Source organism: Gigantopelta aegis, chromosome 14 (genome assembly GCF_016097555.1).
Source record: "Gigantopelta aegis isolate Gae_Host chromosome 14, Gae_host_genome, whole genome shotgun sequence".
NCBI classification, from domain to species: domain Eukaryota; kingdom Metazoa; phylum Mollusca; class Gastropoda; order Neomphalida; family Peltospiridae; genus Gigantopelta; species Gigantopelta aegis.
Genome location: NC_054712.1, coordinates 11,979,175 through 12,123,353, shown reverse-complemented (window position 1 = coordinate 12,123,353; position 144,179 = coordinate 11,979,175). Strand labels below are relative to the sequence as shown.

Sequence of the window (144,179 nt, the reverse complement as noted above, 5' to 3'; positions counted from 1 at the left end):
TTAAACTCTCAGATTGTAGACCAGTTAACATCATCTTTGTTAGACACCTCACAGCGGCTGATTACAATAATGTGCTGGGGTGTCCTTAATCCAAGCATTCATCTTAAACTTTCAGATTGTAGACCAGTTAACATCATCTTTGTTAACATCATCTTTGTTAGACACCTCACAGTGGCTGATTACAATAAAGTGCTGGGGTGTCCTTAATCCAAGCATTCATCTTAAACTTTCAGATTGTAGACCAAGTTAACATCATCTTTGTTAGACACCTCACAGCGGCTGATTACAATAATGTGCTGGGGGTGTCCTTAATCCAAGCATTCATCTTAAACTCTCAGATTGTAGACCAAGTTAATATCATCTTTGTTAACATCATCTTTGTTAGACACCTCACAGCGGCTGATTACAATAATGTGCTGGGGTGTCCTTAATCCAAGCATTCATCTTAAATGTTCAGTGTAACAATCACAGCTGCTGATTAAAATAATACTTATAGTCTGTCACATCCTCCTACAAAATGTTTTTTTTTGTAAATAATTTCAGTTTGGTTTGACACAAGAAGAAAAGTATAAGTGCTTTGGAAATACTGTACATTTTTTAAAAATACTATTTTTGTATGCAATTTAAAAAATAATTGGCTCAGAAATAATCAACTTGTAAAGTCCCCTTTCCATTAACACTTTTACATGTACAGACATGTGCATTTCCAAACCTGCATTTTTCACAAACAGATTACTATACAACATTCGATGTCGTCACAGTGTACAATTAAGCTGCTAGTATACATTTTGCATTATGACGTCACCACACAGATAATCTGTGCCCTGCAAAATTGTTCATTGATAAATACATTTCCCTACACCCTGATTAACCGTACGTGGAAATGCACATACAAATGGAATACATAAGGTATTATACGTATGCACTATATAGATAAACTCATGCATGAAACAGCATGCAAAATCATATTAACGGAAAGCAGCCCTCAGTGACTAGATAGTTTACCACTTTCACAACAAAAATGGATCAACAGTCAAAACATCAATGAAGATGTTATGTCCACTGGCTAGTACGATACCTAGTCAATACTGTGTCAAAACAAAACGACGGTTTGCATATTAAGTCACAACAAGCCCTTTGTTCTATACACAGAAGAGAATGAGATGTCAAACTCGGTTTAATGGCAGATATATTGAAGTGTGATTATTTATGACTTATCTTCAAATGTACAAACACCGGCATCACCGGCTGGAGCCGACTGGTATCTTAAACCTTCTGATCATCACTGTCTTGGCTCAGATATAACTTTTAAAGTTTGTTTTCTTTAACGACACCACTAGAGCACATTAATTTATTAATTGTCGCCTATTGGATGTCAAACATTTAGTAATTCTGATATATAGTCTAAGAGCCGTAAAGAGGAAACCAACTACATTTTTTCTAATGCAGCAAAGGATCTTTTATATGCACTTTCCCACAGACATGAAAGCACATACCACGGCCTTAGACCAGTTGTGGTGTACTGGTTGGAACGAGAAAAAAAACAATCAGTTCAATGGATCCACCGAGGTGGTTCGATCCTGCAATGCTATCACCTCAATCGAACACTCAACCGACTGAGCTAAATCCCACACCCAAATTAAACAGCTGCCATGTGGCAAATTACTAGTGCTCTGGTTGTATGCCCCAAATTTAACAGCTGTCATGTGGCAAATTACTAGTGCTCTGGTTGTATGCCCCAAATTTAACAGCTGTCATGTGGCAAATTACTAGTGCTCCGGTTGTATGCCCCAAATTTAACAGCTGTCATGTGGCAAATTACTAGTGCTCCGGTTGTATGCCCCAAATTAAACAGCTGTCATGTGGCAAATTACTAGTGCTCCGGTTGTATGCCCCAAACTGTCATGTGGAAAATTACTAGTGCTCTGGTTGTATGCCCCAAATTAAACAGCTGTCATGTGGCAAATTACTAGTGCTCTGGTTGTATGCCCCAAATTAAACAGCCCCAAATTTAACAGCTGTCATGTGGCAAATTACTAGTGCTCTGGTTGTATGCCCCAAATTTAACAGCTGTCATGTGGCAAATTACTAGTGCTCTGGTTGTATGCCCCAAATTTAACAGCTGTCATGTGGCAAATTACTAGTGCTCTGGTTGTATGCCCCAATGCCCTAATAATTAAGCAGAACTTCATGGCCAAATGAACCATGTCTTATTAAATTGCATATTACTAATTGGCCATCATACTTGAATCCAACTCCTTGAACGCAAGTGCTGTTTTATTATGAAAACATGAAACTGTTCACACAATTTATTTCATTTCAGAATAAATTAATGTTCACGTATATTTACGTCGTGTATTTCCAACCTTCTGGCCATAACGCCCTAAAAAAATCTCCATCAGTCGAGACGACATGACCGCCAACCACCACTTATGACAGTGTAGTAAATTCAAGTATTTCACTCATTTTAAAAAACATTTAGTTGATGAAACATTGAGATTTTAAACTTGTGGTTTTAAACAGAGACAAAGAAAAAAAGAAAGAAATGTTTTATTTAACGATGCACTCAACACATTTTATTTACAGTTACATGGCGTCAGATATATGGCTACGGACCACAGATATTGAGAGAGGAAACCCGCTGTCACCACTCTTTTTGATTAGCAGCAAAGGATCTTTTATATGCATCATCACAGACAGGGTAGTACATACCATGGCCTTTTATATACCAGTCGTGGTGCACTGGCTGGAGTGGGAAATAGCCCAAATGGGCCCACCGACAGGGATTGATACCAAACCGACCGTGAATCGAGCGAGCGCTGTACCACTGGGTAACGTCCCACCCTTAAACAGAGATGTTACTTTTATTAAAAAATAAATGACCATTCAAAATTACCAGGCAGAACCTCACATATGATGATCGTGACACACTGTAAAGAGAATCTAAAAAAAGAACCCAATTGTCAACAATCTATTAATTTACATTCTTTAGCCCCAACAGGACAGCACTTAATGCAGCCTTTGATGTACCAGTTGTGGATCACAGGATCAATGAAAAACAAAGTGGGACAAAAAGTTGACTGATGCAGGTGACATTTCTGCTCAATATCACATTGCTGGAAAGGGGGGGGGGGGGGGGGGGGGAGGGAGGAGGCAGGACAGTCCAGTGATAAAATGCCTGCTTGGTGTGCAGTCAGTCTATGATTGATCCCTTTCGGTGCACTCCATTGGGCTATTTCTTGTTCCAGCCAGTCTACCACCGACTGATGTATCAAAGGCCATGGTATGTGCTATCCTGTCTGTGGGATAGTACATATAAAAGATCCCTTGCTGCTAATGGAAAATTTTTGAGGGTTTCCTCTCTAAGACTATGTCAGAATTATCATGTTTGACATCCAATAGCTGATAATTAATAAATCAAGATGCTCTAGTGGTGTTGTTAAACAAACAAACTTTTAACTTTATTACATTGTGATTTGCTACACAAGTTTCCAGAGATCACAACACAATTTCAAAACATTAAACAGTGGTTGCTAATCAATTTTTAAATTTTTTTTAATAAAATGTTCCCGGTGATGGGTATCGATCCTACGTACCATCACACCTCGGACGGGTGCCCTAGCACTCAGCTACACCTCACCTCTGTTGCTATAAGAAAGCTCACAGCATGTGAAGGTTATTCCACATGGGACCGACACATTATTAACTATAGTTTACTATCCTTTTATGTAACTGTTTTTCTTTTTGATTGCAAAGCAAACAGGACAGGAGGTGTCGTTTTTTGAGTGCATGAAGTGGAAGAGAGAGAAATTACAAGCGACGTTGTTGGAGTAGTTTACGTAATTGACGGAGGCACTGTCAGAGCGCATCAATGTGCAATTCCGGAAAGGCAAATTTAATTCCTGCCAACTGACGGGAGAAGAGAGAGCTGTCAGAAATGTTTACAACTAGTTTTTGTCTTTCCTCTCTCTCTCTCCCTATCCATCCAACCCATTCTGTACTAGAACCGGTTGTAAGCACGAACTTCATTTATTAACAAGAATGTAAGTAAAGAACGTGGGTGTAAAAGATGAACAAAAGGGTAATAAATGTACTTTTAGCTATATTTCTCTCTTCATCTGTTTTAAGCATGCACTGCATATATTAACAAGAACAGGTAAGTAAAGGGTAATAAATGCCTCATCCCATTTAGTTCTCTCTGTCTCTCTCTCTCTTTCTCTGTCTGTCTGTCTCTCTCTGCCTGTCTGTCTCTCTCACTCTTTCTTTCTCTCTTTGTCAGTCTCTCTCTCTCTCTCTCTCTCTCTCGCTGTCTGTCTCTCTCTCTCGCTCTGTCAGTGTCTCTCTCTCTCTCTCTCTCTCTCTCTCTCTCTCCATTTATTCTTACCCACTCCGTACCGGAACTGTTCTAAGTATGCACTGCATATATACTAACATGAATATTTAAGTAAAGAAGGTAGAGGGTTCATGGCTGGAGGTTGGGGTTTACAGGGAGGAATGAAAAAATTGAACAAAAGGGTAATAAATACCCCATCCCATTTAGCTATATCTCTCCATCTATTAATTCTTACCCACTCTGTACTGGAACTGTGGAACTGTTGAAGCATGAACTGCATATATTAACAAGGATATGAAAGTGAAGAAGATCGGGGATTTAGGGGGTTACTGTATTGGAACTATTAGCATGCACTGCATACAAGGGTTTGGAAGGAAGGAAAAGTTTTTATTTAACAACACACTCAACACACTTTATTTACGGTTATATGGCATCAGACATATGGTTAAGGACCACACAGATATTGAGAGAGGAAACCTCATTGGCTACTCTTTTCGATTAGCAGCAAGGGATCTTTTATATACACCATCCCACAGACAGGGTTGTACATACCACGGCCTTTGATATGCCAGTCGTGGTGCACTGGCTGGAATGAGAAATAGCCCAATGGGCCCACAGACGGGGATCGATCCTAGGATGTAGCTCGCCTGATACAATATCAGTCTAGGATCGATCCCCGTTGGTGGTCCCAGTGGGTTATTTCTTGCTCCAACCAGTGTTCCACAACTGGTGTATCAAAGGCCATGGTATGTGCTATACTGTCTATGGAATGGTCCATATAAAAGATCCCTTGCTACTAATGGAAATATGTCAGGTTTCCTCTCTAAGACTATATGTTGGAGTGACCAAACGTTTGACATACAATAGTCGATGATTAATAAATCAATATGCTCTAGTAGTGCCATTAACAAAACAAACTGTTTTCTTTTTCCGCATACAACAGCTTACATTGATAGGTGGGAATAGTAAAAGTTTGTTTTGTTTAAAGACACCCTAGAGCATAATGATTATTTAATCATTAGCCACTGGTTGTCAAACATTTGATAATTCTGACTTGTAGACATTAGCAGCAAGGGCTGTTTTATATGCACTTTCCCACAGACAGGAAAGCACATACCACTACCTTTGACCAGTTGGAACAAGAAAACCTCCAATTAGCAGGGTAGTAGTTCTACTTGGGCTAAGTAATTGTTTCTGTACTGGTACTTATAAACATATACAGTATGCACATTAGTAAGTATGGAGGAAACTGAAGAATAGGTGGAGGAAGACCATAGCAAGGGGGTGGGGTGGGGGGGGGGGGAATACCAGATGAGGTGGTTTCGGTGCCCCTATTTCCATCTCAGACCTACAAGAATTGAAAATCTGCATAACTGCATGCAATAAAAAAAAAGTAATTAAACGATTTTATTTTATCCACGTCATGTAACACTGGATTCTGAATGAGTGATGGGTGTGTGTGTGGGGGGGGGGGGGGGGGGAGAGAGAAGATAATTTTCATAATTTTCCAAACCCTGCATCTATTCAACCCTACACGTAATTTTTTGTTTTTCATAACAAAACTATTAATACAGCATATGACAGTTCTTTATTACTGGTACAAATGATGTGTTTTGTTTCTCTGTTCATTAAAGTTTTTAACCATTAATGTGACACCGATAGCATCAATCTCACTTCAAATTAAAAAATTTAAACATAAAAAATTTACATAATTTTAATTTTTATTGTAGTTTTTTTATTTTTTAAGTTAATAAATATTTACAAAACCAAAAACAAACCAACCAAAAAACAAACAATGCTATTAATAAACTGGAATTCTGTGAAAACTGGTCTCCATTGTGATCCAGTTTGGGTGGGACGTAGCCCAATGGTAAAGCGTTCACTCGATGCGCGGTCGGGTCAACTCGATCACTGTCGGTGGGCCCATTGGGCTATTTCTCGCTCTCCAGCCAGTGCACCACGACTGGTATATCAAAGGCTGTGGTATGTGTTATCCTGAATGTGGGATGGTGCATATAAAAAATCCCTTACTGCTAATCGAAAAGAGTAGTCCATGAAGTGGCGACAGCGGGTTTCCTCTCTCAATATCTGTGTGGTCCTTAACCATATGTCTGATGCAATATGGCCATAAATAAAATGTGTTGAGTGCGTCGTCAAATAAAACATTTCTTTCCTTGATCCAGTTCAGACAGGTTTCACTGCACTTTGTAAATTTAAAACTATGACCAGCTAAATGTTATATATTTTTCTAGACCTTTTTGGGTTTTTTAAAGTACATATAGAGTCATCAGAACTGATCATACCATCTATGTACACTTGTAAACTTCTAATATGCAGGCATGGTACAAACATGTAGATATTGGGGGGGGGGGGGGGGGGGGGGCTGACTGAGATCAAAGGTGCAAAGCGCTCAAGTTTCTAGGGGTTTCAGGGGTATGCTCCCCGGTAAAAGTTTTGATTCAGAAATATTTGGGGACAAGAGCCCACTCCCAGCCCTGCTGTGCCTGCAATGGATAATTAGTATATAACAATTGTTCCTCCCCAAGTGACCAATTTTGGAAAAGCCCTTAAAAGGGGGGGGGGGGGGGGGGGGGGGAGAGATATCAAATTTAAGTGACCAGATTCCCCTTCCCATATTAATCTCAAGCCAAGTCTTGAGGCTAAAGTATATGCATATCTGTAGTTTAGAAAATCCTATTTCAAATATTAAGTACCACAGAGCAGGTCAACATCTCTTTGATACCACTATCCACACAACCAGCCTTAGAAACGAGAGATTACAAAACATGAATACAGCAGTCGCAGAAACGCTCGGCTGTGAAAAGATGTGTCAATTACCATCAATCAAACAGTGTTAAGACATCATTACCGCTGATCCACGCCTGTGACAGGAAAATAACCCGTTGTTGTACATGTAGCTGGAGTAGCAACACCCCCCCCCCCCCACCTCACCTCATTCCATGTCATTTGAACACTGGATTAAGCTTACTAAAGATTTAGTTGAAAAAATGCCAGCCCCCCCCCCCACCACATCCAACTCCAACCAACCTTCTCACCATTATTCAATACAAATAACATGATTGATAGAACAATAGCTAAGGCTGAAAACATTAAATCTTAAAGTCTTAAGGAACTGAATTAGTGTTGTGTATGGAGGTAATTTTACTTGTGCCCAGTAATACGTATCAGAGCACACTGTAATGTCAGTCACTGTGGTAATGTCAGTCGTTTCTGTCTCGACCAAGGCCGGTGTGCTTGTTCTGCCTGAACAGCATGCCATCTTGAATTAGCGTCAGACATTGTGATGTCGTAAGTACTCAATACGTATCACAAATCACCCGTCACAAATCACTGGCAAGCCCGTCAGATATTAAGCCTTGCCACACAGCTGGATTCAGTCTTGCCATGAAGGCTTCTTTTTGTTAGCCGTTTTGAAAATAATGCAGTACGTGCTTTTTTTAAATTCAAGACACCAGTATCAAATTCATTCCTACATGGAGATTGAGGATATCAAAAGGGCTCAATGAGTGAGTGAGTGACTGAATGAAAGAATAAATCAATAAAATCAATAAATGAACATATGAAAGGTCTTAAAAAATATTATCTACTATGAATGAATAAATGAATGAATGAATGAATGAATGATTTGATGATATGTCCCCCTCCCTCTGAAAAACAAAAACAACAACAACAAAATATTGGTGGTTGTGTGTTATTCAAGATACATGGATGGATGAAAGGATGAATGGATGAATGGATGGATGGTTGGCAGGATGGATGGATGGTTGGCAGAATGGATGGATGGATGGTTGGTTGGCAGGATGGATGGTTGGTTGGTTGGCAGGATGAAAGGAAGGAAATGTTTTATTTAACGACAGTCTCAACACATTTTATTTATTTTTAAGTTAACCTTTTGACAAAATTAATTATTCTTATCATTACTGTATGCTTTTCTTAACCCTAAGTCTAAACTTAACCCATTTTCATTCTGGGGGAGGCCCCCCATACTCCCTGTTAACTATGGTTGCATTCAATTCCACAGAGCCATACCCAAAAATTTCTTTCTGGCAGAAACACTGCCTTTGATATACCAGTCGTGGTGCACTGGCTGGAACGAGAAAAAGCCCAATGGGCCCACTGACAGGGATCGATTCCAGACTGACCATGCATCAAGAGAACGGTTTACCACTGGGTTACATCCTGCCCCGGTTGGCAGGATGGATAGATGGTTTGATGGATGAATGGATGGATGGATGGTTGGCAGGATGGATGGATGGATGGATGGTTGGCAGGATAGATGGATGGATGGTTGGCAGGATGTATGGATGGCAGGATGGATGGTTGGCAGGATGGATGGATGGATGGATGGTTGGCAGGATGGATGGATGGATGGTTGGCAGATTGGATGGATGGATGGATGGATTGTTGGCAGGATAGATGGATGGCAGGATGGATGGATGGTTGGCAGAATGGATGGTTGGCAGATTGGATGGATGGATGGATGGTTGGCAGGATGGATGGATGGATGGTTGGCAGGATGAATGGCTGGATGGCTGGATGGATAGATGGATGGTTGGATGGCAGGTTGGCAGGATGGATGGATGGATGGATCGGTGGGTGTTTATGGCTGGGTGGGTTGGAGGATGAATGGATGGATGATTGGATGAATAAATAAATAAATAAATAAATAAATAAATAAATTGCTTGTTGACACTACAATAGAGAGAAAACATTGGTTGTTGTGTTATTCCTGACATATGGATGGATAGATGAATGAAAGGATGGATGGATGAATGGATGGATGGATGGATGGATGGATGCCAATGAAAAAAATCATGAATTACTTCGATTAATTAATCAATTAATAAATGGTTTAATGAGACTCCGGCACGCAAAAAAGACATGCATGGTTCAGTGTTATTCTAGAGATATGGATGAATGGTTATGAATAAAAGGAAAGGAATATTTGTTTGGCACCACGCCAACACATTTTAAACTACCTGACTACTTTATACTTGGTGCCTTGCATAATCATTGCAAAACTTGGTTAAAAGAAAGGGGAAACATGCTGCCTATACACAAGCTGTTCATACTGGAAAAAAAACCCCAAACAACAGTAATGGATAATGTATGTGCAATTTCCGATAGGCAGGACAGTATATACCACAGCTTTTGTTAAACCAATTAACCTACGACTGAGCCTACACCCAGCCATTGGACAGATGAATGGATGGTTTCTCCCCATATACACAAAATATATGTTGAGTGTTCAGGCGCGGATGCAGGATTTCTGAAGTGTGTGGGGGGGGGGGGGGGGGGAGAGGAGGGTCCAAATGTGATGACTCATCTCTCCTTTTATACAGAACAGTTAATATATCACGTTTCCACTTAAAGGTTATGGTTGGTTTTCAAAAAGGGGGTGTCCGGACACCTGGACCCCACCCCCAATCTGCTACTGGTGTTATTTTAGAAGTACTGTATGGATGGGGAAAAAAATAAACAAATGAATTAATGTATAGTGTTTTCCCTAGCTTGTTTTAGAAAAATGTGGCACCATGCCTGAATAGTCTAGCGCATGTTGCCTTAATCAGCGACATGCTGCCCTCAGATTAAACCAGCTTTTTCAACAATTAATTTTAAAACTGCCTTTATGAAATACTCAGAAAATGTATTATCAATTAATAAAATATCTCTGTTACATATTTTGCCAATTCATTTATTAAAGCAAGCACATTATTTACATATATTTTTATTTCTATTAATATATTTTTTTTAATGATAACAAAAGTGCCCTAAAAATGGTGAAAATGCCACAAAAGTGTTTAGTCTATCATGGCTTGCCAAATGTTTAGGGAAAACGCTACGGTATGTATGTGTAAATGAATGATTTGATGACACAAAAAACAATGTTGAGTGTTATTCCAGTTATGAATGAATGAATGAAATGTTTTATTTAATGACGCACTCAACACATTTTATTTACGGTTATATGGCATCGGACATATGGTTAAAGACCACAAAGATATTGAGGGAGGAAACCTGCTTCATGGGCTACTCTTTTCGATTAGCAGCAAGGGATCTTTTATATGCACCATCCCATAGACAGGATAGCACATACCACTGCCTTTGATGTACTAGTCGTGGTGCACTGGCTGGAGCAAGAAATAGCCCTATGAGCCCACCGATGGGGATCAATCCCAAACTGACTGCACATCAAGCGAGTGCTTTACCACTGGGCTACGTCCCGCCTCTGGTTGAATGAATGAATGAATATTGGCTCTCTCAAATGTTATTCAAGTCATGGATTAAAGGACCAACAATTTTATTTCACAGAATGAATGAACGTTTAACAACACCCCAGCATGAAGATATATTTTACAGAAGAATATATTCATGTATATCATAAAGCTGATTAAAAATAATATTCATTTTCAAAACTGGATGTGCCCTTGCCATCCCTAGTGGCACACCAAAACAAGTTAATAATAATAAAATTGTTTAAATCTTGCTCCTCAAAAAAGCTGTTAAAATCAATGCAGGGAAACAATTTTAAAATAACTCATAAAACCGCCCAATTATATTTTTCAACCTAGAAGTTTTACTGCCTCCACCCCTCCCCCCTTTTTTTCAAAACTAGCAGTTTAAAGAAATGCAAAAAAAAAATTAAAAAAAAAAAAAAATTCACTGCCTCACATAAACGAAATCACTATTTAAAGTGGCCTGAATTTTGTTTGATGTTTTATTGTGTACCCCCATCCTAGGACAGCACCTGCCCCTAGTGAAGGCTCCTTTCCAATGTTTTGCTGATTTATATTCAAGGAAGGCTTGTCAATATCAAATAGTGCTGTCGTGTGATATGTACGCCATCTCGGTGACCACAATTATCAAAGTCACAGTGGATCATAATAAATCAGAAAAAGTTAATGAGATAGCTGTCACTTAAGTCGGTCGTAGAATGAAAATGTGCCCGATCTGAGAAAAAAAGTGTGTATACGCGTCACCATCTATTGTGTTGTACAGTCTCCGCAGACTTTAGGACAGTTCTTGTAAGAGATACGCTATCAATGCTATCGAGCACAAAGTCATGGACTGATTGATTTACGACCAACATGTTAGATATAAAATAAATTTGTGTGAAGCAGCTGTACCCAGGAGACCGTGTTCTAAACAGCAACCTGTCATTTAGAGTAATTCATCCCGATCGCTAATCCATTACTAGAGATGCTCACATAAATCTTTCCTTCTATTTTCAGTTAGCCCCACCCCCTGGGCCCCCCTAGATGAAAGAAAATCCATACAGCTATTGTTTGGCATTCATGAATGCACTGCAAAAAGTTACTTGTCTTTTCCAATAGGTGAGCGGTAATGTCAGTCGTCCCACACTGGCATTCTGCAACTGACAGCTGCCTGGTTTGAGCATGTCACATGCAAATCAAACTCGTCTGCTGATAGATAAAACCATCGTGTTTGGCTTTCCCAGGAAATTTTCTTCATTAAGTATTATTTATGACCCACACGTCTGACATATATGAAAAATAAATGACATGATTTGTAGCATACTTTGACTGATAAGACGCACCATCAATCACCAGCCAATTAGTATCTCTCATTACACAACTAAATGAATACCAGCTAGTTTGGGGAAGCATTGCTGTGCACACATACATAAAGAAGGAAAAAAACCCACAACAGAACTAAAAAAAAAAAAAAAATTAGCTCAGTGTTGAGAGGCTAGACATGCCAAAAGAGTAAGCCCTTCCCTCATTAACTCCCCAAAGCTTCAGGTTATCATTGCATCTAATGTAAGAGTTAGCCAATATATCTTGCAGACTGTCAAAAGCGAGCCAGCGTTCTTTGTTTGCTCTGTTGAACAAATACATTTACAATAAAAGCAGGGATGATTGATGGGAGTCGAGATTGATTGTTTGAGCGCCACAAAGCGCGTGCGACAGCTGATTGACAATCAACCCGGAGAGATTTGATTGATGTCTCCAGAACAAACAGCAGATGGTTTCGTTCCGTCCAGATACGAGAAATCCTCTTGACCTACTCGCTGTCTCGATTATATCATACGCACAACAACCCACAGGCTCCCCTTCTAGATTCCGTCTCTCATAACTTGTACTTGCAGTCCACGATTTGACGAAATAATTTGTAAACAACACGATCTTAATAGCCTGTTGACGTGAACATGTGACAGGCTCAATTTGACATGCAAACGGACTGGAGCTAAGTGGTCGAGTCCACAAAACACACTAAATAAACGAACGTGTCATACTTACTTTTTAGTCGCTTGGGGTAGTTCTGTTTTCTTCTCGGCATTATGAACAACAATTTCTGTGAGATTCTATCGAAAAGTCCCTCAAAACAACATTTGAATCAACAACGTCAGCAGCACATTCGACGCGCTTCGAGCTTCAACAACTCTTGTTTGACCCGGATATATTTACACAAAGGTTATCTCAGGACACCGCGGTTCTTCGAACATGCGCATTGCGGTCACACATGGTTCCGGCGTAGTTTGAGAATGGCAGCAGATCAGAGCTACTAGGTGTGCTGTTTTACTTAGGTTTTTTGCTGTTTTAGAATAGTTGTCCCCATGCAGTTCATTAAGCTTAGGATTTCACAATTATCCAGTTATCACAATATTATGTAATTTTAAAGTGACACTATCTGCTAAATAAAATAATTTAGTTTAAGTTTTGAGCAAGTGGCTCCGTTTGAACGTTTCTCACGGAATCGTTTCGTGCCTGTACTTTGACCCATTCTCTCGGCCAAAGATAAATAGGTTGCGCGCGCATCTCCTAGTAACTCTTCTCGAAGGGGTAAACAATAGAAAAAAATTCTCGTGGGCTCCCACCCAGAGTAAAATTTAACGACTCGACAGGGAGGTGTTTGGCCACAACACTTGCTTACACTAAAAATAACCGATAAGACTCAAACCCCCTGACACTGTACTAAATGGACGTTTCAGATAGATGAAGTGTGCCCATGACAACATGCTTGAACCCTAATTGGATCTAGGCCCAAGTACAAGAATCAAGTTGAAATGGAATTTTGAACCAGTAGAAAATAATTGGCTATTTAAAAAAAACTAAAAACATTTTGTTTTGAAATATACAGTACATATTTTGCAAATTTGTTATTTAAGTTGTAGAACCACTGTTTTGGGTTCATACAAAAATCTTGCTATCATTATTTTTACTAAATACCTATTTTTGGTAAATTTTAGAGTTGAGTCAGGTAATTCCGTACAGGTTAGGATGGAAGTTTGTGTACAGCACCCTATGGACAGAAGATCAGCGGTTGCAAAACGAAGTACTAGTAGGCGTTGGAACTGACAGAGTAGGAGTTGGGGGTTTATCGTGAGCTACAGACACTATTGGGGCACGCGGGGAAAGGGGCTCTATGGGCCGGAGTCTGTTACCACAGAAGTGTGCAATGTAGTCCACTTGTAATGCATATAGTTGGCAAAATTGTTGGCCCAAGAATAGAACAAGTATAACTCTGTGGTTTTCCATTTAAAATAAAAGCTATTTTCCGCTTCATGTTTTTGTAAATTCCGTTTCATTTCCGTTTCAGACTACAATATGAACTAACACAAGTTGTGACAAATTAAAGGGTCCGAAAATTGAATGGCGTCGACATGCGTCTCTATTTGTCATGAAATCAAAATAAGCCTACATATTAGTAGCAACGTTCAGCCAGCCGTTTTTTGCTAAACGTTTGCAAACATATTTTGACTGGTGGTTCCCGAAATGATCATTCGGTTTAATGTGTAGCGTAAAACTCTGTCTTCCAAGACAAGTGTTAGTGACAAACCGCTGGCTAAACTTACTACTGGAAAACAACCTGTCCCATCTGCGCAGGCGCAACAGACTAAACAGTAAAACAGCCCCAAGTTCAGCCAGCTAACGTTCGCGAAGTATTTGGTTTACCGTGAAGTGCATAATCCAGTCTAGAGTTTGCCAATAGTACTGCGCACGGGTCAATCATCAGTTTTACAGCGTGTGGCAATAGTAAAATAGTATTTTTTTTTTTTAACTTCGCGTAAAAACGTAATTCCGTTTCCAAATGTAAATTCCGTTTCACAATGGGAATTCCATTTTACAATGGGAATTCCGTTTCACAATTCCATCCGTTTTCTGCGATCGCGGAAAATCACTGGGTCTATTGTAGTGTGCTCATGAATCAAAACAAAATATATTTTAAAAACAAAGGCAATGAGCAGTAGTGGATGCTGTATTCGTGGGAAACTCAAAGTGTTTCTGAAGAAATTAACCCATAGAAGTCGAGCTATACATTCAGACAAGAACCAAGGAAATATGAACTGGTGTCTGAGCAACTGTGGTGAAAATAGACGTTGGAAATGAGGGTAGTAAACGTCGCATGCGACACGCGACGCCTTGTTTTGCATCCACTGAAGATATGCTTGAACAATATTAATATTGAGGGATCTCCCCTTTGTGAAGTGTAATATGTTGAACAGTTTGAGTATGCTCTGTTTCAAAATTGTTTATGAATGGTTTACAGTTTGATATTGGAAGCGGGTAATGTCATACACCAGGCCGGTAATTTCGTATGTACCATATCTGTAAGTTCGTACAGTTGGGTAGCTTAATCCAAAGGGACGTAGAATGTGTGGTTCTTCTATGTTCCAACCTTGTTATGTAACCTATATATAGCTGGTATTCAAAACTTGTGGCACCATGTTTCAAACGTTTCTCAACCGAAATAGTGCAACAAATGGACACACAAACCTAAAAAGCGAGACGTAGCCCAGTGGTACAGCGCTTGCTCGATGTGTGGTTGGTCTGGGATCAACTCCCATCGGTGGGCCCATTGGGCTATTTCTCGTTCCAGCCAGTGCACCACGACTGGTATATCAAAGGCCGTGGTATATACTACCCTATCTGTGGGATGGTGCATATAAAAGATCCCTTGAAGTGGCGACAGCGGGTTTCCTCTCTCAATATCTGTGTGGTCCTTAACCATATGTCTGACACCATATAACTGTAAATAAAATGTGTTGAGTGCATCGTTAAATAAAACATTTCCATTTCCACAAACCAAAAATATATAGGCCCTAACCTACCTTACTCACTGGATCCCGACTGAAGTACTTGTGGCATTATTAACAAAATAAAACTTCCAACCACAACCATCAAAAGTCCTTCTCCATTTTAAATATGCTACATAGTATGAAGCAAGTCACTGTGCACGTTGAGAAAAGTATTGAAATAACGTGCCCCATGCATAATTGGGTAGCTATGAATAAAATCTAACCAGGCCGATATATATTTGGATTACATTTGATAATGACAGATTTATGGTTTCAGGCTCAGATCCAGGATTTTTTTGCAGGGAGTGAGGGGCTGCAACTGAGGATTGGCTATATACACGGAAAAACGTTGTACATTAGCACTTTAGAAAGAAGAAAGAAATGTTTTATTTAACGACGCACTCAACCATTAGCACTTTAATAAAGGGCCTAATGATGTGGTTTTCGGTCTTTTTGGGGTTGTAGTGGTTCCTTTCGGGTAAAGGGGCAGGACCCATTTGACTATTTCTCGTTTCAGCCAGTGCACCACGACTGGTATATCAAAGGCCGTGGTATGTACTACCCTGTCTGTGGGATGTGCACATAAAAGATCCCTTGCTGCTAATCGTAAAGAGCGGCCTTCCTCTCTTAATATCTGTGTGGTCCTTAACCATATATCTGATGCCATATAAACGTAAATAAAATGTGTTAAGTGCATCGTTAAATAAAACATTTCTTTCTTTTTTTTCCTTTCTGGTATTGTGGGTATAGAAGGTATGGGTGGGGTTGGGAGCTTTCTGCTGGTTATGCAATTGTAGAGTATAGGTGGGTCACGGTTGTCTGCAGACAGTAATTAGTTTATTTTATTTTTTATTTTATTTTTACTAGGGCCAATCTAATTAAAATTAGCACCACTATTACATGTGGATCTAACAGCAGCCAGTTGGAGCTCATGTCCACCAATCAAAACCTTACTTGCAGAATCATGCCAGTGATTTGAAAATAATTTGAAAATATTCCGAATTATCCTGAGGGTATACAATATGTTTCATGTGAATTACGAATGCCTTATTTAGACCAGTAGAACTAATTTGAATCAGATTGCTAACAACACTGCGTAGTCTCCAATGTCCAGGTAACATTTCGTCTGTAAATAATAATTTAAATTTTGACCAATCACACTTCGCCTTTTATAACGTTATTTGGGAGCATACAAATTCTAAAAATATTGGGCGAGTCTATTTTAGTGGCCGCAGTACAGCGAACCATACCAATACGTACGGGATGGGTTATCATCTTCAATTTTACATTAAAAATTATTTATTTATTTATAAAAAACCCCAACTAAATCGGTCTTCAGTTTTACATTAAAAATTATTTATTTTATAAAATAAAACATGTTTTAAGGCATTCGTAATTCACACGAAACATGTCGTATACCCTCAGGATAATTGGATACAGAAGTCTTTCCAACACAACTAGAGCATATTGGATGTCAAACATTTGGTAATTCTGACACATCGTCATCAGAGGAAACCCACTGCATTTTTTCTAATGCAGCAAGGTATCTTTTACATGCAGTTGACCAGTTGTGGTGCAGAGGTTGGAATTCAATATGTTCAATAGGAGCTTTGTTGTTATAATGTTATTTCAGTTATGAATGTAATTGCAATTTGTTAACATCTCGTAAGCTTCACTGCAGTGACCCAAGAAATTATTAATTTTATTTTTCAGTTTTGGGTGTGGGTTTTTTAATGTTTATTGAACCAAATAATTTCTTTGGGTTGGCTTCATGGAAAGATATCAACTTTATTTCATTTCTAAATGAAATTGCAACATGTCAGAAAGTCTGACAAAACATCAGCTTGTTTGATGATAAACAAAAACACCCCCACCCCCCAAAGTGCATATAAATTGCATCATTTTATCCACATTTGATTGTAGTTATTTTGACAGTTTTATTACTTTTTTCTATATTTAATAATAAACAAAATACAACAAAGACTTAAAAATACCTCAGCCCTGTAAGCTGAATATCCATCAAAACCAGACACTTTTATTTTGACCTCAATCTGGCTCATGTGTATAGGCTGCTGTTTGTATGAGTTTCATTGCATCATGTAACTACGTGTTTAAATAACGGTACATGATTAATAAAGGACAGCAGTAAGATAATTTCATCATTTATCACAGGCTCAAGTTGATCGACATACATGTAGGTCATTTTAACATGCAAAACCCAAAACAAACCCAATCCAATTCCAGGCATGATGTGATGGCCATGTGTGTACACCAAATGTTGTAATAGCATGTCAGGACATCTAATGGATACTAGTGGTAAAGCGTTCGCTTGATGCGTGGTAGGTCTGGGATCGATCCCCATCGGTGGGCCCATTGGGCTATTTCTCATTCCAGCCTGTGCACCATGACTGGTACATCAAAGGATGTGGTATGTGCTGTCCTGTCTATGGGATGGTGCACATAAAACATCCCTTGCTGCTAATTGAAAAGAGTATGCCATATAACCATAAATAAAATGTGTTGAGTGCATCGTTAAATAAAACATTTCCTTCCTAATGGATATTAACAATGGGCTGTGCTTTCATCAAACATGTATTTCGTGATATCCCCTGGCACATCCCTGATGAGGGAGGTGGAGTTTAGGGGAGTGAACAAACCCACTCATTGTGATTTTTAAAGTTATTTGCTTTGAAAAAGTTTTTATCCTATAACTTCACCATAATATCCATGTCATAAACCCATTTTGATATTTACCATTATTAACTCTTAACAGAGTTAATAATGGTTTGTTGTTGATGAGTCGTTTGTTTACAGCCAACAAGACTTGTATACCTGAACATAACGTTTTGATGAGATTTACATATAGTTGAAGTGTGTGACATCGAACTACATTTGTGCTAATCGTGATGAGGTGACGTCAAAACTGCTTTACTAAATATCAAATTAAAATGTTATTTTAGAACTGTTACAGGATAAATAGAATTTGCTATTTGTGTTTTTTAATATGTAAAATATCAACCTCATCTAGTTAATTGCTATTTGTCTTGACAGATACTGATTAACATAGACTTGGTTGAAATTTACCGGTGTCATGGTTAGGCCATCGGTCTACAGGCTGGTAGGTACTGGGTTCGGATCCCATTCGAGGCATGGGATTTTTAATCCAGATACCGACTCCAAACCCTGAGTGAGTACTCCACAAGGCTCAATGGGTAGGTATAAACCACTTGCACCGACCAGTGATCCATAACTGGTTCAACAAAGGCCATGGTTTATGCTGTCCTGCCTGTAGGAAGTGCAAATAAAAGATCCCTTGCTGCCTGTCGTAAAAGAGTAGCCTATGTGGCGACATCGGGTTTCCTCTAAAAAAAAATATCAGAATATAAATGTTTGACGCCAATAGCCGATGATAAGATAAAAAATCAATGCCCTCTAGTGGCGTTGTTAAATAAAACAAAACTTTACTTTTTTTTGGTTGAAATGTTTCATATTAAAAATACTCATTACAAATCCTCTATATATTAGTCATAAAATTTACTTCATTATAATATTACAAAAACAAATCATTTCCAAAAATTTCTGTCAATGTTTCTTCTACAGCATTCTGGATCTACCATGCTTGGTTACTCTGTCTTAAATAATTCTCATAAAATGGGTCCTACGTCTTACAACATCTTGCTGTGGGCGACAAGGCTAAGTGAATTCTGATGTCACACATGGATATAAAAACATAGTCAACCTGTCAGATTTGCCTGCCAGCAGCAGTAAGCAGTTGATATGAAAATAACAAAACTGTCAAAAATGGTCGTTAGCTTATTGTAAGGCACGTGTCTTCACTCATTGAGAACTGGAAGTAGCCCATTGGTTGAGCATTCGCCTTTTTGTTTAAATTTATGATTATTTTTGTGCTTTTTTCACGGGGTTTGAATTTGTTGCTTACATATGAAATGGCTTGCCGACTGTAAGTTTGATATAAAAGAACCCTTGATATTATTTGGTGCATTAGGGACTGTTGAACAGTTATGCAACTCTGGGCTATCCATGGAATGTGTTATGAAATATTGGGGAGGAAGACGTTTTTTCAAAGGTTTTGCATAAATGTTTCACATTTTAGATCTTTTCTTCACATCCAGAAATTATATAACCAAATAGTCTTCATATATGTGAAGATCAACATATGGTTTATTTAATGTTATTAATAATGGGTGCCCCATTTGTCCTCAGAGTTGGGGTGAAGTTTACTATATTTATATTTATTTCTGTTCATATTAAATTGCAAAAAATATATTACTGTCATAATATGTATGTATTTTGGAGAAGGCCTAGTAAGTTGTGTAACTTGTGCCTAATCCATTTGTTCTTTAAAAAGCAATAAAATATGTTTCAATCCAATCCAAGTTTACTATAGATGTATAGAGAAATTGTGAATTAGTTCAATTTGATCACCCCCCACTCCAGGGGCCTGAGGGGTAGGGCCCAAAAGGGGGAAAAAACCAGATAATTGTTTCAAATATTCTCTTCCATAAATACCTAACCTTGATATATGGAAAATAAATCTGTGAATTTGATAATTCTAATATCCCCCACCCTCCGGGAATGAGGGACAGGGCTCAAATTAAGCCAGTTTTTAAAAATCTTCTCTTCCAGACATGCTATAATTGAATAGTCTTCGATGCGCGGTCGATGTGGGATCGATCCCCGTCAGTGGGCCTATTGGGCTATTTCTCATTCCAGCCAGTGCACCTCGACTGGTGTATCAAAGGCTGTGGTATGTACTACTCTGTCTGTGGGATGGTGCATATAAAAGATCCCTTGCTGCTAATCAAAAAGAGTAGTTCATAAAGTGGCGACAGCGGGTTTCCTCTCTGAATATCTGTGTGGTCCTTAATCATATGTCTGACAACATATAACCATAAATAAAATGTGTTGAGTGCATCATTAAATAAAACTTTCTTCTTCTTTTTTTCATTGTATGTAAAAGTCATTATATATATATATATATTAGGTATATCATCGTTGTTTATGCCCAGGGAGGGGTGAATATTACTAGAGATGTATAGAGAAATGCATTTAAAATGTAATTTCTTCACAACTACTGGACCATTTCCAAAAAAATTTGGTTGAAAGCTTCCGTGACCCATGGAAGAACAAAATTATGAATTTGATTATTCCGACTCTTTCTCCCTACTCAGGAGAATGGGTATCATATAGTCTATGAGTGGTAGGTGGGGTGTAAAATTTACTCGGGTGGCCTCTTATTATGTTCATTCTTAATTTTTATTAGTACATGTACGGTAGTTTGAAGTTCACAAAATTAACCAGAGCCTAATTAAATTTTCCCCAAACTTGTAAACTGCTTTCTAATCATAAATAAATAAAACCTTATTGTTCTTGTCATATTTCGGTGTATTGTAATGATTATAGTATAATTTTAAATGATCTTCCTAATCTAGTATTTCTGGTACTGTAAAACTGAAGGTAAATAATAATTGTGCTGTATTAAGTTGGATTCAATGCAAGGGAGATAACTACTTTCTGATGAATTTTTCATTTGATCTGTTTTGGTGCAAACGAAATTTATGATCCTGGATATTATTTTTTACAGCACGGTTGCCTTGTCATTAACCATATTTTGTGTATTTACTTATGTTTCAATAAATTTTCATCAAATGCTTCAATTGGCTACCCTGAAAATTTTATATTGTAAATCCTATATAGTTATATGGTAATTATGTTCTTGGGATATAATTATTAACACTGGCATAGGGGGGTGGGGACAAGGGAGGCCATGTGCCCCCCACTTTTCAGATATTTTGCTTTATATTTTCTTTATAATAGTATAAAAGTGTAAATATAAAAGTGTGTGCCGCTCTCCCCCCCCCCCCCCCCCCCCCCTTTTTGGCACCTTCCTATGCCACTGCAATATTCTGGCTGTACAATGTAATTTTATTACAGCTGAAATACTGAGTCCCAAGTATTTCTTCAGTTTGAACATTAGTGTTTGCATTAGAGTTATACTTAGTTCTAGGCTTAGAATAAATACTCTGATGATGTAACATATTCTCAGGCAGACTTTGTTTTGTGACTTGGTACATGTATATACTGTTTACCCTTGGTGGTGTCATTGTTAAGCCATGGGACATAAGGCTGGTAGGTACTGGGTTCACAGCCCAGTACCGGTTCCCACCCAACTACACCTTCTTCTCTCTCACTGACCACTAACTAACTAACAACTAACCCACTGTGCTGGACAGACAGGCCAGATAGGTGATGTGTGACCTGAATAGTGTGCTTGAAGCTTAATTGGATATAAGCATGGAAATAAGTTGAAATGAATGAATGGATTTTTCCAGAATTCTGGATTTTAATGCCACTCAAAATCTGTTCTTGTCTTTGTACTGTGTCACCCAGTGGTAAAGCACTTGCCTGATACACAAATTGATGGGGCTATATATTTCTCATTCTTGCCAGTGCTCCACAACTGGTGTAACAAAGGCTGTGGTATGGGTACCATGGTATGTTCTATATACATATTAAAACAAAACGTATTTCATTAATTTAATCAACAAATTATTGAATGAATGAACAGATGCTTAATAAAAATAAATGTGAGCTACAAAAAAATATAAATACTATGTTTAAAATTCTAGGTTGGACTCCAAGTAACTATAGTATATAATGTTCTGAGGTGCCATTGTTTCACCATTCTCGTTCCAGCCAGTCCACCACAACTGGTATATCAAATATAAAAGATCCCTTGCTACTAATGGAACAGTTTAGAGGGTTTTCTCTCTAAGACTATATGAAAATATTACCAAATGTTTGACATCCAGTAGCCAATGATTAATAAATCAATGCTCTAATGGTGTCATTAAACAAAATAAACTTTAACTTTAACTCTAAGACTATATGTCAAAATGACCAAATGTTTGACATCCAATAGTGGATGATTAATAAATATGTGTGCTCTAGTGGTGGTGTTAAACAAAACAAACTTTAACTTTTGACTCTAAGACTATGTTAAAATTACAAAATGTTTGACATTCAATAACCAATCAGTTGAAAATTGATTAGCAATTACTGTTTAATGTTTTGAAATTGTGTAACAATCTCTGAAACTTGTGTAGGGAATCGTGACGAGATACTGAACAAAATGTTCCCTAGATTAACAGTGGCATAGGAAGGTGCCAACCACTTTTATATTTACACACTTTTACACTATTATAAAGCAAATATAAAGCAAAATATCTGAAAAGTGGGGGGGGGGGGGGGGGGCACATGCCCCCTTGCTCCCCTCCATTTCCTATGCCAGTGATTAATAAATCAATGTGCTTTAGTGGTGTCATTAAACAAAACAAACTTTAACTTTTAGTTTTTGTTTCGCCATGTGTTCATGTATGTTTCAGTATATGATTTTACTTTGTGTTTTTATTACTTCAGATATGGATGACTGTTACGTACCACCATCTACCAAACAGACCAGCAACGAGAGAGTGGAGAATGACAGCAGGTTCTCTGCAGAACACGGAATACTTCCTGGAGTTCGCGAGATCATTCCCCACAGCGTGAGCTATCCATCAACATCTTCATGGGACACACATCACAGTAATGTTTCACTGAGTCCCCATCTGGCTTACAGCCAAGGCTTGTACCCTAATCTGCAGTATAGGAATAGTGTTGGTGTAACTGGTGAACTTGAGTACAGGAATAGTGTTGGAGTAACTAGTGATGTTCAGTACAGGAATAGTGTTGGAGTAACTGGTGATCTCAAGTACCGGAATAGTGCAAGACTGAGCAATCATCTCCAGTACCAGAACAGTGTGAGAGTGAGTAATGTCGGCTCCAACCCTGGCCCGCTTGTCTACCAGGGTGAACACTTACTGTATCCCACTGATAGAGAGATTCCACTGTCGTTAGCGCACCCAGTGCTGCAAAAACATGAAGTCAGTTACTCATTGTTCAGCAACAGGTATTCACAGGCTCATCAGGTGCATGCTTCAGGTCCTTCCCAGTGGTTGTCGAACTCATTCTACTTGGGCCAGGTGCCTGGTGTCGGATATGGAGGAGGTGGTGGATGTGTCAGTGGGGGATCACTTGGCCTGCAGCTCGTCAGCACATGTCAGACGCACGTCCTCACACCGATACAGCAGCCAGACGTTCAGCCTGGTCCACCATGTTTCTGGACAGATCGGCTCAAGTCGCAGAGCTTGCGTCCTTTACCGAGACCCGTGTCCAGCACACTTGGGGTCGGTGTTAAACCACAGATTCACCATCATGTCGGATGCTGTTCTGGTTCGTCTCATTTCAAACATGGTGTGTGTTCAGATTTTACAGTTAACAGTCCAGCCACTTGTTTAAATGACAAGACACACGAATCAGGACAGTATGGCAGTCATGAAAGCCAGCTACATGATGTCTCCTACGTAAGCAATGCATTTATGCCATCCCTCGCCCCAGAATACCAAACCACAGCTGTTCGTTTTGGTCAGACTCCATCAGCGACCATTACTGTTCCTGTTAATATGGGACAATATGTGGATGCATCGGTGAACAAGAACATTCTTCTGCAGTACAGCAATGTGCAGATTGACCATGGAAAGCAGAAGATACAGCTGGATGAAAACTGCAACCACATCTACAGTTCCTTGCATATGGCAGCTATTGAAAGCCTGGAGCAGAAAAGTGAGGATAGGCATATGGAAGAGAAAAGTGATGATGAGGAGGACACATCTCTGGATGAGAACAACCTCAACACCTCGATGATGGAGGACAACCTCAACACCTCGATGATAGAGGACAACCTCAACACCTCGATGATGGATGACAACCTCAACACCTCGATGATGGATGACAACCTCAACACCTCGATGATGGAGGACAACCTCAACACCTCGATGATGGAGGACAACCTCAACACCTCGATGATGGAGGACAACCTCAACACCTCGGTGGATGACAACCTCAACACCTCGATGATAGAGGAATACATTCAGAGTGCGCCGGACTTCCAGTCATTGTCTGAGATACACACAGACCAGTCACAGGCTTTTGCTTCAGGGGTGGACCACGTTGCAAGTAACACCATCTTGAAAGAAACTTTTGTAAAGAATAGCACAAGACCTGTATCACCAGAAACCTTTGGTGGCAAGTCATCACAAACTGTTGGTGGCAAGTCATCACAAACTGTTGGAAACTATCTAGGCAATATTGAAAGGAATGGATCACCATTGCACAAGTTTCCCAGTAAAATTGTAAGATGTGAAACAAGACATTCGCAGTTAGAGAATTTAGCTGGCAGCTTCGAAGAAAATGTTGATTCCTCTCTTGAAGGTGGCATGGTTTCAGTAACAGTAGCATGCAGCAGCAGCAGTTCCTCGGACATCTCTCCAGTAACTGCTGATAGTTTGTCATCAACCACCACACAGAGTGTAAGCAGACGGCGTTCCTACAGGAGTCGCAATTTCAGCAAGGAATTCTGTAACAGATGGTCCAGTTTCGAGGACGTCCCTCTCGCGATCTCCCGACAACCTGACTGTAATGTTCTGTGTAGCACACCCAAAAAACAGAATATCATGGGTGAGCTTGATTTGATAGACAAAGAATTCAACTGTGAAACTTGTGGTAAAAGATTCTTCAATCATTATGCTTACTCTCGACATGTGAAAAAACACAAAGTTGGTGACGACAATTGTCAGCAAAAACGGACAAAATCCAAAGATATTTATAGATGCAGTCCTTGCAATATGACTTGGGATAATCGTGACCAATTTTTGTTTCATTTTCGGTGCCACACGAATACAGTTCTGCAGTCATCATTGACGGAGGATCCACAAGATTGTAAAATTAAAGAGGATAAAGCTAGAGACGATTCAGTGTCTAAAGGTCAAGGAAAGAACATTGTTGAGACTCGCAGTCGGAGATGTGTTTGTAGCATCAGTGGAGATTCCTTTTCGTGCTCCTACAAATATAACCCACAATGCCCGGTACATGGCAGGACTGATGAGTTGATGTCGTCCAATGAAAGCGACAGCTCTGCTTCCTCACCCAGGTCTTTTCATTGCCACGTCTGTGATGTGAAGTTTGTGAATCGATTCATGTACTCAAAGCACTGTGTGAGTCAGCAACACCGTATCAACCAGAAACATAAAGGAACCGGAATACCAAAGTTGAACAGCTCTGATATGGGAGTTCGTGGAAAACCATTATTTGTAGAACCAGACCAGATGGTTAATCTCGAGTTGTCTTCTAGTGCCAAAACTAATACTGCTGGTAATGCTGGACAACATAGATATATTCCTAAGTATCCAACCACACAGCATGCCAGTACAGAAAATGTCCAATTAGGACTACTGAAGAAATCCACTAAAGACAGTTTAAAAATGGCAAGGAAATACATATGTGACACAGCTACAAAACGTGGCGTGGTCATATCAGCTCGACATGCCTGTCCTCCAGCATCTACAAAATATGATCATCACCCAACTGATGATACTTATTCTGGTTTCATAAATGAAAATAACAGTCTTCCCAAATACCCATGTAAGAGACAAAATTTGAAACGGTCATCAAATGCAGCTGTACATTGTAAACGCCTGTTTTTAAAGGTTAAACGTAGGAATGAAAAGTCAAACCTCAATTCTAGTCACCTTCAGACTCAGTATTCTGAAGGTATGAAGCAAAATGATTTGCTTGAAAATCAGTTTGAGGGATCTTCTTGCGTTGATGCAACAAGTGCATCAGTATTGGATACATGTTCTTGTCATATGTCCAATGGGAGCAGTGGTAACCAGGTTTTGTTAGAAGACAGACGGATGGAAGGACCACTGGATGAAAATAATAATCCAACAGATGTTACACAAAGATGTCCAGAACATACAGTTTATGCTCAACATTCATCTTGCAGACTTGCTGATGGTTTATTTGGTTTCCATGGTGACAGTAATGTTTCAGATAATACAACTAAGCTTAAACCATCCACTACAGGTTATTCAGAAGATGCAAGTAACTATGGGGACCACCTAACAATATCCACCGTTAGTGAGTCTTTAGTTTGTAACCATCATCCATCTATGCAAAAAACAGTTGAAATTACTTCAACAGAAGATGTGCCAAAATTGAAGACTGTCTCACAACTTAAATCTGCCGAAAGTGGAATGCGAGCAAATGACCGTGAGTTACAAACTGATGACAGCCGTTTGAAAACTAGTTGTGAACTGTTGCTTAATGGTAAAAGTGTGAGGAGTCAGAATTCTGGAAATAACCAATCAGACTTTGATAAAACAAGTTCCATAGACTCTCGAAAGACTCGGCACACTGTGTATGGTGACTTAGAGGTACGGAGTGAAGTGATGTCAAATAAGACCAGCTCTGAGCAGGAAGGTATAGTTGTTTTGAAAGGAGATAGTGGATTGTGGTCCGATGAAACATGGACAAGTGAATTGGATGTAGAAGAAAGCATTGTGATGGGATGTAGTGGAACAGATGCACTGGAAGAGTGTAATACAGCAGACAGACTGGAAGAGAATGCTTCTAGATCTAAAGAGATACGGAGTATTCAGATCATGGATACGTCTGACAAATCTTGCAAGTCTAAGTTAGATGATCCTTGTCCAATATTGGAGCAAGCAGGATTAAGAGAGGAGGAAAATGTCATAGCCTTTGAGGTGAAGCATTATGCAAGGACAAATTCAGTGGGCTTGGTTGAGAGTATTGAACCAGTTGACACCAATAACTGGAAGATTGTTTCAGAATTTGTCAATATGTCCAGTGATGCAGAAGCACGACATTCAAGATCACCTGCTGACCACAATGTTTCAGCTGTTGCCAATATAAACACACTGTCAGTTGAGAATGAAACCAACAACACCAAAAAAAAAAATTATGATCTTGTCAATCGGCCATCTCCACCTTTACCCTCCCATAGAAGCAGACGTGCAAAAATATCCAGTCCAAAACTACTTTTAGATGGTGGTTTTCACAATGGCAAACTATATTTCTGTGAAATTTGTGGTGAAACATTTGTTAATCCATTTAGGTACTCGGCCCATTACAAGAAAAAAGCTCATGTTGAACTTGCTTCTCAGTTTGGTTATGAGAACATTTCAAGTGTTAGTGCAACTCTACCAAGAAAAGTGAAAGATAAAAGACGAAAGTTAAAAACACTGCGGGTTGAGACAAATTCCAATTGGGTAAAGGATTTGGAAACAGAAAAAGGTGAAATGATATTTGAAGAAAAGCGAAGAAAAAGACATCCCAAGCATCAGATGTGTAGAGCATCTTTGGCAAAACTAAATGTCAAGAGTTTGTCTTCTTCACAGATGTTTAACAAACATAAGAAAAAGCAACCACGGTTGGAAGTCAGTAAGGTTTCAATTGCAAAAATGTCGCCAGCTGTCTGCAGGAAGTTGAAAAGAAGATGGTCCAGTTTGACGCTGAGATCGAGCAGACTTAAAAAAATGGCTTCTAGCAGCAAACTGAAAACACTGAAATCAAAACCACAAGATGCATCCAGTATGCATTATCTGAGAGTGAATAACAATCCCAAGAAGCCTGGTGAGTCTGTAACCAAAAGGTCTTGTGGTAGAAAAAACAGCAGCACAGTCGGTTCTTGTGGCTCTACACCATTCGTGAATAACGGAGAACTACATTTACACTCGTGTTCAAAAAGAAGTGAAAATATTTCTCTCGACGAAGGTTGTGGCAGTAAGAATAGACTTTCTGAAAAACAATCTGAAATTGGTGATGGGTCAAAAGAGTTGAATAAAAGCAAAGATTTGATGAATATTAATAAGAAAGACAAGGCCAGTTTCAAAGATAACAATAGACTTTCTGAAGAACAATCTGAAATTGGTGATGGGTCAAAAGAGTTGAATAAAAGCAAAGATTTGATGAATATTAATAAGAAAGACAAGGCCAGTTTCAAAGATAACAATAGACTTTCTGAAGAACAATCTGAAATTGGTGATGGGTCAAAAGAGTTGAATAAAAGCAAAGATTTGATGAATATTAATAAGAAAGACAAGGCCAGTTTCAAAGATAACAATAGACTTTCTGAAGAACAATCTGAAATTGGTGATGGGTCAAAAGAGTTGAATAAAAGCAAAGATTTGATGAATATTAATAAGAAAGACAAGGCCAGTTTCAAAGATAACAATAGACTTTCTGAAGAACAATCTGAAATTGGTAATGGGTCAAAAAAGTTGAATAAAAGCAAAGATTTGATGAATATTAATAAGAAAGACAAGGCCAGTTTTAAAGATGGACAGCTTGATGAGCAGCCATTGAAGAAGCGGAAACCCATAGTGAAATGTCCAGCTTTGTTCACAGCAGCAAGTGAAGAATTAAAAAATGTTACAAGTCTGTCACATACTTCAGGTATGCACAAACGTGTGCCACACAAGCTAAATAGAAAAGATCTTTGTCCTCGTAAAAGACGTCTGTTGGTTACAAAAAACAAGAGTTGTGCAAACAGCAGCTCTAGTGGTGGAAGGCAGGCGGAGCAGATTGATAAACGGAGAAAAGAAGATGAACCATATATCAACAAACCTGATATGACTGAGTCCATGCAGCCTGTCAAAAAACCTAAGTTTGCCTCTCCACTGCCCAGTCTTGTGAAAAATGTTCACAAGAAAAGTAAATCCCAAGATGTTGGCTCCAAAGTGGATGCTTCTGTGATGCAGAAACTGGGTGTGAAAAGTGGCAAAAACAAAACTCTAGAGTGGGATGTTTACTGCGAGGTGTGTGAGAAATTCTACAGTTCAAAAAGCCATTTGTACAGGCACTACAAAACTGAGATACATAAACAGCAGGTTCTGGAGAAGAAAACACAGAGGAAAATTTAAGTTTCAAAGTTGCTAACATGTTTTAGTGTTTTATTTACATGTTTTATGGTCACAGGTAACCTAGTTGTGAGGGAGTGGGATGTAGCGGTGTGGTAGAAAGTGTTCAGCTCAGGTGTGTGGGATTGTGTGGTCGATTGGTCACAGGTAACCTAGTTTTGAGGAAGTGGGATGTAGCGGTGTGGTAGAGAGTAATCAACTTGGGTATGTGGGGTTGTGGGGTCGATTGTCTTTGGTGGACTCCTAACCAATGTCTCACTATTGGAACATCAGAAGTCATTGTATGTGCTGGCCTGTTTAGGAAAATGCATTTCAGTACCTGTGTGTCATTAGTGGATTTTTCTCATTCTTAGATCTAGCCCAAGTACTCGGTACTCTGACTGTAAGAGAGCAAGATGGACATATGGAAAGTTATGACGCTATCATTACAACCAGAGAAAACTATCAAAACTACACAATTTGTGCCTACCAAATGGTATTCAAAGATTACTGCTCTAATACAACAGTCCTTTATTTGACCTGAAATATCTTTACATCGATCATTTTCGAGTTCACTGATAACAAATATTTGGCATATTAATTACTAATACACACACTACTGGAATACACCCGACAGCACACCCTTTCAGTAATGTTTCAGTTAAAGATGTAGGAGCTGACAGGTTTCTTCCTGTAGTATGTGTATCGGTGAATGCGAAAATGATCGATGTAAAGGTATTTAACATCAAACGTAGGATTGTTGTATTTAGAGTGAGAACATCAAACATAGGATTGTTGTATTTAGAGTGAGAACATCAAACATAGGATTGTTGTTGTATTTAGATTGAAAACATCAAACATATGATTGTTGTTGTATTTAGAGTGAGAACATCAAACATATGATTGAGTGAGAACATCAAACATAGGATTGTTGTATTTAGAGTGAGAACATCAAACATAGGATTGTTGTTGTATTTAGTGTGAGAATATCAAACAGGATTGTTGTATTTAGAGTGAGAACATCAATTATAGAATTGTTGTTGTATTTAGAGTGAGAATCTTTTGCTCCTATTTGATAGGCACAGATTGTGCAGTTTTGATATACAGTTTGCTCTGGCCATCATTACTGTTCACATGGTTCTATCTAGCTCTCTTATGGTCAGAGTACTTAGGTCTATCTTAGATCATGTTGAAATAGCCATATTTTAAACTGTAATGATGTGTCGTTAAACAGATGTTTCTTTCCTATCTTTGAGAGCTAGCTTAACCATGTTGGAGATGTGTTTATGCATTAGCATTGTTTGTGAGGTAGAAAATACATGTAGTTTGCCAAAATGTTATTAATCATAATACAGTGAAACCCCTCTAAACCGGACACCCTCGGGACCAAGTGAAAAGTCTGGTTATAAGAGGTGTCCGGTTTAGAGAGGTTCTCTTCTGTACAGAGGGTCTGGTTTTGGGAGGTTTCACTGTGTTTGTTTTCAAAGTAGAATACCATAAACGTTATGGACAGCAGTGTAAAGTAGAGTACCATAAACATTATGAACAACAGTGTAAAGTAGAGTACCATAAACGTTATGGACAACAGTGTAAAGTAGAGTACCATAAACGTTATGGACAGCAGTGTAAAGTAGAGTACCATAAACATTATGGACAGCAGTGTAAAGTAGAGTAACATAAACGTTATGGACAGCAGTGTAAAGTAGAGTACCATAAACGTTATGGACAACAGTGTAAAGTAGAGTACCATAAACGTTATGGACAGCTGTGTAAAGTAGAGTACCATAAACGTTATGGACAGCAGTGTAAAGTAGAGTAACATAAACGTTATGGACAGCAGTGTAAAGTAGAGTACCATAAACATTATGAACAACAGTGTAAAGTAGAGTACCATAAACATTATGAACAACAGTGTAAAGTAGAGTACCATAAACGTTATGGACAACAGTGTAAAGTAGAGTACCATAAACGTTATGGACAACAGTGTAAAGTAGAGTACCATAAACGTTATGGACAGCAGTGTACCATAAACGTTATGGACAGCAGTGTAAAGTAGAGTACCATAAACGTTATGGACAGCAGTGTAAAGTAGAGTAACATAAACGTTATGGACAGCAGTGTAAAGTAGAGTACCATAAACGTTATGGACAGCAGTGTAAAGTAGTAGTTTGCTGCCTTGGTCAGTAACGATCATCATATCACATTTTTTATTTGTGAATTTAAAAAGTGTAAATTTGAAGTGCCTTAAAAGACCACGCCTGCCATTATTGTGTGATATGTGACAGGACTGATCATAAAATGTTTCATCTGGCCAAGTAAGTTCATGTAGTGTAATTTGAAATAACATCATTGTACCAGGTACAGTGATGTAGAAGATGTATTATTTTGAAGCTGTGTTTATATTGTTTTCTGTAATTGCAACCACACATAACAGGTGAACACTGTTCACTGAAGCCAGTGCACCACGGCTGGTATATCAAAGGCCATGGTATATGCTATCCTGTCTGTGGGATGGTGCATATAAAAGATCCCTTGCTACTAATGGGAAAAATGTAATGGGTTTCCTTTCTAAGACTATATGACAATATGTCAGAATTACCAAATGTTTGACATCCATTAGCCAATAATTAATAAATCAGTGTGCTCTAGTGGTGTCGTTAAACGAAACAAACTTTAACTTTTAATCTTTAAGTAGATGAGTAGTAACTAACATTTTTGGTTTTGGCTTTGTATACAGTAAACAAAACCTATCCAACAGTAATTTTTTAATAAGATACATTTGACAGAAAGTACTTTTATTTCTGTCATCTTTTAAAACATAAACTTAATATTTTGTCCAGAATTACGAGAAAAAAAAAAATACCGACCTGTAAACAGCGTTGTCTGCTTGTTATAGAATTTTGACAGGATCACTGTTAACAGACCAGTTTTTATTTTAATGTTGTAATAATATTGTAATAATATATCTGATTTTGAATTTGAATGATGTCAGTATTCCAATGATGTCACTTTTCATCTCTTTACAATTACCATAAATTGGGTACACGATGTTTCCGTTTTAAGAATGCTGGAAAAATTCCAATGCAAAATTGCTATTGAAAATTTTTGTGTTTGAACATTACTAATGCACCTGAATATGTTTGAAGAAAATCTTGTGATTAAAAAATTGTATCTTTTTAGAGATGGATTGCAAGTGAAACTACACTAAGATAAGTTACATTTATTGTGTATGAAGCCAAAACAAGGGTGTGAAAAATGACTGTCATCGACCTTAATCTTGCAGCAGTTGTATCTATATCAATATTTGTGGTCTAATCTCCATGTAATTTATGGACTAGTGCAGTCAACGAATTTAAGAACATAAAATATATATGAAGAGTTTTATTGCAAAACACGATAAATGCCACTATACACACCCAATCCTAAAACATTTGATTCCAAACCACCATAAACACTACGACAGTTTCTCTGCAATCTGCGATATATCCTGAGACAATCGTATTGCGTTTGCTGAAAACTGAATTTAAATTTGTGTTTGTCTACGTGTGAACAGTGTTTGAGTGGTGTTCGCACACTGGTTTTTAATAAAGCATTTATCGTGTTTTGCGATGAAACTTCATATATAATATGTGTATACAAATATAAAAGACTTCACGATATGTGAATATGTAAAATATCAATATTAAATTATTATGGTTTGAGATTGTATGTTGAACATACATACATGTGTACATACATGTAGCCTGTCAGTCAGACATTACATTATTGAATTGAGAATCTTTATTTTCGAAAAAAGGTTTTGCTCATAATTATTGTTACGATATTATGTGTAGATATTATGATTGCATCAAACACAGGACGTCCATGTTCAGTTGGTATTGCCTTATGATTTTGGTTTTATGATCCTGTTAGGTTAAATGGTGACAGCAATTTGAGAGACTAAATGTTTCTAATAGCTTCAACTTGCAGTTACAGAAAAACAATTTTTATACATTAATGTTTATTGTTAATTTCTCTAGATTTTTGATGTCATTATTTACTCAGTAGTTTATTTATACCTTGTAGATTATTAACCTATTCCATCCAATTGTTACATGTGTTTACATTCCTACAGTTTCTAACTTAATATTCCATCATTAATAACCAGGTATTATATATATATATATATATATATATATATATATATATATATATATATAGATATAGATATACACGCAGTGTCTACTAAATCAGACGTTAGTTTTCTAACAGTTTCTAAAACTGGTATTCCGTCGTTTATAACCAGGTATTATATATACATGCATTGTCTACTAAATCAGATGTTAGTTTTCTAACATTTTCTAAACTGATATTCCATCATTTATAACCAGGTAATATATATACATGTGATGTCTACTAAATCAGATGTTTCTAAGTTTCTAAACTGATATTCCATCATTTATAACCAGGTAATATATATACACGTGGTGTCTACTAAATCAGATATTAGTTTTCTAACAGTTTTTAAACTGATATTCCATTGTTAATAACCAGGTATTTTTTATATTTATATATATATATATATATTATATATATGTATATATATATTATATATATATACACACACATTTAGTGTGTACTAAATCAGATGTAAGTTCAACTAGTCTAGAGGACCAAGCTAACTTTTCTAGTCACAGGGCCTTGTTAACTTATTTCTAGTCAGAGGGCCTTGTTAACTTATTTCAAGTCGGAGGGCCTTGTTAACTTATTTCAAGTTGGAGGGCCTTGTTAACTTATTTCTAGTCAGAGGGCCTTGTTAACTTATTTCTAGTCGGAGGGCCTTGTTAACTTATTTCTAGTCGGAGGGCCTTGTTAACTTATTTCTAGTCGGAGGGCCTTGTTAACTTATTTCAAGTCGGAGGGCCTTGTTAACTTATTTCTAGTCGGAGGGCCTTGTTAACTTATTTCTAGTCGGAGGGCCTTGTTAACTTATTTCTAGTCGGAGGGCCTTGTTAACTTATTTCTAGTCGGAGGGCCTTGTTAACTTATTTCTAGTCGGAGGGCCTTGTTAACTTATTTCTAGTCGGAGGGCCTTGTTAACTTATTTCTAGTCGGAGGGCCTTGTTAACTTATTTCAAGTCGGAGGGCCTTGTTAACTTATTTCTAGTCAGAGGGCCTTGTTAACTTATTTCTAGTCGGAGGGCCTTGTTAACTTATTTCTAGTCGGAGGGCCTTGTTAACTTATTTCAAGTCGGAGGGCCTTGTTAACTTATTTCTAGTCGGAGGGCCTTGTTAACTTATTTCTAGTCGGAGGGCCTTGTTAACTTATTTCTAGTCGGAGGGCCTTGTTAACTTATTTCTAGTCGGAGGGCCTTGTTAACTTATTTCAAGTCGGAGGGCCTTGTTAACTTATTTCTAGTCAGAGGGCCTTGTTAACTTATTTCTAGTCGGAGGGCCTTGTTAACTTATTTCAAGTCGGAGGGCCTTGTTAACTTATTTCAAGTTGGAGGGCCTTGTTAACTTATTTCTAGTCAGAGGGCCTTGTTAACTTATTTCTAGTCGGAGGGCCTTGTTAACTTATTTCTAGTCGGAGGGCCTTGTTAACTTATTTCTAGTCGGAGGGCCTTGTTAACTTATTTCAAGTCGGAGGGCCTTGTTAACTTATTTCTAGTCAGAGGGCCTTGTTAACTTATTTCAAGTCAGAGGGCCTTGTTAACTTATTTCTAGTCGGAGGGCCTTGTTAACTTATTTCAAGTCGGATTTTGTCAACTTGTCTAGTCTAAAGGGCTAATTAGCTTATCTGGTCTGAAGAGTTAATACAAGTTTTTCTAGTATTTGTTAGGTATTTTGTATTTCTGTTCCACTACTACCGGCCGCTGTGGCGTCGTGGCAGGCCATCGGTCTACAGGCTGGTAGGTACTGGGTTCGGATCCCAGTCGAGGCATGGGATTTTTAATCCAGATACCAACTCCAAACCCTGAGTGAGTGCTCCGCAAGGCTCAGTGGGTAGGTGTAAACCACTTGCACCGACCAGTGATCCATAACTGGTTCAACAAAGGCCATGGTTTGTGCTATCCCGCCTGTGGGAAGCGCAAATAAAAGATCCCTTGCTGCTAATCGGAAGAGTAGCCCATGTAGTGGCGACAGTGGGTTTCCTCTCAAAATCTGTGTGGTCCTTAACCATATGTCTGACGCCATATAACCGTAAATAAAATGTGTTGAGTTGGTCGTTAAATAAAACATTTCTTTCTTTCTTTTTTCTGTTCCACTATAGCAATAATGGAATATGAAAGACGGTTACCGGTACAATAATTCTTATTTAGTCTGAAGAGTTATATACGGGTTTTCCCAGTCTTTATTAGGTTTTCACATAGCATTTTGTATTTCTATTCCAGTGTTGCAATGCTGGAATATGAAAGACTGATACTGGTCTACTATTTATACTGATCTCTTTATGGTGAAGTACTTCACACATTCGGACTGTGTTGCTGTTGATAAGAGTGGCTAGCAGTAATGGGTTTCTTCTCTAGATGGCTTCTATAGTTTGCCAAATTATAGAACCCCGAGCTGACTTTGATTCAGCAGTGTGCTGAGGTCTCATTAAATACATTCGTGTTTTCTGGTGTATTGGTGCTATATCTACTGTATCACACACATTTATAATACAGCAGAGGATCCTCTACAAACATTGTCTTAAATTGTCTTACATTGTTCATTGTCAAATGATGGAAATATAATTGTAGTTAGGGGTACAGCACTTGCTTTAAATGTGATGAGTTGTTGTATGACAAAGGTCATGGTATGTGCTGTCCAATCAGTGGGAAAGGACGCGGGATGTAGCCCAGTGGTAAAGCACTCACTTGATGCTATTCTGTCTGTGGGATAGTGCATATAAAAGATCCCTTGCTATTAATTGAAAAATGTAGCGGGTTTCCTCTCTGTCACTGTGTCAAAATGGCTATATGTTTGACTTCCAATAAATCAGTGTGCTCTAGTGGTTACATTAAACAAAAAACCTTTCTTTCAGTGGAAAAGTGGATATAACACATCCTTTACTACTAATGGGAAAAATGGAGCACATTTCCTTTTAAGACTATAAATGTCAGAATTATCAAAACGTTTCATATCCAATAGCTAATGGTTAATAAATTGTTGTGTTCTAGTGGTGCCATTAACAAAAAGAAACTTTTTTTTTAATGTGGTGGCATCCAGTTCCCCACACTATTTAGACCAGGTGTCTAAAGACCCATAAAATAGACAAGGTTTATAATGTGCTAAGCGTTGGTAAACAAATATTGTTTTCCTAATTCTTTAGAAACATACTTTTATGCATTCAACTGGGACTGTTCCAAAACCATTCACATGGGGCAGTTGACTATTGTTATATATATATTCACCACCCCCAAAATATTATCTTTTTAAGCCTAGTGAGCATAGAGACAAACGTGCAGTGGATGTAATAAGCAGTTGTTTATTTTTTATTTGAATTTTGAAATCCAATACATATTTTGGACCACCTATTATTTTTATAAATTAATGTTTCGGGCATAATCTGTATTATGCCCATCAATTAAAGGTGCTATCTTAAAGTTACTGTGCCATATTTCGCTATTTTTACATTTATTTCTGTTAAATAACTACAAAATAATTGATCCTACACATTATCTTTGCTTAAATAACTCGGGAATGTTGAATCTTTTAGTCCCAAATTTACGAAGCCTGCTTTTCTTAAACACCGGTATTTAAGCATTGTAAATGTATGTAGTAATTGTTACACGCATATAAGACAAAACAGGTGAATCCGGCCCTTAGTGGTTTTGCATGCAGTGTAAACAGCAGTGAAGTACAACTAGATTCCTGTCCCCTCAAATCGGATCAAATCAAGCCCATTGGGCTATTTCTCGTTCCAGCCAGTGCACCATGACTGGTATATCAAAGGCCATGGTATGTACTACCCTGTCTGTGGGATGATGCATATAAAAGATCCCTTGCTGCTAATCGGAAAGAGTAGCCCATGAAGTGGCGACAGCGGGTTTCCTCTCTCAATATCTGTGTGGTCCGTAACCATATGTCTGATGCCATATAACAGTAAATAAAATGTGTTGAGTGTGTCATTAAATAAAAAAACAAAAAAATAATTTTTTAAAACCCTGATCAAATCAAAGAACATCTGGCAAGTTGATGGCCAGCAGCTACATAGGGCTATCGGAGACAGATGAATTGCACCAAGACAGCAAACTTGTTAACAACATCTAATGTGCAAAGTTGGGAAGTGTGCAAAGTTAGGAAGTGTGTGCCTCAACTGAATACACCTAATTCCACAAGCTGTTATCTTAAGATTCTCCAATAGTTATTTCCTAATTATAGTAAATTAAATTATTTGGTTGTAGTTTTTTGTTCATAGGCAAAATATAGTTAAATTTTAAGGTAAAAGTTAAATAATTTTGGCAGGAAACTGCTGTTATGTAACTTGACATACAGTAGCACCTTTTAATGTTCTAGGTATTACCCATGTTATTGCCATATATTAATGTTCCAGGGATCATCTGTATTTCTGTCAATTAATGTTCTAGAGGTTATCCCTTTATGGGGAGTTTTAGGGGAATAGAATGGATATTTGGTAAAGTGCTTACTTGATGCGTGGTCGGTTTGGGATCGATCCCCATCAGTGGGCCCATTGGGTTATTTCTTGTTCCAGCCAGTGAACCACAACTGGTATATCAAAGGCTGTGGTATGTGCTATCTTGTCTGTTGGATGATGCATATAAACAATCCCTTGCTACTAATGAAAAATGTTGAAGGTTTCCTCTCTGACTGTCAAAATTACCCAATGTTTGACATCCAATAGCCGATGCTTAATAAATCAATGTACTCTAGTGGTGTCTTTAAATGATCTACTAGAATGGATATAATTTTGTTAAACATTAAAACCTTTGATCCTAGTCTTTAAGGTACATACATTTTGGGATTTTTTTGTTAATGGAAACATCAGGGTAAAAACAAAATACATTAGATTTGCCAAAATTTGTAATTTAGTCAAAATGTTTTAAGTAATTTATAAGTTAATGGGAAAAACAGCTGTAATAGCCAATGCTCTTGTACACTCTGTAAAAACTAGGGAGACATTTTGTGTTTTGCATAAAAAGTATTTTGGGGTATCGGGGACCTTTGTAGCATGTTGAATTTGCTAAAATTTATAATCAAAATGTTCTAAGAATTGTGTAAGTTAATGGCCAAAACAGCTGTAATAGCTGATGCTATTGTACACTTCCTAAAAATTAGAGTCAGTGGTTTTAAACAAGCTTGGTGCCTCCATCCTTCCATTTGCTGTCTGGAATAGCTCTCATGTAGTGAATTGTTTCATGTTGCACCATATTAGAAGAAACAGACTTGTTTTATATGTTATATTTATGACTCATGGTAATTTTCAGTATTTATTTTTCTTTGTACTCAAAATAGAGTAATATATTTTCTTGGCATCAAGTTATGATGGTTTATTTTGTAATAACAGAATATATATATATGTATGGCTATTTTCTTTCATTATATCTTTATTGTTGTTAAAGTTTGTTAAAGAAATAAATTTAAAAAGTTGAATAGTGTTTTGTACTTTTTATAATACATTGTGTTGGGTGATTCTTTAAAAAAAAAGTCCCACTTTTAAAAGTTGAATAGCTGAAAAAGTATGCAACATAGAACATTCAAAATTTGCTCAAAACCATTTTATTACAATGTTAATTTTTTGTTAAATTTCCCAAAATGTGGATGGCCCCTCCAATATGAAACCCTGGATATGTCAATGGTTTCAATTTTATATAAAAGCTTGCATTTAAAATGATCCAAGATACAATTATGTAATGTCAAAAATGTTTTCCACTGAGGAGAATATACTGTATGCAAAGAAATCTGGTCCATGGTTTACCACAACCTGTCTTCTGATTTTTATTTTTATTATTATTATTATTTTTTTTTTTTTTTTTTCAGAGATGCAATGCACTTCTTACTTTAAGAGGGTTTTTTTTTCAACATTTGAGATTTCATTTTCAAGTCCATTATTTGGTGTGGGACTCTTTTCAGAAAAAAGTGGTAAAGCGTTCGCTTGATGCATGGTCAGTCCAAGATTGACAGCAGGTTTCCTTTCTCAATATCTGTGTGGTCCTTAACCATTATGTATGACACCATATAACCGTAAATCAAATGTGTTGAGTGCGTTGTTAAAACATTTCCTTCCTTTAAGAAAATCAACAAACAGTTGTGTGGAAACGTTTGTGGTAGACTTAAAAACCATACTTTTATTTTTTAAAACACCAGGACCGACCTTGAATTTGGCAAATTATATTGCAAGGCCAATTGGCCTCAACTAACACAAGATTTTATGTGTTTTGTTTTAGGGTTTTTGTTTTTGGGGGTGTGGAAGGGCATTACGATTAGGTGGTTTAAATTTCAGGGCATTGGAGCATATATCTAGGGCACTGTGGCAATTTGCCGAATGGCCACCCTTAAAGTCTAGCCTTGCCAGGGTGTGAAAAATCACATTCCTCAAAATGTTAAGTAGGGGAAAATGTTTGAGGTAAATTGAATTGATAGGTCACATAAGAATCATCACATCTCTCTAATATCAAAGTCTTAAAAAAAGGAAATCTTGAAATGAAGATGTTTAACATTAATAAGTTGTAGAAGAGAGTGGGCCAATCAACCATCATTTTCAGTATGTGCATCACAATTTTATCAGGCACCATTTTAAAAGTAAACTGCATCAACGTCAAACATCTTTTATCAATAGACCACATACTAAACTAATTATGGACACATTTTCAATGTTCTATGGTGTATACCTTTTAACTATTCAACCTAACAACATGGAACTTTTTTTGTAAATCATTGTGAAAAATACATTCCTTTTGTACGTAAACTAAGAAGTAAGAGACGAACTCCTGGTTGCACACCGAGACTTTGAGGTTACAGGACTGATACCTGGCCATATGTATCTACTCGTTGGTCTAAAATACATGTAATTACACTCCACCAAAATGTGAACCATTTACAATAGATGAATGTGTCAAGTGTGTATGATCGATACGAGCACAACACAGTGTTTTATTCTTCCTGCGCTACTTAAAGGAGGACTGCCACTCCCAAGAAGGCCGTGACAGAATGAAGCTTGTTTGTAACCATACTGCCAAATCATCTTGCCAAGTTGAAAAAATGGATCAGTTAATATCATGAATAAGATCAATGCAAGACAGACCAACCCTGACATGAGGCAAATCCAAAGCAACTTTGCAGCTATATCTACCATTCCATTATCCCCGATACTAGGATGCTAGCAGCTAGGCACACAAGCAAATATATTTGTCTTTATTGATAATAATTAAAGGGACATACCCTAGTTTTTAAACACTAAGGAATATTTTTTACTATTATTGCCGTTTTTGACAACTGAAATCATACTTTACCCTGATGCTATGGTTTAGATTATCGATGTCCGCACATCCAAAGTGTTTTTGGTCTTCGTGGTGTTTTTAATATCACAAAATGCATTTCTCATATTTTTAAAAACACACGTGCGTCTGTGAAGTAACAATTGTGGAGTTTAGTTTTAGTCTATTTTTAGAGGGTATTTCACCATTTCAAAGTCATAGACTCGTGTTTCACTCAGTTGTAACGTTATCAAAATGTGTTACAGGTTTGTAGATTAACTAAACTTAATGTTAATTTTCACGGGTTGAAACTAGGGTGTCCCTTTAATGTTAAAACTCTTTCATATCACCATCCCAGTTAAGAGACCTAACAATTTGAGGCACGCCTTATGCATAGTAAAGCCTTGATGTCGGCGTTTTATAGACTCGTACCACAACCCTAAATATTGTGTTTGACATCAACCAGCAGTCTTCTGGAAGAGTATTTAACATTTTAAAATGGTGCATTAAGCAGCATCCACCAAGCCAAATTATTTGCTCCAATGTATTTAAATATTCAACTGCAAAAGGTCCACCCATTAGTAGCCATATTTGACCCAATCTGTGACGTCACCGGTGACTGATTCTAGAAGAAAGGTTAAGGATGAGGTTGAAGTGGATTAAATTTAGAATAAAAAGGGTTATGTCTGGACAACAATTAGAGGCCCAAAACAGACTGCTTGGCCAAAAAAAAATGTTTAAAGGCAGCTTGCTTGATTGTTGGTCTACTAAAGGCAGACTTATACCAATTAAATATATACTGTGTATGCTCTTTGTGTGGGCAGTGGAATACTGTCCTAGCCAAAGCCATTTTAAAGGTAGGGTCAACTCAAACTAGAGCCGTATGTGTTGGAAAGATGCATACCCGGACCACCAACACATACTGACACTTTAACAAATGAAAAACGCGTAATTTTAGAGTTCATGATTATTCCTGCTAACTGGGGGCAGCCATTTTGTTTCATTTTTGTGACGACCGGTGGTATAGCTTGGGGTGAAGTGACGTCGGCTCCGTCCATCACAGTGTAAACAAACGTGCTAATTTACGACAAGGCGCTTCGCTTTCATCAACCTGACTTGTAAAACAACATAAATGACTTGATAGTATAATAAATTATTTAACTAAATATATTTCAATTTGCATCAATATAACGAAATGGAGTTATAGTATTTTTCTTTGTTAAAAAATACAAAGAAAAAATGCATATTATTAGGCCTATTGGTAGGGTACGTTCGAGCAAAAACGACCACTCATGATACCCAAGTGATACTTTTCTTTTCTTTGGGACGACGTAATTAGTCAGTTTTGTGATTTTAGATGGGGAAAGTCTACTTAATCAAGGGTTTACGGAATTACTTCAGTAATAAAGCAGGAAGGCTGATAAGTCCATTACGATTTGAGGGATATCCGTGCAGTTATAACACAATACCCTGTGATCTTAATAAAAGAGGCACATCTTTTTATTGTGTTTAGACACAGTGTCTGGGGACCGTCTAAATATACACCTGCCAATCAGGAACCACAGGTACAGGCCACGGAAAGAAAAGACCAATTAACCAAGAAAACACTCCAATTATTATTTCAGTACATGGATTAATTTATGTACAAAACATAATGCAGTTATTTCAACACTTTGACAAAACATAATGCAGTTATTTCGACACTTTGAAATATAATATATAATTGTTGCTGGCTTACTGGGATGGTTATTATTACAGAACATTGTGATGCATTTGCAATAATCAGGTATGTTTTGTTTCTTCAGTTCGAAGACATGACACGTTTGGTATTACGTAACCACCAGCTCGCCAGAGGCGTATTCACTGGGATGGTACAAAATGGCTGCGCCCGTTATATATAATAGCTGTCACATTTAACCGTTTTATTAATTAACTATACGATTATACTTGTTGATAGTAAGCAATAATGTGCATTATATATCGTTGAGTATGCATACCAGGCCAAATGCCTTAATTGTCCCCTCCTTTAATTGCGTTGGTCCTGTCTCTTTGGACTCACATGGCGTACTGGACCGAATCTGTTTGATTATATACCATGTTGATACTGAAAACATGTCGCATCGCGCTGAAGTTTAGAATATAATTCTATGAGGGGGAAAACCACCTACCTTTTCTAAGCCATTTACTTAAACGGGCTGCCATTATATAGAGATGATACCAAATGCAAAATATTATTATACTGGTTTAAATATTTTAAAAGTTATTAATCAGTAAAGAAGGGTACAGGTCTGGGGGGCCACCCACAACACAGGCCCGTACGCAGGTTTTTTAATGGGTGGGTGCGAATTGCTCGTGATGGGACCAATCAACATAAAAATAACACCTCAAAACAACAACGATTAAGTAACGTTATTTAAATTTAATACAGTAAAGTGGACCTTTAGTAATTTGGGGGGGGGGGGGGGCGTGCGAATATGTTGTTGTTGTTGGGTTTTTTTGTTTTTTTTAAAGTGTACTCAAAAACCTCAATTGTTTAAAGTTTGCATCAAAACTGACGTTGTCGCGTTAACCGTGTATTCGAAACTGCATTCGCGAACACCTAACAAGTGAGAATGTGTTCCATCACACCCTCTCCGAAACGTTCAGGATCACGTTCCCTACACCACTGAACAGTCGTTCGAATGCACAATAAGAGTTTGTTCCAGAATTGATGAGCATGCGCATAGAAGGGCACTTAATTTCTGAAATGTGTTTATGTTATGTTTAATTAATAAGGTATCTAACCGTGTAAAATATAATTAACAAAATAATATGCATGTATTTATTGAAATAATCAAAATAGTAAGTAAACATAATTAAATTATAAAAAAACACCGTTGTTAGTTGCTTGTCTTAGTCACAAGTTAATGCTGTAGTTGGTGTTACAGAGTATGATCTATTATCGTTACCAGTTTTAACATCAGCCGATCAATGAATGAATGAATGTTTAACTACACCCCAGCACGAAAAATACATCGGCTATTGGGTGTCAAACTATGGTATAATGAATGAATGAATGTTTAACGACACCCCAGCACGAAAAATACATCGGCTATTGGGTGTCAAACTATGGTAATGCAAATAAATAAAGTGATGATCAACATCAATATAAAAATTCAAGGTTTAAACAAAAACAGTGTAAACAACTGCGCAAAAATACAAATACAAATATCACAGAATTTTACGAACACCGAATTTTACTCTAAACTTTAATTTGTGCTGTATTGGCCATTCTCAAAGAGAATGTTACACCCCTGCACCACGGTGAGGTTACAGCACGCGCAGGGGCATCAGCCGATCAGGGCCCCGTTCCACGAAAGAATTGTAGCTACGGTTAATTGTTGTGACTTACGGTGAATTTTACAACTGGCACCGTACACTTTACAGCCATTCCACAAAGCAACCTTACTGTAGTCGTAAGAGCCCCTTTAAAGTGCTGTGCCAGACCATACACTAAAATTTCAAATTCCACAATTAAATGCTTTCTTAATTCATTGCAATAATATTTTACACCGATACGTAAATCAATAATTACAAAAATGCCCCATAAAAGTATTAGAACATCGCTCTCGTAGAACACTGCCGGAAACGACCGAGTAAAATTCTCGGTAAAAACATTTGCCTGTGACGTCACGAAGGGAACACGCTTCACAGAAACGAATCACGAGATGACTTTCAGCGCAAGCGAAAGTGGGACTGACAGCGACTGCCAAGCTTATTGATCATGCGATTCTTCTTTCGATGATGAATAGTGTAGTAATGACGACCGGACTAATATTTGTGCAACACAACAAATAATGCCTTATCAGTTTGAACCTGGAACATCTTCCGACGAACCACCGGCCTGACAGATGACGATGAAAATGGTCGTGGAGACAGCTTACCACTAATTTAAAACTTTTATTCTTGTTTTGTTCTTTAGCTTTTCGTGCGAATTATTTTGCTACACTGTATATTCTAATACTTGTTATGTAGTAGAGAAGACGATAAATAACTCTTGAATTCTACGAGTCAAGTGGACCCGATATCGATAATTTTAACAAATAAACAAAAACGACTTAGTCCGTCCCATCCCTCCATGAAGATGTTTTTTTGTGTGAATAATTTCAGTTTAGTTTGACGTAAAAAAAAAAAAGTAAAAGTGTTTTGGAAATAACAAAACAATACTATTTGTTTGTGTGCAGTTGTGAAAACAGTCTGCTCAGAAATAAATAACTTATAGCACATTCCATAGTATGAAAAAAGGTTTTCTCTGTGGGAAGGTATAGTAAAATTAATTTAATGTATTTATAGTGTGTTTTACAGGGAACGCCTTTTTTCATACTATGGAATTTACAAGTCATTTATTTCTGAGCCAATTGTTTTCTAAGATGCATACAAAATTAGCTCTTTTTTTTCTTATCTTTTTTACAAAAAAACCCTACATTTTTGTAGGATGGGACGGACTAGGCTATAGATACTTACTTGTTTGTACTTTATTGTTTTAATGTTCTCGAACTGTAAAGAAAATCTCATAAATGAACGAGATGCAAACGACAACAAATCGGATCTCGATGATTGCACGAACCGTGCATGAAAAAACAAACTGACCGGAGTTGAAAGCATAATGCAATTTGGGACATTGACGATATGCACCCCAAGGTCGTTTCGGTGTGGATGGCATCGGCTTGTTGTCATTTGTTTTGTGTCGCAGAAAAATTGTTGGTACGGCATTTTTTTTTTAAAAGCCATAACACATGGTATTCCCATATCTCGCTTAAGCTGACAAGCCAGTTCGGACGAATCGAAACTAAAGTACCTGCAGTCACAACGGTCTCCGGCATTTTCTTCCTGTCCAGTATTTTCATGTTGTTTTAATCAAATTCACACACAGATTTCTCACAGCAACATTACTAGGAAATGCATGAAGACTAAATTTATCGGCTTTTGTATTGCTACAGCCGCCAACAACACACTGTTTAACCATAATAAACACAAAAGAAGCAATGAACAATGGCGCTGACTATCGAAAAGAGTTCCCTTCGTGACGTCACGGATCAAATCTTACGGAAATTCCCGAAACGAATTAGCTGGTTCTGTTTTTCAGGGGAATATTTTTAAATGGAAAATATACCGGTATATAATTCTTTTACATTTAAAAAAAAAAAATTCTAATCATATTAAATAATATCTTTAAAATATTCTTTACGAAGAAGTATTAATTAGTTAAATAATAAATTGGTTACCGACTTTCGGAAACATCTTGGATGTATTCATTGGTATCGGACATCAATAAAGTAACTTTGTCAGTTTATTTGATAAGCGATAATTGCCGAATGCATAAGACATGAGTTATCTCCCGTATTTTCGTGTGAAGGTCGTATGGCCTAGAATGTATTTCATCGAATGCCGAGTTTTATAAACGGTATTTGGTTTATATTAGATCCATTTTTATACAAAAAGTTAGTATCCTTAGAAAATGACCAAATCATCATTTAACTGCCATTTGACAGTTACGTTAATGGCTTACATCTGCCTCGGAGTCGTACCTATTGTAAATTTTCACAGTAATTTACGATGATAGTAAGCTACGCTGCGTCGTGGAACGGGCTGGTGATCGTAGAACAAAGTTAAGGAGGCAATAGTAGGTATTTATGGCGATAGTAAGCTACGCTGCGTCGTGGAACGGGCTGGTGATCGTAGAACAAAGTTAAGGAGGCAATAGTAGGTATTTATGGCGACAGTAGTGCTAACATCGCTTCCTGGAACGGGCTGGTGATCGTAGAACAAAGTTAAGGAGGCAATAGTAGGTATTTATGGCGATAGTAAGCTACGCTGCGTCGTGGAACGGGCTGGTGATTGTAGAACAAAGTTAAGGAGGCAATAGTAGGTATTTATGGCGATAGTAGTGCTAAGATAGCTTCGTGGAATGGGCTGGTGATTGTAGAACAAAGTTAAGGAGGCAATAGTAGGTATTTACGGCGATAGTAGTGTTAAGATCGCTTCGTGGAATGGGGCCCTGGACATGATCAAGCAAAATGTTACATTTGAAAAAATACATTATTTATGAATTTGTTAATGTATGTGGTATGATCAAAAAGCTGTTTATGTCTAGTTTCCAGAACTGTTTACAAATGTTATAATCTAAGGCCAGTGTTTCTGGCAGAAAGAAATGTTTAGGTATGGTGCTATGTAGTCCTGGGCCCCGTTCCACGAAAGAATTGTAGCTAAGGTTAATTAATTGTAGTGACTTACGATGAATTTTACAACTGGCACCGTAAACTTTACAGCCGTTCCACAAAGCAACCTTACGGTAGTCGTAAGTGCCCCTTTAATGATTAAAATATTCTTTACGAAGAAGTACGAATTAGTTAAATAATGAATTGGTTACTGACTTTTCGGAACATCTTAGATGTATTCATTGGTATTGACATCCATGAAGTAACTTTGTCAGTTTATTTGCTAAGCGATAATTGCCGAATGCATAAGACATGAGATTTATCTCCCATATTTTCGTGTGAAAGTCTATGGCCTAGAATGTTTTTTCATCGAATGCCGAATTTTATAAAAGTTATTTGCTATATATTAGATCCATTTTTATACAAAAAGTTAGTATCCTTCTTAGAAAATGACAAAATCATCATTTAACAGCTACGTTAGTGGCTTACAACTGCCTCGTACCTATTATAAATTTTCACAGTAATTTATGACGATAGTAAACTACGCCGTGTCGTGGAATGGGCTGGCGATCGTAGACAAAAATTAAGGTCACAATGGTAGGTATTTACGGCGATAGTAGTGCTAAGATCTCTTCGTGGAGCGGGGCCCAGAGGGATGTAGTAAGTGTGGTTTTTACTATGTCCGAATCTCCTTAAATAACCTTAATGTAGCTGGTATTCAAAACTTGTGGCACCATGTTTCAATCGTTTCTCAACCGAAATAGTGCGACAAATGGACACACAAACCAAAATGTATAACCTACTGTACTTGCTAAATCCCGACTGAAGAACTCCCATCATTATTAACAAAATAAATCTTCCAACAAAATTTCTGCGCCATTTTAAATTTGTTACATAGATGAAAGTAACTCGCTGTGCACGTTAACAGGGCTTCTAGATTATGGTAGCCCCACTCCCGTGGCTAGTGATATTCAATGTTGGGCTAGTAAATAACTACAATTGCCATGCCTGACGGCTAGTGAAAAAAAAGAAAAAAGAGTCAAATGTTGCAGTTAAGTCTATTTTGTAAATATGTAAATATGAATATACTGACCCCACTTCAACCCCAAATGTTAGTGTTTTTAAGCTCTTATCTCCCTCTTTATGTGACATATCTGATTATTACTATTATTTAGTAAAATTGAATTAACTTAAAGTAAAGTGGGGCTAGTGAATTTTTAATCATGGCTAGTACATTTTTTAAATTATTGATCCCATGGCTAGTGGATTAAAAAAAAAATCTAGAAGCCCTGACGTTAAGAAAAGTATTGCCTTAATGTGCCCTGTGCACTAGGTGCTATGGAATTGAACGCAAACCACAGTCCACAGGGGGTATGGGGGGCCTAGCCCAGAGACTAAACAAAACATTTAGTGGCACCATAATAATTGATAATGGTCTGATTCACAGTGATTGTCCGATTTTCAGAGGCACAATTTGCTCTAAATAAAGAGTTTGGGACTTAATTATTCATCCAGTGTTAAGTTTCAAAGAGATTTCTGTTTTAGAGAGGTAAACTTAGTGTTAAAAGATCCAGTTTTGAGAGAATTCCGGTCTTGAGGGGTTTCACTTTATATGATAAGACAATCCAAGATTACCAAGATTTACTGAAATAAAGTTTCCAGTGGGTCCAATGATCACAGGCCATAGATCCAATGATCACAGGCCATGGATTAATAAAGTGTTTTTCATAACTTTTGAAATCCGACATGTATGATGTAGCCCTGGAATGTTTAGGAAATTTATTTCTCGCCTAATTTAAATACTTCACTGTTACAGAAGTGTAAAACAAGGGAGATTATCTTTTCAAAATTTTGACCAGCAACAGTTGCCATTCAGTTAAAAATTGCTTATGCAATTGCTATTTAACATTTTTAATTTAGAATTGTGTAGTAATCTTCGAAACTTGCAATCTGAATCGTGACATGATTTTGAGCATAATGTTATAAAACTTACATTATTAAAGATGTTTCTGACTAATAGAGCCTTTATGAAGACTAAAATAATATATTAAATATATTTTCTTGTTTAGAAATGTGGGGTGGGACATCATAGCCTAGTGGAAAATACTAGCCTTATAAGTTATCTGGAATTAATTTAGGATTGATCCCTGTCAGTGAACCCCTTGTTGCAGCCAGTGCTCTATAACTGGTGTAGCAAAGGCCATGGTATGTACAGTACTATCCTGTTTTTGGAATGCTGCATATATAAGATCCCTTGCAAGGCTCGAATTAGCGGCCTGTGAAAAGCAAAGAGCAGTCCATTTTTGTAGACCTAGCAGTTGATATAAAAATTCCACTAAAACCATCCAAAAATTGTATGTTATTTTTCACGAGACAGATTTACACAGGTTATCTCATCTGGTATTTAGCTTGGGATTCTGTTATATTTTAATCCAAAATGCTCTAAAATACATTTCAGAGGTCCTAATTTTTTTCACACTGTCCCAAACCTCATGCTGTCTTTATTTCCAGCAGGCCATATGTTTTCTTAGCAGGCCATATTTCTGTTGGCCTGCCATTTTGAAAACATAACAGCAGGCCATATTTCTGTTGGCCTGCCATTTTGAAAACATAACAGCAGGCCATATTTCTATTTTACTTCCCAGGGGAGGGACTTAGCCCAGTGGTAAAGCGCTCGCTTGATGCACGGTCGATTTAGAATTGATCCCCATCAATTGGGCTATTTCTCGTTCCAGCCAGTGCTCCACAACTGGTGTAACAAAGGCCATGGTATGTACTATCCTGTCTGTAGGATGGTGCATATAAAATATCTCTTGCTGCTAATCGAAACGAAGTAGCAACAGCGGGTTTCCTCTATATCTGTGTGATCCTTATCCATACATCTTATGCCATATAACCATTAAAAAAAATTTTGAGTGCATAGTTAAATAAAACATTTCCTTCCTTATTTTCCATTTCGAGCCCTGTCTTGCTGCTAATAGAAATCTTGAGTAGCACTGTGCATGGTGGCAGTGTGTTTCCTCTCATTATCTGTGTGGTCCTTAACCATACATGTATGTCTGACACCATATAACGTCATTAATATGTGTTGTGTGACATTATATAAAAAAACCTCCTTTCTTTCTTTGTTTAGAATCTCAATATGTGTGTATATTTATACCAAACATTTCTGGTCATTCTAATGTTTGTAATACTTCTAATATATATATATATTTTTCATACATATGAAATTAGTGGGAGATAAAATCCAGTTTTGTATTAATTACTACAAACATTCGGAGAACCAGAAACACACTGGATATATGGACACTGATATTGTAAACACATTTTTAAATTTAATATGTAGTTGTAGGTGATAAAAAGTCTCTTAGCCAGAAATATGTTGCTATGGCAGCCAATTCCAGACAGTGTCTTAATGTGGGTATTCTTTTGGGTTTTTTCAGTGATGGATGATGATGATGTTCATCTGTGTCTGGCCTGTAACCAAACCATCATCGGCCTCATCAACTACATCGTCCACAAAAAGAGTCAGTGTCGATCGAAGAAATCGCAGACAACTACTCCGAAGAATGGAGGGGAAAGATCCCACTCAAATGATGCTGGGAGAGATTCATCAAACTCAATTTCAGAACTTGCTATTTCCTACGCTAGTGAAACGCCACCATCTTCACATATCATTACTAGTGGAACATTAACTGAGATCGTCTCGAACCAGTTTTTAACGTCACTGCCTTCAAGTGGTCAGCGGAATTACATATTTTCCACAGCTGGGCATAATGAAGCCAATACAGTGCTTTCAGAAACTAGTCGTAACTATCTGTCTTCTGAGAAGAATGTTCCAGGCTCATGCACCATTGACTATTCAATTTCAGGAATTAGCAGTCTTGCAATTCCCTCAACTGGCAGTTGTTTTTCTGGTAATGGTACACAGGCTATTGATGGTAAACTGCAAAGCAATGTAAATAGTTTTACTTCAACGTTGGGTGGGCAGACATCTTCATACAACTTGCCACCAGAGAATGTCTGCACCGATTCTGCTATTAGCATTGTTTCGTTAAACCAGCCTGTGTCTTTACCAGAAATGAGTCCACTCGATATTCAGCAGACATCAGCTAATACACTGTGCTCCACCAGTCTACCGGGCTCGTCGACTGAACATACACTGTCCCTGGAAATACATTCACCTCTGTCCAGATTCATCTCAGCAAACCTCAGTCCAGTTTCTGGCGTTGTCAGTCCCAATTCTGTGATGCCTCAGACCAGTGTAGGAAACTGTGAAGATTTCTTTCAGTCCTTGGAGCTCCAGAGTAAATCCCAGCATGGCAGTAAGCCTTGTGCTCAAGGCAGGCACACTATGGACGAATCAGAAATGGATCTTGATCTTCCCATTTCTAGAATTCTGAGCAGCCTTGATTTCAGCAGTGATGAGGATTTGGTGGACTTCCCATTGGATGGCAGTTTTGGTGACATATCTGATGATGACGATAATTCGTCCTACCCACCAAGTTCTCACACTGGAGGCAAGTGGAAACCTGGTGAAGGACCAGTCCATTCATTTTCTAAAAAAATCAATGCAGGAAACAGATGGAGAAGAGGATCATATTTAGATGCAAGGATGGGTCATGGAGGAAAGTGGAAACCAGGAATGTCTAGAGCACGGCCCAAAAGTGATAAAGTGATGCCTGACAAAGTCTATGAGTGTCATGCTTGTGGGGTGTCATTTCATAATCGGTTCCAGTATTCCCATCACTGCAGTATGCAAAGCCACAAGTTGAAAACACGTGGCAAGTCGTCTGGTGGTTGCAAGGGCTATCACTGCTCGGCATGTAGAGTCTCACTGCCATCAAGGTTTTCTTATTCTCATCACTGCAGGAGAAAGTCACACAAATTTAATGTGAAGAACCAGGAGTTGGGCTATTCAGAAATACAGATTTCTCAAGGAGTATTGGGAGCTGATAAACCAAATAAGTATGACTCTGAAAAGTCGTCTCATCCAGAAAACACATCTAGCTCTAGTTGGAGCCAGGAGAGTGGTGATCAGGTCAAAGGTCAAACTAAGCAGCAAGGGAATCTTGCTGATGAAAAAGAGCAGACTGTTAACAGTTTGGAATGTGAAAACTGTAAAGTTTGTTTTGAAAACAAGACCGATTTTTCGATGCATTGTGACATGTGTAAAATAAATTCTACTTCAAAAGACAGAAGACAGAAAGGTGCAGGACAACTGTCCAGTAACAAATCTGTAGATGATAATAAGGTGTATACTTGTAGCAAGTGTTCTCAAATGTTCATCAATCGATTTGCATATTCACGCCACCAGGGTTTATGTAGAGGTAAACATCCAGATGCGTCCAAGGGTGATGAGAATACAGATAAAAACAGAGACTCGGAAAATGCTGTTGCAGCAAAACATTCTGATAATGAGAAAAAACCTGATCTTTTGAATGAATGCATCAAACCACTTGTTATCCGGTTGTATTATTGTTCTAACTGCAAGCATTCTTTCAAGACGCGTCCTTTGTACGATGTTCATTGTGCTATATGCAAGTCTGCTGTAGACCACTCCCATTCTGTAAATGATAACTGTGGACATTGCTGCTGCTGTAGTCGAATCTTCAGGTCCGATCAAGAGCGTGCAGAACACTGTGCAACTGGTGATCATCAGATAAAAGAATCACAGTTCCTCAGACAAATGGAGGATGACCCTGGAATGGAAAAACTGACTGACAGTTCAAAAACAGAAGAAACAACTGACAGTTGTCCAAGACTGATTGATAGACAAGAACAGAATCATGTGTGTTCAGTTTGCAATAAAAGTTTTACAAGACTCTATGACATAGTGCGACATCTTTTGACGAGATTTCATAGAAACCGTGCCATTGACCATCCACAGGTCATACACATGTTGCAAAAATATCACCGCTTGCTACTCCGACTAAGTCCTTATCAGTGTAGTATATGTCAGTTTTTCTTCAACAGAGAAGTGGACTTCCAAAGACATATTGCATCTGACTTGCATCATAAAAACTGCTCTGCTATAGTAGGCCAGGTTATGTGCGTTTCGTGCAAATACTCGACATTTGATCATCAGTCTATTTCAGTACATATCGCTTCCGAGGGTCACCAAAACCTTCACAGGAAAAGCAAATTGCTCTGCATTGTGAAAGAAAAGAAACGCCAAATAAAATGTCAGTACTGCGGCATAGTGATGGATTCGAGAAAGCGAATGAGAAAGCATGTGGCTTACCGACACCCAACGGGAATTCCTCCTGAAATATTTGCAAGAGCCAAGGGAAGAAAGGAGCCATCGTGTTCAACCTGTGGCAAGATGTTCTTCTCGGCATCGGCTTTAGCAGTGCACATTGGTCGGGTTCACCTGAACAACAAACCATACATCTGCAAACTGTGCAACAAGTGCTACAAAAGCAAGATGTCCCTCATTAAGCATTCCAAGTGTAACATGCACCTCAAGAGGATGAGAACGAAAGCGTTTAAAGTAGACCTCCAGACAGAGCAGCAGTCCACTGATTTCAATACGGATCTGGACGACAGCTATGTGATCATAGAAAATGATGTTGCTGTTGATGTAGCAGAGAGTGCAGTGGAAGGTAATGTGAAGTCTGATGATGCCAGTGACAGTAGAAATAGTCAGTCTGCTAATAAGAAAGATGAGCAGACAGATGAAATGCTAGAAGTGAAAGAAGACAATGCTAGTGATAGAATGCTGCAATGTGTGCAGACCAATGTACATGTGACTGTCAAGTCTCAGAGTGATCCCAACTTGAATATATTGTACTTCGGAAAGGAAACTAAAACACTTTCAACTGAAAAGGTTTTCAGATGTGACAACTGCACATCAGGTTTTGCAATGCTTGATGATTTGCGTGAACATGTTGAAAATGAACATCCTGAAAACATCTTCACCTGTGACCTGTGTGGAAGTATATTCTTATCTCGTAAAGCCTTCAGAATTCACTGTTCGGGAAGGATGCACCAGGAACAGCTGGTGACACAGGGTACCTCACAACCACTGTTCAAATGCTCTGAGTGTAGCATGCAGTTCGCAGATGAAAAATGGCGCAATTTCCACTTCCAGTATCAGCATAATCATATAAACAGTGAGGAATCTTTGGCAGAGATACAGTGTGGCAAGGATGAAGTCTCGCAAAGATTTGGATCTTTTCTTGGTGAACTTTACTACCTACCGAACAATGCACAAATCACTTGTTTAGTCTGTGATAAGTTGCTAAAGAAGGAGTACCTCCGGGAACATCTTCGACAGCACACAGGTGAGAAACCTTTTGCCTGTAAGCTGTGTGACAAGGCATTTGTGGCTCGTCTGTCGCTGCGACGACACCTCATGTGTCATTTCGGGCTTCTGGACAGGAACTGTGGCATCTGTGGGAAACACTTCAAAAAGACCGACCAGTACAAGACGCACATGCAGGAGCATATCAACAAGGACAGGGGTCAGTGCCACATGTGTGACATCTGCGGCATGGTCTTCCCCCTCGAGAAGCAGGTCGTCCACCACATGAAGAGGCATGGGGAGCGCAAGTTCAGCTGCCCTTACAAAGGCTGTGCCTGGAAATTTGTGCTCAAGAGTGAACTCAAGGTGCACATCTACTCGCACACCGGGGAGAAGAAGTACCTCTGTGACACGTGCGGGAACGGGTTCGCCACGAAGACGCGCTTGGTCCGGCACGTGCGCACTCACACGCAGGAGCGGAACTACCACTGTGAGCACTGCAGCTACAAGGCAGGCAGCCGGACTCACCTCCACCGCCACATGCGCATTCACTTGGGCTCCAAGCCCTTCAAGTGTCCATACTGCTCCTACACCTGCAACACCCACGAGAATGTCCGCAAGCACATCACCAAGACACGGAAACACGCTGGACTTAAGATCTATCCATGCAAGTACTGCTCCTATGGGTCAAACATGGGTAAGGACTTCAGGAATCACTTGATGCTCGACCATGCCTCAGAAATAAAAGGTCTCAATCTGGAAGCATTGTCTGTGTTTACCGGCTTGTACAACAGATCCGATGACCTGAAGCATGTTGACGGGATGAACATCATCCAGATCCCCAAACGGAAACCGAGGACTGCACGGAAGAGACCAGGCAATGTAGTGGCAAAGATAAAAGAGTCCACACATGCTGCTCCCAGTGTGAGTGAATCCACCAATCACGAAAGGCAGGACAGTGGTGGAGCTCCAATATGTAACATGCAGTCGTATTGGTCAATGCAGCAGCCCGATCAGACTCACTGGTTTGCTGGAGACCGACCGAGTGGCGACGGCGATGCAAAGTACATGGATCAGGATTCTGACTTGTTGTCCTATCAGCGTAATAACACCATGATGATGATGTCGGCACACTCATCCACTCACATGACCGGCTACGACCATCTAGGTGATCACAATGTGGCCGATGTAGTGATTGTGTCCAGTGAATATTAGAGTGGACACGAACTGTGTTAAATCTGAGCACATCCCCAGCTGGATAACTTAATTGTGATCTGGGCCCGTGCTTAATAAACTTTTAATTAAGAGTCCAGACTCAATCTCTAATGATGTCACACACATACAGTTTGTATGGCATTTTCATGACATTGGTGTCTCGGACTCAATAGAGTCTCGAGTCTAGACTAAATGTTTACAAGCACCAAGCCAATCCAGTGAATATTAGAATGGACTGACTGTACACGAACTGTGTTAAATCTGAGCACTTCCCCAACTTGAGATAACTTAACTGTGATCTGGATCCGTGCTTATAAAACTTTTAATTAAGAGTCCAGACTCAATCTCTGATGATGTCACACACATACAGTTTGTATGGCGTTTTCGTGACATTAGTGTCTCGGACTCAATAGAGTCTCGAGTCTTGACTCTAAAAGTTTATAGGCACCAAGCCTGGGTGATTATGACATGGTGTTTGTGTCTGATCACAGAGTCAAGGGTTTATTTCTTAGTCTTCCTGTTTGAGAAGCTTGTAATAATGATACTTTCTGTCATGAGTGGCACTCAAAATAAATAGCACATGTAAGGCAAAGGGATATAGTCCTCTAAAGACAATACGGGTTCAAACTTGCAGTTTCTACATGTATTAGAGTATTAATTTCTGTATCTCCAATGTGTTGCCCTAACTATAAGTCAATAAGCCTATAAGAAGGGGGTGAGGCAGGGAGGCAACTGCATTTTTGTTTCATTTGGGCAAAAATCAGCCCCCCCCCCCCCCCCCCCCACCCCACCCCCAGCAATATTTATGCATAGAAGTTTAAGACTGCTAGAATTTTGACATTGATACTGGGTTTTAGTAGGTACTTTTCAAAAATACATACTATATACTTCATGAATACCTGCACAGTTCTATTGATCATAACATAAGCATTAAGAATAAGATTTTGGCTTGTTGAGTGTCTGATAAATTTGTAATTATACCCTCAGAGAAAACCATTCCACTTGACCAGATGTGAATAATTTCTATTTCAAGAAAGAAATTTAGTAAAAGACCCAAACAAACCCAACAACAAACAACAATAACCCCAAAACAAACCACCACCACCAACAACAACCCAACCTACCATGATGTAATAGTACCAAGTACTTGGAAATTATATCAAGCTGAGTGGTAAAACAAACCACCACCACCAACAACAACCCAACCTACCATGATGTAATAGTACCAAGTACTTGGAAATTATATCAAGCTGAGTGGTAAAACAAACCACCACCACCAACAACAACCCAACCTACCATGATGTAATAGTACCAAGTACTTGGAAATTATATCAAGCTGAGTGGTAAAACAAACCACCAACACCAACAACCCAACCTACCATGATGTAATAGTACCAAGTACTTGGAAATTATATCAAGCTGAGTGGTAAAACAAACCACCACCACCAACAACCCAACCTACCATGATGTAATAGTACCAAGTACTTGGAAATTATATCAAGCTGAGTGGTAAAACAAACCACCACCACCACCAACAACCCAACCTACCATGAGGTAATAGTACCAAGTACTTGGAAATTATATCAAGCTGAGTGGTAAAACAAACCACCAACACCAACAACCCAACCTACCATGATGTAATAGTACCAAGTACTTGGAAATTATATCAAGCTGAGTGGTAAAACAAGCCACCACCACCAACAACCCAACCTACCATGAGGTAATAGTACCAAGTACTTGGAAATTATATCAAGCTGAGTGGTAAAACACTCGCCTGCTGCACAGGTGGACTAGGATCGATCCCCACTGATGAGCTCATTCGGGCTATTTCTCGATGCCAATGCATCACGACTGGTATATCAAACACCATGGTATGTGCTATTCTGTCTGTGGAATGGTGCATATAAAAGATCCCATGCTACTACTGGAAAAATGTAGCAGGTTTCCTCTCTTAGACTGTATGTCAGAATTACCAAATGTTTGACATTCAGTAGCCAATGATTAATAAATCAATATGCTCTAGTGGTGTCCTTAAACAAAACAAACTTTAACTTTGGAAACTTTTAAAGACAAATGCACTAATTTAACATCCATACACATGTATGCATTATGGGATGTGACGGGCTCGTCTTTAACATCCATACACATGTATGCATTACGAGATGTGACGGGCTCGTCTTTAACATCCATACACATGTATGCATTACGGGATGTGACGGGCTCGTCTTTAACATCCATACACATGTATGCATTACGGGATGTGACGGGCTCGTCTTTAACATCCATACACATGTATGCATTACGAGATGTGACAAGCTCGTCTTTAACATCACAAACATGTACATCTCTGCCGTCCATTGGCAGTACCTAGTAACTCACATTTAATTAGTTTTGAGAAAAACAAAGAAAACTAAACTGTTTGGTATTAAAGCCTGATTATTTGGTGGAGGTGAAGGACGTGGTTTATCATTATTCCATAGGTCTCGTAATTGTCATCTACAATTGTCACCTAAAAGGTCCTTTTATTGTGGCGGGAAAATGAGTTACTGGGCTTTGCTTATTGCAAACTCTTCGGAACATCAGTCAAATTACAAAGGCAAAACATTGCATATTGGAAAAATTTAACTGAAATTGTATTTCCTTTGAAATATATGTCTCATTGGATGCATTAATTCAAAACATATTAAACACAGGCACAACACTTGTAATATGAGCAGGGTTGCAGGTTGCTGCGAACCTAAACCAATGTTTTATCCTAGAATAATAGCTTTATAAACACTCCAAACTCATAATTAATTATTTTTTTTAGTTGAATTCTGTTTTGGTATTTTCAAAGCCATCATGTCCAATGGAACAGAGTGAATATCTAAAATTAACTCCTGCGTGTATTTTTATTTTTTTTATTTTTTTTTAACACATTTCCAGTCTTGGTAACATTATCTTCAAATAGGGTACATGTATATGAGAGCTGGACGTCTAATACATTGAGCAGGACTAACCTAAACTGAACCTAGAGATCAATCTGATCTTGGCCGAACAGTGAGGCCTTTACCCTCGTGCCTCAGAAAGATCAGCGACATCTTTTTCAGGTAAATCCATCCAGAACAATGGGTTTTTTTTTGTGGAAGGAGCAGCATGCATCAATTTAAGGATGGCTTCTTTCTTTGAAGTAGGAATGCATACCTCTAGGTTCTTCCTTTTGTTTTGGAAAGGGGTCCATAAATTTGAATTTAGACTAGAAAATCTACTTGTATTCCTACTCGAAATCATCTTTGTAGAACATGCTATGTTTACCTTTAACAAACTTGATCTCACACAGCTTGCCTAACATCGGCATCTGTGTTCTCTTGCCACTTCGAGCTTGCTGCTGGCCACTGAACTCAAAGAATTCTTTGTGACTTAGAAGAACTGGTGTGATAGTTTTTGAAGATTTGAAGCAAATATCTACAAAATTATCAAATGAATATATATTCTCAGTTGCTCTCATCCTTTTTCCAATCGAACCATGAATTGAATCGGCTTTCATGTACGTGTGTCAATTTAGGAGGGCATATTTCGTGAATTTTACGGAAAATGTCAAATATTGGCAAATTGTCAAAACACTACCACTTTAAATTGTTATTTTGAATGAAATACCTGTAAGATATTGTCTACAGCATAGTGATACAAAGATAAAAACAAGAATATAAGTCTGCCATCCATTGGCAGAACCTAGTAACTCACACTTTTACCAAAATTAAGTTCACACCAATTTTGTAGCTACTAGCTTACGTGCTCAAAAATCGTTATTTCGCTCTTTTTTTTAATTTTTAAAATATTTTTATTTAAATTCAGTCACAATTATTATTATTATTTTTTTTCCACAACTTGTTTTCCTTTTTACCTACGTCTACCCAAACTAAAATGATGATAATAAAAAACATTTTTTACAGACGGCCGCTGTTATCATCAATATCCGAGCTGAAGAATCACTCACCTCACTTTTTCTAAGGCCAGGGCCACTAATCTTTCACCCCTGCTTGACCAATAAGTCATTCTTTCTAAATAATTTGATTATGTTGCTTAGAGAAACACAGATGCCTCACTGTCCCACTTCAGACATGAGGGCTGCCATCTTGGATTCAAATGACCAAAGCTCTAATCTGATTGGTCAGAATAGTTACTAGGTTTGGACATGACATGTGTACCAAATGAAAGCACTTGCTAGGTTTCAACAGGTTGATACACGGGGAAATGAGTGATACATTTGCAATAACAAGTATGTAAATATGAAGCACGTAACCTAGTAACTACAATGTGAGTTACTAGGTTCTGCCAATGGACGGCAGATATCTCATTACGGGATGTGACAGGCTCATCTTTAATATTCAGACAGTACATCTCTCATTACAGGATGTGACAGGCTCTTCTATAACATCCACACACACATGCGTCTCTCATTACAGGATGTGACAGGCTCGTCTATAACATCCACACACATGTACATCTATCATTACAGGATGTGACAGGCTCGTCTATAACATCCACACACATGTACATCTCTCATTACGGGATGTTGCAGGCTCGTCTATAACATCCAGACACATGTACATCTCTCATTACAGGATGTGACAGGCTCGTCTATAACATCCACACACATGTACATCTATCATTACAGGATGTGACAGGCTCGTCTATAACATCCACACACATGTACATCTCTCATTACGGGATGTTGCAGGCTCGTCTATAACATCCACACACACATACGTCTCTCATTACAGGATGTGACAGGCTCGTCTATAACATCCAGACACGTACATCTCTCATTACGGGATGTTGCAGTGTCTCATCTATAACATCCAGACACATGTACATCTCTCATTACAGGATGTGGCACCCTCGTGTATAACATCCACACACATGTACATCTCTCATTACAGGATGTTGCAGGCTCGTCTATAACATCCAGACACATGTACATCTCTCATTACAGGATGTGGCACCCTCGTGTATAACATCCAGACACATGTACATCTCTCATTACAGGATGTTGCAGGCTCGTCTATAACATCCACACACACATGTACATCTCTCATTACGGGATGTTGCAGGCTCGTCTATAACATCCAGACACATGTACATCTCTCATTACAGGATGTGGCACCCTCGTGTATAACATCCAGACACATGTACATCTCTCATTACGGGATGTTGCAGGCTCGTCTATAACATCCACACACATGTACATCTCTCATTACAGGATGTGGCACCCTCGTGTATAACATCCAGACACATGTACATCTCTCATTACGGGATGTTGCAGGCTCGTCTATAACATCCACACACATGTACATCTCTCATTACAGGATGTGACACCCTCGTGTATAACATCCAGACACATGTACATCTCTCATTACGGGATGTTGCAGGCTCGTCTATAACATCCAGACACATGTACATCTCTCATTACGGGATGTTGCAGGCTCGTCTATAACATCCACACACATGTACATCTCTCATTACAGGATGTGACGCCCTCGTCTTTAACATCCACACACATGTACATCTGTCATTATGGGATATTGCAGGCTCGTGTAACATCCATACACCTGTGCAACTGATTTAGTTTTTTCCCCATTCCAACATGCATCACAACTGGTCAAAGGCCGTGGTATGTGCTTTCCTATCTGTGGGAAAGATTAGGAAAAATGTAGCAGGTTTTCTTCGATGACTACATGTCAGAATTACCAAATGTTTGACAACCAACAGCCTATGGTTAATTAATGTGCTGTAATGGTGTCATTAAACAAAACACACTTTAAATTAATTTTCAACAGAATGGATAAATCAATCAATTAACAAACCTAGGAATTTAAAGGTGACTTAATTTTCAGAGTTACGGGCCTTAGTTTGCACACCGATTAAGTCATCGGGTTGAAAACAAAAAATGTTTTGTTTAACAACACCACTAAAGCATATTTATTTATAAATCATCCGCTATTGGAAATTTTGACATATTATAGTCTTGGAGAGGAAACCACCTGCATTTTTCCATTCGTGACATGGGATCTTTTATATGCACCATCCGACAAACAGGATAGCACATACCACACAGCCTTTTATATACCAGTTGTGATGCACTGGCTGAAACGAGAAATAGCCCAATGGGCTCATCAAGGTGAAAACTGGCATGTCCTGGGTTAGGTGGATTCAAAAGTTAAAAATGTATGAACATACACAATTGTAATCTTCTGATAAAAATGTATTTAATACTTTCTGTATTTATTTGGTTGATATTACATACACTTTAATACATGAATAAGTCAACCTGTCTTATAATATGTAACATTTTCATAATTTATGCAATATTGACTTGATTTGAAACTAAATAGCCTGGTGCTATTTAGCTGTTTGTGTTGACATACATGTATTCATTTTCTTTTTCATAAATAGTAAATTTACTTTAATTATAATCAGACATTTTTATTGTGCCTTATAAATCTATATTAAAATATATTGAAATTAGAATACTCGATTTTCAAACCTACCTTTATTGAACATATTCTAAATGCTATATTGCCTTCATGATATAAAACGTGAAATAAAAATATTATACTCCCACTTCTGCATTGTTAAACTCCAGGAGGGGGGAATTTAGCTCAGTTGGTTGAGCGCTCACCTAAGGTACTTGCATCGCACGATCGAACCGCAGTGGATCTGTTCAACTGATATATTTTTTTCTCATTCCAACCAATGCACCACAACTGTGGTATGTGCTTTCCTGTCTGTGGGAAAGTGCATATATAAGATCCCTTTCTGCATTAGGAAACATGTAGATTTCCTATAATAACTACATGTCAGAATTACCAAATGTTTGACTAATTAATCAATTTGTTCTAGTGGTGTTGTCGTTAAATAAAACAAACTTGTTTTATTTTTTCATTTTTCACAAACTGTTATGTCATGCATCAATGAAACTTTGTTCATAGTTACATCTATGAATGTCCATCTGAATGCATGTTAAAAACCCTAGAAGAATTGTTATTTTCCTGTATGGATCCATCAATAACACTTAATACGTTTATAGTGCAATTAATTCTGTGCAGTTTTTGTGTTTACAACTAATGTCATGTTTATAATATACTCTTCAAAAAAAGAAACGCAAAAGGGTACAAATGGGTTATAACTCCGATTTTATGTTTCCTACCGGTTCATGCTTTGTGAATATAAGGTCATTGCATGTCCCAAACACATTCCCACGGTTACATTCGATAAAACGCAGCTACTGTACAATAAAGTTCCAAAATGTGAATATTCGCAAACACGCAGCCACGTGCAAACCATGTCACCACTGCACGTGCGTTGTCTGCACGTGCAACATGAACACCGACAGTATAAAAGTGCAGGGTGTTCGCTTGCCTGGCCTCAGTGAACCGCAGAGAAACAATGCCATCGGCCGACTAGACGCAGGCGAATCCAGAACGGCCGTTGCCAGGGCATTCCATGTGTCCCCAAGCACCATCTCCAGACTGTGGGACCGTTACCAGCAACATGGATCAACACGTGACCTCCCTAGATCCGGTCGACCACGGGTCACTACCCCCGGGCAGGACCGCTACATCCGGGTACGCCACCTTCGGGAACGATTGACTACTGCCACCTCCACAGCCGCAGCAATACCAGGTTTGCGCAGGATATTCGACCAGACCGTACGGAACCGCCTACGTGAGGTAGGAATTTGTGCCAGACGTCCAGTTCGAGGTGTCATCTTAACACCACAACACCGTCGACTCCGACTGCAGTGGTGCCAGATTCATCGACAATGGCCTCAACTGCGATGGAGACAGGTGTGGTTCAGTGACGAGTCCCGATTTCTGCTCCGACGTCATGATGGAAGATGTCGCGTGTATAGGCGTCGTGGTGAACGTTATGTGGCAAACTGCGTGCAGGAAGTGGACAGATTCGGCGGGGGTAGTGTCATGGTGTGGGCAGCCATCTCACACACTGGCAGAACTGACCTGGTCCACGTGCAGGGCAACCTGAATGCACAGGGCTACATTGACCAGATCCTCCGGCCACACATCGTTCCAGTTATGGCCAACGCCAACGCAGTGTTCCAACATGACAACGCCAGGCCTCACACAGCACGTCTCACAACGGCTTTCCTACAGAACAACAACATTAATGTCCTTCCTTGGCCATCGACATCACCGGATTTGAACCCAATTGAGCATCTATGGGACGAGTTGGACCGACGCCTCCGACAGCGACAACCACAGCCCCAGACCCTGCCCGAGCTGGCAGCAGCCTTGCAGGCCGAGTGGGCCACCATCCCCCGGGACGTCATCCGTACTCTGGTTGCTTCAATGGGCAGGCGGTGCCAGGCAGTTGTCAACACACGCGGAGGCCACACCCGGTATTGACTCCAGATGACCTTGACCTTGGTGGTGTGTCCTATCACTTACTCACAATGGACTAGAGTGAATTGTGAACAATCCTGCAACATTTGGTAATTATCGGACTCACCATTCAATAATGAAATCAATTCTCCAAATGTTACGACAATGTGGTTTTGCGTTTCTTCTTTTGAAGAGTATATATATTTTTATCTGGATTGTAAATAAATCAAAGAAAAATCTAATTTTCAAAACAGTCTTTTTGTGAAATATTCTTTCTTAGTTTTATTGAACAGTAAAAAGAAAAGGGTTGGCTAATCCCATCAATAGATCTTTCTCACATTCCAACTGTACGTGCGCACATTGAGTAAAGTGACCCATAAGTGAACAAGAAGGGTTGGGGGGGGGGGGGGGGGGTGTCCTGGAAAAATTCTCATATTCGGGCAAAATTAGCTGGCTTGAACATTTTTCACCATGTATTTTCATCAATCTACCCAAGGGGTGGAATGTAGCTCAGTGGTACAGTGCTCACTCTATGTGCAGTCGGTGTGGGATCGATCCCTGTAGGTGGGCCCATTGGGCTATTTCTCATTCCAGCCAGTGCACCACGACCGGTATATCAAGGGCCATGGTATGTACTGCCCTGTCTTGGATGGTGCATATAAAAGATCCCTTGCTGCTAATTCAAAAGAGTAGCCCATTTTCACAAACTGACAGTTTTGAAGTGGAGACAGCGGGTTTCCTGTCTCAATATTTGTGTGGTCCTTAACCATATGTCTGATGCCATATAACCGTAAATAAAATGTGTTGAGTGTGTCATTAAATAAAACATTTCCTTCCTTCAATCTACTCACAATATTAGTTGTAATCCATGTAAAAAGGCATGGTGATTCATTTGCAACTCTATACAGCTGTTTGGCAGTAATGCTAATATAAATAAATGTTGTGATTCATGCCATATAACCATAAATAAAATGTGATGTGTCGTTAAATAACCCATTTCCTTCCTTCACACAAAAATCAACCTGCCCCCCCACCCCCCTTTTACAAATATAGGAGCCTGTATGCATATTTTAATTTCCCTTGCTGAAAAACTATGTCCACACTATTTAGCAGCTTGACTGACTGTTGTCATGGCATCATGAATAGCTTCGTAGGACAAAATGGAAAAAAATCTTATTTAGACTGAGCTAGAGAACTGGCTAATTTCACTCTTTCATGCTGGGGTGTTGTTGAACATACATTCATTCATTCATTTCACTTGTATATATATATAGGACATTTCATATGTTTTGTCAAATATGATTTATATCTCATCGAGTGATATTTGCAATTATATCTCACGAGTTGTGCTTGCGCAACAAGTGTAATATGATTGCAAACTTACTCGATTAGATCATATTTGACAAAAAAACATGAAATTTTCTATTTATTATATAACCTTTGGCAATTTACCGTTATTTTTAAAATGCCAGCAACAAAATAATTCCGGCTTTCTTACAGTGAAGATAACACTTTCTACAGTAACAATAACACACTTTAGAGTGAAATGGTGAAATTTTCATTCTAAAATGTTATCATCACCGAGTGATTGATAACACTTTGATTTTACTGATATTTTAAGATATTTCACTAAATGTTATATAATAAAATTGGCAGAATACCATGTGCAGTTGTTAATAATATTGAAAGGTAATAAAGATAACAAGTAACCAATTGGTTATTTAAATTTCAACCCACATGAACATGTAGGCATCAAAGAAAGATTTAAAAAGGCATTTCAGTATTTATATACTGAACAAAAAAAGAAACTTCCGATTTGTACATATGGTATTTGTTGTGTTAAAGAATTCACTGTGTAATGAAATTATATAGGTAGTATTAGCCTTGAGCTGTATTATCAGGATTCATGAATTTTATCGATTATTTTTGCACTGTTAATCGTCGACAAAGTGAAATTCAGTTTGCACATGCATGCATGGTTCGACATGTCCCGTGTAGTATTCGGTCAATTTGTTTTACTTGTCTTACTGACATTGTTGTCAAGTGAACGAAAACGCTTCAAAATTTGTAAAACAATTAACGTTTTTTTACATTGTAGCATTTTTAGTATGCCAAGAATACCCAATAATTTACGCGAACGGGCGATTGGCATGCTTGATGCTGGCATGTCGACAGAAGACGTTGCAAGGCATGTTGGGAGTTCTAGTCGAGCGATACGAAATCTTCGCGTAAGATTTCGAACGACAGTAAGCACCAACGACTTGCCACCTCGTGGACGTCCGCGTGTTACAACACCTGGTCAAGACCGCTATATCATGAACACGCATTTGCGCAATCGATTCCAAACTGCCACTGCTACTGCTGCTAACACACCTGGGTTTCACAATAACCGAATCAGTGGGCAAACTGTTCGTAATCGTCTGCGGAAGAACGGTTTACATGCACGACGTCCTTACGTCGGATGCGTTTTAACGCAACGTCATCGTCTAAATCGTCTTAATTGGGCACGTGTACACACTCGTTGGATACGGCGACGCTGGAATACCGTTCTTTTTTCGGATGAATCCCGATTTTCTTTACAACGTGGTGATGGCAGGGTGCGCGTCTACCGTTGGAGAAATGAACGCTACGTTTCAGGGGTGGGGGTTCGGTCATGGTCTGGGCAGCCATTGCCTATGGTTATCGTTCACCACTAGTCATTGATGGCAATTTAAATGCTCAACGTTATCGCGATGACATTCTCGCTCATCACGTCATTCCTCTGTTCCATAACAACGCCAACATCTGGATTTTTCAGCATGATAATGCCACCTCTCATACAGCTAGACACACTGTAAATTGTCTTAGGACAAATAACATTGATTTCATTGATGACTGGCCCACTAAAAGTCCTGATCTCAACCCCATCGAGCATGTCTGGGATAGTCTGGACAGACGATTGAGGCGTCGTCCCAACCCACCCGGTAACGTCAACGAACTTCGTCAAGCGCTCATTCAGGAATGAAACAATATTCCACAGGCAGAAATCAACACTTTAGTCAATTCTATGCGCCTGCGATGCACTGCAGTGGTCAGTTCAAGAGGTGGTCATACCAGTTATTAAGTGGGCATTTTTATTTTTAACCCCTACCACACTTGGTAAAAATTTCTCCCAGTTTCTGTTAACCTATGGCCATGATTTTTGCACCAAACGATGCATCACGGAACACTCTTTAAACGCATATATAACAATTATTCCCCCGGTTTGTTTTCATAAAGTTATGTTCAAGCAAAGTTAGCGGAAATTTCTTATTTTGTTCAGTATATATATTTATCCTGCAACCACAGTTTCTATTCACCGATTACGATGACCGATTAAAGCCACGTCATAAACGTATACCAGCAGATTATGACTTTTTATTACCCATATGGGCTCAAATATACGGGGTATTATCTCGCCTTCATGTAAAATTCTTTAATCTCATTGGTTGTTTGCCGTTGGACAAATCCCTTATACCCCTGTGGGCGGAGCCAAATTCTCTTATACCCCATCTGTAATTTCCAACAGTTTCCAGCCACCCCAGTTAATGCTAAAGCAATAATTATATTATAAATAACATTGATAATCAATCAAGTATATTAATATCTGTTTCAGACAATTTCGTATTACAAACATTTGAAGTTAAAAACTCGTTTATCGATGGAACTATTTTTCGTCACTGGCAAGTGGTTTCGTTCGCGTCCGCGTGGTACGGCTCCGTTAATAAATTGTTAACAATTATTGTCTGGCGTTATTTTGATTATTTGGCTATATGATTTAACATGTCGGCAAGATAAATTCGTTGTAGAAGGATCTCTCGGGGTATATGGCTTTTTATGTACCCTCTGTGTGCTCTTTTACTCCCTCGCCTTCGGCTCGGGGTAAAAGAACACACAGAGGGTACATAAAAAGCCATATAGGCCTACCCCTCGTGATGCTTCTACAACGTATAATATTTTTTCGATCTCTGCAGTGTGCAGATTGCTTCTACAGCCACTGATTGGCTGGCTTAAAAATCACGATGTTTGGTTGGTTGCTTGTCATGGCCGGAACTTCACTTTCATTCATATAATGTTTCCATTCATGAGTCAGATTACACATACGTTATACGATATACAAAGATTTACAAAAACAAATTGACTCACTTGTTTCGTAAACATGAAATGGTATATTTTCATAAGCAACGGCTTTAGTAATATATAAAAATAATTATTTTCAAATGCAAATACAGTCGTATTATTTTGTACTGTAAACATTTGGCTGTAAAAAGAACGCTGTTATGCTATGACGTCACTTACATTACGTCATGTAATGTGCGTAAGATTATATGACGTAATGGCTGATGGCTTTGTTGTAGAATGCAGAGGAGGTGTGTGTTGAAAAAGCAGGAGATTTTTTAACTTCACACAATTTAACCCAAAATCGGAAGGTTGTAAACATTATTACAATAAGTTATATGAACACTACATAATGTCATATATACTTGTTAACCGTAGATCTTGGCTTCAATTTTTTTTTTTTTATTAATTAATTTAAAAAAATATATATTTGTGTATATATATTTCTTTTTAAAGTTTAAATATTATTATGATTTAATAATAAAAAATTTTTTTAAATCTCTTTTATCCAAAAATGTTAAGAACATTAACAAGAAATTAAAAAATTTAATTTGTACATTTACGGCATTACATTTACAGGTTACGTTACATCATCATTTGTGGCTAGTGTACCCAAATTCAAGTACCCAAGATAAATTTATATAATTCTTATAAATTAATATTCAGTTTTTACTATAATGAGGAACAGTGGCATGGTACTTATTTAAAATCATTATAATGATGCAATAAACATTGTATTTCCATTAATCATAAGTAAAACCTCATTACGGACATTGTGTGAAATATACCGGAATTGTACCCATTTCCATGGATAACTTTATATCAAACACAACATTTATTAATTGTAAAAAAAAAAATCTTTTGAAGTGTACATTTGTTACCAACATTTTACTGCACAAACATACAAAATTAACTGACACAAGTATGTTTATATAGCTAACTGGTATTTTCTTGGTCTTGCTGTGACATGTGATTTTAACATTGTGTGTATTGCTGTCAACTCTGGCACTTCCCTTATGTTATTTTGGCAAAAGGGGATCGATTTTTTTTTTTATGCCTACAAAAATGTCATTTAACAAGAGAAATTGACTCCTGCACAGGGTGTCAGGACATTTGATCAAATACCAGGAGACTCCTGCCGAATCCAGGAGGGTTGACAGGTCTGAACTTACCCATGATATCCATGTCATAAACCCATGTGATAATTTTAGTGTATTAACCCGGTTAATAATGGTATGCAAATTTGCAAGGTCTCTAGGTAATGTATTGCTGTGGATGGGTTATTTGCATACAAACCAACAAGACCCGTGTACCTGAGCGTAACGTTTTCAAAGATTTAGTTAAAATGCGCCACATCAAACTAATTTGTGCTAAACTTGATGACATATTACCGATGGCCTCAACTTTAGTACTGTGATTTAGTAACAACTGAATTAAAATGTTATTTTAGGAGTGTTATAGGATAAATAGAATTTGCTACTCGTGTTTTTTAATATGTAAAATATCAACCTCGTCTATCGTTAATACCGATTAATATAGACTGCGTTGATATTTTCCATATTAAAAAATACTCGTGACAAATCCTCTATGTATTTTGCTTATCAATTGATATAATGTAATCTAACCTTGCATGCAAGTACAATTTGGGATGGCAGTGTCACAGATATCATTAATACGTCATTGCAACATGAATCTTGCCAGTCATGCAAGTTGTTTCGGATGATACAAAAGTGGAATAGAAGACTTGTACATTAAATAAATATTTTATTCCAAACATTTCCATATGCAGCATACAATTACTTTGGTACTGTCGCTCCAAAAGTAACCTAGTGTAACATTTCACAGAAAAAACATACATGTCTATTAAATATTTATATTTTCATTCATCCATGAAAACATACATGTAAAAGAAAAAGAGGAGAGTTATTTATCATTCTGTTTCAATATAGGTTTAAATTTTTATTACCCCCCCCCCCCCATTTTTTTTTGGCTAGCTGGATCAAATTATCATTTGTTGTATTGCCTATCTATAGTCATCCTACAAAAATGTTGGGGGTTTTGTAAATAATTTGACATAAGAAGAAAGTAAAAGTGTTTTGGAATAACAACGCACCCCCCCACATTTGTGTGTGCAATTTAGAAAACAATTGGCTCAGAAAAAAGTAACCTGTAGTGAATTACATAGTATGAAAAAAGGTGTTCTCTGTGGGAAGGACTATAGATCTCTAGCAGTTCTAGCCAGACCCATTTGTATATTTTTTCTGTGACAATATTAACTGGCATGTTAAATTAGAACAAAGATCAAAATTATTTGCATATCCTGTGATGTACTGAAAATTTCAAGGATGCGATTTTTCAGCTTTTTATCTTATTTCAGCTTTTTATTGTGGGTGTAAAATGATTTTGACAAAGCAAATTGATTTTATCTGAAATGTTGTTCAGTACAGAGGTTTTACCTTTTAAAATATTATTTTGGCTTTTATTTTTAAATGGATATCGCATCCCTGAAATTATAAATGTATGTTAAAATCCAAGGAAGTCCTCACCTAAAAATAAACAAGTGACTACTATTAGTATTATAAAAACACAATTGCACGATATCGGAAAGTTGGAATCCTTGTGAATTACAATCTCTTTCTGGACCATTTCAGTCACTTGTTCACAAAATATTACAAACATAAACGGGCACATTTACTGACAAAACATTAACTGGAATTGTGTTTAGTAATTCATAGTTACCACCATCAAATGTTAATTGCCAAAAGCGATATAAAGTTCATACATATATCTCCAATTCATATACTAGTAGATAGATTATTGCGAGAGTGCCATACAAATTTATGGAACAAGTTTTGTAATTATTTTATTCCCCTGAAAGAAAGAGAGAGAGAAAACAATTTCCAAACAATTTCCATAAATTTTGTTGGGCACTTACACAAATGAGAAAATCTATTTATTATCGAAAACTGGTTTATAAACATGATTATTACACACCAAATACACAACATGCCTAATCAAGCGACATTGTGAAAGCACCCATTTGGGACACTTTATCATGATAATGATTGTGCAAGTTAGTGTTGTTAATACTATCATAGCTAGTTAACACTTAGTCATATAGATATCTGAAACTGGAATGAACTAGTTATGAAATAGAAACCTCCCCAAAACCCAACATATTTGTTGATTTAAATATAATCTACTGTGAAGTAGTACAATGTAAATGTTATGCTATCAGCATATGATCCATGGAGTAATGGTTGTTCTTTGGAAATTATTGTTTCTTTATTTTGTAAAGCTCTTGAGCAAATTAAAATAGCAATACTGAAATGAGTTTCCAATTTGGCAACATGCATGTATCAGACACACTTGGGACCAAGTAAAACGTTCGGTTTTAAGAGGTATCCAGTTTACAGAGGTTCTCTTCTGCACATATATTTAAAAAGAGACTACGAAAAAACATCCGATTTTGAGTGAATTCCAGTTTACAGAGGGTCCAGTTTTGAGAGGTTTCACTGTATATCAATAGTTCAAAACTATTTTATTTACAAAACATTAGCTACCAATAATTTACAAAACATTAGCTACCAATAATTTTACAAAACATTAGCTACCAATAATTTTACTAGTTAACAAAAGTTATGAAATGAAAAAGTTTTAAATTAACAACAAATGTGTGGCTTTTCTACCGTAGATTTAACAATTAGCAAGAAATAGTGGGCCGAATTTACAAAGCCTGTTTATGTCTTACACGCATGTAACTACATTCATTTACAATACTTAAACACCTGTCTTACATGTAGGTAACTACATTCATTTACAATACTTAAACACCTGTCTTACACGCATGTAACTACATTCATTTACAATACTTAAACACCTGTCTTACATGTATGTAACTACATTCACTTACAATACTTAAACACCTGTTTATGTCTTACACGTATGTAACTACATACATTTACAATGCTTAAACACATGTTTATGTCTTACACGCATCATCGGCATGTAACTACATTCATTTACAATGCTTAAACACCTGCATTTAAAAAAAACCAACAGGTTTTGTAAATTCGTGCCAAAATGTTAGATGTATGCTCAGAGTAGTGCAGTGTTGAACAGGAGTTGAGACAAATGTGGCAAGAACACCCCCCCCCCCCCCCAAAACAGACCGACTACAGGCTCACATTCACAGCTCTATTCATACAATGGATTTGTAGGTTTATTGCTCACATCATTACTGGAGTGTTCTCAATCTCGCTTCTCCGCCATTCAACCCTTCTTCCCGACGCCATATAACCGTAAATAAAATGTGTTGAATGTGTCGTTAAATAAAACATCTCCATTTCAACCCTTCTTCCTATGCAAAACACTAACACAGCCACAGCTTTAACCATACAAATCTTATTTGCAATGTGACAATTTTTTAAATATAATATACTGCTACTGAGAGAATAGCAATTATGATAACAATGTTTTACTCTCTACATGTTTTGTATAACATTTCTATCTCGGGGAAACAACACAAAACATAAAACAAAAAACGGGTATCCAGAAAAATACATGTATATAATTTCACAGTGGTCACTTTGCACTACATTACTCCAGTCCAGACTGAATGATGTTTTAACATTCCTTCTGCTCCAACTCGAGCCCTGAACCCATGTTCAGGTAATGTCTCTTCACTGATTCAGTTATGCATCCGCCTTCAGTTGACTCTGAGGAAGCAAAACCTTCTCACCAGGTTTAAAAGCTGGCATGCCCAAATACGGACAGCTTGCACATCGGAAGGCATCGCCAAGGTAACACTACAAAACAGGAACAATAACAATGTTTGTATATGAAAATGTCTGTGATGAAAATGTGGGATTACCAGTAGCAGCTGTTCTAAAACTACTCACTTTCACTCTGTCTCGCCGCTGGCCTATTTCTCGTTCCAGCCAGTGCACCACGACTGGTACATCAAAGGCCGTGGTGTGTATTATCTTATTTGTGGGATGGTGCATATAAAAGAACCCTTGCTACTAATGGAAAAATGTAGCAGATTTCCTCTCTAAGACTATATATCAGAATTACCAAATGTTTGACATCCAACAGGCAATGATTAATAAATCAATGTGCTCTAGAGGTGTCATTAAACAAAATAAACTTTATCTGTCTCTCTCGGAGAAATAAACATGTTATACACCAAATATAAGGGTGGTTCTAAAATTTCTGAAGGGGGATGAGTGTGAGAGTTCTAAAAGGAGATTCATTAACAATTGAGATCTGCCAGGGTAAGTGGAAAGCTATTTCATCCTGATAATTTAATAATATATTTGTGGAAAAACGTTCCTGTAAATGTATTGCACAAGATGTACACTCATGTCACCTTAATCTGCACGGCACAAAAGCCTACGCACGTTAATGACGTTACATTACTTCTTGAAACAAGTGTCGGGGTATGTTTGTAAACAAACAAACAACGTTAATTTAATTCACAAAACCGTTGTTAAAACAACACATCTTGATTGTGAATATATGTATAAAACTGGTCGATAACACTTTTATTGAAAAAACCCTCTGAATTAATGCACTAAAAGTATACTTTTGCCAGCCTCGATCAACGTGTTTTTCTATCACCTGTCAACATGTATCTGACAACGTTGTAATGATCAACCTTGCATATCAACTTACATAAATTTACATAGAAGCTTCAATACATAACTTACTGTAATTTATGAATCCATAAATGAAATTAATGTCTTATTTTATCTGTTGACGTAAACATCCAAGCATACTTTGAATTTCCCTCCGAGTGACACAATGCAAAATGGCTGCACACACTTTGAAGATTGCACTTACAGCATGGCCTATTTTAGCTATAGTCTGTTTCAAAATTATCATTGATTGTCCTATATGTCTAACAAACACTATTTGTGCTCATTTACAGTTAATAACAAGACAAGTTTTGTTGAATAATGATCAAATATTTTTAAATTGGCTTTTTTTATACTGTCATTTTGTGTTGTCCAAACTAAGGAGCATGGAACACCATTTATATTTATCTCATTTGCACAATCTAAATGTTTCTAAAACAGACTATACCAGGAAGTGTTTGTTATTTAGAACTTATAAAAGTCGGATCCATTGTATGTTGCTGTTTTATGTAAACAGAAGTGGTTGTTTTAATGTTTTCTGTGCAGACTTGTGTGCTGTCATGCAGGCCAGTAAATGCAGGGGGTCCCACTAAAAAGGCGCTCATTACTCGAGTTTAAAAAACATTAAAATTAAAATAACTTTAGCTGTAACACGTTTATTGTTCCATTGTACTGTGGAGGTGAAACAAATATGTTTAAAGAAATATTTTAACTTTAAAATAAAACACAAATGCTTAGGTGTGCAGACTTAGGTGCCACCAGTGTATATTAATGAGAATTAAGCAACCCCTACAATTGCCCACAGCAATCGGCAATACCGTGGAGATTGCGTTGGAGTTTTTAATTCTCAACGGCACTTTTTTGCCTTGAACTAGAACTATATTCAGTTTTTTTTTTTCAATGGCATGTTTTTTGGTCGTGGACATTTTCTTAATTGCAGGGGTTATAAAAGAAAAATTAAGTTGTTCTCAAGAAATTTATTTATGGCCATTCGTTAATCTCAATGTTGACACGTAATACAGAAACAATAATTTCAGATGTGTGATGGTTTAAAAAGGACCCATCAATCGAAGGGGAGGAACGACATGTTTTATTTAACGACGCACTCAACACATTTTATTTACAATTATTTAGCATAAGACATATTGTTAAGGACCACACAGATATTGAGAGAGGAAAACCGCAATTGTCACTTCATGGGCTAATCTTTTCGATTAGCAGCAAGGGATCTTTTATATGCACCATCCCACAGACAGGTTAGTATATACCACGGCCTTTGATATACCAATCGTGGTGCACTGGCTGGAACGAGAAATAGCCCAATGGGCCCACCAACGGGGATCGATCCCAGGCTGACCACGCATTGAGCGGGTGCTTTACCACTGGGCTGTGTCAAGCCCCTTCGAAGGGTAGGAGACTGGACTCAATAGATAGGTGTACGGCCACTATACACTGACCACTCTCATCAACAACAAACCACTAGCCCAGACAGACAGTTCAGATAGCTGCGATATGTGCCCAGGACAGCGTGCTTGAACCTTAATTGGATATAAGCATGACAATGAGATGGAAATGTTACTCACACTACCACACGACGACTCAACAGTTTTCTTTTTGGGCGCAGCGTTAGATTCCAGCTCCTCCGCAAGTCCACATGAGCAATTCTTACACGCTTTCTTCTTCTTGGCATTTCCACCACAGTCAGCTGTTCAAGCACAGAAAGATTCCAATATATCAATATTCTGTACAATATACACTCATGTCACCTTAGTCTGCGCGGCACAAAAGTCTGCGCACGTTAATGACGTTACATTACGTCTCGAAACAAGTGTCGGGGTATGTTTGTAAACAAACAAACAACGTTAATTTAAGTCACAAAACCGTTGTTAAAACAACACATCTTGATTGTGAATATATGTATAAAACTGGTCGATAACACTTTTATTGAAAAAAACTCTGAATTAATGCACTAAAAGTATACTGTTGCCAGCCTCGATCAACGTGTTTTTCTATCACCTGTCAACACGTGTCTGTCAATGTTGTAATGATCAACCTTGCATATCAACTTACATAAATTTACATAGAAGCTTCAATACATACCTTATTGTAATTTATGAATCCATAAATCAAATGAATGTCTTATTTAATCTGTTAACGTAAACATCCAAGCATACTTTGAATTTCCCTCCGAGTGACACAATGCAAAATGGCTGCACACAGACGTTGAAGATTGCACTGACAGCATGGCCTATTTTAGCTATAGTCTGTTTCAAAATTATCATTGATTGTCCTATATGTCTAACGAACACTATTTGTGCTCATTTACACAGTTAATAATAGAAATTTTTGGTGAATAATGATCAAATATTTTTACATTGGCTTTTTTTAATATTGTCATTTTGTGTTGTCCAAACTAAGGAGCATGGAACACCATTTATATTTATCTCATTTGCACAATCTAAATGTTTCTGAAACAGACTATAACAGGAAGTGTTTGTTATTTAGAACTTGTAAAAAGTCGGATCCATTGTTTGTTGCTGTTTTATGTAAACATTAGCGACAGAAGTGGTTGTTTTGATGTTTGCTGCGCAGACTTATGTGCCGTCATGCAGGCCAGTAAATGCAGGGGGGTCCCACTAAAAATGCGCTCATTACTTGAGTTTAAAAAACATTAAAATTAAAATAACTTTAGTTGTAACACGTTTATTGTTCCATTGTACTGTGGCAGTGAAATAAATATTTTTAAAGAAATATTTTAACTTTAAAATATAACACAAATGCTTAGGTGCGCAGACTTAGGTGCCACCAGTGTACTATAAAGCATGAGTCACTTTTCTACAAGCACTATAGCAAAATAATACAAAGCATGAGTCACCTTTCTGCACGCACTATAACAATATGCTACAAAGCATGAGTCGCCTTTCTACACGCACTGTAACAATATACTACAACGCATGAGTCACTTTTCTTCACACACTATACAGGGTTCTTACACTTCAAAAAACATAAAATTCCAGGACATTTCTAAAAAAAAATCCAGAACATCAATGATTTTTTTTATAACAAATTGTTGTTTGAATTTAGACAGGTTAATAGAAGAACAAAAGAAAAAAACAAATAATCCACCAATATTTTGGCCTAAATTTCCAGGACACAATAACATTTAATACTTTTTCCAGGACATTCCAGGCCTGGATTTTAAAATTGCAAACTTCAAGGACATTCCAGGATTTCCAGAAATTGTAAGAAACCTGACTATACAAATATACTAGAAAGCATGAGTCACCTTTTAGTGACTCTGGGTCTGGTTTCTTCAGATCGGTCTCGTCCAACAGATCGTCCGAGTTCATCAGCTCAATATCGTCGTCCAGCATCTCGTTTGCTGAGATTGTCCACGCCTGACTCACTTTGTCATTATCTACAAAAAGTATACACAAATTCATCTTTTTATATGACAATTGCATCTCGATGGCTGACTCAAATGTTCACAGTTAGCATTACATATTATGTCTTTGTGTATTCGTTCAACTAGTAATGAACACGAATGCAACTACAATACAGATCGCTGTTCAGTACAGTAGACCTCCAGGCATGTGATTTGGTATTCTTAAAAAAAGCTGAAAATGTTCTATCTTGCCAAAAGCACGAAAACGAGTGTCAATAAATGAATGTTTAATGACACCCCAGCACGAAAAATACATCACATCGGCTACTGGGTGTCAAACTATGGTAATGCAAACAAATAAAGTGATGATCAACATCAATATAAAAATTCTAAATTTAAATAAAAACAGTGTAAAGAACTGTGCAAAAATACAAATGTCACAAATAGATACTGACTTTTACTCAAAATTTCAATTATATCTAAAAAAAACCAAGGGGATTTGTGCTGATTGGCCATTCTCAAAGAGAATATTACACCCCTGCACCACGGTGAGGTCACAGCACGCGCAGGAGCCAAAGGCAGTGATTTCTTTGACTGGTCATCAGTCTTAAATCGCAGTACACTGTCTACAGGTAAGCGAACAGCCATTAAGAAAATGGTTTAGTGGAAGTGCAATAATAAAAAAAAAACCCTGAAAATAAAGGGAAATCGGATTTTTTTTTAATGAAAACATTTGCATGGATTTATTTTATGATTTAAAAAAAAAAAAAAAAGTGGAATTCCACTAAAAAGCGGAAGAATAACATGCCTGGACCTCAGATTAATCTGACAGAGGTGCATGTTAAAAGTTTGTGTCATTAAAGCACACTGATTAATCATTTGGTAATTATGACACAGAGGAAACCCGCTACATTTTTCCTAATGCAGCAAGGGATCTTTTATATGCACTTTCACACAGACAGGGAAAGCACATACCACGGCTTTTGACCAGTTGTGATGCACTGGTTGGAACGCAAAAAAAAAACAATCAGTTGAATGGACGTAGCTAAATCCCACCCCTGAGGTGCATGTGTGCACACCATCAAAATAGTAAGTGTAAATTTGTACCGTTCACGTTGGTTGCCACTGATAGCTTAAGCTGAGCTGTGGAGCCAATTTCATAGCTTGGTTTGTGAGCTAGGACTTGTACCAGCTGAAAACCGTTCTCCGTCGATGTTTGTAGCTTACTCTTCTCATCGTCACTCAGTGGAACCAGGGACGGCTGAAACAGAAAACAAGAGGCCTATCAGTCTATAGGAAGGAAGGAAATGTTTTATTTGACGATGCACTCAACACATTTTATTTACAGTTATATGGCGTCAGACATATGGTTAAGGACCACACAGATATTCAGAGGAAACCTGCTGTCGCCACTTCATGGGTTGCTTTTTTCGATTAGCAGCAATGGATCGTTTATATCCACCATCCCACAAACAGGGTTGTACATACCACGACCTTTGTTACACCAGTTGTGGTGCACTGGCTGGAAAGAGAAATAGCCCAATGGGTCCACCGATGGGGATCGATCCTAGACCGACCGTGCATCAAGCGAGCGCTTTACCACTGGGCTACATCCCACCCCCTATCAGTCTACAGAGCTCCACTATTTAATTTGAAAATAAATTTTTTTAATGTTTTAATACAAATTCAAAAATTCAGTATTTCTGAAATATCTCTCAATTAGTCAATGAAGAGTGCCCAAAAGAACTATTGTACCAAGTTTCAGAACAATCCAACAGTTTGTTTTGTTTAACGACACCACTAGAGCACATTGATTTATTAATCATCGGCTATTGGACGTCAAACATTTGATAATTTTGACATATAGAGAGGAAACGCGCAACATTTTTTCCATTAGTAGCAAGGGATCTTTTATATGCACCATCCCATAGACAGATTAGCACATATCATGGCCTTTGATATACCCAGGGCTTCTAGATTATGGTAGCCCCACTCCCATGGCTGGTGATATTCAATGTTGGGCTAGTAAATAACTACTATTGCCATGCCCGATGGCTAGTGTATTGTTTTGGGTCAAATGTTGCAGTTAAGTCTATGTTGTAAATATAAATATCCTGCCCACACCAAACCCTCCATGTCAGTGTTTTAAGCTCTGTCTCCCTCTTTAGGTGACATATTTGATTATTACTAGTATTTAGTAAAATTGTGTAAAAGTAAAAGTGAATTTTTAATCGTGACTAGTAAATTTTTAAAATCACTAATCCCATGGCTAGTGGATTTTATAAAAATTCTAGAAGCCCTGTATACCAGTCGTCGTGGTGCACTAGCTGGAAAGAGAAATAGCCCATTGAGCCCAATGGACCCACCGACAGGGATCGATCCCAAACCGACCGCACATCAAGCAGATAAGATAAAGAGAAGATAAAACTGTTAATAAAAAAATTTACGTCAACTTTCTACGTAAAAAATTTTAATTTAATTTTTTGTTTAATTCATTCTTTGTGTAACTCTGTCGTAGAAAAAACAAAAATTGTTTTGGTTAATGACACAATTAGAGCACATTGATTTATTAATGATCAGATACTGGATGTCAATCACATACCTGACACTTGTTTAGTTAAGCTGAAATCGAGAAAGCTCACCTGAGAAACGTCTATGAACCCGGACAGCTTCAGTATCGACACAAGCTCTTCTTTTGTCTTCAGATGGCCGTCACCCACCGACGTTTCGGCGATAGGCTGACGAAGGTAAACCATCCCACCTGGATGCAGAAGTCGGCAGATTTCCTCTAGCAGGTCATTATCATGACTAACGGAAGCCGGCACAAAACCAGACAACACAGCATCGAAACTCGATTCAGGATGACTTGCTTCAAGTACAAAGCAAAAAAACACACATGTACATGTATATTTTCTACACTACTTGTTTATTGAAAATATTACATACATGTACCTGAAGTTACAAAACTTCTTAATTCATCAACCAGAAACACCTAGAGTGTAGAGACATGGATATTCGAAACAAGAAAAGGTATTTAACATGTACTCGTAATTGTTATCATAGAAGCGAAAACAGAAAACTCTAAGCTCAAAGTAAAAAATTGTATGTCATTTTTAAATGTAGCACCATTTTTACAGTTTGGCCAAAGAAACTTAAATATGGCTACAGATTTACTGATTAAATTTAAGAAATTGGTATAAAAAAAAATTGGTGGTTGGGGGGGGGGGGGGGGGGGGGGGGGGCGGCAAGTTTAAATCTTGTATCATGTATGTCTCGATATTATCTTTATTGGATGCATACATACAGAAATTTAAGTTTGAAAGACCCTAGAAAGTTCAAGTTTTTTTTGTTTAACAACACCACTAAAGCACATTGATTCATTAATCATCAGCTATTGGATATCAAACATATCATAACAAACTTTTGACAGTCTTAGAGATGAAACCTGCTACATTTTTCCCATTAGTAGCAAGGGATCTATTTTATGCACCATCCTACAGACATGATAGCACATATACCATAACCTTTGATATACCAGTCATGGTGTACTGATTGGAATAAGAAATAGCCCAATGGGCCAACCAACGAGGATTGACCCTAGACCCGACCACACATCAGGCTAACGCTTTACCACTAGAAAGATCCTAGAAAGACTTACATTGTTTGAGTCTCTCCAAATGCTCCACCTGCACTTTCCCTGCAGGGCTAACCTGCTGAGACAGGGAGCTGACCACCTCCTCTATGTTGCTAGACTCTGCCCCTCCCCACAGCAGCAACACCGCCTGTCCTGGTCGCAGTTCCAGAGTGTCCATCCTGATAGAGAACAGTAATACAATGTGAGCAAAAAGTGTACTTTGTTTAACGACACTACTAGAGCACACTGATTTATTAATCAACGCCTAATGGATGTCAAGCATCTGGTTATTTTGACCAAGTCTAAGAGAGGAAACCTGCTATATTTTTCCATTTGTAGCAAGGGATCTTTTATATGCACCATCTCACAGACAGGATAGCACGTATACCATGGCCTTTGATATACCAGTCATGGTACACTGGTTGGAACAAGAAATAGCACAATGAGCCTACTGACGGGTTCGATCCTAGACCACAGAGCGCTTTAACACTGGGTTACATCCCGCCCCACAATGTGAGCAACGCTAAGACCTACATGTCGGGCCTCAAATTTGGCAAATTAGAGGGCAAGGCAGAAAACGACCCTTAAGAAAAGACAAAACGGCCAAAATGAAAATGACATAACAGCCTGGCCCTATATATATATATATATATATATATATATATATATATATATATATATATATATATATATACGTGTATATATATGTCATTTTCATTTTGGCCATTTTGTCTTTTCTTAAGGGTCGTTTTCTGCCTTACATGAGCAGCTGTTAGATACCAATGATTTTACAACAAGTTGTTTTAAAATGTATCTAACGAGCGAAAGCTGTGTGTAAGAAAAGAACATCATTCGTTGTTTTTGATAATACATATCCAATTACAAACGTTTTTCCATGCCCACATCCATTAGGTTCAGGTATATCCACCCCGAGTCCGGTCTCTGGTATGACCAGTGGCCTGACCCAGGGTAGTTAAAATTATGGGGTAAATTGTTATTATTTATTTCAAATGGGGGGATTTTGAATTTTAAGTTGTTCACCGTTACAGGCAAAATGTTTTTATAATGAGCTGTTTTGTGTGTATGTTTATTTATTTAATTTTTGTTTTTTTGTTGGTAAATTAGTGTAATAAAATGTTATTGTGATGCAGTTTCTGTTATAAAACATTGTATAATAAATTGTTACCAGTGATACCATTGTTTTTATACATATTTTGGGACTGCCTGTGATATATTGCTTATATCGGTTAACATTATTAGTAAAGGGAATCAATTTAGTGAACATTATGGTACCCATACATTGGGCTGATAACTATTTCCTTTGGCCGTTTTGACTTACATGTTCAGGGCCGTTTCATCCTGGGGCCGTTTTGACTGCATACCTTTACTTGTATATCAACTTACACAAGTTTACACAGAAGCTTCAATACATACCTTGTTGTAAGTTATGATTCCATAAATTAAATTAATGTTTTATTTTATCTGTTAAGCAGACTTTGAATTTCCCTCGGAGTGACACAACACAACCAATATGGCTGCCCTGACTATAAAACTTACAGCATGGTCTATTTTAGCTATAGGCTGTTTCAGAGTTAATTATCTTTGATTGTCCTATATGGCTAATAAACACTATTTGTGCTCATTTACAGAGTTAATAACAGACATATTTTGTTGAATAATGATCATAAATTGTGATATTGGCTTTTTTATATTGTCATTTTGTTATCCAAACTAAGGAGCATGGAACACCATTTATATTTACCTTATTTAACTTGAAAGAAACTATAATAGGAAGTGTTTGTTGTCTAGGACTTATGAAAAGTCAGATCCATTACTTGTTTGTTTTTTCTGTGAACTGCAGCAACAGAAATGGTTGTTTTTATATTTGCTGGGCAGGCTTATAAGCACATAAATGTGCCGTCATGCAGGCCAGTAAATATAGGGGTGCCACTGAAAAAGCACTTATTACTTGAGTAAAAAAAATATATTTAATTTTTAACTTAAATCAGTAGTAACACGTTTATTATTCCATTGTACTGTGGTGGTGAAACAAATATATTTAAAGTGATGTTTTAACTTTAAAATATAACACAAAAGCTTAGGTGCACATACTTAGGTGCCTCCAGTGTAGGAGAGTAATTTATCGTAGTTGTTAACAATTTGGTTTGGACTTTAAATGCCACAATGGCGTCTGCTCATGTAAAAAAATTTAACAGTGATTATGTATCGGCGTCCAAAACAAAACCAAGACTGTATATTGTTACAGGGTTTTTTTAACGTACAATTTCAAGAAACATGTATTATTTGTTTGTTCAAATACTTTTTCATTAAATTTACATTAGAAATGACTAAAAATTGAATATACCGACAGACTGATCGGTAACTACAGGTGATCCGAAGTGATCCGGAACTGGCGCGTTAACTGTATTACTATACAATAACTGCAGGTGACATGGTTATCATCTAGTATGTGGAATCTGTGTCATTGTAATGGTTTTTTCAAGATTTCTATCTGGACAAAATTTGGGTACAATCTAACGAAAAATAAAGGTAGGAAAGCAATTTTTGATAGTTATTAACATTTTGGTTCGCACTTTAATTCAATTTCAATCCCTGATAATTGATCAAGTACATTCAACCACTTTTTAATTACTAGGTAACTAAAAAAAAGTTAAAGTTTGTTTTGTTTAACACAGAACACATTGATAAATTAGTCATAGTCTACTGAATGTCAAATAATTTATGAAGGGTAGTCATCATAGGAAACCCACTACATTTTCCCACTAGCAGCACTTAAATAAGCACTTTCCAACAGACAGGAAAGCAAACACGATGGCCTTTGAATGGCATTGACCAGTTGCCGTTGTAGTGCATTGGTTGGAATGAGAAAATACGTCTAGCTCCCGAACGGTAGAGCACTCGGGCTAAGCTGACCCAAACTGACAATTTGTTGGGGTGAACCGACATGGAAAAACTGGTTTGGGGACGAAACGTCTGGTACTCATTGATCCGACCGCACTTTCAGTAACACAATTAATTAATTTCCCTTGTTCATCAAAAAATAGTAAATATATTCCAATCACGTTCATCTCGCTACCAGTTTATTTATTACTCAAGTCTTATACTTACATTATTGTCACTTAGAATACGATGTTAAATGACGTAAATCTATACCAAAACTTACGTAGACTGGTGTTTGTCCTGGTGTAAAATTAGGGGTACCAGACGTTTCTCCCCCAAGCCAGTTCGCCCCCAGGTCTGTTCGCCCCAGTCAGTTCGCCTCAGTCAGTTCGCCTCCAAATAGGATGTCAGTTCGCCTCCAAATAGGATGTCAGTTCGCCTCCAAATAGGATGTCAGTTCGCCCCACGTGCTTAACCAGTTCGCCCCCCCCCCCCTCCCCACAAAGGTACCAGTTCGCCCCCATAAAGATAATTCCTCAGTTAGAATAACGCTCACCAGAAGAGGCCATATCGAATTGGCATTGCGGTTCAAAGCCCTCTTAGCTAAGGTGTTAGCCGAAGATGCATAACCAGCATCAAGGTTATGTAGCTGATTAACCATTGTTTCAAAATCAAATAAGGTGGAGGTTTATTTCGTTTTATTTATGATAGTTTGTAGATACTCATAATTCTTTTAAATAAATGTATATATGGGTCATTCTACAGAAAGCGTTACTTTTCAAAATACAAACAATTAAAAGATATAAATATTAATTTTTAACTTCTGTTTTTAACACTTTTTTTTTTTTGCTGCACAAGTCCCTTTAATTTTCAAATCATCTTCAAAAATATGCAAAGCGAGGAAAACGGCATCTTATTCAAACTCATTGTCATTGGTGTTACTAATGGTCATTGGTGTTACTCAGTAGGCCTACCTGGTAACGCCAATGACAGGTAACATCAATGACAAATAAGTGCATAATTAATTCATGCTCTCTAAAGAAACAGTTGAGAAAACTGAAAACGTGCATGTTGTAGCAGACATACGATGTCTACAATAACATACAAAAAGTTTCTTAAAATTATTAACCATTACACAAATACGATCGTAACACCAATGACAGTGAATAAACCTTTTATATTTTGACAACACATTCATGACATTTAAAGAAAACTATTCACAACTGTTCATATGTCTGGTGTTTTTGACAAATAAGTTCGATGGCCGAGATCTACCGGTGGAATGTTTCATCCAGAGAGTATTTAGTTTCTTTTGTTTTCTCGTAAGTATATATACACTAACACCAATGACATAAAACTCCAAGGACAAGCTTAAATCGCCCACCATCTTTTGAATACGGAAAATATTTACAAGATTCCTTCTTTAGTGAGTAAGTCAGCCATCAGTACGTATTACATTAAAGGTATTCAGTGTTATGTCTTCTGTTATATATTTCAACAGTGCATGTTATGTATTGTATTGTAGGCCTACTTGGGACAGGTAACACCAATGACATTTTAAACTAATCTCGAATAAAATCTCTATCAAAGCTGATTACCAGAGAGAACAAATGCTGACAGGATGATATTATTAATAAGGTATCGTTACAGACAACAAATTTAGTTTTCTATATATAAATAAAAAAGAAATTGCGCAGGGACATAAAAGTGACACTTTCTGTAGAATGACCCATATATATGCCTCTAACATGACAATACAATAATTGTTTAAAAGCAGCAAATAATTGTGATTTGGGGTCAAACTGAGTAAAAGTTTGGGGAGAACAGACAAAAAGTTGGGGGCGAATCGACTGGGGGCGAACTGGTACATGGGGCGAACAGGTCAAACTGGGGGCGAATTGACTGGGGGCGAACTGCCTTGGAAGCGAAAGTCATGCATTCAAAATTAAGATTCGAGCAAAAAGACAAATATGGATTTTGTTATTTATCTTTATTGAGTTCAAACAATATGAAACTTTCAAAACAATGGATAATACACTGAGATGGGGTTTTTTTTCTCTCTACCAAATTTGGATTTAGACATTTATCAGTCATTACATACAAGGGAACACACAAGAAATCACCTGTCCCTGCGAATGAGAATATTGTCCCAACTGTCCCCTAGAAGTTGAAGACGACTATCATTTGGTTTAAACAATATTTTATTTGCCAAAACAACATACTGGGATTGGTCAACAGGCTTAGCCTATATTAAGACCTCTCCCTACAATTTACATGTATGCGGATACATGTTTAGATACCACAGACTTAAAGGAGGAGGAAGAAAAGAAGGGGGGATAGAGTGAAAGGTGTAGGTATAGTAATAGAAAACCAGAACATTTTCTTTGGATTGGGGAATTTCTAGCCAAAACATTAGTGTAAACTTTAGCAGAAACGTTTAGTAGTAGTGATGTATTTTAAAGTAGTTTTAATAATTTTTTCATTTTATTTTTCACTAAATTCTGAATTTCCCAATAGGATCTTCTTATAATTTAGATGTAAATAGTTTGACATGAAGCTATTTCTTTGTTCATTGTATAGGGGACAGTGGAGCATGAAATGATTTGTATCTTCTATTAGATGGCCACGAGAACAAGACGGATCATCTGAGATGTAACGAAAGAATTCATGACTATTAAGATCACTGAAGATACAAAGCATTTCATTCTTCACTGTCCCCATACAACATCAGCATAATCAAATACTGGAAGAATAAAAGATCTGTATATTTTTTCCAAGGTGAATCTTGATAATCGATATTTAAAGGAACGTAAACAATTTATCACTCTACTTGATTTTTCAAGAATACTATTTATATGATTTTTCCATTGGCCTGTTTCGTGAAAATCATCCCTAAGTGTTTATGAGTTTTAACTTTAGTTACTTGTTGATTGTTAAAAGTTAGATTAAGATTAACGGGTTTATTTTTACGAGTAAATAACATTGTTTTAGTTTTTTTCAGGGCTAAATTTCACTATCCATTGGTCTGCCCACCTACTAATTTTAGTTAAGTTAGTTACGAATATCATTTCATTATCAAGTGCCCTATATATAATGCTTTTAGAAATGATTTACATCATAAAATAATAAAACAAGAATCACATTTTTCTTTTCTCACTAATAATGAAAAATTCTTATTTCTTACACGCAACAATATTCCGGAATTATGCCCTATCATTTGCAATTTTGTAAAGAGATGCTTTAAGTTGCGTGAAAGGGATTGCAGACGATTCGTCTTCTGAACGTTTAGTCCACTAAAAATTCGTTCACTATTGAACTCGAGACGATTCGTCCACAACCAAAAATTGGAGATATTATCGTTGTTTATTGGTTGGTACCTTCGAATGACATCACGTTATGGCATTTTTGACATAAATGACGAAATTTGAGTTTAGTTACTAGCTTTGTTTTCTAAATAGTATGTCAGAATTATAGGTGTAATTGAAGAGCAATTTGAATAATAACATATCACAGACAGACAATAAGTTGATAGTGCCACTAAAATTTTGTTTTTTTCATATACTATAGTAGTTTACCACAAAACGAAAATAATTGACAATTTCAATGGCTAAGAAATATCGTTTTAGATTTATTGGTCTAAATGTTGTAGTCGAGTGGACGAATTGTCCGCGGTGGGTGGACGAATTGTACGTGGACGAATTGTACGGTGGTCGAAAGGTCCAGAGGACGAACCGTCTGGAAAGCCGTGAAAGCATATGAGTTGGAAGTAATTTCAAATTGCTTGCATTTCACGTCTGTATAAACTAATGGAGAATGTACATGTGTGTGTGAATTTGTGAAAAATAATTCACGAACCTAACAGGGGCGAATCGATGGTTTTTCATGGCTCTACACTTCTGACAATCTTTGCTTTACCTAAATATATTATTCACTAGTATCAGGTTTATAAGGCTTAAATTACAGATGTATTTGTTGATGCGGATGTTTGTTCATGTAATTAATGTATATTTATGTTATTGTTACTGCAGATAAATGTATATTATATTGTTATTTTTGCTCTGCCCATATGCAGGTGTTATGCAAATAAATTATTCTTATTCTTATACAAGCGTATCACTATCAGTTTTCTTTTGCAAAATCTGATGTTTATATTCTACTCGGTGGAAGAAATATACCGTGTATTATCATATAATCAATATTTCAACAAAGGAACAAAATCGCAGATTGAACTGTCTTTTGAACATACTATGAATGATAGGCCCTATAAGGACGTAGGCCTATTTTTGATATACGGTAGCGTATCTGTTTATGGTGCAAGCATATATGGAGAAATGTGCATACGAAAGAAAAAAAAGAAAAAAGTCTTCCAAATATACCAACCAATCACATTACCTTTCACATTGAATAATTCAAAATAAAAGAACAATTTCTATTGGTTAAACTAGTGTTATGCGGGAAGATCGAGGAAGACAGCCATTTCAAAAAATTTGCCATGTCTGACATGTGGGAATACAGTTGCCCAAAATACGTCAATTTTTTTGAACCGCAACCTCTTAACGACGGGGCAGACGAATGGTTTGGTGAGATCTAATTAATATTTGCTTTAGATTCCAAGGTAATATTTAAAATAAACGAAACTAACGAGTGCAGAGTCATGACCAGTTTTGAAAATTGAAGCTGATAAACAACGATGTTTTTCTTCTTGTTTGGAAGGAAAGAAATGTTTTATTTAATGACCCACTCAACACATTTTATTTACGGTTATATGGCGTCAGGTATATGGTTAAGGACCACACAGAATTATAAAATTCTAATGTGTTGACTAGACGACTGTTGATCACTTGATGTTATCCTAGAATTGCTGATGGTGCACCAAATAAAATCCGTTTAAAGCGGCTATGTCTGGAATATTTTTATTATTTAAGCATTTAGAACAGAAAATCCCATTACGTTTGGTGCATATAAGACGCTGCACTTCGAATTGGTTTCACTACACTGGCTTTTCCAAGTTAAAAATAAACCCACTATTTTGAAAATGGGACACTTTTGCCGGGCTCCCTCTGGGCTAAAAATAGTACGGTTCGGCTATTGTTGCATTACAAAAACCGAGCGGATTCTAGCAGCCAATTCCTAGCAGCCAATTACGCTAGCAGCCAATTTCAGCAGACCATCATGGCGACGATCTAAACACCGGACTCATACGCCTTTCGATTGTTACCTGTATTTCACACACTTTTATACACACTGTTATGCTAATTTTTAATTATTCACTACAACTTAAGAATTTTAGAGTTCTAAAGAGTATCTTTATATAATAACAACACAAAAACAAAATAACAACCAAGACTCATTTTCACAATCTTAATATTCTTATTGTTACTAATATCCGTATAAATACAACTTAACCGTTTTATTAAGCACTTTTATAATATCTGAAGTATCACTTTAAAAATCCGTGTGTACTACGGTAATATAGGATGTCCAACTAGTATCGTATAGCCCCCACCACAACACACATTATAAAAGGCGTAATTGACCGGTGTTTAGAATGTCGCCATGCGTGTCTGCTGAAATTGGCTGCTAGCGTAATTGGCTGCTAGGAAGTGGCTGCTAGAATGCGCTCGGTATTACAAAATGGCGAGAATTGTTCTAACTGGCTAGTAAGCATTTGATGATATGCGTTAATGACGACAACTTGCGAGTGAATTAAAAGTGCAGTTATGCTTGTATTTGAACTTAGAACTTGACTGTATACAATTGAAATAAGACATTGCAGCTTTAAAAAAAAAGGAGGTCTTCCCCTCAGTTTAGACATCTCGTACCTTTTGTAACTTGTTTTTTCCACTTCTTTGTTATAAATCACATTCCTTCAATAACTTGAACTTACATTTTAGATAACTGTTACCTCGCAGATTGTTTTCCCCCATAAAATGATAAATTTAGAAAATAATTTCACGAGAGCAAATGTCGATTTTCAAACCATAAGCACTGCATTAAATGTAGGGTATAATATCCGCCCGGTCCCCTCCATTATTATTTTTAGTTAGGGTTGAGGGTTAGGGTTATGGCTGGGGTTATGGCTAGGGTTGGAGTTAAGGTTAGGGTTAGGGGAAGGGGGGACCGGGCGGATATTTTCCCCCGTGCCAAAACGGAACCATTTTCTTTGGCGAAAACTGAACCATTTTTGTTGATGAAAATGGAACCTATCATGGCTAAAACGGCACCATATATAAATGTATATAACTTATCTTATTTTTAATTTCAGGATTAGGGTTAGGGTTCAGAGCGATGAATAGGGGTTGTGTGGGGGGGGGGGGGGGGTGAATTCGGAAGTCTTTCCCATAACTGGTTCAGCAAAGGCCATGGTTTGTGCTATCCTCCCTGTGGGAATCGCAAATGAAAGATCTCTTGCTGCCTATCATACAAGAGTTGCATATGTGGCAACAGCAGGTTTTCTCTAAAAACTGTCAGAATGACCATTATTAGTTGTAGAAGCATCACGAGGGGTATATGGCTTTTTATGTACCCTCTGTGTGTTCTTTTACCCTGAGCCGAAGGCGAGGGGGTAAAAGAACACACAGAGGGTACATAAAAAGCCATATACCCCGAGAGATGCTTCTACAACGAATTTATCTTGCCGACATGTTAAACCATATAGCCAAATAATCAAAATAACACCAGACAATAATTGTTAACAATTTATTAACGGAGCCGTACCACGCAGACGCGAACGAAACCACTTGCCAGTGACGAAAAATAGTTCCATCGATAAACGAGTTTTTAACTTCAAATGTTTGTAATACGAAATTGTCTGAAACAGATATTAATAAAAAAATTAAAAAAACACTTTTTTTTTATCAGAAATGTATGTAGTAAAAAAAACTAAAAATATTAAAAACAAAAAAACAACTGTTGCTAGTCGCACATTAATACAATAACACCACGACCGTAATTAGGTGGCCGAGTTCAACATTGCAGCTTTTAAAAGTATTGAAATAGTGTATTTTATAGTAAAAATAAAATTAATTATGTATACTTGATTGATTATCAATGTTATTTATAATCTTAATTATTGCTTTAGCATTAACTGGGGCGGCTGGAAACTGTTGGAAATTACAGGCTGGGTATAAGAGAATTTGGCTCCGCCCACAGGGGGATAAGGGATTTGTCCAACGGCAAACAACCAATGAGATTAAAGAATTTTACATGAAGGCGAGATAAATATGTTTGACATCCAATAGCCGATAACACACTCACAACAAAGTTGACAAGATTAAAATATTTTATTTGTTTAATAGTGATGTGACACTTTGACACCAAATGTACTGCAAATTTTTAATCAAAATGGACTGAGCCATGGACATCAGAACAGCTTGAAAGCAGCTGAATCGATGTGATTTCGCCATCTTAAGTTAAGTTGTTTTGTTGGGTTTTTAGGTCTTATTTACTATTCTTCAAATAAAATTCAATTATGGTGCCGTTTTAGCCATCGTAGGTTCCGTTTTAGCCATAAATTTCGGTCCAGTTTTAGCCAATGCAGGTACCGTTTTGTCTAATTTGGTTCCGTTTTCTTCGCTTGGTGCCGTTTTGGCACGGTTCCGTTTTAGCTATAACCCCATGGCATCCTGTATTGGTATAACAGAAATCAAGCTAACATATGTATAAAACAATATAAATCTGAAATACATCACTCATTAATTATATTTTTAATAAAAATAACTTCATGGTAACGGAGGGACACTTTTTGTGGCATTGCATTTTCATTCTTATATGACCCATTACATGAGTCAAAATGGATTTATATATCAATAAATATACAGTAACAGTATGGTTCATTGTATACACAAGTATATGTGCATTGCCAAATTTACTTACAAGATCAAGCCGTACTTTTATGCATAAAATTGTTTATACTGATTTAAAATTCTTGTCATATCCAAAACAATATAACAATTAACCATGAATTTATTTATTAAAAATTAATTACCGAGTGATGCATTTGAGATTTATGTTGATTTCAGTTATACTAGTTCCAGTATTGGATACCTAGCATGTACAGCAAATATGAAAATAAAATAATGGAGACACATTTTGTGATCCTTTATTACCCAATTTTAATAACCCATTTATGACATTTAAAACAGTTGCATTAAATATTTGTATGCAACAGTGTAAAGGAACCCATCATCTACAATACCAATCCAAAAGTAAGTTGATATGACAAGAATTATTTAATCATCGGCTATTGGATGTCAAACATTTGGTCATTCTGACTCGTAGTCACCAGAGGAAACCCGCTACATTTTTCTGATGCAGCAAGGGATCTTTTATATGCACTTTCCCACAGACAGGAAAACACATACCACGGCCTTTGTCCAGTTGTGGTGCACTGGTTGGAATGAGAAAAACCCAATCAATTGAGGTGGTCCTATTTTATCCAAGTAAATGGTGCTTCAAATTTTGTGCAAACAAAAAATAGGTTACGCAAAATTAGATTTGTGCAACACGTGAACAAAATGACTGTTCTCGCAATTTTCAGAGGCCTCTGTGGGGATCATAAAACCACTTGATGATACGTCAAAATTCTGTGCATTTCACAATACTCCCATTTGCCAAGATGGTTGCCATCATATTGGTGACAGCCATATCTCACATATTGAGGTGATTTTAGTATCAAATGATAGGTTTTTGGTGTAGGGAATATGGAAAATATACTGTACTTCCAGACCAATTAGATATATTGTGAACCACTTTTGAAGATTATTTCACCAAATTTATGCACTTACAACTGTATTCTTCACACATGGATATCAGGGCTCGAACGTAAGAATTTATGACCCACGGCAATTAAGAAAACAAATTGCCGTCGGTGAAAGGGCCCACCAACAGCAATTTTGAGTATACCGACAGCAATTTTTTTTTAACTGGCTTTTGCAGCAATTAACCTTGACTGAAAGGTTATTTTTATGTATGTACATGTGGTCAAATTTCTTCAGTTTATGTCAATAAACTTCACTAAACAATAATTTATTATAAATAGAATCATGGACTACTAGCATAAGCTAACATTTAATGGAACCTGATGTTTCTGAGACAAGTTGCCCACGTTTTCGGTGAATATGGCATGAAAATTGTTCTACGGATGACATTAAATTGTATACAGTGTTCTCGCAAGATAAAATTAAAAGGAGGATGGTTGCGCATTCCCCCCACCCCACCATTTAAAAAAATAACAACACACAAACAAAAAAAACCTGTAAACAAAACAAAAAAAAGCATGTTTGATTAACGTATATCGTATGTTGGTCGACTTTGTAGAAATACCTATCCCAGTATCTGGTACTGAAAAGTTGGTACGATGTACAAGCTGCCTTATTTTTTGTGTGCACACTGTTAGTTAAAATGTAGTTCAGTTAAAACAAAGTGTCGGTTTGACATTCACAGGTATACGTTTTGCTAAACTGATAAAAGTTTTAATATTATTATTTTAATAAAGATTTTAAGATATCTGAAAAATAATAAGACATTTTTTAAGTGATCCCCTACTGTTGGATAACATTTTTCTGTTCGTTTTATTTCCATCTTCATCGAGTGAATCGATTGCATTGATATTGCCAACTGATAAAAAGTAGTTTATCAGTTACGACCAATTAAATCTGTAATTAAGGTTAAAGTATCAGACACGAGTTAGTGGACACAAAATACAGAATGACGGTTCTGATCAAGTGACAAATTTGGCACGAAATAAGTCGGGGTTTTTTTTCGGTCGGAGATTGCTGAAACGATAAAAATAAAATGTTTTCATTGCTAAAATAAAATATAACTGTTATTGTGTGTATCAAACATACAAATGGATACTGCTATGGGACACAACGGACGCTGTTATAAATTGTGTTAAATTACGTCAGTTTCTGCCGTAAGCTGCTGAAGTTTGTCGTCACGGCTTGTTTCCTTTGATGTCCAGTGTGCAGACTGATCAATGTTTTTCAGTGTGGGAAAAAAAGTGTGCATTTTGAAATAGCGGAGCTGGGTGCTGTAAATTATAAGAGGATGCCGAAAAATAAAGAGGCGCAGAAAAAAAAATGGGGCTGCCAAACGTGAAAAGGGGCGGCATACTACGAAACTGAGGAGGGAAAATGCAGTGAGAACATATAGGCTATTATACAACACAGGGTACGCGCATGACTAAATATAGTTCCATCGCGTGGTACTAACTAAATGCCCATTAACTCCAACAAGGTCCCAAACGTCCGAACTAAATACTGGCAGATAATGTTCATACACGTTTATACATTTTGCTGTCAGCGAAGAGCTTTACCGACAGCATAATTTTTTATCCGGCGGCACAAAAGTGCCATCGGTGACGCCCCCAACCATGGCAAAAAGCCAAATTATTGTGTACAAAATCAAAATATAATATTACATTAAACTAACATAGTTTTCATTTTTGAAGATGTTAAACATACACTTATTTACCCAGCAAATTCAATGATTTTTCATGACTTCCATTTCTGAGGTATTTATAGACAGGTATATCAAAATATTTTTGTAAATTATGTCATGAATGCACAGACTACTCGCCATGTGAAAATTATGTTGTTGATTGATGGGGTTTTTTTTTTTTTTTTGTAGATGCATGTACTGACGACAAGGATGTGAACATTAATGAACAGGTCACTTTCATGAAGTCCAATACAGCTGAAAATGAACAACCATCACCTTCAGAACTGGACAGGATTAGTCAGGGTATTGTTACTGGGATTAAAATATTCATCTTTGTAGCTTTCTTAGCATACCCTAACTGGGTTTCTGCTAGTTACGGTATTGTAACGGAAACTTTCGCCTACGTCTCGGTTACCGTTACGGGATATGGATGCCATTTCTTCATAGCAGCGGCACGTTTCCCGCCAATATTATCGCACGTTTTGTTCAAATAAAGTTGTAGTTATGTACATATTTAAGTTTCTTCACGACTGAAACGCACCAGGCGCCATAAAGATGTCTTATGTATTGGTAAGCCCTTAAAATTCGCAATGTACAATATCGTCTGCCTATTCTTATCCCTTGACTGCCATGTTGGTTGTAAGTAGTTTCCTCCGCTATCTTCTTCGGAGCACCGCAGATTTAAAACCATATACTGTCCAAGATAAGCTCATGAGGAATATTTGGCGATCACTAACAGTAATACAGTGTTAATAATAACAATAAATTGATTAATTAAAGTCTAAGACTACACTACTAGCTCAAAGTTGCACTGTAAGTACTTTAAAAATGACTATGGTCGACGACGGTCACTTTTCACACCCTTATTTTGGCTTTGTACACAATAAATATCCTACAGTAATGTCACTTGAAATCCATATTTCGTAAATAGTACAGTTTTTTTTAATCACAAGATTTTCTTCAGAGTGAAGTGTATTAGTAATGTTTAAAAAAAAAAAAAAAAAAATCTATAGCAATTTTGCATTGAAATAAGTTCTTTCCAGCGTTCTTAAAACGGAAACGTCATTCACCCAGTTTATTGTTCTTGTAAAGATGTAAAGTGACGTCATGCAAAAAAAAAGAAAGAAAGAAAAAAAAAGAAATCTATATTATTACAATGCTTCGCCACATTAAAATAAAAACTGGTTTACTTACCTTGACCTCTGTCAAAAAAGTTCCGAGATCAGACAATGCAGTTTAAATGTCGGTATGTTTTTATTTTTTTTATAATTTTAGACAAACTATTAAGTTGAAGTTTTAAAAGATAAAAGAAATTTAAAAATACATTTCGTCAAATATATCATAAAACTAAAATATATTTTCATGTAGGGATATTTCACATTCTAACGAGATTCTCGTATTATCTGTCATGGCTGCCGAAGAACGCTTTTAGTCTTGATAATTGTTAATCTGCATTGTATTAATTATATTTGCAACAACAATTCATTTAATATATATCAACGATATCGAGTAAGTGTTTCCAACAAAGTGTGAATGTTTTTTTTACAGAACACTGAACTTTGTTTTTGCTACACATGGGGTATATGCCTCATCTCGTAGCGCTGAACAGAAGACCGCGTTGATGTCAGCGCTACGTTATTGTATCTAGGTTTCTGCCAGAGTATGGCGGGTAAAATTACGTACCTTAAAATCTTGAAAAATACTGAATTTATTTGTTTGCAAGTTTTAGATTCATGATGATAAAATAGGGATGTGATTTTTCAGCTTTTTATCTGATTTCAGCTTTTTGTGCAAACATACAGTCATGTATTTTCACAAAGTAGATTGCATTTGATCTGAAATGCTGATTTATATAAAATACCTTTATTTAGGTGTAGTATAAAGCCTTCAGCTTTTTTAGAATCATTTCAGCTCAAATTTCTTAATGGGTATCACGTCCCTGATAAAAGAACTGCTGTTTATTATTAAATAATTAACAACAGTTCTCTTATTATCAGTGTTCGAGATTAAATTTTTTGGGTAGTATCCCAGTTGGATACTAGCATTTCAAAATCTGGTATCCCACCTTAGATTTAGTATCCCATTTAAATGAAATTCATAAATAACATTGTAACAAACTTGGACTTAACTGTTACTTAACTTCATCAGTAAATGACGACTTCCATTGTTTCAGCGAAAAATAAAAACGCATGATTAAAAAACCCCAAAAACAACATTATATAGTATCCCAACGGGATACTGGGTTATTGAAGTCTGGTATCCAAAATTAAATTCTGGTATCCCCGGGATATCGGGATACTGTTAATCTCGAACACTGCTTATTATCATCTAAATTTTGTCAAAGCACGTGCAAGGCAGTGTCCAATTTTATAACATTTCAAACCCATAACCACCTAGTAGGAGCATATATGGTCTGTTTTGATTTTAATATGTACCTTCAAATTAGTTTCTGGCAGAAAGCCTGACCTACAATTAACATGCATTTTGAAATGAGGAGGAGCATGATGACACTCTACCTAGTTTGTTTTTTTGTTTAATGACACCACTAGAGCACATTGATGTATTAATAATCGGCTATTGGATGTCAAACATTTGGTAATTTTGACATAGCCTTAGAAAGGAAACCCGCTACATTTTGCTATTGGTAGCAAAGGATCTTTTATATGCACCATTCCACAGACCGGATAGCACATACCATAGCCTTTGATATACCAGTCATGGTGTACTAGATGGAGTGAGAAATAGCCCAATGGGTCCACTGACGGTGATTATCACAAACTGACCGTGCATCAAGTGAGCGCTTTACCACAGGGCTATGTCCCACCCCTGGTGACACTCGAGAGACCAAGTGTTTTGTGTGCTTGATTGACACCTACATTGTATTCTTAGGAAGCCCCATCAGAAACGTATTACTGTCACTTTAAACTCATCTAGTTACCTGAAAAAGCCTTCTTTTTCTAAATATGGAACCTGGAACAAATTTTACTTTTTTTTTTTTTTTCTTTTTTTTTTTAATAAGGTGAGAAAGCATAGAATATATAGGGTTATCAGTATTTAGATGACAGCACTTTGTATCTCCATACATATGATTTAAAAAAAGAACTGTGTGCATGATACTTCTGTTTTATTTTCTTGTTTGATTTGCATGAATCATGGGGATCAATTTTTCTCATGTTTCGATACAGTGGGGCCTCAGCATTGTCAGTTACCATGATATTGATAGCCTGGTTGTGTAATTTCAAAATGAACATATTGTTGGGAGAAAAAGTAAACTTAGTTCTATATTTTTCTGAATCAGTACACTCCATAGTGTTCCAGAAAAAGATCCCCATGTCTGGGTCTTGGGGAATTTTTTTTTTTTTTTTTACAGGGTTTCAAAACCTATCTTCGATTCACCGAGGTACGGAGTAGGGATAACAAAATTACGGTTTCAGTCACTTGTTGTCTTTTTATGTCGGTGAAATATGGCAAGAAGTTACAAAAATAATTACACATTACTGTTTTCTATGGGAGGACTTCATGTGATGATGTTAACATGATCAAATCCAAGACTGTTGCCATTTTAGCAGAGAAAAATAAACATTGTTTGGTGGTAAGCTTAAGTCATGCTAACTCATCAAAAGCAACTAAATCTAATTAAAATAAAGTTTTATTTATATGTATTACAGATACAAATGATTTTGTCTGAATTTATTAGGTGACATGCATTCGAATCCTGAAGACCTATATGAGGATATTTTTTTCTGAGAGACTTTGGGGTGTACTGATTCAGAAAAACTGAAAAAAAGTTTTCCTTACTTTTTTACTGCAAATTTGTTTTTGCAACCAAGCAAACATGTTCCTAAAAATGGCAACAGTAATTTTAAAAATTGAAATTGAATTTCAGAATTGACGTCGAGTGATACGCTGCCAGTGTCGGGAGACACCCAGGCAGCATCGGTTCCTAAATTTCTGTCTGCCACTGCGCCACTTAACACTCCTAAAAACTTACGGACAGATATATCAACATTTATGAAATCAGACAATAAGAAAGTGGGAACAGTGGACAAACAAACAAAAGTGTAAGTGGTTTTTGTTCAAAACAATTTATTTTCCACTATTGCATCATTGGAATTCTCCAAATAGCAAAGGATTATTTGCTCTGCTTACTCATCTAGTGTTTTCCCTAGAAATTTGGCAAGACATTGTAGACTTTTGAGGCATTTTCACCATTTTCAGAGCACTTTTTTCATTAAAGAAAAGAAAATTATGAAAATAAATATAATTAATGTGCTTGCTTTAATAAAGAATGGCAAGATATATCACAGGCATATTTTATTAAGTAACAATCCATTTATTTTCTGAATGTTTTGTAGAGGCAATTTTAAAATTACTTATTAATCTCTGATTAAGGCAAGACAGCGCTGTTGTATTAAGGCATGCTAAAACGAGCTACGGAAAACACTATCATCTGTTGTGTGATTGGTGGTAAGATCAATCGCCCAATAGGCCATCATATTTCGTTATAAATTCAGCAAACAGCTTTATTAATAATAAACATTTCTTTTGCGTCATCTTCTTTAGCTAAGCGAATTTTTTTTACGAAATTTGCCAAACTATTAAGATTTTTTGTTCAGTTTGAAGCTTGGATTTTGTGCTCCATCAAAGACTGATACATGCCACCAAGTTCATTGGAAGGTGACTATTAAAGTGCTGTGTCAGACCATACACTAAAATTTCAAATTCCACAATTAAATGCTTTCTTAATTCATTGCAATAATATTTTACACCGATATGTAAATCAATAATTTCGAAAATCCCCATAAAAGTATTAAAACATCACTCCCGTAGAACACTGCTGGAAACGACCGAGTAAAATTCTCGGTAAAAACATTTGCCTGTAAATAGCCGTGACATCACGAAGGGAATGCGCTTCACAGAAACCTACCATGAGATGACTTCCAGTGAAAGTGGGACCGACAACGACTGCCAAGCTTGATCAAGCGATTCTTCTTTCGATGATGAATAGTGTAGTAATGACGACTGGACTAATATTTGTGCAACACAACAAATAATGCCTTATCAGTTTGAACCTGGAACATCTTCCGATGAACCACCGGCCTGACAGATGACGATGAAAATGGTCGTGGAGACAGCTTACCACTAATTTACAACTTTTATTCTTGTTTTGTTCTTTAGCTTTTCGTGCGAATTATTTTGCTACACTGTATGTTCTAATACTTGTGATGTAGTAGAAAAAACGATAAATAACTCTTGAATTCTACGAGTCAAGTGGACCCGATATTGGTAATTTTAAGAAATAAACAAAAACGACTTTTAGTCCGTCCCATCCCTCTTTGAAGATGTTTTTTTTATGTGAATAATTTTAGGTTAGTTTGACGTAAAAAAAAAAAAAAAAAAAAAAAAAAGTAAAAGTGTTTTGGAAATAACAAAACAATACTATTTTTTGTGTGCAGTTGTGAAAACAGTCTGCTCAGAAATAAATAACTTATAGCACATTTCATAGTATGAAAAAAATGTTTTCTCTGTGGGAAGGTATAGTAAAATTAATTTAATGTATTTATAGTGTGTTTTACAGGGAACGCCTTTTTTCATACTATGGAATTTACAAATCATTTATTTCTGAGCTGATTGTTTTCTAAGATGCATACAAAATAGCTTCTTTTTTTTCTTTCTTTTTTTACAAAAAAACCCCTAAATTTTTGTAGGATGGGACGGACTAGGCTATAGATACTTACTTGTCTGTACTTTATTGTTTTAATGTTCTCGAACTGTAAAGAAAAATCTCACAAATGAACGAGACGCAAACGACAACAAATCGGATCTCGATGATTGCACGAACCATGCACGAGAAAACAAACTGACCAGAGTTGAAAGCATAACGCAATTTGGGACATTGGCGATATGCACCCCAATGTCATTTCGGTGTGTATGGCGTCGGCTTGTCATTTGTTTTGTGTCGCAGAAAAATTGTTGGTACGGCATCTTTTTTTAAAAGCCATAACACACGGTATTCCCCGCTTAAGCCGACAAGCCAGTTCGGACGAATCGAAACTAAAGTATGTGCTGTCGCAACGGTCTCCAGCATTTTCTTCCTGTCCAGTATTTCCACGTTTTTTAATCAAATTCACACACAGCTTTCTCACAACAACATTACTAGGAAATGCGTGAAGACTATAAATTTATTGGCTTTTGTATTGCTACAGCCGCCAACAACACGCCGTTTAACCATAATAAAACAAAAGAAGCAATGAACAATGGTGCTGACTATCGAAAGGAGTTCCCTTCGTAACGTCACGGATCAAATCTTACGGAAATTCCCGAAACGAATTCAGCTGGTTCTGTTTTTCAGGGGAATATTTTTAAATGGAAAATATACCGGTATATAAAAAAATTTATATTTAAAAAAAAAAAATTCTAATCATATTAAATAATATCTTGATTGATATAGCTCAATACATCATACATCTGGCACAGCACTTTAAATCACTTACTCGCTGTTTTCTAATTTTAGCACAGGGCCAACCCGTAAGACAAATAATGAGAAAAGTTGTGGGGTGATGTCTAAAACTGTGTCGGCGAAAACTGTACAGACTGGTGAAGGGCCAGACAAAGCAGTTAAAAGAACAATGTCCATGAAGCTGCCACATTCGGCCAGTAATCCGACTCATCACACCGATTCACCGAACAGGAAAAGACCTAACACACGAGGATATTCTGACGAAGTTCCAACAAAACAGACGAAGCCCATGACGAGATCAAGTGCTGGGTGTAGTTCTCGACCACCTGTCAAGATGCCCAAAATAACTGTTCCAAACGCTCCATCATTCGTGACGTATGTAATGGTTGTTATTATTAAGTATGTGAAATTTAAACAAATATATTTTTCTGTATTGAGGTACGGAGTCATTTTCTTATTATTAGATATAAACAGGGTTTCTGTCAGGGAGTAAAATGGGTATGGTGCCATACTCAGTTTTTTTTGCAGATTTTATTTTTTAAAGTTAACCTTTTGACAAAATTAATAACTCTTTAACCTTCTGACTACTGCAGGCGAGATATCTCGCCCGACGTCACGTCAGTCGATATACTGTACACTGTATACAGTGCATTCCCCAATTCATATTTCCCGCCGTTTTGCACACGACACTCGCTGGAAACGGAAATATAATTAAAGAAAAAATATTTTTTTTCAAAATGGTGGTTTTTGTTTTGATTTTTTTAAATTGAAAATACCTTGAAATTTTGAGTTCAAAAAGTGGTTTTCGGCAAGTATTTTCGCTTGACAATAATGGCGGCACGTCGCGGTAATTTTCAGGGATCGATAGCTGATTGTAACAACTAATTTGATAATAAATTTGATCGTTTTACCAAGAACGAAAATTACCAAATATTGCAATATGAATCGTAGTTCGGTTTTTACAAAAAATTCTGGTTAGAAAACCTACTGTTATCGGGAATAATGGACATAAATACTGGACAGCTGGCCACAAATGCCCGTAAGTAAACGCAACTTTTTCAATTTTTTGCCTAATTGTAATCACCATTAACCGATCTAAAATAATAAAAATTACAAAAAAAGACACGAAAATAATACTTACCGATTCATATATGAACTTTATGTATTTATGAAACATTTAAGTGAATATATGTGAGTAAAAATTATAAACTTGTACCCACTCAACGTGGTTTTTGTTAAAAATTAATCCAGTAGTCTAAAGGTTAACCGTCTGAGTACTGCAGGTGAGTTATCTCGCCCGACGTCACGTCATTCGACATACTGTATACAGTGCATTCCTCAATTCATATTTCCTGCCGTTTTGCACACGACACTCGCCTGAAACGGAAATATAATAAAAGAAAAAAGATTTTTATTCAAAATGGTGGCTTTTGTTTTTGAATTTTTCAATTGAAAATACAGTCATATCCGCTTATTTGGATGTGCCTCGTGCAACAAAAATATATTCAAATAAGCGGCATATTCAATAAACCGAAGATACAGTTTCGACATACGATATACCCAATTAAGACCTCTTGTTGATTTATGCAAACCCTAATTACGATTCTCCCAATTTGGGCCTCATGACATGTGGAATTTTCGTCAAAAACCGGTAAGTATTTTGTGTTAATAATATACCAATTCCAAGTTCCATATTGTGACTCTGTTGTCATTATCAAGTTTGTCTATAAACTTGATAAATACAAGAGGCAACAGTTAATGCCGTTTGTATGCCTAGAAGTAGAAGTGACTAAACATCTAATGACCCAGATAAAACCACCGGAAGCTCAATTAGACTGGCCACAGTCAAATAATTAAAAGGCCGTTATTAACTTCTTGATAATTAAACGGCCGTTATTAACTTCTTTGTACATTTGTAAATCAAGTGCAACAAGACCCCACCCCCACCACCCAATATAATCTTGAATAAGTAGTCATTTCCATGTTCTGTATTTTACCAGGACGTCTATCTGACTATTATCTGTGTGCATTTGTAACTGATTTGACAGGTAAACTAGACTGGCCAAAGTCAAATAAGTGAAAGGCCGTTATTCAATGTAACAGAAGGAAAAACACAAACACAAACGCTAATATTGGGCCCGATATTGGAATGTCTTTTTGTCTGGCGACGGAAAACTATTCTGATAAGGCCTTCTCCACATTGGCTGCTTTTCCCGTTCTGTCTTTTTCGTTCTGGGTTAGCATTGGCACATATCTCGTCGTATTTCTGAGCCAAAGATAAATCGTTTCGTTTCCGTTTATTTGCCATGTTGACATTGTGAAAAAAAAGAGTTCTTGTCAATATTTATAGCCAAAAGATGATTAATCCAACTTGCTAAGAAAATCTCCTACAACTTACCTTTTGTCGGCATTTAACAATTTAAACAGTAATCACCATAATCGGTCACCCCGAATGGGGCCTCACATTGTGAGCTGCAGAGGAAAAATCACGTGATCAAAAGATCCCGCTAAAAATAACACTAGTAGCAAACGGCTTTTGTTTGTTACTGTCACCGACAATTCATAGAGAAAAATATCTGACAAGTGTTTATTTATGGATTAAACATACACTGCTTCAAAAGTGGCCGACATGAGACTAAGGGATGCCTGCTTACGAAACGCACGTGGCCGCCAACAAGGTGGGAATGACCGACTTTGATCCTTGATTGTCCTGCATTGTCTCGGCCATTGGGTCACATTTGAGATGAATCTCAGAGTTCATGGATTAATTATGATGTAATTAGGAAATGTATTGATCAATAACGAGTCATCCGAAATAATTTAAGAAACAAGAAAACAAGTTTGTTGTAAGTCTTTTTCTTTTTTTTAAACAATGAAATTAAATAAAATTAAAAGTATTCATTTCTGCATGTACGATAGTATGGTATTACGTACGATCATAAATTTTACAAAATCACATCAAGTAATACAAACTTTCCTATGTTTTATGTGCAATTGCCATTCGGCAAGGATAATTTTATATTCAAATATCCGAAAACACGTTAAAAAACACATCCAATTAACCGTTGGATTTTGTATTGTCATAATGGCAAATGGTTCCGTGCAGGACAAACATATTCAAATATCCGAAATATACAATAATCCGACATCCAATTAAGTGGATTTGACTGTACCTTGAAATTTAGACACCTTGAGTGGGTACAAGTTTATAATTTTTACTCACATATATTCACTTAAATGTTTTATAAATACATGAAATAAAGTTCACATATGACTTGGTAAGTATTATTTTTGTGGGTATTTTTTAGATAGCTAATGGTGATTAAAATTAGGCAAAAATCTAAAAAGTTGCGTTTACTTGCGGGCATTTGTGGCCAGCTGTCCAGTATTTATGTTTATTATTCCTGATAACAGTGGTTTTGTGACCCGAATTTTTTTTAAAACCCGAACTATGATTCATATTGCAATATTTGGTGATTTTCGTTCTTGGTAAAACGATCAAATTTATTATCAAATTAGCTGTGATAATCAGCTATCGATCCCTGAAAATGACCGCGACGTGCCTCCATTGTTGTCAAGCGAAAATACTTGTCGAAAACCTCTTTCTGAACTCAAAATTTCTAGGAATTTCCAATTTTATTATATTTCTTTTTCCGGTGAGTGTTGTGTGCAAAACGGCGGGAATATGAATTGGGGAATGCACTGTATACAGTATACAGTATGTCTGACGTGACGTCGGGTGAGATATCTCGCCTGCAGTACTCGGAACAACCCCCACCATTCAATAATGCATACAATTCCAATGACGCAAAATGCTGCAGAATTTGTTTAATTGTTGAACGACTTTTTAGAGTGAGAAAGCACAAGAATACTTTGTAAAACAGTGTACACGTGTCGATCACGAGTAGCAGGCTTGATCCGCATTTTCAGTGATACGAAACATTTTGCCTCGTCAAATCGATCCTACTTAGTACTAATAGTTTGTCCCTCTCTGGATAATTTCGCCGCCAAATATGTATTTTATATTGACAATATTACTAAACCATTTAACAAAAATACAATTTAATTCATGAAGATACGAAGAACTTAAAACATGAAAAACACGTTTTACAAAATGCAAAACTCTTTTTGAAGTAAAGTTAATAATGACAACATTTAAGAAATAGTTCATTAATAATTAGACTAAAGCTTTCCAGATGGTGTCTAAAAATTCACACTCGGTAAGCACAAGTCGTCAGTATTGGGATACGTTAACAAGGTTTTTAGGGTGAATAGGAAATATTTTGTAGCGAGAATTGGTAGGAACTAGCTAGTTTTGGGACGAAATATCTGGCATATGGCTTTTCCAAACACCACCTGCCAAAATCATGCACGGTGGACGCTGAGTGGATGACAGCGTTAGGGTGGATATTTATATCGCCTGTCAGTCAAGTTGTCGGTGCTGATACTTTTTAATTGGCTGTCACTGTCCGAGTGTCGTGAAGTTTTGTTTTTCCTTTTATTTGTTTTATTATTTTCTTGGTTGTCCGTCAGGCAACTCTTCGACAAAGAATGGTTGCCCGCAACATATTTTGGTTGTCCCAGGCGTGCGGACAACCGATTTGTGCACCCCTGTAGCACATTTTTTTCTACATCCTGTTGACTGCGGTTGCATTCAGCACACACATTGTAAATATTCAATTACATAGAGCCATACCCCCAAAAAACCATTTCTAGCAGAAACCCTGACATGTTTATGAAAACAAAGCAAACCCATTTAATATGATTTTTTTATATAGATTTGTTACACACTTGGATAAAGGTGATTATTAAGCTGCAATGATTTTTAGACAGTTCTGGTAGTTTGTGGAACAAAACATTTAAATGACTTGTCCCTTTTCTTTTCCAGTGAATAGTTTGAGCACTGTACTCAGTAGTATATAAAAGACACCTTTTGCAACTTCCATCAATTGCTACTTAATCAAGTGCAACAAATATGATAGTTACATACCTCCCATGAATTTTCAGCATGTTTTTTCTTCTTCCCCGTTAACATTTTATTTCTACTAGTGGACAATAACTAGTTTTTCTCTGACTGCTGTGTTCCTACCATATGCTTATGAAAACACTGTAGCCAATGGTTGAAAGCTGTGTCTTCCTCGTTGCAGGCGGAACATGGCGTCCAATTCTAAGAAGGTGTTGACTACTGAAGAAAAAGAATTGGAGCAGATCGCCAGCTTCAGGCAACAGTTGGCGATGAAGAGGAAGCAGGCTCAGGCATCTCTAAAAGTTGTGAAGTTGTCTTCAGAGTACAAGCCTTTTCCGTCACAAGTAAAACCGACGATTCCAGTTGACTTCAGCTTCAAGACCGATAAACGCATTAAGCAACATGGTCAAGAGGCTAACACTCAAGAAACAAATCCATCAGACTTCACGAAAATGTTGCGTTCAAATACTGCACTTGATGTAATTAGTTTTCTTGACATTTTAATTTGTCGTAGTTTAGTTTTGCCACAGGTTTTATGTTGTAGTGTATTCTGCCCAAGGCAATGATTTTTGGACAGTCAACAAGTTGTCGACTAGATTAGATTCAGTTGTCTTGTGATAAGATCTCAAACAACTATTAATTTGTATTAGGCATCGGTGGATAGTAAATTTACTACATGCTGATTGTTGCAATTCCAAAGGCTAACGTTGTAGTTCGATGGTCGAATGTGGCTAATTTCATGACAACTCCACCAGAGCTCACCAGGTGTCTCTGACTTTTATGATAGATTTCACCATTTGTGCATCCATACAAATAATGGAGGAATGCAAAATAGTGGGGCCAAATTCTAATTAGTTTTGAAATTATAGTTGATAAAATGCATTTTCCATTGTCCTGTTTTTTTTACACTCGCGGCTGTGTCAAGTTGTTTTAGGTGACTTTTGAATGCTAATATTTTATTAACTAGATTTACCATGTATATATTAGGTATTATAGAAACATGCATCATATCTTTATACTAAATGAAGTTACATTAGGATAAAAAAAAAATGCTGGAAACCACTAGTCATTTGCAAATGAACACCCCCCCCCCCCCCCCACACCCCTCAAACAATGGGCCCTACATTTCATCAATCATAATATCAATATGTCCATCAAGAGTAATGATGGTATGTGGTGTTACTTGGCTTGCAAGTGTGCATTTATGAAATACAGTCCGTGATTACATAGAGGGAGCAGAGAAAACAGACAGGTGGCTGTTGATGATTACAGGGTGTCTCGTAAAGTCTTTAAGACATTTGTTGTTGTTTCTTTGTACTGCAAAAGGCCGTGGTATGTGCTTTCCTGTATGTGGGAAAGTGCATATAAAAGGTCCCTTTCTGCATTACGAAAAATGTAGCAGGTTTCCTCTGATGACTACGAGTCAGAATTACAAATGTTTGACATCCAATAGCCGATGATTAATTAATCAATGTGATCCAGTAATCAGTGTGATCCAGTAGTGTCATTAAACAAAAAAACTTCTTCTTGTACTGCTAATTAACGGATGTTTATTCCACAGTTGACTATAAATCAACTTTCGACATGTCGCCTCCTTCAGAAATGTAACTGGAATGTAATCATTTAACCGTTCTCAACAAGTTTTTCTTTTTTCATTTAATCCTTTAATTCCTACTTCATGCAGTGTATTATTATAGTAAGTGAATCTACAAATGTCAAGCTTAGCCTACACAGGGGCAATTAAATGCATTCCAGAGTCATACGTTCTTAATTGATAGTCTAGATATTTGGATTGCACCTTGTCACTGTTGGTAAAACATCCTTTTTATATAATAGTAAACATTTACTGAGACCACTTAATACAGGTATTTTAGCGATTTGGGATCCGATTTAGGTGTCTGCTGTCCGTGTTAGACAGGTGACCGCTTATTACGAGTGTATTTACATTAAAACTTGTTTTGGGAGAGGAAAAAGTGTCTGCTTACAGCAGATGACAGCTGATTACAGGTTGCCATTAGGACAGGTTTCACTGTACTGTAAATCATAAAATTAATAAGAGATACAGGAAATTACCATCGGCTGACACAAATGGCTAGTTTCCACTGGTTTGACTGTCAAAATGAATGTCAACTGCTATTGTTTAGTGGATGTGAGCTAAAACTCAGTAAGTGCTGGGAAAATTCATCATTTTTTGTTTTGCAGTGTGATTTTTAAAAGTTGCATTTGCCAGATGCATTAATAAAAATACGCATTTTAGTACCTATATCCCAACACAATAATATGACGCATTATATGGTGGTAGGTGAATTTAGCAGATATGTAGGAATGTGAATGTGTTGTATGAAAGTAGGCTTTAAAACCAACACTTGAAATAAGCTGCAGTCTGTGAAACTGATTAGTAGGTTACATGGTATTTCTCAATCGTAACAGATTTGGTTACTACTTTTGTTGTGAGGTTTCAACTATTTATAGAAGGTAAAACAGGTTGCTGCTCAGAATGGATCATACTAAATGCTGGACGAATGGATCTTATTGAATACCAGCATGGCTTTCAGTTGAATCAAGCGTTATGTTAGCGCTGAGAAACTATTTGCACTCAACAATATGTTCGTGCCATATGTTTGCGGGCACAGTACAATCTCGAAAGATGACTTCAAATGACAAAGATGGTGAACAAATTATAACGAACGGGTCTTACTTAACACGGAAATTGCGGTCGGTAAATTTCAGTGTATTCGGGTGTTTAGTTGGACCCATTAAGACCCAGTTGTAAGTGCCATTAAAATTATCAACACCATAAGAAATACAAAAATGTACGATAAAAGTAATTAGCAACAATGTGATTTCATTTGGGTATTTGTTACAGTAAGTACTATCATCAGAGAAAATAGTGCGCAAAGACTATTTTGGATATACTATCGGTCATAGGAAAACACCATGACGTAATTGATACAAGACCTGAACTGTTTCTAGACTTATTTCTAGAGATAAACCAAAAAAAAATAGAATCACTCTCTTTTTTCAATAATGCTTAATATTCAGTACCATTCTATAAATTGTTTAGGAACTCCAGGTCATTTGAAATTATCATTAGTAAGTTTACAAAAATAGTCATTCCTGGGCCATTTAGATCACATACATGAATCTTTTTCCTGGATTGAGTCGGTTACTTGTAATAGGGAACATGTGTATCTATAAATGAAAAACAATATAATTTGAAAAAAAATTTCAACATGCATAATTTATTACATGCATGAAAGTAAATTTTGGCAATTTCTTTTCATAAATTATCTGAGTAAATTTTTGTCTCAAAATCTGCTACCTTTACTCTTTTATTATTTATAAATCTATCACACCCTTAGAGCACCTGTGGTTGAGTTAATGTTTATTGTTATTATTTTACAGGTATCGGTATCTGTATATTTTTGGTGATTTACCTCGGTATCAGTACGGTATTCAGTATACCTATACTGATATCGAGCAATATTTTAGGTATACTCTGCTTTAAATGCATGCCTGAGTTTAGTTTCACTGGCTAATTTAATCTAAATAAAATTAAATTCCATACACAAGGCTCTCATTTCTCTCTTTTCAGCTATTTTACGTTCGTCAGATATATTGTTAGTGCTGATACTAAATGACGGATAACATTTTTTAATTTTGAAATTTGCTTGGTACTGATACCAAAGTGTATATACGGTATACCACCCAGCTCTAATGGTTTTGTTGTGTGTTTTTTATAGTCTACTGGTCCTAAGCATTTGACGAAGCCCCAGCCATTCAAGATGTCGACCACCACTCGGAAACGCTCGTCCTCAGTATCCGAGGACAAGTCATCGGAAAACTTTGTATCAATGGCAGAAAAGGTGAAAGTTTTTCATAGCAAGACTCCAGACAGATTTCGAAAAGTTCCGAAGAGTAAGTTATTTCATAGTAAATGCTTGCATAAAAATATGCTATGCTATTAAAAATATGCTATGCTATTAAAAATAAATCTTAAAGTGCTGTTCCAGATATATGATGTATTGAGCTATATCAATCAACATATTGTTTAATATGATTAGAAAACAGGTGTATTTCCGATTTAAAAATATTCCCCTGAAAAACAACCAGCAGAATTCGTTTCGGGAATTTCCGTAAGATTTTACCTGTGATGTAACGAAGGGAACTCTTTCGATAGCCAGTGCCATTGCTTCTTTTGTGTTTATTGTGGTTAAACGGTGTTTGTTGGCGGCTGTAGCAATACAAAAGCCGATGAATTTAGTCTTCATGCATTTTCAAGTAATGTTACTGTGAGAAAGCTCTGTGTGAATGCGATTAAAACAACGTGGAAAGACTGGACAGGAAGAAATGTCCGAGACTGCTGTGACAGCAGTGGACACTTCAGTTTCGATTCATTCGAACTGGCTTGTCGATTTAAAGGGAGGGTAAACTCAAATAAGAGCCTTATGTGTTGGAAAGATGCATACCCGAACCACCAACACATACTGACACTTTAACAAATGAAAAACGTGTAATTTTAGAATTAATAAAAAAACATGATTATTCCTTCTAACTGGGAACAGCCATTTTGTTTAGTTTTTGTGACGTCTGGTGGTATAGCTTGGGGTGAAGTGACGTCAGCTCCGTCCAACCCCTCTTAAGCACAGTGTAAACAAACGCTCTAATTTACGACACGGCACTTCGCTTTCATCAACCTGACTTGTAAAAACAACATAAATGACTTGATAGTATAATAAACTATTTAGCTAAATATATTTCAGTTTGCATCAATAGAACGAAATGGAGTTCTAGTATTTTGCATATCGTCAACGTTCCAAAGTGCATAATGCTTCAATCTCCGTTCAGTTTGTTTTCTCATGCACTGTTCGTGCAATCAACACCCTATTTGGTGTCATCTGCTTTTCGTTCAGTTGTAAGGTTTTTCTTTACAGTTCGAGAACATTTTCATTAACACACGTCGGTGAACCCATTGGGCTATTTCTCATTCCAGCCAGTGCTTCACAACTGGTGTAATAAAGGCAGTGGTATGTACTATCCTGTCTGGGATGGTGCATATAAAAGATCCCTTGCTGCTAATCGAAAAGAGTAGCCCATGAAGTGGCGACAGTGGGTTTCCTCTCAATATCTGTGTGGTCCTTAACCATATGTCTGATGCCATATAACTGTAAATAAAATGTGCTGACTGCGTCGTTGAATAAAACATTTCCTTTCCTTTCCCACAACCATTTTCATTATCTGTCAGGCCAGTGGTTCTTCAAATATTAGTCCAGTCGTCATCACTACACTATTCAAGAATCGAATTGTAATTGAACCTGGCAGTCTGTCAGTTTCACTTTTCACTTGCACTGTAAGTCATCTTGTGGTAAGTTTCTGTGAAGCGAGTTCCCTTCACGACGTTACGGCTATGTACAGGCAAATGTTTTTACTGAGAATTTTACTCTGTCGTTTCCGGCAGTGATTTTTTAATACTTTTATGGGGCATTTTCGTAATTATTGATTTAGATATCAGTGTAAAATATTATTGCAATGAATTAAGAAGGCACTTAACTGTGGAGTTTGAAATTTTAGTGTATGGTCTGGAACAGTGCTCACTTTAAATAAAAATTACACTTTTTACTTTATAAATGGTTGGCATGCGTACTTGTTTATTTTTGGTTTTGTTTTGATGAATGTTGTCTGTTGGTCAAAAATAAAGAGCACCCTAGTCCACTTCATACGTACGTTTGATTAAACATTGATTGGGAGGATATTTAAATACTCAAATAATGAACATCCTAGCAGTTGATGGGTTAAAATGTAATGTTTCTGTTGCCTACAGTATTTCGTCGTTAATTGAAAACCATTACTTCCACAAACGTAACTAACATAACCATAGTTCTGTACCAGTGGATCTAAAAATTGGGGTTGGGTGTTTGGAAAATACTGGTAAATTACTTGGGCATGGGCTGTATTCAAGCATGGATCATTAGTGGGTTGTTGGCCAAAAAACTTTTAAGAACCACTACATGCCATCATAGAATGTTTTACTTTACTACGAATCTTGCTAGTTCAATTAACTTTTAGACCACTGGATTAATTTTTGACAAAAACCGTGTTGAGTGTGTACAAGTTTGTAATTTTTACTCAATTTACTTAAATGTTTTATAAATTAATAAAATAAAGTTGATATTTGAATTGGTATGTATTATTTTCGTGGATTTTTTAAATTTTAATATTATTTTAGATCAGTTAATGTTGATTAAAATTAGGCAAAAAAATTAAATAAATTGTGTTTACTTGTTGGCATTTGTGGCCAGCTGGCCAGTATTTATGTCCATTATTCCCAATAATTTATAAGTGGGTTTCTGAACAGAAATGTTTTTTAAAAAATGAACTACGATTCATATCCCAATATTTGGTGATTTTCGTTGTTGGTAAAATGATAAAATGTATTATCAAATTAGCTATCGCAATTGGCTATCAATGCCTGAAAATGACTGACGTACCGCCAAATACTTTACAAAAAACACTTTTTCAACTCAAAATTCTGAGTTGTTTTCCGTTAATAAATCGATTCCGGTGAGTGTAATGTGCAAAACGGCGGGAAATATGAATTGGGGAATGCACTGTATACAGTGTACAGTATATCGACTGGCGTGACATCAGTCGAGATATCTCGCCTGCAGTAGTCTGAAGATTAATACAGAATCTAGGTTTCACACTCCATGAGGTGTATATTTGTAGAAAAACCCAAGTTAGAAAAACTGAGTGTACTTATACCTGTATGTATACTGATTGTAGCTATGAAACATCATGAGATATATCAACACACACATATTCCATCACTATGTTCTGGTGAGAACAGCTGAATGTATTGTTTTAAGAGCTTTTATATTGTCGTCACAGAGCAAGAAGAAAAGAAGTTTGATCCTCGGTTAACGGTTCCCTGCACACCGGTACTGCAGACGAGGAATAGGACACGAGGCGTCAAGGTGCCGAGTCAGCACCAACTGGAAGAAGAGGAGTTGCAAGACATGAAAAAGTGAGTGCTATCACGAGGATCTGACCCTGTGCTTATATACCTTAAAGTCCAGACTTTAATGTCATGGCAACGCCATTCAAATAGCATTACATTAAAGTCTAGACTTTAAGTTTTATAAGCACGGGCCCAGGTGTGCTGCGAGAATGACGACAGGACATTAGTTCCCATTAAATTGTCTGTTCTAAGCACAGCAAGGTCTTTTTTATGCAGTAATGTTATTAACAGCTGCTAAACAATTGTGGATATATTCAGAAATGCATTTCAGGTTATTGTAATCTCATTAAAGCTTAAATTTTTAGTAGTTTTTAAGTTTACTGGCCCAGTTTACAAAGCCTATTTATGACCGACAGACGTGTAACTACAAGCCTGGAAATAAGTGTCCGGTCACGGTCATTGTCCGGTACGTATTTGTGATTTGTCACGATTTGACAGTCGCGTATTTAATATTAGCGGTCATCTTGTCCGGCACAAAAACTGCTATTTTTATTTTGTCTTAGCCGATTTCTCTATATTTTGAGAAAAAAAAGAGAGGCATATTTTGAATATTTTCCGACTAGTGTGCACGTGCACGAAGCTTACATTAGTTTTTATGGTAACTAAATACAAACGAGAAGGCATTTACGTTTTCCACGAGAAAAAACAACACACAAATTGTTTTTGTCTATTAATAGACACGCCTAATGACCTCACCTCGGCGAATCATTGGTTCAATGGTTGACACAAACGGCGTGATAATTATAAGCGTCTTTTAGCACTAAAGTTTACCTTTAAAATTAACTGACAATTAATTGATTCCGATTATATTTATTTAATGGAATGTTATTGTACCTCTAAAACGGAACGGTCACACATCGGTCATTATTAATATTATTTTGGGGGAAGAGACACCTCAACCGATTACTACAGCTGGTGTCTATTAATAGAGCGGGGCCGCGTTGCACACCAAAAAACCCACTGTGAACGCTACGCATTTCTGCTCAACTATGCACAACGAATAGATCTGCACGCAAACATATTTAAATACAAGGAAGAAAACACCCAAACGTACTACTAAAAAATTTATAACTTTTATTTCCTTGACGAATTGGCAGAAATCGCGTCTCGCGAAATATGTCTGCTGCACTTACGCTGCTTATACGGAACGCGGGTCCGATCAGAAAAATCGTTAATCGGCAAATGTGTTCCGAGTGACCCGAATAGCCGACAGCACGAAATGTTTGCCCCCACCCCCCCACCCGAGCGAAGTTAATTATGTCAGTAAATAACATAAAATAACAAATCAACAGAACACGTCTTATACTTTATACGGGTCAATATATATTTAAAAATAATAACAATAAAACGTGAAACCGAGAATATAGTGACGTCATCGCCCGTGCATGCACAACGGATATCACGTGGTGTCCGTAAAGGTAAAGAATTTAGAATGTCGAAAAAGATAACATCTTTTTTTGATAAAACTACAAGTGTAGCAAGTACAAGTAGTAGTACGTGTGATACTAATGTCGGTAGCGAAACATCAGATTCATCCCCACAAATTACCAGCATTACAAAGAAGCAGGTTAGAACTCTACGATCAACAACGTTGCAAAAATGGATAAATGACGACTTGGTAAAAACTAATGCATCCGTTTGGTTAAAACACGAAACAAATTCTAAAGGTGAGGTGACCGTAATGAGGTGTGTCGTCTGCACACAGTTTGAGAAAGAGATACGGTGTAGTAGAGATTTCACTGACGTTTGGATAAGAGGGTCTACAAACATGCGCTTATCAAATGCTAGAGACCATTCTTCAACAAACTACCATAAACATGCATACAAACTTTACGTCAAGGACATGAACGCTAGGGGTGAATGTGTTGAACATCTTCACAATGTATTTGAACCAGACCCCCAACAACAAACGCTTGGTGACAGCTTTTGTAGTATGACTAAAGTACAAGAACTTCAACAAATAAAAAAATTTGAAATAGCATATTTTATTGCCAAAAAAGAGCTCCCATTCTCTGTGTATGAAGATTTGATTAAACTGGAAACTTACCATGGTGTAGATATAGGTGATCAAGCTTACACTAACCGTAAACAATGTGCAGAATTTGTGGACATTCATGGACAGTTTATAGCATCAAAGCTGCATGATGATCTTTCAAAAGCCAAATTCTATAGTGTTTTAACAGATGGGAGCACATACAAGTCTGTTACAGAAAAGGAAGTTGTATATGTACTGTATTTTGATCCTTATTCTAAAAATGATGAAATTGAAGTGAAGCTTTCATTTCTTTACCTAAAAGATGTCAAAAAGGGAGATGCACCTGGAATACTTGGTGCAATTGAGGAGAGTTTTCACTCACTGGGTATCATGCCAAGTGAACTTTATTCAAAGCTTATTGGTTTTGGTGCTGATGGTGCATCAGTCAACAGTGGTAATAAAAGTGGAGTAAAAGCACTTCTGGAACAAAAAGCACCATGGCTAATATATACATGGTGTGTGGCTCACAAATTAGAATTGGCCCTGAAAGATGCCTTAAATACTACCGTATTTCAAAAGGTGGACAATATGCTGCTGAGGTTGTATTACCTTTACCATAAATCTCCCAAAAAACTACAGGAACTGAAAACTTTGCACAATTTAGTCAAAGATACATTTGAATTTGAAGAGGGCTCTCTGAAACCAAAACGTGCTTGTGGTACAAGGTGGATTTCTTTCAAGTTGTCAGCACTGCGGATGGTCCTGGATAAATATGGTGTTTACATGCAACATCTACAGCACTTAGCTGGTGACATAAAATGTAAAGATCATAAAAAGATATGTGGTTATCTGTGTGAGTGGAATTCTAGTCGCATGCTTTTGTATGTTGCATTCTTTATTGATGTCCTGAACCCAGCAGCTATATTGTCCAAAGCATTTCAAGAAGATGTTATTGACAGTGTTGGAGTTCTACATAATATCAAGTGTTCTGAAGAATCTCTTGATCAATTGTTAACTAGGTCTTTTGAGGATCTTCCTGCTGTTAAATTTCTGTTTGGAAAGTTACAAAAGACTGATTCAGTGTACACTTATCAGGGGATAGAATTCACTAAAACAAGTTTTCTGAAGGCCACTGAAGATGTAAAATCAGCAAAGAATACCATTATAAATGCTGTACACTGTGCCATGGATTCCAGACTAAAGGGTGCCAGCAGTATACAGCTGAATAATGTTGCCACTATATTAAACACTGAACACTGGAAATCAAATGTTGATGTGGCAGGTGTAGACTTTACGGATGTCAATGTTACTGAACTGATAGAGAACTTTCAGCCTGTATTGCTGAAACAAGGATTTTCTCCAGATGCCTCTCCTCAAAATATTCTAGAGGAATGGCACGACATGGTCAGGTACACACTGGACTTTTTACATCCACATAAAAGTTGTTACAAAAAAACCTGGAAAATTTTGTTTAACTGCTAAGTCCACTAAGTGGAAGAATATACTGACTTTCATTGAACTTTTGTTTTCTGTACCAGTTTGTAATGCAAAACTTGAGAGAATGTTTTCTCGCTTAAAAAGAACAAAGAGTCATAGCAGGTGTTCTTTAGGTGAGGACAGGTTAACAAATATCCTACGAATTGTTGAGGAAGGTCCCCCACTGGGATCATTTGATGTAAGCCCTGTAGTTCATCTGTGGAACCAGGTGAAAAGGAGGAGACCAAATCAGAAGAAAAGGCAAATGTACAAAAAGAGACCCCCAAAAGTAAAATACCAGAAACTAGAAACTGAAAGAAAGGAGATTAGTGGATCTGATTCGGAGTCTGGTGACACAAGTGAAAGTTTTAGTGATAATGAAAATGTATTCTGTTTATCTGACAGTAGTGACAGTTCAACATTTGAAGGTTTCCTGCCTACGGATATATAACATGAACGATATCATAAACTAGAAACTAGAAACCGAAATCAGATACAAGTCAAAGTTATGCTGACAACATTGTTTCTTATCTGATTCTGACAACAGTGGCTGCTTAAGATTTGAAGGTTTCTTACCAAAGTGATATTGGCAGTTGTTGATCTGAATACAATAACAATGACCATATAAGTAATTTATCAGTCATACTATAATTTCATGCATTTATTAATATTACAGGATTAATAAAAGATAAATAACATTCTAAAATTTGTAATAATTGCTTTCGATATTTACACACTGGCATGCAATTTGGTGACAGGTACATTTTAATTTGTGACAGGCACAAACTGACTGATATAGGACAGCTTGACAGGCACGGTCCAAATAATTATTTCCAGGCCTGTAACTATATATACATTTACAATGCTTAAAAATCTGCATTCAACAAAAACACATTTCGTAAATTCGACCCCTACTTGTTTGTACTTCATTTAAGCATGCATATTTTGGGCACATATTTGGTGCAATCTAAAGCCGTGAGAGCAAGTACTGAAGGATTTCAACCTATTCGGGTGGAGGGGGTGGGGTACCTTTAAAACTAAATTAAAGGCACAAAATAAAAATTAAAATTGTGGTGCATATCACGAGATTGTGTCTCTAATTAGTAAACAAAATCACACTTTCTGGTATTGTTTTTCAGTTCTGCTTATCTTGTGGTTAAACTAGATAAATAGAGTTAACCATTCGTTGACTTTTGTTTTTAAAATGTTAGTTAATTTCAGTTGCCTACACATCATATTTACTTCTTTTTTTTTCAGTTATAAACCTCTGTATACTAGTTAAAGGGACATACCCTAGTTTTTAAACACTAACGCATATTCTGTTACTATTATAACCGTTTTTGATAACTTAAATTATCATTTAATTTGCATTAAAATTACTTTTAGCTAAAAGGAAAAAGAACCAAGAGTTAACTCTTGATAGTAACGTAGTTCATATGATTTTCTTTTGAATAATGCACTTACTAAAAATATTAAAATAACATTTTGTATTAGGCACTTTTGTTTTTGAATAAATTTTGGAACGTTTATTATGAAATAATAACTTTTTATTCGTTATTAGGAATACAAAAGTGAAAAGTGCATAGGCATGTTTATTATAAGAAAAAGCATGACAAGTTGCGAAACCAAATCCAAAACTGCATTATGAAGGTGTGGGTGGGTGGACTTGCTTCAGGCAAGTAGAAATTGATGGGAACGAGTACAATCAAATCTAGGATTAAAAATATTTTTAAAAACATTGCTTAGCAAAACCATTTTCGTTATTTATTTTCATGCTGGCTGAAGTTAATATGTGGAATTTTATTTTCAGACATCAATTCAAAGCACATGGTGTGAATACACAAATTTTAAAGCATCCAAATATTGGTGTTCCTAAAGTTGCCGTAAAACCTACCACTGAGCCCAAGGAGTTCAACTTGCACCCTGGTAAACGGAGCGTGGAACAGGCTGAAACAGTTGAAGAGAAACACGAGTTTCATGCAAATCCCTTGCCTGTGCAAATATTGAAACATACAGTGGTAATGTTGATCTTTGACTTTTAACATGGTGCAAGCCTATGACAGTTGAAGTTATGTTTTAACTCATTGATAAGTTTATTTATTTATTTATTTATTTATTTATAAGTTTAACTAATTTATTTAAACTTTTGTGTCGTAAGGAAATAACATGAATGCTAGGAGATAAAAAAAAATATTGACTGTATGCAACTTCAATTTTTTTAAAATGACAAAATTTTACTTGTTATGTTTCAATTTCTTTCAGTTACTTAGGCCTACAGTATTGACTATATACAACTTCAGTCTTTTAAAAATGACAAAATGTTACTTGTTATATGTTTGAAGTTTGTTCAGTTATTTGGGCCTACAGTATTGAGACTAATGCCTATATTTGTATTTTCTGTCATGCTTAGTTGCCACTGATGCAACGTTCAGTTTGCCTGTTCAGGGCCTGTTGTTACAAAATACAGTAGAATCTTGTTGGGTCGAATACACTGTAACGCTCGAACTGAAAACGAAGTCCCAAGTTACACTTATACGATGTTGACCAAGAGGTTAGGTTGAACTACCAGATGTTTCGAACTCTTTCTCGAACACCGACGGGGTTTGGGCCAATGGGATTCAACTGTAGTTTACAGCTAGAATCAAACTTGGTGACTTAATTGACTTTATACTACCAAGGTTAAAATGTATAACTGTTTGATGAAGCAATTGTAATTCTGTAGCCATTTGGTCGTGTCCCGCCCTGTATGTAGTCATTGAAGTTTTGTTTTTCAAGGGAGTGAAGCCTGCTAAAGTAATTCCTGTGACGGTGCCTCAGTCTCCTGCGTTTGCGTTGAAGAATCGTGTCCGACTTCCTGTCGAGATTCCAGACGATAAGGTAGTGTTAGTCTGAAACTGTTTGACATGCGTCGATTCTCAAATGTGTACATACTCTAAACCATCATTTATTTGCTAAGAAGTTTGATCTTTTAAGTTGCAGACCTATGTTTTTAAACACTGCAACATATTTTTTTTTATTGTTAGAAGCATTTTTGATAATTGAAATCCTACATTACTTATACTCTAAATTATTGTCTCTATTTCAGTACTTATGACAATAAACACTGGGTTAGATGTCAGTTAGCTCATCCTTATTGAGTTCTGTACATCCAAAGTGTTTCTGGTCATGCTACTGTTTGTACTCAAGAAATGCATTTTTCGTAATCTTAAAAACCACATGTACTTCTGAGAAGTTATTATTACCGAGATGAGCTCTGGAGGACATTTCCCTATATCAGCGTTAGACTATTGTTTCACTCTAGATTAATTAACTACATTTGGTTTCCATTTTCAGTGGTTGAAATTAGGATTTGAGACTTTAAAACCAAATTTTTAAAATATAAAATAAAACAATTGATAGTACAGTTGTTTTTATTGTTTAAGTAACATTGTATTGGGGCACTTTGTTTTTATAATTTTGATTAGCAACAGTTGCTAATTTAAAACTGATTAGTAAAGTTCTGCTATTTAACATTTTCAAATTGTATAGTGATCTCAAGTTTGCATTGTGAATTGCAACATGGTGAATAAAATGTAGGTGTTGGATTTAAAAAAAAACAAAAAAAATTTAATGCCAGAAATAAAATAACAAAATTGTAAAAATTCTGAATTAATATCATTGTCATTAATGTTATAGTATGCTCTTTAATAATGATACTAATAATCAGTATACAGTATGTAATTTTTGGAAGCAAACACCTTTTTCAGCCCAAAGCTATAGTTATTGGTGAAAAGAAAATATTTCGAGTTAAATGCTTTTTTTCTTCTACAAATCGGAGATGGGATGTAACTTGGGTGGTAAAGAATTTGCCCGAGGTGCATATAAAAGATCCCTTGCTGCTTTAGTAGACCCCTAACGGTCCAACCGGAGGGGACTATAGGTTTCATCTCAGTCCTTCCGTCTGTTCGTCCATCTGTCCCACATGTTTTTTAGATGTTTTTTGCAGAAGGCTTTGAGATATTGTGTATCACTTCATTATGTACTGTTACAGATCACGTTTGACTTTCATGAAGATTTATCCATTTTTGATGCAGTTACGTCCCTTGAACTTAAGAGATGTGAAAATTTGTTTTCTGGATTTTGTAATGCCTGGAGATATCAAGATGAAATTTTGTATATAGCTTTATCATTTGTATATAGCTTTACAGATCAAGCTGAAGTTTTGTGGCGATTTACCTACTTTTCAGAGTTATGCCCCTTGAATTTAGGAGATAAGAAAAATTGTTGGACCTGGTAGGGGACATTTATTTCTTTAGCAGTATTCTGATGATTGTTCATGAATAGCAGTAGTGTGTATTGCTGCCATGGTTTTCTCTCAAACTGTTGAAATAACTCCAGATGGCCATTGTTTACAAATGTGCTGGGGTGCCATTAAACAAATATTCTTCTTTGTTTTTCCTACAGGAGTGTTCTTTGACAAAAAGTCGCCCAGTTCCACACGTGGGAATTCCATTTCAACCGAAAATATCACACAATTACACAGTTCCGCAACCATTTTCATTTGAAAAGCGTAACAAGTCAGTGCAGCAGAAGAAGGAAGAGAAACTCCGCCAGTTGTCTGAAGACGAAAGGAAGGTAACAAACCATTCAGACTACATCATGCTTTCAAGTCGATCCTTATGTTGATTCAGTTAATTACAAGCCTTTGGCAAGCGAAAAAGAACATGGGAGTTCATTAGTCCTACGTAAATAGTATTGCCAAGTAGCAAGTTGGGCATTCTCTTTATTATCGATTATCGTTCTGTCATTCCATGGAAGATTTTCAAACAGTTTTAAAGTGTTCAAGATTGTCAAGCTGAGAATAAGAGACAGGAAAACATTGCAGGGACATATCACCCATGGTTCAACAACACTTTTGGTGGGGGTGGGCGTGGGCGTAATGTCAGTATTACCATATCGGCAAATGTACTGGCATGAAGTAAAATGTAGGATTCCCTAGGCCACAAATATACTGACATCACCACTCTTAAATTAGCAGCTGTTAATTGTCAACCGATTTTAGTCACAAATGTTTTGTTACAGATGCTATTGTGCAATGAACAAAATGTAAGTTCCTAACTTATGAGCAGTGTTTATTTTGTTTATTGCATTCAGTAAATTAGAAAATAAACAAATATTTAATCATGAATAATAAATAAAAATTACACAATGTAATGCTGTGTGTCATTGTCATTGTTCTCTTCCTCCTCTCCCCCACCCCCGGATAAAAATGTACTTCTTTTTTGGTCCTACTCTATATTAATAAAAATCAAAATCTGGCTTATGCCTCCTGCGCCCACAAACAACTAATCCTGTTTAATTATCTTTATTAGTCTCCTATAGGTTTCATCTCCGTCCAAGTCTGTCTGTATGTCCGTCTGTCCCACATACAGTTTTCCATTGTTTTTTCCACAATGTCTTGATATATTGAGCTAAAATTTTGTGTATGGCTTTATAATATACTATTACAGATCAAGTTTGACTTTCATGACGATTTACCCATTTTTGACGGAACTTATGGCCATTGAACTTAAGAGATATGGAAATTTGTTTTCCAGACTTTTTTCTCCCAATGCCTCAAGATATTGAGTTGAAATTTTGTGTACGGCTTTACAATGTAATCTTACAGATAATATTTAACATTCAGGACAATTTACCCATATTTGCTGTTATGTCCCTTGGACTCAAGAGATATGAACATTTGTTTTCCAGACTTTTTCTCTCTTTTTTTTTGCAATGCCTAAGATATTGAGCTGAAATTTTGTGTTCTGTTACGCATTAAGTTTGACTTTCATGGCAATTTACCCATTTTTCGCAGAGATATAGGAGATATGAAAAAACTTTTTTCAGACTTTGTATACAAAATTTGGTATATTGCTTGTATCATGTACTGTTACAGATTAAGTATTCCTTCCCCCTCCCCCCCCTCCCCCCCACACAAGATCAATGTGGGATGTAAATATTTTAATTTATGTTTTTCGTTTTATTAAATGCCAAAAATGGACCAGTTGTTATTAATATGAAGTCAAAAATGCTGTAACTACTGAATTTTACTGAAGTTTGATCTAAAATACAGGAAAATGGCAATTATTGTATTATTTAGTCGATGTGAGAAGTGTTACTCTATAAAATCCACAAATGGATCGTTTATCCTTTAACACAAAACTGATTTGTGTTTTTGAATTACATGTTTTTTTGTGTGAATTTATTGATACATAATAGTTGCAAATTTAGCAAAAAATTACTTATTTTAAAAATGGATGTCATATTCCTAATTGTTAACTTAACATTTTGTTTCTTAGGCGAAAGAGTTCCATGCTCAGCCGATCCCATGGATGGAAAGTCCAGTGGGACTGCCGGATAAACAGGTGAAGGAGCCCACCAAACTGGAACCATTCCAGCTGAAAGTAGATATTCGTGGTGCAAAGAAAGCGGAGGAGTGGAGACACCAGGTAAATGTACGACTCGGTCCTCTTTTTATTACACTTTTGTACCAAGTCAGTTAGTCTAGACTATATAACAGCCTCTGCTAAACATGCTAAACCAAACACCCAATCATCACTGCGAACGATGTCAACAACAGCTATCATTGCCTGTGCACGTGCAAGTGTTGTTAAATAGTGATTATGTCTTTAACTTGTGTTGTGTTTATTTCTTTAGTGGATGTGATTATTGTTTGTATAGATTGCTGTCAGCTTAGTATTTCTTTAATGCCTCGTCATATGGCCATAAAAGCACCTTATTTATTCCAAGACCGAGCCTTGGTAAAACATTCCAGATGTTTGATTGTGTGGGTCCCCTGACAACATAATAATTAGAATTTAATAAAACTAAAACAAGTTCTGTTTCCTTCTTTTGTGTTATTATTGTTTGTATGATATGATTACATGTTTTTAAAGTGCAATTTAAGTAAAGGTTTTTTTAACGAAATTTGGTCGTGAGCCATTCAAGAGTTGTACGGGCCAGTCAGTGTTGCTGTGAGTGGCCCGATTGGCCAGTCAAAAAAAATCCTAAGTACATACCCTGCAATCAGGCTGACCATAACACTTCAAGTGACTTGTAGGAGTGTATGTAGAACATTTTACGGAAAATAAAACACCCATAATGCACTCTCATGTCTTATACATTCGCCAATTATCGCTTAGCAAATAAACTGACAAAGTTGTTTCGTGGATGTCCGATGCCAATGAATACGTCCAAGATGTTCCGAAAAGTCGGTAACCAATTTATTATTTAACTAATTCGCACTTCTTTGCAAAAAAGATTTTAATCATTAAAGGGGCACTTATGACTACCATACGGTTGCTCTGTGGAATGGCTGTAAAGTTTACAGTGCCAGTTGTAAAACTCACCTTAAGACACTGCAATTAACCATAGCTACAATTATTATGTTGAATGGCAGGGGTGCACAAATCTGTTGTCTGCGTGCCCAGGACAACCAAAATATGTTGCGGGCAACCATTCTTTGTCAAACCAAGAAAATCATAAAACAAGTAAAATGAAAAACAAAACTTCACGACACTCTGACAGTCATGAGCAATTCAAAAGTATCAAAACTGATAACTTGACTGACAGGCGATATAAATATCCACCTTAACGCTGCCATCTACTCAGCGTCCACCGTGCATGATTTTGACGAGTTCAACTTCAATGCAGACAGATACGTTTCAGAATTGTGTCTATTAGCAAAGGGCACAAGGCATGTGAAAGGCCACAAACTACACCAACAACCATCCAGTTCTAAGCTAAAAATTTGGCTAAGCCATTTTCTATTTTCCGATGTGAACATATAATAAGAATACCAAATATTAACAGGGATCTTGCGACTGGTAACGAGAAGCGGTGTCATCAAGAATTCAGCATAATAATGTTTGCTTATTTTAATAATCACAGTTATTAATTTTAACGGCAACATGTATGCAAGAAAAGTCTGAAAAATCTGTAGCGTGTTATTTTAACTCTGTAAAGTCTTTGAGCCAAAGTAATAAAAACGGACCGAAATTGCGTGTCCGTTTCAATACACATGCTAGTTCAGCGCCAAAGACAAGTAGGCTAGGGCCAAGTTCAGCTAGACCGAGCAAAAGAAAAACGTCTGCTAAATGGTTTATGCGCTTCACGTTAAACCCAATGCTGTTCTCAATGTGCATATAAGTCACGCTTGACAGTCAGCCGAGACTGTTGCACGTGTCAAAAGACATTGTTGCAGACATTAAACAATACGATTACACGCAAGTAAATCTTGATGTAAATTTGTGAGAAAAACCCCCACCACCAATCACCAATAGTTGTTCGCATCAATAAATACTTAATTGCTGTTTCGTTTGTTTATTTCCGTTGTCTTTGTTAATTTCGCACTTATGCATTTCACGATCATGGGAAAGGAACATGCAGTATTTATATCAAATTGCGGTTAAACCATTAGTTAAAAATAATCATGATATTTGTTAGATAAAATATTATATAAATTTGACAGTGAGGTGACATCTCAAAAGTTAGCTAGATTTTAAAAAGACCGTAAAATTTTAATTCATTATCTTTTTAATCAAAACCTTTTGACGTAAATGGATAGTTGTCATATCATGAAGTCAGCATTCTTAGGCTACATATTTTACAAACTGAAATCAACAAGCATTTAACACGACACGGAAATCAACAAAATGGTGCAACTTACAAAATTGTTGGGGTGTGGAATAGATGGGTTACTTTAAAATACAATTAAAAGCCAAAATAAAGATTGCTATTTTACAGAAATAATGAGCACTGTTTAAAAAACAGAAGAGTATTGGCTCTCAGATTTGTTTTATTAATGCCATAGGCCTTAGAATTTGGGGTGTGTTTGCAGAGGGCATTGGCTTCCAACTCTGCATATCTCCCCTCACCCACTGAAAAATCAAAGTAATATATTAACTGCCCCTACCCCATTGCTGTCTTTGATTTTGATCGGAGGGGTAATTTTGTTATTCAGATGTATTCCAGTTTGTACATAATTAGCGGGAAAAGATGCATTTTCATATTCATATATAAATACTCTATACAGTACTACACACAACAATTTTGGCTAAAACATTTTCATTATGGCAAATAAAAATGCCATTTGGCAATTTTTTTGGCTACAGGTATTTTTAATCCTGGATGAGCCCTGAGTTCAAAGTATTATATTATGACTGATAGCCCAAGCGAGATCGAACCGCCTCTGTGGATCCATTCAGCTGATTGGGGTTTTTCTTATTCCAACCTGGGTTTTTTCTTGTTCCAACCAGGGCACAACAACCGGACAAAGGCTGTGGTATGTGCTTTCCTGTCTGTTGGAAAGTGCATATAAAAGATCCCCTTCTGCATTAGGAAAAATGTAGCGAGTTTCCTCTGAAGACGAGTCAGAACTACCAAATGTGTGACATCCAATAGCCGATGATTAATTAATCAATGTGCTCCAGTGGTGTCGTTAAACAAAACAAATTTTTTTTCAGCCTAAGCAAAGATGAGCTGTAGATAAACGTTAAAAAGGAAATAAAACTAAACTGATAAGTAATGATAATAATAAAAACATTTTAAATTTCAGTTTCATTTTAAAGACAGTTCAAAATTATATTCATAAAACTTTATATGAAATACTAGTATGTAGGCAACCAAGAGATGATGTTGGGCAACCAAACTTCAGCTACTGGTTGCCCACCGGGCAACTATCACAATTTCACATTTGTGCACCCCTGAATGGGGCCCCAACCCTGGCACTATATTTGTTTTCTGGGGTTAATAAGCTTTATTTAAAAAAAAGAAGTTTTGAACAGCACACATTGGACGATCACTGAATCTGTATAATAATAATCAAATAGCAGAGCTGTCTGCCTTAAAACAGGTGTACTGTTACCATATTTTTAGGTGGGCAAAAAAAAATCCCGCATCTGAGATAAAATAAATTACAAGTGTGATCCTGCAAGTCGGTTATGAAGGACTAAATCCTGAACTTCAAATTACACTTTTTGACTACGTTTACCTTGCATTGTAGGTTGAAGAAGAATTAAATCAACAGAGAAGCATGAAGAACTTCCATGCCCGGCCAGCTGTTGTGATAAAAAAGCCTCCTTTTGTTCCCGAGCGCTCACATCGACCCCTTGTTGGTAACTACAATGTTTTTCTTGTCTCTTGAATCGAACATGGAGGGCGGACTAGGCAACACGAGTGGCTGTAAGAAACAATTTATTAACTAGTTATTCCTACAGGGGGCAGGACGTAGCCCAGTGGTAAATCACTCGCTCACGGTATGACAACAAGTTTTGAAAGTCACTAGCCACAGGGCTAGAGGGTTTGTAAATTCCACTAGCCCACCAAAATAAAGCAATAGGTCAAATTACTGATCAATTACAACACTTTATGCAAGGCTGAACCCATTTGGGTGATGGCTGACATGTTTTTGTTTTTTTAATTCTTTTTTTTTCTCGGTACATTGTGTATAAAAAAAAACATTTTTTAAATTAAAATATTATTAGTATTAATATTATTTAGTGAAAATTTATCTCGACCTGTAGAGGTGAATGAAGTTTAAAAAAAAAAAAAAAATTGATATTTTCGCTTAAATAATGCATAAATAATTTAACAAACTCCTCTGTAACCACCCACAAACAAAATAATTAAATGCACAATACGAGGGTGTGTAACACAATAATGCATGGTCTTTTGTTCAGTGTATTCAGTAGTGAATTGTCACCAGGAACGGTGATGTCGGTTCCATGATTACCAAGATCACAAGTAGGCGAGACATTGAATTAGAAGACCTTAGATAAATAAGACAACACAGTAATTCTAAACATGACTGGGGTTGTACTTCAGTTATACTAGCCTGTTAATTAATTGGGATTAGCTATTCACACCATTTCCCCCTTGTTTACATGTGCAAGATTTTACCACCATGAGACTTAACAAAACATGTTTTATTAAGCTTAGCTTTTCCTGTGCATGAAATTTGAAAGTGAAAACAGTCTGTATCATGTGTACTGTTCAGGGTTGAAAAAAAATCATAATTTTTTTTTAAAATAAAAAAAATCGGATTTTTAAAATTTAAATCAGATTTATTGGATTTTTTTTTTTGATTTTTACTTTAATTTGGAGCTTCTGAATTGAATACTTGCTCCCTATTAAATACATGATTTGGAAGCTTCATTGCATTCTAAAAGGAAATACCTCGAACATCTAGAAATGAGCCAACAAAATGCATTTTGGGGATTATTGAGTTAATGTTTAAGTACTTGGTGTTTAGCCAGGATGGCTATATAAGGTGATTTGACACGTGAAGTCAGTGACTTCAAGTCACATCTGTTAGATCTGACTCTAGAGCATCCCCAAATTCGTCCAATTTACCACATTGAAGAAGAGTGGCTTCACTTGACACCTTCTATTGTGTTGATCTTCAGGATGATCCCAACCATAGATTTGGGGGAATTGTCATTGACCAGTAGGACTTGTTAGAAACTACATAGTGTTGAAATCTAATTGCAATTCAATTATAAATATATGTAAAAATAATTATCTAGCGTAAGTAACAATTGATTTTAAATAACAATTCATTTTTTGTACTGCAAGTTAATTGATAAATCACATGTTTACAAAATAATCAATAAAATAAATGCAATAATCATAAAAATCAAATGAAACAATATTAAAATGCATCATTTAAAAAAAAAAATTTGCAATGATTTAAATCATGATTTAAATCAAACAACTCTGGTACTGTTGTAACTGACGACGTAGACACAAACTGGTAATAACTGCTTTCGAAAACACTCAATAAACTCTATCTCTCGACCTAATTCTCTTGTCCCACTATAAAGATTTAATAGATTATTGCACTTCTAAAACTCAATGCATGTGGATTGATCACACTGTCGTTGCCGATAGTATTTTAAAGACAAATGAATTGTCTCTCAGGTCAATTAGACGAAGTGTGCTTGTCTTGGCTTGTCTGGGCTTTCGAGGATTAAGGTGATAATTACAGAATAATAGATCGCCGACTAAGTGGAACGAACTGATCCTGTGGTTGGTTGTCGGTGTTCGTACAGGTCGAAGAGCTTTGTTACGTAATACATAAGTACAGACACAGTGTGGTTCACTTCAAAGAGCACTTGAAATCATTGTTAGCGCTGTTTCTTTTCTTTTTTATAAGAGAGATTCGGGTAATGGCGGTCACTCTGGCTTCCACTGTATTTGCCACATGGAAACAGAACACTACACGATAACACCTATCTCAAATTTAAATGAACTTGATTGGCTGTTTTTCCTGTCACTGTATATCACAATCAGCCATTGGGTAGATTCTATATTGTTACCGTAAATTATAATAAAGTATGAATGGTAAGAGGAGGCGAAATGCGAACATACGTCGGCAAAATGTGGACATGGTCAATGGATACAATTTTATTTTAATCCACAGCATTTTAAACATTTATTTTGTTACATACAATATAATATAATATAAATAATTAAACTAGTAAATCTCTAAAATTATCTTTTATCTTCTTCTGGAGAAATAAACCGAGTAATATAGAAATGATATGCAATTAAGTTAGTTATTTTCTGAACCCAAGTTTCTTGTCTCTTGTGCCATTCAAACCGCATTGATTCAAATGTTGCTATTGTTTTATTATTATATAAAACAAATATTTATTTAGAATAGATCATCCCTGGTGTGCACTTATTATGTTGTCCACATTGAACTACTGCGGTTTATGTAGTCGTTCAACTGTGGACTAGTTTATTATGTTAATTTTATCAAACAGTTATTATTGTTAATAAGATTGGGTATTTTTTTTTAAAATTAAGTTATGTATCATATTATAAAAGATTCTTAAAATACACAAATGTATTATATCATTCTGAAATGTTTTACTCGAAATTTGGTAGACATATCCAGTGAAAACTTTAGAAAAATTAAAAAAGAAATTTCCTGTTATTGCAGAGGTCGATGAGTTTGAATTGAACACTGATCGACGAGCTATAGAGAGGGAAGAGTTTGAAGAGCACAAAAAGGCCAGAGAGGCCGAGTTGGAGGCAGAATCCCGACAACAAATGAAGAGAAAGGAAGATGAGGAGCAATTGGCCATCGCTAAGCTGCGAGCGGAAATGATTCACAAGGCCAACCCAGTCAAGAAATACTGTCCAGTCCAAGTGCACCTGAGTGACAAGCCGTTGACTGAGCCAATGTCGCCACGCTTTTCAGAAAGACTGCGACCAAAAGTGCGAATGTAATTGTCACAAAGTTCTAGAAAGCAACATAAATTTATAAGACTGAATGACTCATTACTGAAGTTGTGTGCAGCAAACGAAAGTGTGTTTTTGTGTTTATTTTGTGCATGAAAGTGGCTTGTCTCAACAGTCAAGAGGTGAGGTGTTATTTTTCTCATGATGGCAGTGGTGATCACTTCAACTTTGTCCTTAATCCACATGACCAGTTATTGCTTTTTTTCATCACATCACTTCATGGTATATGTTGCACATTTAATTCGTGGAATTCTTGTCTAATTGGTTAACGATGTAGATTTATAGTTCTGGTTATTGCCACCGATTTTTGTATCGATAATCGCACCACTCAAAATTACAATAATTTTTGTTTTTAATACTATCAGTTTTGCCATGTTTTGTACGAAATTGCCAGCGAGTGTTAGCTGAGTAAGCAGGGTTGGGAGAATAACCCCCCCCCCCCCCAAAAAAAAAACCTGTCCAGTCCAACTGAGTGACAAGCCGTTGACTGAGCCAATGTCGCCACACTTTTTAGAGAGACTGACCAAAAGTGCGACTGTAATTGTCACAAAGTGCTAGAAAGCAACATAAATTTATAAGACTGAACGACTCATTACTGAAATTGTGTGCAGCAAACGAAAGTGTGTGGTTTTTGTTTTTTTTGTACATGAAAGTGGCATGCCTCGGCAGTCAAGAGGTGAGGTGTTATTTTTCTGATGATGGCAGTGGTGATCACATCAACTTTGTCCTTAATCCACATGACCAGTTATTGCTTTTTTTGATCACATCACTTCATGGTATATGTTGCACATTTAATTCGTGGAATTCTTGTCTAATTGTTTAAAGGCATATTGTCACAGACCACTTGCCTAATAAATGGCCTAACAAAGTATTATGTGAAAAATATGTATTTGATTTGTCCCAAAATGTACTTTATTCAACAATCTAATTAACCATCATACTCTACTTATTAATGATATTTTGCAAAAAATAATTGAATTATGGCAATGGTCTATAATTTAAAAATTAATACTGTCAAGATGAGTGACATGGATTTCACTCCATCATGGTTTAGTTAAGGTAATCCAATAGTCAGATTTGGTTTCCAAACATTGATATAATTTTCATTTGTTATCTACTTTTGGAGAAATAAGGTCCTTAAATCTGTGACAGTGTGCCTTTAATGATGTAGATTTATAGTTCTGGTTATTGCCACTGATTTTTGTATCGATAATCGCACCATGCAAATTACAATAATTTTAGTTTTTAATACTATCAGTTTTATAATGTTTTGTACGAAATTGCCAGCGAGTGTTAGCTGAGTAAGCAGGGTTGGACGCCTGGATGCCCGGGGCTACCCAGCAGGCTACTGGGAGTTTTTAAAAAAAAAAAAAAAAAAAAAAAAAAAAAAAAAATTCTGTCCAGTCCAAGTGCACCTGAATGACAAGCCGTTGACTGAGTCAATGTCGCCACACTTTTTAGAGAGACTGACCAAAAGTGCAACTGTAATTGTCACAAAGTGCTAGAAAGCAACATAAATTTATAAGACTGAATGACTCATTACTGAAGTTGTGTGCAGCAACGAAAGTGTGTTTTTGTGTTTATTTTGTACATGAAAGTGGCTTGTCTCGACAGTCAAGAGGTGAGGTGTTATTTTTCTGATGATGGCAGTGGTGATCACTTCAACTTTGTCCTTAATCCACATGACCAGTTATTGCTTTTTTTCATCACATCACTTCATGGTATGTTGCACATTTAATTCATGGAATTCTTGTCTAATTGTTTAATGATGTAGATTTATAGTTCTGGTTATTGCCACCGATTTTTGTATCGATAATTGCACCACTCAAAATTACAATAATTTTTGTTTTTAATACTATCAGTTTTGCCATGTTTTGTACGAAATTGCCAGTGAGTGTTAGCTGAGTAAGCAGGGTTGGATAGCATTTAAGTAGGCCCTTATTTGCAGATAAACCCACGCCTAACTTCGTCACCTTAAATAAAATATCAGAAACCCTGGATGAATCACTCCAGATTCATCTCTGCATAAAGGTTTCCTAGTACACTGTTGGCAGTTATAAATGATGACTTGTTATTAAATGTCAATACTGCTGGAGTCATTTTCTGGAAAACCTTGTACAGTTATCGATTTTCATCTCAACTGTTTAATAAGAGTTGAAGACCAGTTGCAACACCACATGAACAGACCTATGACTGGAACAAGGACGTCGTGTGGATGGGTTTAACTTTAATAACTCTAGAGCTCAAACAGGGGTGGGAATTCTCCTTGGTTCCACAGTTTTCCTCTCATGGAACATTGCATTTCCTCGCATTTTAAATCGTCATCGTCCCCGGACCTCTCTAGATTTCCTCTTTTTTTACAGTTTACCACCCTGGACCCCTCTAGATTTCCTCTTTTTTACAGTTCACCACTCCGGGGCCCTCTAGATTTCCTTTTTTTACAGTTCACCAGTTCCCCTCTCCTGCTCAGAAACTTAAGATTTTTTTACCTACAGTGAGTTTAAAATGTTTTTGCCATAGGTAGAATACTGACCTATGGCAATTTTGAGCCTACCTATAGCAATGCAAAACCAGTAACATTGGCAGGAAATAAATTAACAAAAAACCCAACAACAAACAAATCCAAAGGGCAATTATTTTTATTCAGAGGAAAAAAACAGCCATCAGTAAAGCCCCAGATCTAAATATTGCTATTGCTGGTGTCTTAAAGTTTGGGCCCTGAGTAATTATTAAAACAAATGCCTTTGTACAAAATTGCGTTCATAGACTGTAGTTGGTTTTTTTATTATTATTATTTTACTCTTGTATATGGGACAATTTTGATTGGTATAAAATGATGAAACTTTAAAGAATTGAATTTTTTGTTGTTGTATCATTGTTTATATTAACTATCTTAATCACTCTTTAAACATCCAAAATATAATTAAACTATTGAAATAAAGAGACATAATTTAAATAGGGTAATAATTTCCGAGTGTCTGAATTCATGGTCAATAAATTTCTAAACATTTTAATAAAAAAAAGAAAAAAGTAATGTTAGGTTAATTACCTAGATATGAAGTAATGCAAATTTGAAGAGTATATTTATTGTCTGTCATTACTAAATGCTATTTTTAAAGAAATAAATACATTTGCATACAGTAATTTTGAGAGATTTGCTAAAATAATGTGTCGGTAAGAATACATTTCAGAGCAAGTCTTTCATAAATGGCTTTTCGTTATGTAAAATTCAATCAGATATCATTACTGTCACATTTTGGGTGTGTCAATAGTGTTGGTAATGACATTTGCTGAAATATTAAATCTGCAATTACTCTTCCTCATTTTATAATACATTTTGTTAATTTAAAATTCAAATAGAATTTCAGATTAAATAAAAATAATAATTCTACCATTACATATATCGACAGTGACTTGTACGTGTAATATGTCACTAAGCCTCATACTGGTTGGAAGAAAAAGGAAAAAAATCCTATCTGTCATCACTCTAAACCCACATATAATGTATATATATATATAAAGAAATCTATCCCCCTATATATTGGCAATATGATGTAGAAGACAACTAACTATATTTCTCAAGGTTTTCTTCAAGTGGTACACATGTCTGTGATTAATACATGGGAATTTGATTGTGACATAATTTTATTTTGGTGTCCCACTTTACTTTCCTTTTGACTGAAATGTACATTTGAATGTGACCTGGATTGTAAGTTAGGCACATTAAGAGAACAAAACAAATGTTTATTTAGATGCTCTAATAGAGACAACAGCTTTAACATAACAGTAAACTAAAACCCTCATAAAAAGTTTTTAATTGCACATAAATATTTCAATTTAATAGGTAACAGCAGCAGCTTCACCTTAATATTGAAAAGAATACTAACGATACCTTTAGTCATAGAACTTCAGTGCTTATTATTAAGTTGTTCTAAGGTTACGATTTAAAAGTACATGTGTGTTTGAAACGTTTTAATATTTGGTATTAAGTTAAACACATATATGTTAGCTGCTTGTGATAATTTCAAACTGTTGGTTGAATTTATCAATTTTAACTCTTGGTTATAATGCATGTGTGCTGCTTGTGGTTTAATATATTGTGTATAATGTATTTGCATTCTCATCAATTGATATTTTAAATGTATACCTGTAGGAAAAAAACATTGATGATTAATGGGACATTGCATCAAACACATCCATAATGTACATGTTTGCCAAAAGTGTAAATATAGTACACCGAACAAGATTAATAACCATTTGAATAAATGAATACATTGAGATGTTTATTGATGTTGAAAACTGTACTGTCATTACTGTGACATGTTGTCATTACCAAACATGCAGATAATTCTGAAAAATATAATTTTCACTTTGCCATTATATGAAATTATTCAGTGCTGCATCTCGGGGCCCATTTGTTGTTTTGTAATGAAATAGAATGTTACATTTGAATTTTTGATTTGTTATTGATTTTTGTGTTTTTTAAGCAAAATGGTTATATTTTATGCTATGGTATAAAAAAACCATACATATTTTTAATATAATAGAAGTAATGAAAAATGAGACATTAATTGTGCATTTTCCACATAAAGAATGAAATGGCAATGTTTTGGACAAATACTAATTTGAAAAAAAAAAAAAAATTGGTAAAATTAATGACTGTAATGTCATCAATGTGGGTTTTTTGGTGGGTTTACATTTTACGGTTATCCAATCAAAATAATGCATAAATTATATAACCTAATTTGGTTTTGACAAATTCAAATGTAATATTTTATTATGAGGATCAAGAAAGTTGACTTTAGATAATTGTTTTGCTGATTATTATGAATGCCATTTGGGCCTCGAATGACAATACTTGTATATAATAAATTATTGTATTGGTCCATGAAGTCTTTCTTTTGTTTTTGGGGATGTAGCCCAGTGGTAAAGCACCCGCCTAATGCGTGGTCGGTCTAGGATCGATCTCCGTCAGTTGAACCATTGGGCTATTTCCTGTTCCATCCATTGCACCACAACTGGTATATCAAAGACCATGGTATGTGGTGTTTTGTCCGTGGGATGGTGCATATAACATATTTCTTGCTACTAATGGAAAACTAATTTTTTAATGTAGTGGGTCCTCTTTAAGAAAACATGTAAAAATGACAATGGTTTACATACAATAGCCGATGATTAATAAATCAATGTGTTTTAGTGGTTTTGAACAAAACAAACTGTTTAGTCCATGGTATCACGGCAGTGGGTTTCCTCATTATCTCAGGTTCTTAGGGGCCGTTCAATTATTAGGTAATGCTATTTTTTGTCACAATTAAGACTCCTTCCATTCCCATGAAACATTGGACCATACACTCCCTCCAAAAAAATATGTAACATTTGGAGACTGCCCTCTCCCTCCAAATTCACAAGTGATTGATGGGATTGATATAATTTCAACTGATTGGGAAAGCGCATAATACGCATTTCAACTCTTATAATCATAATTGGTTGAATATACTTAACTGTAATTACTTACTTTAATCATTGTCGCCGTGACCGATGGTCGAGACGTAGCGCACTTGTAAAGCACTCGCGGTTGGTGTTGGATCGATCCCCGTCAGTCGGCCCATTGACAATGGCATTGTGTTATTTGTCACTCCAGCCAGTGCACCACGATTGGTATATTAAAGGCTGTGGTATGTGTTATCTTGTCTTTGGGATGGTGCATATAAAAGATCCCTTCTAATCGAAAAGAGTAGCCCATGAAGTGACAACAGCGGGTTTCCTCCCTCAATATCTCTGTGGTCCTTAACCATATAACCGTAAATAAAATGTGTTGTGTGTGTCGGTAAATAAACCATTTCCTTCTGTGACCGAGCATTTACAAAAGAAGAGAAAAAAATAAATAAATACATATATATATATATATATATATATATATATATATATATATATAAAATATAAAATAAGCAACCAACCCTGCAGTGGCATGCCTCCCCCTCCCCTCCCCCAATCAAACTTTTTTTTACTGTATTGAATTTTATAAAATCATACATATATACATAGTGTGAGTTTTCTTCCCCCCCCCCCCCCCCCCAATATAAAATCCTGGACCTGTTAATTTTCGTATGACAGCAGCAACTACTGTGACATGAATTAAATATTTCCATACAAGGGTAATCTTTAAAAAAAAAAACTCAACCGGATATGACATTGGTAGTCGCTTATCATCATAGACATAGGTTCTTTTTAATTTGCAAACCCTTTTGAAACCATTTTTGGAAACCGTGTCTTCAACTTAAGTGTTTTCATGAGCTTTACCTGTAAAATAAATGAAGGCTGTTTATGAAAGAAATATTTAAGAGACTGGATATATTGATAAATCCTCGGTGGCTTTATATTAAATTGAAAGTCTGTGTAAAAGTTTAATTAAAATTAATAAAAATCCACATCATGATATTCACCATGCATTAAAATGCTTTTATCATCACAGCAGTGGACTCGGGAACTTCATTCTATGTCAGTGGGGAAAATGTAACGTCCGTCACACAATTATGTTATAATTTTACTTACACTTTTGGTTTTGAGCTGAATTGTAATAGGTAGTCTTCTGTAGCCATGTTACCTTAACTTTAAGGGCAAACATTGATTTGTACAATTCAAGGGTTTCACACAAATTGGAAATGAAGTTAGTTGCTTTTTACCCATGTCCTTTTGAAGTAACGTCTGTCACGCACATATTTCTCATTACCCAACAAGCCATAAATAGTTCTAAGCACTTTCCCCTGTGACACCAAATAGACATGAAGATAGGCAAGTATCATACACACGACCAATTTACTGGGGGTACCAGTCTAGCAATCGTGCCAGTTGGAATGACCTCCAACCTCTTAAATGTAATGTCCGTCACCGTGGAATTGCCCATAATGTTCGACGTCAATATAACCCTAATCTAATAAGTTGGGTTGAGTGGTGCGTCATCAAACAAGCCATTCAAATTTCTTTTCGTCTTCATAACCTTCGTCAGAACTACCGCGCTAACTATAAAACACGCACACAATCATGCACCACACACACACAAACACACACGCACACACTCAACAGTGCGTGTATGCGTGCCAAGAAAAATATATTCGTGTGTGTGTGTGTGTGGGGGGGGGGGGGGGGGGTATTGCTTTACTGTTCAATTCGGCCAGTGCAATCTAGTGATCAAGAACACTATCCCTGTTGAAAAACGATCATTTGCATATATACTCTTCAAAAAAAGTAGGGGAACTCTAATAAGAATTTACAATGGCCAAAAATTGTAAGGTATATTAGCTGTGGGGAATGGTTATATGATAATAGTGAATTAAATGGGCAAACATTACAACCGGTAGTTCAGTATTACAGTAGGTTTTATGACCACCAAAGATCTTGAAAGACAATTGGGGTCAGAAGTGAAATTTGAAATTTGAAATTGCAAATTCAAACAATAAAAATTACTAAAAACAAAACAATAACAACTGTATGATCAACAGAATGAAAAAGATTGACAGAAATAATGTTCCACAGTAATTAATGGATCTTCCTGGAAATTGCCAAAATTGAGAATGACACCCCACGCACGTGTACGGGGCAGCATCTTCATAAATCAAGGCTAATATTCGTTCCTCGTATTCAGCCTTGATACATGTAGTCAAGATTACTGATATCCACTACTAGCGCCCTCTATTGGAAGAAAATTTGTAACACCGATTATGTCCCTTACACGATGACATCGCTGACCAATCACAGCATCGGTAACATGTGACAATCTTGAAAGCAATATCAAATATTAACCGCCGAAACCTTTTTTTTTAACATATCGTGACAAACACGACACGTTTCCACGGACGCTGACGCTGCCATCTTTGTTTACAATAAAAAGGGAATCTATAAGGAGCGTTGCGATTCGTTGCAATCAGATCTCATCGCATCCAATGAAATTTAGGCATTTTGTGGCACGATTTCTTGACTACATGTATCAAGGCTGAATACGAGGAACGAATATTAGCCTTAATTTATGAAGATGACGGGGCAGCTGCGTGATGCATGTGCAAACTATGGAATGTGTTTCTGTGTGTTGATGAACAGACCTGAACGTTCTTTAGTAAGATGTCTATGGTCAAAACGTATGTTCGGTCTAATAGTTGATATTAACATTAATATTTCAGGTTCCCATACTTTTTTTTTTGAAGAGTATATATATAACTTGATAATACTTGATAATGCACACTAATATATATTTAAGTGTGTTATAGCTGACCAGGCGCGTGTGAAGGAATTTTAGCGTCTGTGTGTGTGCGTGTTCTAGACTGTCAAAAATGTATTGAAAAAACCTCAGAAGGAACATTCCTGAGTAGTGTGTGTTTCGAACCCATATCCCATCCACGCACGCCTGCTGTCTCCCTCCAAACGACGTTTCCCTTACAAGCACACAAAGTCAAAGAAACAAAATTCTTTCAGCGAAATGCAGCGGTAACCGAACAGTGCTGTGTTCAGTGACCGTGGTCGACACTATAACGTTCACGATTTAGCGATTCAGATCTGAGAGTGATAACAACAAATGATACACTAGCCCAATGAAATGTTCTTCGTGTGGGATAGTGGGCGGGATGCAGCCCAATGGTAAAGCGTTTGCTTGATGCGCGGTTGGTCTAATATCGATCCCTGTCGGTGGGCCTATTGGGTTACTTCTCGTTCCAGCCAGTGCATCACGACTGATGTATGAAAGGCCGTGGTAAGTGCTATCCTGTCTGTGGGATGGTGCATATAAAAGATCCCTTGCTACTTATGCAAAAATATAGCGGGTTTCCTCTCCATGGCTGTCAAAATGACCATGTTTGACATCAGGTCAGGTCAGGTCATAGGGTTTAACGTGCACATTCAGAACAAGCTGTTGTAGCGCACACCAGTCGTAGGCGCAAGTGCTTGCGAAGCAAGCTCTTCCGTCCAAGACAGGGAGGGGGGGGGGGGGGGGGGGGGGGGGGTTGTCTTCTCGCTTACGACTTGGCACAAGGAGCACCGAAGACCGGAAGAGGCGGAAGAGGCGGCGGTAATAATTTTGAAATTTCTCAGAAGGAGAATTAAGCCAAAAAGTTGAAGTAATTTTTGCATTATGTCCGAAATATTGCTGGTGATTGAACGCAAATTTAGACGGTTCGGCCAAAAATTTAAAGGGTGTCGGATTTTTTAAATTTAAGCCTAAACGTACCAACCTATACGAACCAGGTTAGCCGTAAGGGCTGGTGCGGTGTTCAGGCGTCACTGTCGAAGTTGGGGAGGTGAAGCATCTCCCTCTGGTACCTGCTGACAATGTCCCCGTAGTGCTGCGCGAAAACCCTGCGCAGCATGTCGTGGGTCTGACGGTGTGTAAAACCTTCCCCCACGTATGCCTGCTGGTATACGCCGTCGTGCTCCATCGTCATCATGGTACTCAGTGCACCGGTGCGGGATTCCACGCTGTTGATGTGGAAGCTGCCCCGTTGTCTGTCGTACCGGTGCTGGAATATTCCTCTGGTCGGTGTTGTAAGCAGCTGCTCCAGTGTTGGGGCGTACACGACCAGGGGCTTCGTCCCTATCTGGTTGACCCAGCGTCTAACAGCGGATGTGGCCGATCCCAGCTTTCCAGCTGGGCGGTATCCCTCTGCACTGGGTCGGTTTGGTGCGACCACCGGTTCGATCCCTTCCAGCGGCGCCATAATATTGGCCCTTAAAAGGGCCGGCGGGTGGGGGTGTCGAACCGGGGAGGTACAGACGTCAGGGCTGGCCGGCGGGTCCACTTCGATCCGATGTGGTCTCGTCGGTCTGCGGTGCGGCGGTGACGGCGTCTTTGGTGTCAACGGCGGCGAAGGAACCTCTACCGGCGGAGTAGCCACCGGCTTCGGTTCCCCCTGTACCGTTTCTTCCGTGCGCGTCACCTTCTTCCTTCGCTGGCGTCTTCTCTTCCTGGTCGCTGGTTTGGGTTGGTGGCTTACGTACACTAGTGTAACGTAAGCCCTCCCGCTCTGCTGTGACAGCTTATACTCTGTCAGGGTGCCCAAACTCTGGATCGTCAACCCCAACAGTGGGGGAAGATCGACAGAGCAGGGCGCGACTTGGAGCTGCTTAGCGGCAAAGGACATCTTAGGCTGAGAGCTGGAGCGGGAATGTTTGACATCCAATAGCCGATGATTAAAAAATAAATGTGCTCTAGTGGTGTCGTTAAACAAAACATACAAATCGTGTGGGATACCAATCGGACCTTGGCATGGTACAAAAGGAGTGTTGAGTGGTAGGTGAAAGTGATGATATTAACAAGCTGCAAAAAAACACTGCAGATGCATACACAAAAGTCTGCAAGCGCGGTGGGTGTGGTCAACAAAGGGAAATGTAAGTTTCGCAGGGCTTGATGCCCACATTAAAATGTAAAATAAGAATCACAGAAGGGAATAATTGTAGTTGCATGCATTATGCAACAACAATTATTCACTTGCATGATTGAACTAATTTTGAATTACATATTTTTATTTGTAACAGTTAACTTCAAATTAGTTGATCTCATATATAATATATGCATAATTACGCTTAACTGGAGGATATTAAAATTGCAATGTGCTGACACTCGGTGTAAGCTGTGGATTCTCCATGAACCAATGGTAAAATAAACAGAAATAATAATCTGCTTAAAGTATTCACCACAGCAGCAGTCGGTTTTTTCAGTTTCAGTGAATTATTGGTAGACATAGCATGCAAAAGATGTACCCAATCTGTTGGTCAACATATACAGATTTTTTTGATAAAATTGATACTTTTTACTGTTTTATGTAGTTGAAGGTATAATATTCACATTTCAAAATAAAAATTAATTATAAAAAAAACCCATCTAGTGGGAAGTCGCCATTAACAACTTTGATAGCCTCGTTAAGCATATATTTTTGTTTTCTCTCCAGTTATGGCTCTGAAATTACCTCTAGAGATCATCTAAGGTAAATTTTCTAAAAGAAACCCACCCTTAATTTTAGAGGTTCCTTCTTGGAAATAGTTAAACATATATTGACAATAAATGATTATTTAGCGCTATTTTGTCCGTGCTTTTATATAATGAAATTGTCATTGCAGTCATTTTAAAAAAATGGCTGCCATTGCCGACCTTGAGAATGCCTCCAATCATAAAATTAATCTCTATGATGTGTAGTATGCTTGTGCTAAGTTTCATGCTTTATTAAAATGTGCACGTAACATTTTGCTCAGCTGATAGCACTTGGGGGGGGGGGGGGGGGAGGGGCACATTATGTATATAAGTATGTATGTATTTATATTTCTTACACACTAGTTGGTGAGGACATCATTCGTTATTTTTGATAACACATACTTGTTTACACATGTACTTGTGTTAATAATTTCAAAACATACGACTGGCTGCTCTTAGGTGATGACCAGGCCACCAATGCCATAGGGCCTACATCCAATGAAAATAAAACGACAGCATGATCAAAATCGACTACACTGTGACGTATAGTTAACCTGGCAATTATTTGTCTGTTACGCGTAAGTGTAAGGGCTGTAAATAACTTTTGGTCGAAACATGTTAAAATTTGCTTAAAACCTGGTTTTTGTTTAGGATATGTAAGAAATAGAATAATACATTCGTGTCCGTTAAGATACCATTTATCTTACAACGAGTTGTTTAATTCAAAACAACTCGTAAGATAAATAGTATCTTTAGAACGGCCACCCATGCATTATTATCTATATGTGTATATGGTGTGTGTGTGTGTGTGTGTGTGTGTGTGTGTGTGGGGGGGGGGGGGTAGAAAGACTTGGAAAATATAAGTGAGTCAAAGAAAAGAAAAACTGGGACAAACTAGAGAAGAGAAAGAAAGAGTAAATTATTGAAGGAAGATAAAGATAAAATATAATATTATGACATTAAAGAAAAATAGGATAGAGAAAAGAGAAGTAAAAGAAAGAGGAACACATAAATAGAAAGAAGACAACAAAATGTTATTAAATTAAATTATTTGTTGTAATATGTTTGTTGTTGTTTTTTATCATTTCAAAGCAAAAGTTAATAAATAATTTTGTCTTGAAGCCGCTGTTTATGCAACTTTAAAAACATTTAAAAAAGCAAACAATTTGATAAACATTGTTTTTTTGTTTTTTGTTTTTTCCTCGATGAACAGCAAAAACAAAAAAAAGAAAGAAAAAAGTCCGAAGGAACATAGAAAGTGACTTAAGTGCACTACAACCCCACAACGTCTCACCAGGGCATCAGGGCATCAGGGCATCAGGGACCCCCCCCCCCCCCCCCGCCAATATATTTTAGTACCATTTCTTTCTTTCTTTCTTTTCTTTTTTATTATTTTTATTTTGTGTATCTGGATCGCCTTTTAAGTAAAAGACCCCCCCCCACCGGCATACACACACATCACAGGTCGCCATAAAAGAGTTATTTCCCCTATTCCCCTACAGGCCAACACTTTTAATAAAGTTAATAAAAAAATTACAATGTTTTCCACGCAAATCTCCCCCCTCCTCCCCCTCAAAAAAAGAGAAGAAAAAAAAAGAAGAGAAAATGTAATAACTGAAAACATTCATAAAATATGTTTACCGTAGTTACACACATTTTGAGCTAATACTGCCTCTCTTTAACAGAGCAAATTTTGTATCACCTGGATAGCACAGTAGGCAGCTCGTCAGTCTCATAATCAAAGTAAGAAAGAGCAATCTGAAGGTCTTGAGTTCGATCCTCCCGTGGGGCATAATTTTTTTTTTTTTTTTTTTTAAACTTTTTCTCTCAGTTGAACTTAATATTCCAGTACCTTATTATATAAGAAGTTATTTTATACAATATAAAATTCATTATCAATGCAAGTATAAATTTGTCAGTTTATTATTCGTTTCAAAACGAGTATTCTGTTTGATATCTTGTTTATGTGTTTGTCGTTAGTCGTTCTACAAATAGGGGCGAGACGTAGCTCAGTGGTACAGCGCTCACTCGAGCCTCGGTCGGTGTGGGATGGATAGTTCTCGTTCCAGCCAGTGCACCACGACTGGTATATCAAAATCCGTGGTATGTACTACCCTGTCTGTGGGATGGTGCATATAAAAGATCCCTTGCTGCTAATCAAAAAGAATAGCCCATGAAGTGGCGACAACGGGTTTCCTCTCTCAATATCTGTGTGGTCATTAACCATATGTATGACGCTATATAACCGTAAATAAAATGTGTTGAGTGCGTCGTTAAATAAAACATTTCCTTCTTCTTCCACAAATGTTTCATTTTCATTTAAAAAATTAGGTTTAAAGGGATAGTCCTGAGTTTACAACCATTGCAAAATGTTTCCGACCAATAAAGCCTTTTCCATGACGTAATATACAAATTAAATACATTTTCTTATTAAAAAAAATATCAGTGTCTTTACTTACAAGATGTTTGGTGTTGTCCTAATGCTTGTGGTAGCCCAAACCGGATTTATATATTATGAATTAAAGAAAAAACTGAGTGCTAGAAACATTAGTATACGACCGCAAACATATTCTATATATGCAGACACTGGTATTCTAAACAATGTATTTAGTGTGGAATGGTAGTCGCCAACAAGGCTCTGTTATTGCAAATATCTATGCAAATTCAGGGCTTTAGCTAGGATTGTGTGTGTGTCTGTTGGGATGGAGGGGGGAGGGGGCAGACGAATTCTTGGAACGAACAAGCATAAAAGGTACACTATACTAGGGGGGGGGGGGGGGGGGGGGGAGTATGCCATAGGAAATTTTGAAATCTGGAGGCTTTGAAATGTCATTTCAGGGAGGTTACATACTTAAAACTCCTCAAACGGTTAAGAAGAGGATTTTCGTTATATGTCCACGTTTATCAAAAACGTAATTCACTATTGTTTGGTATCTATGTATACCTTTTACAATATATATCATGTATCAATAAAATAAAATTTAATTTTTTTACCCGTTTTTAATATAGTATTCGCGATAAAAAGTCGCGTTTCCCCCATCGCTTGCCAAAACGCCTGTCGAATCCAAGAGCTAAGTCACGTGGACCCCGTGACGCCCTAACCGGCATAACATGACAGCGTGATTCGCAGCCTTTCAGACATTTTACTGGGAAGGTGGAACACATATATTTTTAAAACGCGAAAATTGTATTCTATTGAATTGAATTGTATGGATGGAATATTCTTTTGGAGATAGTTTTCAAATGAAAAATATGGTGATTATTTTTACAAGATTTCTTTTTTAGACGCGGGGGGAGGGGGGAGTTGGGCAACCACCCCCTTGCTCCCCTCCACCCGCTAGCTATGGTCATAAAAAGTTACAGGAACTGTCCTGAGTTTGCTACCATTAGACGAATAGAGCCTTTTTGATGACCAACATTATGCTATAAATAGAATACCAGTATTATGCATATTTCAAATGTCTTTTTGGTCATCCTAATGTTTGTATTTGCTTAAAGGGACATTCCCGAGTTTGCTGCAACTTTTAAGGTGTTATCGACTAACATAGCCTTTTTAACTATTGTAATTACATATCAAATATATTTTTCTGCATAAAATTTAAGTGGCTGTATATTAAACGTGTTTCTGATCGTTCTAATATATTTATTAGGTTAAATTTCATTTTATTTCCTAAAATATAATTTTTTCGTACGTACGAAATTATTTGAAAACAAAATCCAGTTTGGGCTCCTTACAAATAATAAGACGACCAGAAACACATTGAATATACAGACACTGATATTCTAAACAAGAAAACATATTTAATATGTAAATTTAATCGTAGAAATATTTTATTAGTAGAAAACATCTTATAATGCAACAAACTCAGGAATGTCCCTTTAAACTTGGGCCTGTTGGGATATTTCTCGCTCTAGCCAGTACACCACGACTGGTATATCAAAGGCCGTGGTATGTGCTATCCTGTCTGTGGGATGATGTATGTAGAAGATCCCTTGCTACTAATGGAAAGACGTAACGAGTTTCATCTCTACGACTGTGTCAAAATTACCATATGTTTGACATCCAATAGCCGGGGACGGGACGTAGCCCAATGGTAAAGCACTCGCTTGATGCGCGGTCGGTTTGGGATCGATCCCCGTCAGTGGGCCCATTGGGTTATTTCTCGCTCCAGCCAATGCACCACGACTGGCACATCAAAGGCCGTGGTATGTGCTATTCTGACTGTGGGATGGTGTATATAAAATGCCCTTTGCTGCTAATCGAAAAGAGTAGCC

General features: G+C 37.0%; 4 protein-coding genes across 8 annotated transcripts in view; 2 read left to right on the top strand and 2 right to left on the bottom strand.

Annotated features, from left to right (window-relative positions):
- LOC121389413 overlaps nucleotides 1-12,757 on the bottom strand; it is a 130,902-nt gene extending 118,145 nt beyond the window's left edge. The window contains exon 1 of one of the 2 annotated variants that reach the window (XR_005960064.1): nucleotides 12,616-12,736. Coding sequence is in view for 1 of the 2 variants with exons in the window: in XM_041521031.1 (XP_041376965.1) it covers nucleotides 12,616-12,655 (40 nt within the window). In the remaining variant the exon portion in view is untranslated. Of the gene's footprint in view, nucleotides 1-12,615 lie in introns of both variants that reach the window. The other variant, XM_041521031.1, reaches the window with a different exon arrangement.
- Nucleotides 12,758-43,323: 30,566 nt separating this feature from the next.
- Nucleotides 43,324-55,861, top strand: LOC121388947 (zinc finger protein Xfin-like). Its single transcript, XM_041520493.1, has 2 exons — nucleotides 43,324-43,452; nucleotides 50,252-55,861. Coding segments are annotated over exons 1-2 (5,019 nt in total). The 5' UTR covers nucleotides 43,324-43,451; the 3' UTR covers nucleotides 55,270-55,861.
- Nucleotides 55,862-72,337: 16,476 nt separating this feature from the next.
- LOC121388269 (anamorsin homolog) lies at nucleotides 72,338-83,681 on the bottom strand. Of its 2 annotated transcripts, none has more exons than XM_041519543.1 (7): nucleotides 83,630-83,681; nucleotides 80,470-80,624; nucleotides 79,454-79,680; nucleotides 77,919-78,072; nucleotides 76,713-76,844; nucleotides 75,010-75,131; nucleotides 72,338-72,595 (listed from the first exon to the last, which is right to left on the bottom strand). In XM_041519543.1, exons 2-7 carry the CDS (start codon nucleotides 80,621-80,623, stop codon nucleotides 72,482-72,484), a joined length of 903 nt encoding a protein of 300 aa, XP_041375477.1. In that variant the 5' UTR covers nucleotide 80,624; nucleotides 83,630-83,681; the 3' UTR covers nucleotides 72,338-72,481. The 2 variants fall into 2 exon arrangements, with proteins under 2 accessions (XP_041375477.1, XP_041375476.1); XM_041519542.1 differs by having other exon boundaries at nucleotides 83,575-83,649.
- Nucleotides 83,682-87,806: 4,125 nt separating this feature from the next.
- LOC121389469 (targeting protein for Xklp2 homolog) lies at nucleotides 87,807-133,839 on the top strand. 3 transcript variants are annotated; one of them, XM_041521110.1, is made up of 14 exons: nucleotides 87,807-87,926; nucleotides 93,979-94,092; nucleotides 97,676-97,850; nucleotides 100,304-100,624; nucleotides 105,397-105,647; nucleotides 106,362-106,384; nucleotides 108,959-109,133; nucleotides 112,104-112,239; nucleotides 117,495-117,702; nucleotides 118,460-118,561; nucleotides 120,128-120,298; nucleotides 122,005-122,160; nucleotides 125,709-125,820; nucleotides 128,652-133,839. In XM_041521110.1, the coding sequence occupies exons 1-14, from the start codon at nucleotides 87,839-87,841 to the stop codon at nucleotides 128,939-128,941; spliced, it is 2,322 nt and encodes a 773-aa protein (XP_041377044.1). In that variant the 5' UTR covers nucleotides 87,807-87,838; the 3' UTR covers nucleotides 128,942-133,839. The 3 variants fall into 3 exon arrangements, with proteins under 3 accessions (XP_041377044.1, XP_041377043.1, XP_041377042.1); XM_041521109.1 differs by lacking the exon at nucleotides 106,362-106,384 and having other exon boundaries at nucleotides 105,397-105,694; nucleotides 122,005-122,154; XM_041521108.1 differs by lacking the exon at nucleotides 106,362-106,384 and having other exon boundaries at nucleotides 105,397-105,694.
- The last annotated feature ends 10,340 nt before the right edge of the window (nucleotides 133,840-144,179 follow it).

Coding starts and splice junctions, on each gene's coding strand:
- LOC121388269 (XM_041519542.1), bottom strand. Junction 79,681..80,469: donor TTTGGAGAGACTCAAACAAT/GTAAGTCTTTCT, acceptor TTGTACTTGAAG/CAAGTCATCCTGAATCGAGT. Junction 75,132..76,712: donor AGACCCAGAGTCACTAAAAG/GTGACTCATGCT, acceptor GTGCTTGAACAG/CTGACTGTGGTGGAAATGCC.
- LOC121389469 (XM_041521108.1), top strand. CDS start 87,839: ATGTCTGACATGTGGGAATACAGTTGCCCAAAATACGTCAATTTTTTT. Junction 87,927..93,978: donor CGGGGCAGACGAATGGTTTG/GTGAGATCTAAT, acceptor TTTTTTTTGTAG/ATGCATGTACTGACGACAAG. Junction 125,821..128,651: donor CTCACATCGACCCCTTGTTG/GTAACTACAATG, acceptor CTGTTATTGCAG/AGGTCGATGAGTTTGAATTG.